At 49.1% G+C, this 143,596-nt stretch overlaps 2 protein-coding genes across 4 annotated transcripts; one reads left to right on the plus strand and one right to left on the minus strand.

Moving 5' to 3' along the window:
* Positions 1 to 4,381: 4,381 nt before the first annotated feature.
* On the minus strand, positions 4,382 to 115,342 carry LOC147596578 (zinc finger and BTB domain-containing protein 7C-like). 3 transcript variants are annotated; one of them, XM_086769684.1, is made up of 5 exons: positions 115,250 to 115,342; positions 37,972 to 38,015; positions 25,061 to 25,074; positions 11,586 to 12,779; positions 4,382 to 5,018 (listed from the first exon to the last, which is right to left on the minus strand). In XM_086769684.1, the coding sequence occupies exons 3-5, from the start codon at positions 25,072 to 25,074 to the stop codon at positions 4,382 to 4,384; spliced, it is 1,845 nt and encodes a 614-aa protein (XP_086625810.1). In that variant the 5' UTR covers positions 37,972 to 38,015; positions 115,250 to 115,342. The 3 variants fall into 3 exon arrangements, with proteins under 3 accessions (XP_086625810.1, XP_086625812.1, XP_086625813.1); XM_086769686.1 differs by lacking the exons at positions 25,061 to 25,074; positions 37,972 to 38,015; positions 115,250 to 115,342 and adding exons at positions 15,427 to 15,434; positions 15,927 to 15,971; XM_086769687.1 differs by lacking the exons at positions 25,061 to 25,074; positions 37,972 to 38,015; positions 115,250 to 115,342 and adding an exon at positions 15,114 to 15,136.
* LOC147596579 (endogenous retrovirus group V member 2 Env polyprotein-like) lies at positions 56,649 to 57,491 on the plus strand. The gene has a single exon (XM_086769411.1). The coding sequence runs from the start codon at positions 56,649 to 56,651 to the stop codon at positions 57,471 to 57,473; it is 825 nt and encodes a 274-aa protein (XP_086625537.1). The 3' UTR covers positions 57,474 to 57,491.
* Positions 115,343 to 143,596: the final 28,254 nt, after the last annotated feature.

Here is a 143,596-nt window from a genome sequence, read left to right on the forward strand (position 1 = left end):
GGACCTCCATGAGCTGCAGGGGGACAGCCTGCTTCAGCATGGTCTTCACCACAGGCTGCAGGGCAATCTTGGCCAGGAGCCGCATTACTCCTCCCCCTCCTTCTTCACTGACCTTGGCATCTGCAGCCGTTCCTCTCACAAGAAATTCTTCACAAGAGGCAGGCAGATGCCTCTCAGGTTCTCTTCACGTCTCCTCTCTGCTTCTTGCAGCTGGGCCGGGCCGGGCCGAGTTGGGCCCAGACAGCCACCTGGTGGGAGGCCAGAGGGTGAGGGCCGCAAGGCCCACAAGGCTCATGCCTCCCCCTCTCTGCCCCTGCTCAGCTGCTTCATATCTTCTCTCCCTTTTTTTCTGTTTTTCCCCTTCTTAAATACATTATCGCAGAGGTGTTATCAGGGAAAATTCTGCTACCAATTGGCTCGGCCTTGGCCAGCAGCGGGTCTGCCCTAGGCCTGGCTGAGTCCACTGGACAAAGGAGAGCAACTTCTAGCAGCTTCTTACAGAAGCTACCACTGTAGACCCCCCCTCACTAAATAAAACCAGAACACAGAGGATGGCTGGAAATCGCATTGCAGGTTAGGACACTCAGAATTAAAGTGTCAATATGTAGGTGTCTCAAGGTGCACAGGGTATCTGTTACCTCACTTCCAAATGGCTGAATGACGTGGGATGAGTCCCATTGTTCCTACCTGGAACCTATTTTCCAGGGTTTTACACCTCTGTCAACAATAACAAGGAAATCCTGCAACTCCTTAGTGGCAACATGAATTACAGGGCTGCTGTGTTCACAGAATGGTTTGCGTTGGAAGGGGCCTTTAAAGGCCATCTAGTCCAACCCCCCTGCAAGGAGCAGGGACATCTCCAACCAGATCAGGTTGCTCAGAGCCCCATCCAACCTGGCCTTGAATGTTTCCAGGGATGGGGCTTCCACCACCTCTCTGGGCAACCTGTGCCAGTGTTCTACCACCCTCAGTGTAAAAAATGTCTTCCTTATATCTAATCTAAATCTACCTCCCTCTATTTTGAAACCATTACCCCATGTCCTGTCACTACAAACCCTGCTAAAGGGTCTTTCCCCATCTTTCTTATCAGCCCCCTTTAGGTACTAGAAGGCTGCTATAAGGTCTCCCCGGAGCCTCCTCTTCTCCAGGCTGAACAGCCCCAACTCTCTCAGCCTGTCCTCATAGGAGAGATGCTCCAGCCTTCTGATCATCTTTGTGGCCCTCCTCTGGACCTTCTCCAACTGGTCCATGTCCTTCTGATGTTGGGGGCTCCAGAACTGGATGCAGTACTCCAGGTGGGGTCTCACCAGAGCAGAGTAGAGGGGCAGAATCCCTTCCCTTGACCTGCTGGCCACGCTGCTTTGGATACAGCCCAATGTTCTTTGGTACCTGTTGCAGGCAGGCCCTAGGAGCTGTAGCGAGATGATGAACAAGAAGCCACCGCATCGTGAGCTGGGAGAGAGCCCTACATCCTTCCAGCACAAGGCTCAGTGCTAATCACGCCCAGCCCAGCTGGAGAAGCAGATTAGAAACCTGGGAAGGCACCTCCGTGCTTAGCCAGGGGATACCTGTGGCCTGGAGTCACCACACAACATCAAAATGGGAAGAAATAGATTTTCTCAAGTCCTCCCTCCCCACCACAAAACGTGATTGCCACCAGCACTCAGCTCCATCCAACCCAACCCAGCACAATTTGGGAAAATCAACCTTAACTCATTAATCGGCATCAGCATCACAACACCAACGGCCCCCTCGGGCCAGAGCCCATACTGGCTAGATGCTTAATTACTGTGTGATTATTTTGACTTTCCAAGAGGTGCCTTTGGAAAGCACCCAATTTACGTGTCTGGCAAACATCCGTAGACCTGAGGCCATGGGGGTGGCCACGCTGGCCCAAGGAGGGCGGCAGTTCAGCATCTGCAGCGGCTTAGCCTTCTCAGTGTGGCCATAGGCAAGAGAACCAAGTCCCGCTAATAATTTAATACAGTTTAATAAATACATAAAAGGATATAGTCTATTGTTTTCCATCCACTTTCTAGCATCAATGAAAGTTAAGGGTGATTTTCCCGTGAGTAACTAAGGCAAATGTGTTTGTGTGAGTGTGTTTCTTTCCTTTTTTGTTTTGATTTTTTTCCCCATTGTTTTGTACATAAAGCAACCACATAAAAATAGTTATAAATAGAAAAATTGCAAAGGTTTTTCCCCCCTACATAAACAGGAAAAAAAACCCCAACCAACCCAACAAACAAATCGAGACAGAAAAAGCACCTTGCTTCAAGTCCTTGTAGATTATACAGTACTCAGCATCTTTGGATACTTTACAATGACTCCAAATTGTAGACAAAAAACCACCTGAAGTAACCAGTCATCTGCAAAATGCCGCTCATTTAAGAAGTTGATAAGGATAAAAAAAAAAGTTTGATGCAGTTTTAAGAAGTTTTCTTTTTTTTTTTTTCCTTTTTTTCCTTTTTTTTTTCCTCCATTGACTTGTTGCATGTGAAGTCTTTGTGGGTTTCTTTTTGGAGGAGGAAGCAAGTGTTGGGCAGTTCCTTGGGATCGTTCTGCTATGGGTGGTCTCAGAGAAGTCCTTCATGTCCTCATGGTGGGCTCTGAATCTTGGACCCCTTGTGTCCCCTCCATGCTCTGGTGGGAAGATTCTCCTCCATCCACCACTTCAGAGTGGCACCATCGACGGGCAAACCAAAACATTAATGAACTCGCGGTCCTCTCATTCCCTTTGATTCTGCTGACGTTGAAAGGTACCAGTAAAAAGAGAAAGAAAAAGCCCTAATTTGTAACATTTATATTTTCAAGTGCTGGTTTCATGTAAAACCAGCTTCCCAGGGCACGCAGCACAAGCCATATTAGCCGGTGATGAAACTGGGGTCCTACCACGTCTAAGAGGAGCCATTGGAAGCAGATGGCCATCAGAAGCCTTCATCCTCAAGAGCAGCTCATGTTTTTAGGGGCTCAAGGAGGCTGATGGGGCAATTCCAGTCATTCTGCCACATATTTGGTCTCAAAAGAAATATCAGATAGAGGTGGCCAGGCCAGAGTCTGCAGGGATGCTGGGGAGGCCCCCAGACCTGTTGGCCATCGTGGGCAACCTTCAGCTTGGAGTGCCCCATCATATGTTACCACCTCATCTTCTGAACCAACAAATGGTGAAGAAATAGTATTTCGACTTGCTTGCAAGTAGACAATCTCATCTGCAAGAAACCTTTCGTGGACTCCTTATCCACAAAGATCCCTTGAGATGAGCAGCATGGAAATTTGCACACCCAATTCTTCCTCATCGACACTGCAGATTTGGGGACACTCAAGTGTTTTGTAAATTTTTGTCATCAATTTATATCTAGGAATTAAGGGGAATTATGCCAGGCAAAACTCCAGACATTTCAGAATGGTCAGCAGCAGTGAATTCTGACTCTTTGGTTTGAAACCACTGTTTCATTTCAAAATTCCCACTTGGTTTATTTTCGCAAAGCAAGGGTTTAAAAACCTCAAGACTGAAACATTTCTGATCCTTCCAAAAATTTTCCTTCACCTTTTCAAGCAAATGAAGTTAAAATACTCAAAATAGGCTTTGTTTCTACTTCTGAAATTTGGAAATGGCCAAAGAACCAAAATAAGTAAAACTCCCCTTTTACACCCACCTTTGCTCCTGGGTGATTTTCTATCTCTTTTTTGAAATTTTTTTTTAGGATCCCAACTCATCCTGCACAGCAGGACTTTCACCAGCCCTGCAAATCTGATATACCACTGAGAAAGGCAACAGCTGGGATCCTCCCCCTCCCAACCTGACTGCTTGACCCTCCCCTTTATCCCTTGTAGATAAATTTTGTTGCCAGATATGGGAATTATTATTATTATTATTATTTTTAAAGTCCTTTTGACCAAAAAGGTCAAGGAATGTAACATATCAAAACCAAGTGGTTTTGTCGGTGTCCAGTGGGCCCCATCGGTGGAAAATGGGGAACGTGTCCCCCAGAAGAGCCATCGCATGGTGATGGTGATGCCCTGGTTGACTAAGGCAAATGACATTTTCAGGAGCACTGAAGAGAGCAGCAGTCCTGGCTTGGTCTTCCTGGACGGAGCTGCAAGCAGTGGATGGCTGGATGGGGCAGCAAGTGTCCCATGACCCCAAAGCCAAGTGCATCGTAGAGTTTAAAGTGCTGGTGGCCATGAAACACAGCACCTGCCCACCCACCTGCTCACCCCAGGGATGACCCCGTGCCCCAAGCCCTGCAGCAGGCCATGGCGGTGAGGGGATGAAGAGCTTCTTGGGAGCCAGATGATGTGAAAGGGCAGACAGGGATTCCAAAGGAGCCGGTTGCCCTGTTGGGAAGGCAGTGGACCCATGGTGGGGCCAGGCGTGGGTTTAGTTGCTCGCCTCTGAGATGGGAGCCATGTGGCCGAGCCCCGCCAAGTCGCTGAAGCCCGTGCTCCAAGGATCGGGGAGGGGGAAGAAGGGTTGGGCAGCGAGGTTTTCATTATGGCCCAGGGCGAAGGTGAAGATGCCCACGTTCCTCTCCATGTCCAGCTGGGCTCGCCTCAAGAGCTTCATCTGGGTTTCTTCAAACTGGCTCTCCAGCTCCTGCAGGCTGAAGGAGGGCTTGGCCCCACTCAAAAAGTGCTTGGGGCTGGGGCTGGGAAGGCACATGGCCGCGCTGCTGAGGTGGCCGTGCATCTCATCCAATGTTGGCGGCATCCTGAAGCTCTTCTCCACTGGCGGGCCACCGGGAGCAAAGAGCAAGCCAGTCGCCCTCCATGCCGCCGGCTTGTGTCCTCGCCGAGGTCGTGCGATCTGGCAGCTCTGGCGTTTGATGTGGCGATGGAGGTGGTCGGAGCGGGTGAAGCTCTTGTAGCAGAACTCACACTGGTAGGGCCGGACGCCCGTATGGATGCGCATGTGGTTCTTCAGGTCGTAGTTGTGCACGAATTTGGCGTTGCAGTGGATGCAGAGGTACGGTTGCTCCCCTGTGTGCTTCCGCATGTGGATTTTGAGCTTGTCCTGCCTGCAAAAGAAAAGGCACTCAGTCAGGTGATGTGGGGCTGGAAGGGATGCGGTTGGGATTGCTCCTTGGGAAAAGAGATGGGAAGGTGGGGAGCTCATCTCGGGGCTTCCCCCAATGTATGGATGCTTTTGCAGGCTGGCGTTTGCATCCACCTCCTTCCAGGAGTGACAGCACCTAAATCGCACACACTCAGCCCTCCACGTCAGGAGTTTTCAGTCTATCCCAAAGAGTTCAAAACAGCCTAAATGGGAGGAAAAAACCCTCTGGAATAAACCCCAAAACCATACAGGAATATCTAAATAAGTACAGCTATATTCCTGCCTGCAAATAAGGAAATTTGTTGAGTTTTGAGAGCCTGGCAATGTGTGGCAATACTGCTTAAATGAAGTCCCTCTTGGAGCTGATTTTTCCTTTCCTTTTATCCTTGCATTGACCACTGGGTGTCTCAGGAGCTTTCATTTGAAGCGGGAGCATGGCAGAGGGTGAGGCAGGCAGAGGTGTGTAGGCAGCACCCAGAGGCTCTGCACCCTCTGTCCTTTCCTGCCATCTTCTCCAAGGCCGGCATGCATCCAGCCTCACGAACATTTTGGAGAAGGTTTTTAAATACAGCCCTGGAACAGCAGAATACCCATCCCAAATAGCACTTATTTACAAATACAGGTTTTGGTTTCCTTTTTTTTTTTTTTAAGGGGACGATCTAAAAGCAGCAAGAATGTTTTCCGAAGCTGGCAGTCCAATCGCTATTTTTTTTTTCCCAATAAATAAGTGTTTCCTTCTGCAGTCTACAAAAATCACAGTGAAGGCATGTGATTATAAAAAGCAAAGCTGATTGCAGCTGAACTGAGCTGAGCGCGCCACCTAGGTTGCAGGGGTGGAGTTCAAGTAAGTAAACAGCAGAGGAGAATTCATGTTGTTTTCTGAAATGCTTTCAGTATGATCCCTCCAAGACATTAGTAATGTGGCCAAAAATACGGAGAATATATGGAGTCATGCCATTATTATAGATAAAATATGTGAGCATACAAAAAAAGCAAAAAACACACCAAAAATCTATTGATGTTGGCAAGTCAAGCCCTCAAAACTTGCAAGGTGCTGCCTTTGCACTCATTTCTGCCACCCTGCCCATGTGCATCTTGAAAGAGTTTTCAGCGACGTGACTGGCAGCAGGCCGGTGTCGGCCATGTCTAGGGCCAGATTCCAACTTCCCACTCTGAAATTTCCAGAGACACTGTTACCCTAAGATTTTAACAAGGGCGCATTTCCCCTGCAAGTGCCAAAGATGAAGCAGCGTGAAAAATTTCATCCCAAATGGACAATGTGCGGCGAAGTTGTAAGCAGATGAATGCAGGGGCTCATAATGCGAAGTATTGGGAAATGTTAATAAAAAGTAGAGCTATCAGCCCCACCTATAATATAATTTAAACCTATATATGCGTCGTAGTTCAGCCCCGATCGGGACCAGACTACGCAGTCTCTCTCTCACTCCCCCCACCTTCCGAGAGAACAGGGAGAGAAAATATAAGGAAAAACGGCTCGAGGTTTGAGATAAGGACAGGGAGAAATCCTTAAAGTTACCATCACGGGCAAAACAGACTCCACTTGGGGAAAACTATTCATTTATTACTACAAACAGCAGGATAATGAGACAGGGAACAAGATAACCTCCCCCCACCCCTCCCTCTTCCCAAGCTTAACATTATCTCTACTACCTTCCCCTCCCTGAGCGGCACAGGGGGGAAGAGGGAATGGGGGTTGCGGTCAGTTCATCACATGTTGTTTCACGCCACTTCTTCATGGTCGGGGGAAGAACTCCTCACATTCCTCCCCTGCTCCAGCGTGGGGTCCCTCCCACGGGCCACAGTCCTTCATGAAACTGCTCCGGCGTGGGTCATCTCTTCCACGGGGTGCAGTCCCTCTAGAACAGCTGTCCCAGTGGGCCCTCCATGGGCCACAGCCTCCTTCAGGCATCCACCTCCCCCGGTACGGGGTCCTTCACGGGCTCCAAGTGGATCTCTGCTCCTCCGTGGACCTCCATGGGCTGCAGGGGGACAACCTGCTCCACCATGGTTGTCACCACAGGCTGCAGGGGAATCTTGGCCAGGAGCCGCAGTACTCCTCCCCCTCCTTCTGAACTGACCTTGGCGTCTGCAGCCGTTCCTCACAACAGGCTGGTAGATGTCTCAGGATCTTTTTTTTACATCTTATTCACTTCTCATCTCCTCTCCACTTCTTGCACCTGGGCCAGACCGAGCCGGGCCCAGTCGGCTGCCTGGCAAGAGGCCAGAGGGTGAGGCCTGCAAGGCGCATGAGGCCTGCACCTCCCCCTCTGCACCTCTGCCACCGCTCAGCTGCTTCACATCTTCTCTTCTCTCTTTTTTTTCTGCTTTCCCCTTCTTAAATATGTTATCGCAGAGGCGTTATCACGGGACATTCTGCTACCAATCGGCTCGGCCTTGGCCAGCAGCAGGTCCGCCCTAGGCCTGGCCAAGTCCCCTGAACAAAGGGGAGCGACTTCTAGCAGTTTCCTACAGAAGCTACCACCTTAGGCCCCCCCCTCACTAAACAGAACCACGACAATATGTAATGTTTAACCTAGCAGGATTGCTTTTCCCAATAAGCATGCAGCGTGCCAGGACTGTATAATGTAAATACAGGCAAAGCTTTTTTCAGGTTATTACCCATCTCTGGCTGCAGACAGGGAGAAACTCAATCCTCCCTACCCTGGCAGCATCTCTGTGGGATGGAAGAGAGGTTTTATGGCTCTACTTGGAGAAGCTGAGAGGTTGGGGAGGATGAGGCATGGGCAATGCTGGCTTTGTGGGATGGGAGAAGGAGAATCATGCGCTGTGTGTGTGTGAATAACCTTAATGCAATTGTGTTAGGAGAGCGATTAGGGCTCTGCAAGCTGTCACAATACAAATAATAGGAACAAAAAATGTTAACCTTTCTGTCTGGAACAGTTTCTCCTTGAGCACTCCAGGGTTGTCTTGGTGGAAAAGTTGAAATATTTGCAGTTTTCTCCAGCATTTTAGCAGGGTAAACCAGCAGACTAGAAGCTGAGCAGCCTTTGTTTAAGGAAAAAATTAATGAGCTATTAAATGAAGTCCTGCTTCCTACGATCTGATGTCCCTGGGAGTCAGGAGTGGCAGATCCAAGAGCACATGGAGTCCTTGCCGTGGGATGTGGGATCCCGCTGACGTGAAGGGGAAGGGATCTGATGGGGAGATTGGGGGACCCTCACCCAGGAAAATGTATTTTCTCTATTTCCCCCAGGAAATTTGCTCCTCCACAGTTCATCGAGTGCAGATATAATGCAAAGGAGTGATATATCCAGAAATCCCATTTGGGAATCTCTGTTCCTCTGCACCCTCATTCCCTGGGAGATTTTACATCTCCTCGGCGAAAGCACCTCTCACTGCCATGGGTGTGAGCCTGATCCTTTTGGGAAGCATGATATTCCCCCTGAGAGCAAAACACGTAACACAAACAGCAGCGTTCAGGAAATCCTGGCAGAAATATCTTTCTACATCTCAATCACTTCACTTCATTTAAATATACTTTCCTCTAAAGGAGAGCTCTCACATTAGAGTAATGTGAGTAAAGTTAAAAAAAATAAAACCCCAACCAAACAGCTGCATGCTATTCAAAATACTTCCAAATAAATTTTAAAATAAACCAATATTTTGAAATTTCCACTTTGCTCAGGATGTTAAAGAAGGGAAAAAACCCTCCAGTCTTCAGCTCTGTGCATGGTGACCCAAGCAAATGGCTTCAGTTTCGTGAGCGATGATGGGAGACTGCACCGTAGAGTTAGTCCCAATATTCTTTGTGATGATTTTCTTGGATTAAAGTCCTCCTACCCCTATGCTTTGTATTTAGAAGCTGTTGAGCACATGGGGGATGTAGAAGCTGTTGAGTTTAACTCTGCATTAGTAATGGGCCACACTAGACCATCTCTGCGTGGGGCTTTTAACCTCCAAGATGCTGATTTAACCTGTCTGGATTAGGGGTCAGGATACCTGAATTCCCACTTGAACCCTCCTCCTAACCTTCGCAGCGACTGCGAGTCAGTACCAACATCTCTCCGTGCCTCAGTTTCCCCAAACAAAGCCAACAATGCTGCCCTTGCTGGTAAAGGACTTTGGGAGCCCTCTGGGAGGGCTCAGCTCTATTATTCCCATTACAGGGAAGGTGTCAGTGATAGAATCATAGAGTGGTTAGGGTTGGAAGGGACCTTTAAAGGCCATCTGGTCCAACCCCCCTGCAAGGAGCAGGGACATCTCCAACCAGATCAGGTTGCTCAGAGCCCCAGCCAACCTGGCCTTGAACGTTTCCAGGGATGGGGCTTCCACCACCTCTCTGGGCAACCTGTGCCAGTGTTCTACAACCCTCAGTGTAAAAAATTTTTTCCTAATATCTAATCTAAATCTACCTCCCTCTATTTTGAAACCATTACCCCTCGTCCTGTCACAACAGGCCCTGCTAAAGAGTTTCTCCCTGTCTTTACTGTAGGCCCCCTTGAGGTACTGGAAGACCGCTATAAGGTGAGTTAAGCCAAGCTATTTACTCGTCAACAATCAGTGCCCACAGCATCACACCCGAGAGAGCGATGGGGACCACAGGATGGGGCTGGCTAGGTGATCCCTCCACACTGACTGAGCTGAACCCATCCCACTCCTCCCAGCAGAGCCCGCCTATCCAGAGGTGACAACTCAGCACTAACCTAGGGATGCAGCACCAGCAGGAGTCGAATCCAAATTCCTGCGGGCAGGAATTAGCACCAGGCAGCGGCCTTTGCCCTGCAAATACCAGGGTGAGCCGGCTCACATCGCGTACACCCGCCTGAGGCATGATGCTCCCTGCATTATAATATGGCATCTGCCACGTTAATGGAGCGGAGCATGGAAATGTATTTTCAGGTCAAATCCTCATCATCTGCATAACTTCCACTCGGATATTATCACAGGGACGGGGAGAAGAAAAGACAGGCTGAATGTGAGAATGTCCCAGGTGTCCGGCTGTTGTCAGGAGCTCACCTTTGCCTGCTGTGCATATTATTTTCCTCTGGTTTGCTCGCCCCAGCCTAATAAGGCGCACGCTCTCACACGCAGTCAGGAGCTGAAATACCATGCTCTTGTCAGAAAACTTTATTATTATGGTAAAGATTGTACTCATTAGATATTAATTACACCCAGCAAGAGCAGGTCCAGGAATATTTGCCCAGCTTTTCAGAGAAGAGTTGCAAGCTGCAGCATTAGATTTGCGTAGCCTGCTCCAATTTATTACTGGGGTGCAGAGAGGTGCAAAGGCTAGGAATATAAGAATATTGGTACCAGGGGTGGATCTGGCTGGTCACAGAGCAGCCCATGTTGGGGCTGGTATCACCTAATTTGAGATACCAAAGAGCTAAGTGCCTCATCTAAGCCCCACAAGTTGTCTTTGTGGTCAGGGATGACACCTTTGCTCATCCCCTTTCCTCCTCTCTAAGGGTGCTGATCTCTTTCTGCTGACCATGGAGGGAGTCGAGGTGCCAGGCGGCCAGTGTTTGGGGTGATGAATTGCAGAATCATCTAGGTTAGAAAAGACCCTTAAGATCATCAAGTTCAACCGTTGACCTAATACTTCCAAGTCCACCACTAAACTGTGTCCATAAGCTCCACATCTACATGTTTTTTGAACACCTCCAGGCATGGTGACTCCATCACTTCCCTGGGTAGCTTGTTCCAATGCTTGACAACCCTTTCGGTGAAGAAATGTTTCCTAATATCCAATCTAAACCTCCCCTGGTGCAACTTGAGGCCATTTCCTCTCATCCTATCACTTGCTACTTGGGAAAAGAGACCGACAGCCACCTCGCTATTAACGTATAATAATTAGGACCGCTCTGGCCTCAGAAAGCCCAGACAACTGTCATATCTAAACATGTGCAACTTGATTGTGGTCTACACTGATGCCAAAATGTGCAAACCCAAACCAATTACATCCCGCAGCTAAATGGCCCTCCCAACTCAATGCATCTCCCAGCACATTAGAAATGAAGTCTCCTTGGCTGTTTGACCATCTGTTTTCCAGCCTTCTCTAGTCCAACTGTGGTGAACTATGATAGGGCTGAAAATAGCCTGTTACTTATGCTTTTGTCCAGCGAGTGGATGGATCCAGTGAGCTGTGGATGTGATCCACAACCCACCAAAATCAGTAGGTTCGTTTTCTTCCTCCACCCTACCTTCCTCCCTTTTTTTTCTGAAGGGATAGAAAACTCACTGCCCAAGGAAGTGGTGGAGTCACCATCCCTAGAGGTGTTAAAAAAAATGTGTAGACGTGGCACTTCAGGACATGATTTAGTGGACATGGTGGTGTTAGGTTGATGGTTGGACTTGATGATCTTGGAGGTCTTTTCCAACCTTAAAGATTCTATGATTCTATGATTCTATGAAATCATGCCCTGCTTTCTTTGCTACTTTTTTGGGGAAAAAGAGATGTGTAGCTTAGGAATCAGCCATGGGTCATGACGTGGCCCCTCCAACCACCACCAGCCCCCCATGCATGGCAGAGGTAACCAACGCACACCTGGTAAAGCGAACTTCACAGATATTGCACATATACGGCTTCTCTCCCGTGTGGGTCCTCATGTGCCTGGGCAGCTTGCCGGCCCCCATGATGACTTTGTTACAGATGGGACACTGCTGGGATCCTTTGGGCTTTATCTTCCTCTCTTCTTCCAGTGGCCATGGGGGAAAAACTCTTCCAAATTGAGTAGCGCTTAGGAAATTGAGATAAGCGCTATAGTCAATCTCTGCCTTAATATGCCCTAAGGGAGCTGCTGGGGTGTTGGTAAACATGTCATTGAAGAAGTCATTAGGGAAAGGAGGTAGAAGCAGATCTTCCTTCTCCTCCTCTTCCTTGATCTTCCTCTTTTTGATGACCAGATCCAAGGGGCCATTGTCTACTTGTGTCTCCTCAAGCTGAGAGAAGGAGCTAAAATCTCCATTCCATAGATGAGGGAAGAAGCTAGGGGTGGAAGGAGAGAGGGCTGACATCCTTTCTGGGATGTTTGGCTTAGGGTACAAGTTTTCCCTTAGCAAGGATTCGATGGAGAAGTCTCGTACCACCCCCGAGTGTCCAGAGGAGTTATTGGCTGGGTAGTGATTTGGAAAGTCTTTAGGTGCTTCTGTGTATGCTTCTTCGGTAAGATCAGACTTAGAAGGGCTTTGGTGACAGTTTACTTCTTGAACATTGGTTAGGTTCTCCTGATTGACAAAATCTTCCACTTCCTCCTCCTCCTCCTCCTCTTCCTCTTCATCTTCATCTTCATCATCATCTTCATTCTCTTTGTTATCTTCCTCTTCCGCCTCTCTGTCAGGCTCCATGATTTCAAGGCATACGTTGATAATGCACTGGATCTCCAGCATCTTGGCAGCGCTGAGGATGTGCTTGACATTTGAGGTGGTGATGGTGAGGGTTGAGGTGTAGGCAAAGTCGAGGATGGCAGAAAGTGCTTCAGGCTTGACAAAGTCAATCTCGTAAACATAGGGCTGGTCTGTTAAAGTGCTGGTAGTGAAGAGTTTTTTGAAGTACTTGCTGCAGGCAGCAAGGATGGACCGATGGGTCCGGTACTCCCAGTCCTGTACAATGAGGATGACATCGCAGAGGAGACCGTCGTGCCGCTGCTCATTTAAACCATATAAGACTTCACTGCTGTGGTTCGGGAATGGGATCCCGATAAGATCTTCAATGCCATTGGCCATATTCTCATTTAGTGCCCTAGGACAAAACACAGACAGCAGGGAATTAGCAGGGGGTTCCCAATCAGTAATGCCAAAATGACCCTGCCTTCTCTCTATGTCCTCCTTTCCTCTACCCAACATGGACCCCTGGAATCACCTCCTGCTTGCACTGCCCCAGTGTATCACCATGTTACCTTCAACTCCTTCCAGGTCCCCTGTGATTTTACCTCTGCTTCCCTCCACATCTCTTCATCTCCTTCTTTGTCTCCATCCTTCTCGGTTCCCACCCTATTCACCTTTTCATCGCCACCACAAGCTCCCTCTTCTCCTTCACATCCCTCCCCCAGGAACCTTGTGCAACAATTCCATCCCCATCACGTTTCTTCCACATCCTCTCAGAGTCGACATCTTTCCAGGCACATGTTGGATTTGCCCTGCCAGGAGCTATGTGGGGAAAGAGTATTCCTTCACACTATCAAGTGTCAGCACCTACACCACTCAAAAACAATGAGCCAGGGAGTGTCCATCTCATCTACACAACTGGTTTTGGGACTGGTACAACCAGATGTCCCAAATAGGAGGGACTGTGTTAGTAGGGACTGTATCGTAGTTCAGCCTCAGTTGTGGCCAGACTATGCAGTCTCTCTCTCACTCCCCCCACCCTCCAAGAGAACAGGGAGAGATACTATAAGAAAAAACGGCTCGAGGTTTGAGATAAGGACAGGGAGAAAATCCTTAAAGTCACTGTTATGGGCAAAACAGACTCAATTTGGGGAAAACTATTCATTTATTACTAAAACTAGCAGGAGAATGAGACAGAGAACAAGATACCCTCCCCCCACCCCTCCCTCTTCCCAAGCTTAACATTATCTCTACTACCTTCCCCCTCCCCAGCGGCACAGGGGGGGAAGAGGGAATGGGGGTCGCAGTCAGTTCATCATGAGTTGTTTTACGCTGCTGCTTCATCGTCGGGGGAAGAACTCCTCGCATTCCTCCCCTGCTTCATTGTGGGGTCCCACTCACACACCACAGTCCTTCATGAAACTGCTGTGGTGTGGGTGCAGTCCCTCCAGAACAGCTGCCCCTGTGGGCCCTCCATGGGCCACAGCCTCCTTCAGGCATCCACCTGCACCAGTATGGGGTCCTCCACGGGCTGCAGGGGAATCTCTGCTCCTCCATGGACCTCCATGGGCTGCAGGGGGACAGCCTGCTTCACCATTGTCTTCACCATAGGCTGCAGGGGAATCTTGGCCAGGAGCCGCATTACTCCTCCCCCTTCTTCTTCACTGACCTTGGCGTCTGCAGCCATTCCTCTCACAAGAAAAGTTCTTCGCAACAGGCAGGCAGACGCCTCTCAGGATCTCCTCACATCATCCATCTCATTTCCTCTCTACTTTCTGCAGCCGGGCTGGGCCAAGTCAGGCCCAGTCAGCCCCCTGGCGAGAAGCCAGAGGGTGAGGCCTGCAAGGCCCATGAGGCCTGCACCTCCCCCTCTGCGCCTCTGCCACCGCTCAGCTTCTTCACATCTTCTCTTCTTTTTTTTTTTTTTTTTTCTGTTTTCCCCTTCTTAAATACGTTATCGCAGAGGTGTTATCAGGGAACATTCTGCTACCAATTGGCTCAGCCTTGGCCAGCAGTGGGTCCGCCCTGGGCTCGTCCGAGTCCACTGAACAAAGGGGAACAACTTCTAGCAACTTCTTACAGAAGCTACCACCTTATGCCCCCTCTCACCAAACAAAACCACAACAGACTGCTGGTTGTGGCTGTTTGCTGCAGCAGGAGAGCAATCCTTATGGACCAAGAGGTCTCCAGTTCTGTGTCCCCCTGCTACCTTATGCCTGGAAGCTATCCCATGTCACCTCAGCACATGGACAACCCGCACAGGGATGTCTTCCCAAGGGATCTGGGAATGGGGGAGGCAAGCGAGGAGTTGTGTGTCCCAGTGTACCTAAATGCTCAAAGACAACCAGGAACCCAACCAGGGAGCAAGGGCCTGGCCAGAGGCAGATGGTTGTCTGCTCTCTTCACTCATGAGCTGAGCTTGCTCTGTTCCCAATCCTGTTTGGACTCATTAGCATGGTATCAAATGTCTTGTGCATCTGGCAGACACCTTCCCCTGCTAGAGCAGCTCCAGCTTCAAAGGGAAATTTGAAAGCAAAAAGCCCACACTCAAAAGGAAAACCTGATTTTTTTTTTTTTTACCATTTTTAAAATCTTTAAGATGTTTCCTCTTTCACATTGCTCCAACAGCCCTTCCATATGAGAAATCCCAGGAAAGGAGAGTGATTTCCTCCAGTAGGCGACGAATACATTAATCCCATCACACACATAGAATACATCAAATGGCCAGAATAACTTTGAATACGCTAACCCTTTGGAAACCCCCAGGACACAGAGCAGTGTCACCTCTGTGAGCCCCGGCTCGTGGCCCCGCTGCAGGTAGAGAGTTCACAGCTGAGTGGTTGATCTCCGAGAGAGAGCCCCTTTCGCAAGGTTGAGGCCATCAGGCAGGCTCGCAATCCCACCCCGTGCCACCTCTGCATTTCTCCTGGGATCCATTGCCACATCCTGGGTGTCCTTCCCTGCTCAGTTTCTGGCCGCCCTGACTCCAAACCTCTTTCTCACCAGCTGTGAAGACCTGGTCTACCTCCTTTTTAGGGGCTGGCTCCCACTCTACCACCTGCCTCCAGCCCTTGGGAGTGGAAAGAGCCTGGTCTGATGGAGATTGTCCAGGGAAATCCTTGCTTCACCTTGACCAGCAAGCCAGTGACCCTTGGGGGAGGCTGGGGAACTGTAGAGGGGATCAGACTCCGCAGCAAACATTCTCATGGGAAGAGAAATGCCATCTTCCTTCTCCTCCCTCCGTAGGGTCAATCTCCAGCCGAGACCTTGCAGATATCTCCCCCACACCTAATCAGTGCTGCTGAACACTCGTCACGTGGGAGTCGGCAAGTGAAGGCCTTGGGAAGACAGTGCAACCTAGACGGAGCGCACCCCGGGGAAGGGTTACGGACCACCAGCCTGGTGGGAGCAACACCGTGATGGGGGACAAACTAGTGAAGCCTCATGGGGGGGCCGGAGGGCAGCCCCCACCACGGGAAGCCCTCTCTAGCCATCTCCCCATGCCCAGAGATGGGGAGAGGAACTGGGATTTCCACCCCTCCGAGCCCCCGCCTCCAGCCACCGACAAAATGGCCGCAGGACGATGCTCCAGCCTTGCATCCCCTGGTGTGCCCCTTAGCTCCACGCTAATTATGTCTGTTGTCTGAAACAAATTGATCCATTACAGTGTGCTGTGCTTAACTGTGTTAACTAGCTATGCTCCTCTACCAGCCCAACCGGCTCTGTATCAAATCTTCCTTGAAAATTGCTGATAAATGAAAGTAAATCTGATATGTTCTCCAAGTGGAGTGTAAGATAATAAATAACCCCTGAGCCAGGGAGAAGACAACTTCCTTTTTAGGACTTGGTGTCCTTATAATAAGCATAAGCAATTAAATTTATATTGCTGTATTTGTCTTCTACTCATTTATTTTTGTTTGGAAGGAGCATTAGTGTTAAAGGAGCTCCTTGCTTGAAGGAGCATGTCTTCCTACAAATCTATTTTGATCTTTTATTATCAGATCACTCTAAGTGCAAAAGATGAGAAAAGAAGAATATTAGACTACTCTGACAGTTGTTTTTATAGAGGTTTTCTTCCAGACACTAAACTCTGTCCTCCCTAATTTGTGGATGTTCTCGTTTTGTTTAGTGAGGGGGGGCCTAAGGTGGTAGCTTCTGTAGGAAACTGCTAGAAGTTGCTCCCCTTTGTTCAGTGGACTTGGTCGGGCCTAGGGCGGACCTGCTGCTGGCCAAGGCCGAGACGATTGGTAGCAGAATGTTCCCTGATAACGCCTCTGCAACAACATATTTAAGAAGGGGGAAAAAAAAAACAGAAAAAAAAGAGAGAAGATGTGAAGAAGCTGAGCAGGGGGAGAGAGAGGGAGGCGCAAGCCTTGTGGGCCTTGCAGGCCTCACCCTCTGGCCTCCCGCTGGGCAGCCGACTGGGCCCAACTCAGCCCGGCCCGGCTGCAAGAAGTGGAGAGGAGATGAGAAGTGAATAAGATGTAAAAAGGATCCTGAGAGGCGTCTGCCAGCCTGTTGTGAGGAACGGCTGCAGATGCCAAGGTCAGTGAAAAAGGAGGGGGAGGAGTAATGCAGCTCCTGGCCAAGATTCCCCTGCAGCCTGTGGTGAAGACCATGGTGGAGCGGGTTGTCCCCCTGCAGCCCATGGAGGTCCACAGAGGAGCAGAGATCCACCTGCAGCCTGTGGAGGACCCCACGCCGGAGCAGGTGGATGCCTGAAGGAGGCTGTGGCCCGTGGAGGGCCCGCTGGGACAGCTGTTCTGGAGAGACTGCACCCCGTGGAAGAGATGACCCATGCTGGAGCAGTTTCACGAAGGACTGTGGCCCGTGGGAGGGACCCCATGATGGAGCAGAGGAAGAACGTGAGGAGTTCTTCCCCCTGACAACGAAGTAGTGACGTAAAACAATGCATGAACTGACTGCGACCCCCATTCCCTCTTCCCCCCCTGTGCCACTGAGGAGGGGGAAGGTGGTAGAGACAATGTTAAGCCTGGGTAGAGGGAGGGGTGGGGGGAGGTTATCTTGTTCCTTGTCTCATTATCCTGCTAATTTTAGAAATAAATGATTGTTTTTCCCCAAGTCGAGTCTGTTTTGCCCATGACAGTAACTAAGGATTTTCTCCCTGTCCTTATCTCAAACCTTGAGCCGTTTTTCCTTATATCATCTCCTCCTATTCTCTCGGAGTGTGGGGGGAGTGAGAGAGAGACTGTGTAGTCTGGTCCCGATCCGGGCTGAACTACGACAGTGGATTTTTCACTCAGCAGGAAGAAAGCAAGAAAAAATGGAATTTGGAGATCGGGGTATGTAATTATAAACTAAAATGATGTACAGCTCCTTTTGGTGGGAATGAACTCCTCTTCCTTTTTTTTCACCTCCTGGTCCTCTCAAGATGCGGTTCTTTTAACTGAAGCGCTTAGGCAAGCTGATAACTTTACAGGATGCTGGCAAAATTGAAGGTGATTCATGTCATTTAAATGTGTGGAAGGGAGAGGAAGAGAAACAGCCTTTTCATTTGCATACATTTGCATTTTTTAAACTGGCAGGGTGGTTTGACAGCTCTGAGCTTGAGAAATGACCTTATGGTTCCCATGCCCCCAGGGGAGGTTGATGGCCACAGGCTGGAAGTGTGCTGAGGCTGGTGTTTTCCTTCCTCCCCTCCCTTCTCTCCCTCCTCCTGCTCTCTCCCCTTCCCCTCCCCAAGCCCAGAGTGGGGTCCTCAAGAATAAGAGGCCTAAAAAAAGCATCTGACGGTGACAAATGTCACCAGTGCATGCACGCATACATGCAAATACTAAACGGACTCCGTGGAGTTAAACAGAAAAATCCTGTTTTATAGTAGCAAATTACAGCATTGTTAAAATAAACCGGGGTGGGGGGGGGGAAGGGTGGAGGGCACCTAAAATAAACGTATTCTGCAGATGACATCTCAAAACAGTGCATTTTTGGGCAGCTCATTCATTACTTTCTTGCCATGAAAAGCCCCATTTATAAAAGAATGATGCTGGGAGATGCTGTTGGGATACAGGACCACTGAGCTCTGCCAGCATATTTAAGCACCTGAGGCTGCAACAGGAGAAAAGGGGGATTGGGAGGGAGCTGAGCTTTGTCTTTTTTTGGGTGAAAAATCCTTCCTTTTTTGGGAAGGATGGTGCTTTGGCGGCTCAGGGCAGCGACCGCCACACCAGCGCGATGGAGATGTGTAGGCAGATGTAGGCAGGAGTCTCAGCTGTGATGTCGAGGTCTAATCTCACTGTTTGCCTGAACGTGGGTGATACAACCTAGATACAACCAGGGATTATTATAAATATTATAATAATATTATAATATTTCATTGAAAAATATTATAATATTATAAACCGCCCGCGATGCGCACTCCCTGGGTGACCCAAAGCTCATTCAGGGCACTCTGCTGCTCAAAAGCCCCTTTTATTTTTTATTTTTATTTTTTTGGTTGCTTTATTCTAGCATTTCCTTTTAAGTCTGAGCTTCCTTCAGTATAACACTGAAAACCAAGACTGTAAAACTGAAGTATCAGAGAGAGAGGCGAAATGCTCATATAGCATTGTGATAAGTGAAAAATAGAAGTATACTCAATAGATTATAGAGATATGTGTATAGAAAATAGATAAAGTAAAGTAATATTGCCTATATTTATTTGTATGAGTGGAAATCATCTACCTGGACTTGTGCAAAGCTTTTGACACTGTCCCGCACGACATCCTTCTCTCTAAACTAGAGAGACATGGGTTTGATGGACGGACCACTCGGTGGATAAGGAGTTGGCTGGATGGCCGCACTCAGAGAGTGGTGGTCAACGGCTCAATGTCCATGTGGAGACCGGTCACGAGTGGCGTCCCTCAGGGGTCCGTGCTGGGCCCGGCCCTGTTCAACATCTTTGTCGGCGATATGGACAGTGGGATAGAGTGCACCCTCAGCAAGTTCGCCGATGACACCAAGTTGTGTGGTGCTGTCGACATGCTGGAAGGGAGGGATGCCATCCAGAGGGACCTTGACAGGCTGGAGAGGTGGGCCCGTGCCAACCTCATGAAGTTCAACCAGGCCAAGTGCAAGGTCCTGCACCTGGGTCACGGCAATCCCAGGCACAAATACAGGCTGGGTGGGGAATGGATTGAGAGCAGCCCTGAGGAGAAGGACTTGGGAGTGCTGGTGGACAAGAAGCTTAACATGAGCAGGCAATGCGCCCTTGTGGCCCAGAAGGCCAACCGTATCCTGGGCTGCATCAAGAGGAGCGTGGCCAGCAGGTCGAGGGAGGTGATTCTCCCCCTCTGCTCTGCCCTGGTGAGACCCCACCTGGAGTCCTGTGTCCAGTTCTGGAGCCCCCAGCACAAGAAGGACATGGACCAGTTGGAGAAGGTCCAGAGGAGGGCCACGAAGATGATAAAAGGGCTGGAGCACCTCTCTTATGAGGACAGGCTGAGAGAGTTGGGGCTGTTCAGCCTGGAGAAGAGGAGGCTCCGGGGAGACCTGATAGCAGTCTTCCAGTACCTCAAGGGGGCCTACAAGAAAGATGGGGAGAGGCTGTTTAGTAGGGCCTGTTGCAATAGGACGAGAGGTAATGGTTTTAAAATAGAGGGGGGTAGATTTAGATTGGAAATTAGGAAAAAATTTTTTACGATGCGAGTTATAGAACACTGGAACAGGTTGCCCAGAGTGGTGGTGGAGGCCCCATCCCTGGAAATGTTCAAGGCCAGGCTGGATGAGGCTCTGAGCAACCTGACCTAGTCAGGGATGTCCCTGCTCCTTGCAGGGGGGGTTGGACTAGATGACCTTTGAAGGTCCCTTCCAACCCTAACCATTCTATGATTCTATGATTCTATGAAATAGAGTGTCACAGCTCAGAGGAGCCCTGGGAAAGATGTGCCAGCCCCGAGGTGGGATGGGATCCTGCCCCTGGGTCTCAGTATTGCTCAAAGCCAGGAGCAGGAGATCTGTGAGGGGCTTATAGGAAAGATAGGGAGAAACTCTTTAGCAGGGCCTGTTGAGATAGGATGAGGGGTAATGGTTGGACTAGGTGGTCTTTAAAGGTCCCTTCCAACCCAAATCATTCCATGATTCCATGACTCCTCATCAGCACTTCCCTCTCCCACCTCCTTCCTCATCTCTGATGACAATGCCCTGCGAAGCCAGGCCCTTGGAGGAGATGAAGGCTGCCAGGAAGAGCCCAGGCTTGCGCGATGTGTGGCTTCTGGTCCAGGGCTACAGCAGGGCTGGGGATGTCCCCTTCCCATCCACTCCATCCATGGGGACAATGCTTCGCAACCTGAGTCTTAGCTGGGAGATGGCAATTTTGACCTTTAATTGTATGCCAGGATGTAGCATCATGACTATAATATCAAGCATTTTAATATTTTATATTTCTGTATATTTATATCTTAGTATTTTATTGTTGTGGTTTTGTTTAGTGAGGGAGGGGCCTAAGGTGATAGCTTCTGTAGGAAACTGCTAGAAGTCGCTCCCCTTTGTTCAGTGGACTCAGCCAGGCCTAGGGCGGACCCACTGCTGGCCAAGGCTGAGCCAATTGGTAGCAGAATGTTCCCTGATAACACCTCTGCGATAACGTATTTAAGAAGGGGAAAACAGAAAAAAAAAAAAAGAGAAGAGAAGATGTGAAGAAGCTGAGCGGTGGCAGAGGCGCAGAGGGGGAGGTGCAGGCCTCATGGGCCTTGCAGGCCTCACCCTCTGGCCTCTTGCCAGGCGGCCGACTGGGCCCAACTCGGCCCGGCCCAGCTCGGCTGCAAGAAGTGGAGAGATGAGCTGGATGATGTGAAGAGATCCTGAGAGGCGTCTGCCAGCCTGTTGTGAAGAACTTTTCTTGTGAGAGGAACAGCTGCAGACGCCAAGGTCAGTGAAGAAGGAGGGGGAGGAGTAATGCGGCTCCTGGCCAAGATTCCCCTGCAGCCTGTGGTGATGACCATGGTGGAGCAGGTTGTCCCCCTGCAGCCCATGGAGGTCCACGGAGGAGCAGAGATCCACTTGGAGCCCGTGGAGGACCCCACACCCTCGGAGGTGGATGCCTGAAGGCGGCTGTGGCCCATGGAGGGCCCGCTGGGGCAGCTTTTCTGGAGAGACTGCACTCCGTGGAAGAGATGACCCACGCCGGAGCAGTTTCACGAAGGACTGTGGCGTAGGGGTGGGACCCCACAACAGAGCAGGGGAGGAATGTGAGGAGTTCTTCCCCCGACCATGAAGCAGCAGCGTAAAACAACGCGTGATGAACTGACTGCAACCCCCATTCCCTCTTCCCCCCCCATGCCGCTTGGGAGGGGAAGGTAGTAGAGATAATGTTAAGCTTGGGAAGAGGGAGGGGTGGGGGGAGGTTATCTTGTTCCCTGTCTCATTCTCCTGCTAATTTTAGAAATAAATGAATAGTTTTCCCCAAGTCGAGTCTGTTTTGCCCATAACGGTAACTTTAAGGATTTCTCCCTGTCCTTATCTCAAACCTTGAGCTGTTTTTCCTTATATCATCTCTCCCTATTCTCTTGGAGGGTGGGGGGAGTGAGAGAGAGACTGCGTAGTCTGGTCCCGATCGGGGCTGAACTATGACATTTATATATTTAGATTTTTACGTTTTCACATATTTTTATATTTGTATAGAGATTGTTGGAGCATTTCCTCTTAATATGTGCATTGCTTGGCCTTCTCTTTGCTCTGATTTTTCCCCGTGGGAAGGAGTTGGCTCCTGATCATATTGCTTTCTGGCATGCAAAGCACTGGGCTCTTGCTGGGAGTGCCACCCCAATGATACGGGGGTGCCCCGGGGAATGCCAGAGAGTGCAAAGCAGCTGCCCCTCCGTGTCGAACTCGTTCTGCATTCAGTGGAATGGAGGAAGGAGCCTAAGGCTCTGGCTGATCTCTGCTGGCTACCCGTGTCAAAGTGACATTTTTCCAGGCAAAACAAATGGTGTCTCCAATTCTTCCCTTCACCCAGCCTCTGCACAGGTGTATTTAAAACCTTGTCCTTTCACTATGGGCCCTACTAAAAAGTCTGTCCCTACCTTTCTTCTAAGCCCCCTTTAAGTATTGAAAGGCCAGTATTGGCTCAGCAGGAGGTCTCAACAGCTTTCTCTCATCCCAATTTATTTTCTACCACCATCTCCTTCCCTCTCCTGCCCGGAGCACTCGACACCCCAACAGACGGATGCTTTGGCTCTGCTACTTTGCTTCCCGCTCCTCTTTCCCAATCCCCACTCCAGGCTGCGGGAGCAGTGGCGGCACCCAGGGTGGACTGCTCTCCCTCTGCACCATGGTCTCGTGTATGTAGTATACCTGCCTGCTACATCCATCAGCCCATAAATATATGTTGGTTTTTTTTTTTTCCCTAGGTTTATTTGTGGCTCATCATAATGAGGCAATTAAGATGTGCATGTGAGATTACCCTATGTTCTGGTTTTGTTTCGGATTTTCTCCCTGTCCTTATCTCAAATCTCGAGCAGTTTTTCTTATATCATCTCCCCCTATTCTCTCGGAGGGTGGGGGGAGTGAGAGAGAGACTGTGCAGTCTGGTCCCGATCGGGGCTGAACTACGACACCCTAATCTGTCAAAATATTACAGTTGCTTTCTACAGGATATGCTGACCAGTGATTGATAGCTCCCGCTCCTTAGCCGTGTTGTTATTTTGGGAGTATAGGGATGCTAGGGCTCTGTTCCTGCTCCGTGACCTTAAGTAAGTCCCTTGTGCAAGCATGTCTTTGAGTGGAGCCACCCACATTGACACCCCACCTGAAGCTGACCCCACGAGGACGACACCGTTGCCTCGGCCAAGCGCTTGACTACGATTTGGAAGACGCCTCTTCTTTCCTACCAAGAAGGAGCTGGGATCCCTAAAAGCCTATTTGAAAGGCAGGCAGAGAGGTGGGTTATAAAAAAAAGAAGGGTGTAAAACCCAAAAAAGGCAAATATTTCCTTAAGTACAGCTCCCCTTCTGAACATCTTGTCTCCAGAAGAACATGTTATTAAACCACCCACCCTAGTACCTAGTGTTTCTCCCCTCTGGCGGGAAGGTGGGGCAGAGACCATTCCTTGCCTTTCAATCACTTCCCTGCAAGAAGCCTGAAACAATGAGGAAAACGCAGTGACACCGACCACTGCCTCCCTCGCAAGGAAATCCTCAGGTTTTTAGAGGAGATGAGCCACTCTGCAGACCCAAAGATGATGCTGTGGGAGGGAATTGGCTTGTTAGCCAAGATATATATATATATTTTTATATATATATATATGAGATACATCCCTATGGGTGCACACCATTACAATGCCATGAGCCCATTTAAGGCCCAGCATGGCCTTAAAAATAGCAAAAAAAAAGCCATTTCCTCCCATTTTGAGCTCTCCTGGGAGAAGAGGCAGGCCCCTTCATTCCCTCTTATTCTGCTTTTCTCCAGAGCCAGAAAAAGGAAAAGAAACTAAAAAAAGGCTCCTATTGAATGGCGCACACACACTGGGTGGGTTTGCTTCCTGACCAAAAAAAACCAAACAAACAACCATGGCAGAAAAATGTGCCCAGCTTAACCATGGAAAACTGGTTTGGCTGGCGTCCCTCTGGAGTGGACAGGATTGTGAGGGATTTGGACGCAGATCTGGGTAAGGCTGTCACCAACTTGTGCAAAAACACAACTCCAAAATAAAATAAAATAAATGTTTAGGTGCTCCAAAAAAGCAGAGGGCAAAGGATGGGGATCCAGCTCCCCCTTCTCTTCTCTCCCCTCGCCCCCAGAGAGAAAGTCACCAAAGGGAAAACTTTGGGAGTAAAAATAAAAGGGTCAGAGAGCTAGCACATTAAATCAGAAGCAGATGTGTGCCTGAGTCACCATGGGAGGGTGGGGAAGGGGGGGGTTATCGCTATTTTGGTGCTGGGTGTGGGGGTACAGAAAACAATGCAAGGAGAAGGCGGTGCAATGTTTGAGCAGGCTTAATATCGACTTGGGAGCAGGTACAGGTAGACTCCAGAAGCAGTGGGGTGGAAGGCTCAGCTCGGCAGTGGTGGCATTGGCAGTGGCCGCGCTCCATTCCCCTGCCCAGGCAAGACTGCTCCTCCGGACTCTCCCCAGGCTCCCCCGCTGCATCGCTGGGCATCCCCAGTCATGCGCATCCCTGTTTGGGGGAGTTTCTTGCTGGTCCTCATTGAGTCTCTCAGTATCACCCCTCCAAGAGGAGCCCCCATCCCCATGCGTTGGCCAAGACATGCCCACCACTGGACCCATGGCCAAGGCATCTGCAGCCTTGCACCGAGGCAGTGGCAGCAGCCTCAGCCTACCTCTCACAAGGACAACCTCAGGAGCTAGCAGGTCTCTAAAACCCAGTTTGCATTGGGCCAAGTCCCATAATACAAGCTCAGCCTCATCTTTCACCTCCCACCTGCCCTTCACCACTTACACTGCATTGGCATTTGTTAGGCTTGCAGTCTCATGAGTATCTGGTACCTCAGATTGGTCTATTTTCCTCCGGTATAACCCAAAATATTATTTTCCTTCTCAGCTCTTGTGAGAGCCTTTGCAGCCTCATTCATTTTTAATTGCCATTTAAGTCTTGGAGCTCTAAGCACACAAGCTTCCAAGAATAGCTCCCACGTAGACATAAAGTGGCTTTCAGAGAGACGTGTTCATGTAAGGTGCCTCTGCAGAGCATCTTGTCCTGTGATGGCGATCTAGCTTGCAAAGACACGACCTCTCCAGCACCACCACCCCATCATCTATACCAAGGGGAGAAGTCTAGTCTTGGGCTTGGACTGTGCTGCTGCAGTCCATCCCAACACAGGATGAAAATCCAAGTCGTTGCCTTCAGAGAAGGTACTCAATCCACCCAGTTTTTACCCATGTGAGTATCTCCTCAGAGTCATCTACAGCCTCAGCTCCATTGCAGAGGGGTGAACATTGCATCTCCCCATACTTCGCTGACCCGAGGAGGAGCATCATGGATGCCCCGTCCCTGGAGATGTTCAAGGCCAGGTTGGATGGGGCTCTGAGCAACCTGATCTGGTTAGAGATATCCCTGCTCCTTGCAGGAAGGTTGGACTAGATGGCCTTTAAAGGTCCTTCCAACCCAACCCGTTCTGTGATTCTATGATCATTTTTCTTCAAGCTAACACTTCTCTGAATCATACATCCCCACCATGCTGAAATTCCAGCGAGGTGCATCACGTTTCTAACCCCTGAGCTGAGCGTTTCTAGAGGAAATACTGCCGGGCTTCGTCAGAAGACAGTCAGAAAAAGGGGATGAGACTTTCGTCCACACCTCTTGTATGTAAACCAACCAACTAATGAGCTCTCTGAAGACCACCATATATGAGCATAACCTTACAGTGTGACCCAAGCACTGAATATCCAGAGGCAACTTCCTGTCTTCAGGGGATGACTTAATCCAGTTCTCAAGGTTACAGAGCAATTTAACTGAAGATCAGGGGTCAGATTCAGATCTCATTTGTATCTCAGCTCCTTCTGTGAGCAAAGCCCCTGGTTTCACCGCCAACCTGCTAGAAAGTTAAACAGCAGCTGCATCGTCAACTCAGCCCTGATCCTGCAAAGCCTCACCTGTCCAAGCAATCTGGGTGATTCAGTGGGGCCCACACGTGCCCAGCTTGGTAAATATAGTCAAAGCTGGTGAAGGACCAACAGAAAAAAAGCCAAACATCTGCACTCTCCCCAAGATATAACCTGGAAGAAGGAAAACCAAAATATCTACTGCTTAGATGTTTTGGCTCAAATGCATGGAAAAAATAAATGGAAATCAATAGGATTAATTTTTCAACCAATGCTTCTGGAAGCAAGGAGGGGGTTTGTGGGATCGGGCCCCTGAGCAAGGCAAGTCCTACATCCCAGCTGACTACACGTGCACACCAACTCACAGTCTGATCTGATTTCAAACAGCTGAATTGTAAATGAGGCTTATAATGGAACTGGCAAATGACCCTTCAATACAGCATTGCAAACTGACAGCCTTCAAAAAACAACCGGGGCTCAAGTCAGGATTCAGCTCTTGGCTGGGTGTGAGTGAGGGATCAGGGCTGCATCATGCCACCAGCTATGACAACAGCCCAAGCAAGCAGGGAAAAAACCCCAGCCTCCTCCCTATTAGGAATTTTAGAGGAGTGACCCTTCAAAAAAAAAAAATAGGGAAAAGGAGGAGAAAATGCAACCCTGCCATGTAAAAGGAGAGAGTCTCACCTGTTTGTTTTGGCCTGTCCTGAACTCCAGGCAGTTTCCATCTGGAACTCAGAAATGCTGATGGTGTTTGGAGTCTGTCTGCATCCCTCCCATGATGTGAAGAGGCATTCAGGATGATGGGCTGGGATTTTTTTTTTTTCCCCTAACAACTATATTTACTGTTACATTTTGAACTCTCCATCCTGTCATTACAATGTCAGATGAAATTACATGTGCGATAACCATAACATCAATGCATGCACAAGTTCACAAAGGCTTTATAAGGAAACATTTTCAAGGGAAGCTGCTCACACATCCAGACTCAAAGGGGATGTCCAAAGGAGTCTTTGAATTACAGGGCACTGGCTACAGCCAGAACTTGGCCTTGCTGGAGCTGAACAGATGGATTTCACACTTTTTTTTGGGCTTTGCTGGGTAAAGCATATTCTTATTTATCCTGGTGTAACTATGGATCGATTCCAGGGATTTAACTGATGCTATTCTGGATTTGCACCAGTGCAAAGAGGATGAGGATGTTACAGTGGTCTGCAGGACACTCTTGCAGATGGATTCGAATCACACCATCCTACAGCGAGCTTCTGCGCTGGTGCCACCATGAAGACGCTGGCGTGGGATCCGCAACTAGTTTGTGACTTATGGAAAGAGCTGGGTGGGCACAACGGCTATAACAGGGACAGCTACACCATTACAAAAATATGCCTTTGAAGCTGTTTTTACAAAAATCCCTATTTCTGTTGGGAAAAAGTAGCAACCAGGTTTCTTCCAACTGCTACGGGCAGCTGAATGAAGGGAACTCGGCTGGTGCTCCTGGAAGGTGGTTCCAGCAGTGCAGTGATGGAGGCAGGAACCTCCAGGAGAGAGGGATTATCTTCCATTGGCACAGCTGGATGCATAAGGCAACATCTGTACAGCTCTGATGGCATCTGCTTAAGGGGAAACAGTACAAGTATAACTAGGCCAGTCTAGTTAAAGTGCTACAACTTTCAGGCAAACTTATGGGATGTTATGTATCCGTACCTATGGAGGTTTTGGCTCTCAGCTCCTAGACAGAGAATATTTTATGGAGCATCTGCTTTGCTCTTGCTATCTTACACAAAAAAAATAAAATAATAATCTGGGCATCTAACACAACAGCAACCCCAAGTATCTGCATGGGGAGCACATGGTTTCTGCTGCATACTTTCACCAGGGTGCAAAGCTTGATCCACCTCCTGAGCAAAGAACTGGAGGATGCTCTGGGTGGGCGTGTTTGAGACATGTCCTGAAGAGCATCAACAGAAATGTGGAATCACTCACACTATTTCAGGCCATACTTTTTGTTCTGGGTGGGAAAACATCAGCATTTTACCCCACTTTCCCCATTATTTCACTGTCTGTATTTTGCATCTCCTTTCACAGCACAAATACGTCAGTCTCTGGTTAAATGTAATACGGTGAATTCTCTCTAGGAGAGGAAAATTCATTAGATAAGGGGTCACAATAAAAGAAGACATCTGGAAAGATCTACCTCTGTCCACTCACCTCACCTCCCATCTCTGGCATTTCTAATCCACATTATGTTGTTTCATATATGCATCACATTAGCAAAATACCCCTTGCAGCATTTCAATTTTTTCTGAGGAGACACTCACCAAAAAGGAGCCTGAAGGTTGTGTCTTGCATTTGATGTGGTTTTTTTACATATATACATATATATATATCTCTCCATTCAGCCCTTCCTAGGAATGGGCAGGAACCCGGTGGCTTGCCAATGCTGCACTTCAAAGCTGCACACCAGCACTCGATGAAACACCAGGGCTGCGGCACGCCAGGGACTTTCCTTTTCCAAGTTGGTACTTCAAAATATTTATAAATGCACTTAAGCCCCATTTTGACCACTACCTCTGTTTGCAAAGCCTACCCTGAGATTCATGGCAGGTCAAGGGGAGTTGCGCTTGCATTGTTGGCATACCTAAGAATAGGCAAAAGGACTCGCTCTCTGCACACAGAACGAAGCCCTGAGTTATTGCAACTCTTTGCCCTCCACTGAACACAATTATGGTTAGAGAAAACCCTTGTTTAGAGCAAAATTCTTCCAGTTGGGGAAAAAGAGATTTAATTATAAGGCGATGGTGCTGCGGGTGCACTCATGAGCGGAGCGCAGATGTGGGTGTGGGAGGCTATGAGCAGGGCTGCTCCCCTTGCCCAGGTGGATGCTGGTGGCTCCAGCCTTTGTGGATGGTGAAAGCAGGGATTTGAATTCTCCCTCCACGGCTGTTGAAGGCTGTCGTAGTTCAGCCCCGATCGGACCAGACTACACAGTCTCTCTCTCACTCCCCCCACCCTCCAAGAGAATACAGGGAGATGATATAAGGAAAAAACGGCTCGAGGTTTGAGATAAGGACAGGGAGAAATCCTTGAAGTTACCGTTACGGGCAAAACAGACTCGTATTGGGGAAAACTATTCATTTATTACTACAAACAGCAGGATAATGAGACAGAGAACAAGATAACCTCCCTCCATCCCTCCCTCTTCCCAAGCTTAACATTATCTCTACTACCTTCCCCCTCCCCAGTGGCACAGGGGGGAAGAGGGAATGGGGGTTGCAGTCAGTTCATCATGTGTTGTTTCACGCCGCTGCTTCATGGTCGGGGGAAGAACTCCTCACATTCTTCCCCTGCTCTGTTGTGGGGTCCCACCCCTACGCCACAGTCCTTCGTGAAACTGCTCCGGCGTGGGTCATCTCTTCCACGGGGTGCAGTCCCTCCAGAAGGGCTGCCCCAGCGGGCCCTCCACAGGCCACAGCTGCCTTCAGGCATCCACCTCCCCCGGTGTGGGGTCCTTCACGGGCTCCAAGTGGATCTCTGCTCCTCCATGCACCTCCATGGGCTGCAGGGGGACAACCTGCTCCACCATGGTCATCACCACAGGCTGCAGGGGAATCTTGGCCAGGAGCCGCATTACTCCTCCCCCTCCTTCTTCACTGACCTTGGTGTCTGCAGCCATTCCTCTCACAAGAAAAATTCTTCACAACAGGTTGGCAGACGCCTCTCAGAATCTCTTCACATCATCCAGCTCATCTCCTCTCCACTTCTTGCAGCCGGGCCAGGCCAGGCCGAGCCGGGCCCAGTCGGCTGCCTGGCGAGAGGCCAGAGGGTGAGGCCTGCAAGGCCCATGAGGCCTGCGCCTCCCCCTCTGCGCCTCTGCCCCCGCTCAGCTTCTTCACATCTTCTCTTCTTTTTTTTTTTTTTTCTGTTTTCCCCTTCTTAAATACGTTATCGCAGAGGCGTTATCACGGGACATTCTGCTACCAATTGGCTCAGCCTTGGCCAGCAGCAGGTCCGCCCTAGGCCCAGCCGAGTCCACTGAACAAAGGGGAGCGACTTCTAGCAGTTTCCTACAGAAGCTACCACCTTAGGCCCCCCCCTACTAAACAAAACCACGACAGCTGAGCACTGAATTGGGCGCTTGCATAGGGGATGCGAAATATGGAGAATAAAAAAAAGCCAAGAGAGATGTCTGCCTCACCAGGCTAGGAGCAACAGAAGGGGTTTTAAGAGGAGATAGACGGCCAAAATACCAAAACCTTTCCCCTTTCCCAAGTGCTCGACTAGGCCTTATAAAAAGCACCTTATAGAGGAAATGAGGGGTAGTGGTTTTAAAATGAAAGAGGGGTGATTTAGATTACGTATGAGGAAGAAATTCTTCACTGTGAGGGCGGTTAGGCACTGGAACAGGTTGCCCAGAGAAGCTGCCCCATCCCTGGAAGTGTTCAAGGCCAGGTTGGATGAGGCTTTGAGCGACCTAGTCTGGTGGAAGGTGTCCCTGCCCAGGGCAGGGGAGATTGGAACTGGATGATTTTTAAGGCCCCCTCCCACCCAAACCATTCCATGATCTATGATTCTATAGAAGATATGATCCAGTTAAACATCCAGAGCTCCTGAATGCTGCGTATGCCAAGGTACATGCTCACAAAGTGCGTGTATCAGAGAATATTTTTCTAGCCCTGTCTTTTCTTCCATTTATTTTAAGGAAGAGTGCTGTTTCCTCTGCTGCATTTATCATATTTTGCTTAAAAATAAAATTTGAACCTCTATCAAACAAAACAGCTTCTTGCCCAAGATGGTAAAAAAAACCAAAACAAACCACAAACCTCTTCTATGGTGAACCCATCAGGAAGGGGAATCTAAGTCCCCATCTGGCTGTATTCCCCCAGCACCACTCAGCCCCCAAAAGCCAGTACAAAATTTGCAGTGGATCCCTTCTACCATTGCACATGACTTCTCAGAAATGTAGAAGGCATCTAATAGAGCACGGTCTGATTTATACTTAGAGTAGGGCAACTTTAACAGCAGCAGGAGCATGGGTGTAAATCTCCAGAAACAGAAAAAGCAGCTGCATAGTCCTGGTCCTCTGAATTTGCTCTGCTCTAAACGCCACTGTATAAGAATGAGGCTTTATGGTAAAAAAGAGGGATGTCCTTCTGCCAGATAGGATGGATTTCTAAGGGTGCAGCACTATAAATAATCATTCAACCCTTTTTGCACATGCCTCATGCAACCCATGATAAGCCACACAAAAGGTATCAAGAAGACCATGAAGATGATCAGAGGGCTGGAGCACCCTATGAGGACAGGCTGAGCGAGTTGGGGCTGTTCAGCCTGGAGAAGAGAAGGCTCCGGGGAGACCTTATAGTGGCCTTCCAGTACCTGAAGGGGGCCTACAGGAAAGATGGGGAGAGACTGTTCAGTAGGGCCTGTTGCGACAGGACAAGGGGTAATGGTTTTAAAATAGAGGGAGGTAGATTCAAACTGGACATAAGGAAAAAATTGTTTACACTGAGGGTTGTAGAGCACTGGCACAGGTTGCCCAGAGAGGTGGTGGATGCCCCATCCCTGGAAACATTCAAGGCCAGGTTGGACGGGGCTCTGAGCAACCTGATCTGGTTGGAGATGTCCCTGCTCCTTGCAGGGGGGTTGGACCAGATGGCCTTTAAAGATCCCTTCCAACTCAAACCATTCTGTGATTCTATGAAGATCTGGTGGGTTGAATCAGAAGTGGAGGCTGCCATGCACTATCATTCATCACTACTTTCCAAAAGGTGGAGCCTTCCCTGTTTGCATGCACACCAGGCCCCCCTGGATGAATACACTCTCATCCTGCCATCTGACCCTACACACCGAGGGACTATGCATGCAAATACCTCCTCCTCGCCATGCACTTTGCACGGGTGAGTTGTGGGGACAGTTGCTGTATGGCAGGGGATGACGCCACGCTTACTCCTGCCCCATGCAAACAATCCACTCCTAAGATCTCCTGCCCATCTCGAGTCCAGTCCAACACCAAATAAATACAAATATCCTTGGAGGCAAGCAGGGATGGATGGCAGTGAAGCACATGGGTGCCTCCACAATCCAGTTTATTAATTTCTCATTATTGTCAATTCTTGCTGTTCTGTCTGCAGAGCAGAAATCCACCTCTAGCATCCCTGCTGATGTCCTAAATGACCTTCATCTCTCTTTGACCTTCATCAAGGGCAGGCTGCACCTCTGCTCTTTAGGAGCATTTGAGTTGGAAGGCATTGGAGAAAGCCCCGTGTGAGAATAAAAAGAGGAGGCTGCTTGTGAAGATGCATGCTGAAACGAGAAAATGAAATGAATGTTCAGTCCTAAAGCAGAAAACTCCTGCCATAAAGTAGATTTTGAGGAAAAAAAAAGAAACAGTTGTGCACTGCCCTGCTTTGCTAAACAGGCAGATGGGACCTGTATTTCTCTTCTGAAACTTTAATGGGAATAATATGATTCTACTGCAAGCATATTTTATATGTCTGGCGAATAAAGATGAAGAGAAGGGCATAATTTATAGAACTGTGAAACACAGAGGATAGCTTTCTGGCTGCAATGTTTCTTTATTTTCTCGCTATTCCTTTTATTCTACCTTTTGCTTCTACGCTTGTGAAAGGCGATGGATGGGCAGCAGAGACAGAAATCTTCCTTTTATAGTCACAGGGCAAGTACCGCATTAGCAACTGCAGCTGCACCTCCTCTGAACAAGAACAATCCTGAGACTAAAACAAAGGGCTTCAGTGTATCCTCAGGCTTTCTACAGTGTTTTCCTGCTCCTACAGCCATCTCACCTCTCAGTCATTAACAGACTTCACGCTTTTAAACAGGAAGGCTGGTTCAAGTCTTGCCGTAGTCAGCAACACAACACATGGCCAAGACCATACCTCATCTGATCCTCCAGACTCTACATCTCCAGACACAGTGTGCTCCTCACCCTTTGAGCTCTGCCAAGACCCTGGCACTTCCCGTCCATGCCACCTTGCTAGGAAGCAAGCACCACTTGTGTTTGGCTGGAAAGTCACCTTGTAGAAAAAGATCTGCTGGTCCTGGTGGCCAACGAGGTGCCCAGGAGTCAGCAGCATGTCCTTGCACTGTGGCCAGACAGACACTGAGTTGCATTCAGAAAACTTCCCCTCTATTTGTCACTTGTGAGACCACAGCCAGAGCGCTGTGTCCAATTTTTTACAGTGAGGGTGGTGGAACACTGGAACAGGTTGCCCAGAGAGGTGGTGGATGTGTCATCCCTGGAAACATTCAAGGCCAGGTTGGATGGGGCTCTGAGCAACCTGATCTTGTTGGAGATGTCCCTGCTCCTTGCAGGGGGGTTGGATTAGATGGCCTTTAAAGGTCCCTTCCAACCCTAACCATTCTGTGATTCTATGAATTTGGGCTCTCCAGACAGCCATTGTCATAATGGAAGTACACCAAGATGGTTAGGGAGTACACATGGTAAGAACAGAGGTTTGTTCAGCCCAGATGTCGTAGTTCAGCCCCGATCGGGACCAGACTATGCAGTCTCTCTCTCACTCCCCCCGCCCTCCGAGAGAATAGGAGGACATGATATAAGGAAAAAAAGGCTCAAGGTTTGAGATAAGGACGGGGAGAAATCTTTAAAGTTACCATTATGGGCAAAACAGACTCGACTTGGGGAAAAACACTCATTTATTTCTAAAATTAGCAGGAGAATGAGACAGGGAACAAGATAACCTCCCCCCACCCCTCCCTCTTCCTGGGCTTAACATTATCTATACTACCTCCCCTCCCGAGCAGCACAGGGGGGGGAAAAGGGAATGGGGGTCGCGGTCAGTTCATCATGAGTTGTTTTACGCCGCTGTATCATCGTCGGGGGAAGAACTCCTCACATTCCTCCTCTGCTCCATCGTGGGGTCCTTCCCACGGGCCACAGTCCTTCGTGAAACTGCTCCGGCGTGGGTCATCTCTTCCACGGGGTGCAGTCCCTCTAGAACAGCTGTCCCAGCGGGCCCTCCATGGGCCACAGCCTCCTTCAGGCCTCCACCTGCTCCAGCGTGGGGTCCTCCACGGGCTGCAGGTGGATCTCTGCCCCTCCATGGACCTCCATGGGCTGCAGGGGGACAACCCGCTCCACCATGGTCTTCACCACGAGTTGCAGAGGAATCTTGGCCAGGAGCCATGTTACTCCTCCCCCTCCTTCTGAACTGACCTTGGCGTCTGCAGCCGTTCCTCACAACAGGCTGGCAGACGCCTCTCAGGATCCTTTTTACATCTTATTCACTTCTCATCTCCTCTCCACTTCTTGCAGCCGGGCCGGGCCGAGTTGGGCCCAGTCGGCTGCCTGGCGGGAGGCCAGAGGGTGAGGCCTGCAAGTCCCACGAGGCTCGCGCCTCCCCCTCTCTGCCCCCCACTCAGCTGCTTCACACGTCTCCTCCTCTTTTTCTGTTTTCCCCTTCTTAAATACGTTATCGCAGAGGCGTTATCAGGGACGTTCTGCTGCCAATTGGCTCGGCCTTGGCCAGCAGCAGTTCCGCCCTAGGCCCGGCCGAGTCCACTGAACAAAGGGGAGCGACTTCTAGCAGTTTCCTACAGAAGCTACCACCTTAGGCCCCCCCTCACTAACAAAACCAGAACACCAGAGAAGAAAGGATTAAGGGGGAATCTAATTTTTTTATCTACCTACCTAATGCATAATTATAGAAAAGATGGAGTCAGACTCTACTCAGAGCACAAGAAGCTATGGACAGAAGTTGCAGCAAAGGAAGTTTAGATCAGATGTAAGAAAAACATTTTTTATTAAGAAGACGGTCAAGCCTTGAACCATGAAGCTAGTGAGATGCTGGGATTTGTATCCTTGGAGACACACCAAACTCACCCACAGAAAGCCATGAGCCTGACCAAGAGTGGGAAGTTGAATCAGGAGCTTCCAAGGGTCCCTGCCACCAAACCCATTCTCTGATTCCATACTCCGGTTTTGCAGATAGGGAGCCAAGGCGCAAAGGAAGATGAAATAATACAACCACAGGCATGCAGGGGACCTGCACCTGAGGTCACATCTCCAGAGAGCAACCTAAAGCCTTCCCCTCATTGCTTTTGGATAAATTAAACATGTCCCCATAGTCGCATGCGTGCCAGGCTTTCTGGGGTTCTCTCTCTTCTTGCTTCCCCGGTAGAAGGTAGCACTTCTCTAGCTGCAAAATTCTTTGGATTTTTTTTTTTTTCATCTTCAGGGTCAATTCAGCAACTCATCTTTCTGCTAAGACTGTCAGCAAAAGTGTCAACTGTGTGACTGGTTTCTGTGATGTGGCATCATGCGCACCAAGACTTGGACCAAGACTACGCAGCCCACATAAGCCACCAACCAGCCCACACTTGGCAAAAACTGAAGACCGTATCAGCCATGCCTTCATGAATTCTGGCTTTGGGCCATTTTTCTCCAACCCTCTGAGCAGCCTCAATATAAATCTTGCTCTTCTTTCACTAGTCTTTGCCATGACAAAACAATCACTTGGCTCCCCATGCCACACTCTTGTTGGGTGTTTGTCAGAGATGTGTCAGTGGAAAAATGAACTCTATAACCTGGCAAGAAAGGAGAGCAATTCTTCATAAAACCAACCACTGTTGCCCTTTCTCAGCTCACACGTTTGCTGCAGGAGGAATTCAAGTCCTTGTGAAATCACTATGAACATTTACCTGCATGAGGAACAAATCCATATTCTTCCCTCGCAGGGAATAAGCAAGAAAACTTTGCCCAGATAAGACTTTTGCTTCCCCTCCAATTCCAGCACTCTTGTGCCTAAAAATCTCCATGAAACGTGTGTGCACGTGCACACATCCTTTATCCAGAGCTAAATTTACTCTTTAGAAAGAAATCTGCCTGTCCCATTGAAGTCAGAAAGAAGGAAGAAATTTTTTACAGTGTGGATGGTGAAGCACTGGCACAGGTTGCCCAGAGAGGTGGTGGAAGCCCCATCCCTGGAAACATTCAAGGCCAGGTTAGACGGGGCTATGAGCAACCTGATCTAGTCAGAGATGTCCCTGCTCCTTGCAGGGAGGTTGGACCAGATGGCCTTTAAAGGTCCCTTCCAACCCAAACCATCCTGTGATTCTGTGATAAGTCAGTTGAGTCCTCCCATTCATCCCAGCAAAGCTATGACTCCTGGCAAACTGAGAAAACCATTCCCTGAATTAGTAAAATTGAAGATCTGTAGTAATTTTTAAGTACTACTGTCGTAGTTCAGCCCCGATCAGGACCAGACTACGCAGTCTGTCTCTCGCTCCCCCCACCCTCTGAGAGAATAGGAGGAGATGATATAAGAAAAACAGCTCAAGGTTTGAGATAAGGACGGGGAGAAATCCTTAAAGTTACCGTCACGGGCAAAACAGACTCGACTTGGGGAAAACTATTCATTTATTTCTAAAATTAGCAGGAGAATGAGACAGGGAACAAGATAACCTCCACCCACCCCTCCCTCTTCCTGGGCTTAACATTATCTATACTACCTTCCCCTCCCAAGCGGCACGGGGGGGGGAAAAGGGAATGAGGGTCGCGGTCAGTTCATCACGAGTTGTTTTACGCCGCTGTATCATCGTCAGGGGAAGAACTCCTCACATTCCTCCTCTGCTCCAGCGTGGGGTCCCTCCCACGGGCCACAGTCCTTCGTGAAACTGCTCCGGCGTGGGTCATCTCTTCCACGGGGTGCAGTCCCTCTAGAACAGCTGTCCCAGCGGGCCCTCCATGGGCCACAGCCTCCTTCAGGCCTCCACCTGCTCCGGCGTGGGGTCCTCCACGGGCTGCAGGTGGATCTCTGCCCCTCCGTGGACCTCCATGGGCTGCAGGGGGACAACCCGCTCCACCATGGTCTTCACCACGAGTTGCAGAGGAATCTTGGCCAGGAGCCATGTTACTCCTCCCCCTCCTTCTTCACTGACCTTGGCGTCTGCAGCCGTTCCTCACAACAGGCTGGCAGACGCCTCTCAGGATCCTTTTTACATATTATTCACTTCTCATCTCCTCTCCACTTCTTGCAGCCAGGCCGGGCCGAGTTGGGCCCAGTCGGCTGCCCGGCAGGAGGCCAGAGGGTGAGGCCTGCAAGGCCCATGAGGCTCACGCCTCCCCCTCAGCTGCTTCACATCTCCCCCTCTTATGTCCTGTTTTCCCCTACTTAAATACGTTATCGCAGAGGCGTTATCACGGGACATTCTGCTACCAACTGGCTTGGCCCTGGCCAGCAGCGGGTCCGCCCTAGGCCCGGCCGAGTCCACTGAACAAAGGGGAGCGACTTCTAGCAGTTTCCTACAGAAGCTACCACCTTAGGCCCCCCCTCACTAACAAAACCAGAACAACTACCTAAATGCTCTTTTTCACTGGCTGAAACCTCTTTTATTGAATTATCCCAAACTCTGACTTTAGAGCATCGCTAGAGCCTGCAGACAGGATGCTGAGACCCCACTGCGTGCTGGATGGTGATCCCCAACGACCACCCATGGGGAGACCATGAGGCCAACAGAGAAGACAGCGGGGTTAGACATGATGTGGATTCAGCTCAGGAAGGTCACACAGTTATTATACCATTAGCACAGCACTCTGGTTTTATTTAGTGAGGAGGGTCTACAGTGGCAGCTTCTGTAAGAAGCTGCTAGAAGTTGCTCCCCTTTTGTCCAGTGGACTCAGCCGGGCCTGAGATCCCGAGTGTTTAGTACTTTTCTCTGTTCAGCTTTGACCTTACAAGTTCCCTTAACCTTCTCCTGGCAGCTTCCTAACGGGCAAATAAATCTCTGGAGAGTATCTTAAATTCTTTTTTAGAATCATAGAATCATAGAATCATAGAATCACATGGTTGGATGGGACCTATAAGATCATCTAGTCCAACCGTCTTCCCACTACCATTGCTGCCACAGCTACTAAACCATATCCTGTAGCTTCTCATCAAGCCGCCTCTTGAACACTGCCAGGGACGGAGACTCCACCACCTCCCTGGGCAGGCCGTTCCAGTGCCTTACCACTCTTTGAGAGAAAAAGTTTTTCCTCAAGTCCAATCTAAACCTCCTCTGGTACAACTTGTGGCCATTTCCTCGGGTCCTGCTTGTTGCCTGGAAGAAGAGGCCAAACCCCTGTTCATCACAACCTGCCTTCAGGAAGCTATAGAGTGCAATGAGGTCTCCCCTGAGCCTCCTCTTCTTCAGACTAAACAATCCCAACTCTCTCAGCCGCTCCTCATAAGACTTGTGCTCCAGACCCCTCACCAGCTTTATTGCCCTTCTCTGGACACGTTCCAGGGCTTCAATGTCTTTCTTGTAGTGAGGGGCCCAAAACTGAACACAATACTCAAGGTGCGGCCTCACCAGTGCCGAATACAGGGGGATGATTACCTCCCTGCTCCTGCTGGCCACACTATTTCTAATGCAGGCCAGGATGCCGTTGGCCCTCTTGGCCACCTGGGCACACTGTCGGCTCATGTTCAGCTGAGCATCAACCAACACCCCCAGGTCCCTTTCCTCTTCACAGTCCTCCAGCCACTCAGCTCCGAGCCTATAGCGCTGCATGGGGTTATTGTGGCCAAAGTGCAGGACCCGACACTTGGCCTTGTTGAACCTCATGCCATTCAGCTCAGCCCAGTGATCCAGCCTATCCAGATCCCTCTGAAGGGCCTCCCTACCCTCAGGCAGATCAACACCGCCACCCAACTTGGTGTCATCTGCAAACTTACTTGTATCACAGACTGTATCAGTGTGATAATAAGATCAGCCTTCAGACTCCCCATTAAGTCACAGAAGGTGTGGTCATCAGTCATGCTTTTCCCAGTCTTAATTGTCAGATAGACAGTTGTCCTGGTTCTGGCTAGGATAGAGTTAATATTCACCTGAGCTGGGTGGAGAAGTGGAGCTGATGGCCCCTATGGCTGGGGCACCCAGCTGGGATAGTTAACTAATTAGCCAACAGCTGGGGTTAATTTACCCAAATGAGCCAAAGGGCCATTTCATCCCATGTGACATCATGCTCAGTATATCAGTGAGGAGGGTGGTGAATGGAGTCTTTTGCTGATCTGTGGGAAGAAACTGAGTGTTGGGCTTTGTTGTGAGCCATTGTACTGTATTGGTTTTCTATCACTGTTTTGTTTTCTTCTGTTATCTCTCAATTTTTTTTGTGGTTTTTTTTTTTTGTTTCATCTCAACCCATGTGTTTTTGCTGCCTTTTGTTTACTAGTTCTCCTTTCTGTCCCACTGGAGGGTGGGGGGAGTGAGAGAAAGACTGTGTAGTCTGGTCCTGTTCAGGGCTGAACTACAACACTTTAAGTGGGAAGTCCATCTAATGAGCCCAATCATTAAAACATCCCTAAGCCATCCAAAGGGTGTGGGCATTATACAATCATTCGCCCACACCCAGAGCCTCTGACGACAATTAACATTCAGCCCCGCATAAGAATTGGTAAATACTGTATCTCAAACCAGAAAATGTCAACATTTTCTCTACACATGAAAAAACCCCTGAAGATGTGTCTTAACATGAACATCACTCTGGGCAGATCTGCACCATCGCAGCGCATGGTGATTATTTTCTGCCCTTCCATTGGAAGAAGTCAGGGTAAAAGCAATAGCAGTTATATTTTGAGTTATACTAAGCATGAATTTTTTAGTTTTCATCATTTCTCCCTTAAAAAAAAACCAAACAAATGGAGATGATGGAAAAATCTAAATGTATAATTACATTTTGAGAACTACAAAGTCATGCGCGGTGCTTTATAGATAATAAAATGACAAGATCTCATCGTGCTCAAGTTTATTTTCATAGTCGTAAATCTACCTCTGGTAGAGTTGTCGGGAAAAGATTTTACTATTGAGTAATAATGGAAACAAAATACCACTTATTAAAGGGAAACAGCAGCAAGAACTCATCTGATGTTGAAAGACAACAGAGAAAATCAGTTTGTTATTAGGAGATAGCAGAAATAACTCTTTTTTTCCCAGTCCAAGATACCAGTAGCGAGACCAGTTGGTTATTAGCAGAGATCCTACTTTTTTTTTCCTAAACCACAGTGCAGTTGCCATGATGCTCACAAAAACAATTAAAGATGCAGCTCCAGGGTTGCACCTCCAACTGCCAGCGTATCTTAGAGGAAAAACAAAAAAGCACCAAATTGAGAGTGTTTCCACACCTATTCCTGATCATTTCTGAGGTCAGGAAATTCAATTTGTTTTTCCAACATAAATTCACCCGTGGATTTAAAAAAAAAAAAAAAAACCAAAAACCAACAGCAAGGAGCAATGAAGATTATGATAAATCTACCTTCTGGGTAGAGCTGATGCTACTGGCTTTGTATCTCTGTGAAGGATGGAGCTAGTAGAGTTGCCATATACCTGCCTAAAACAGGGAGGCTGAAAGCCTTCCAGAGGGACAAGTGGTGCTCCTGAGGAGGAATGCTTGTTGCAGTATTAATGAGGGAGGAGATGGGACTGCCAGGGAGAAATGAAATATATCTTCCTGTCTGACACAGAGGGGACAGTTTGGATAGCTCAAGAACAAGGGGGATTATGCTGGATGTTGCTATTTGCCTTCAGGGCAGTCAGTCAGGGCAGATCAGATGTTTGTATGGATAAGAAAGTTCTGCTTGAATTTCTGAATCCTGATTGTGGGCAGGAGAAGGGACGGATTTTAATTCTCCAGCTGTAGATCCGAATAACAGGAGCAAAGCATAATCCTACCAGCATACGTACAGGCACGGAAAGAAAAATATCCACTACTGTTGTTTGCTGATGACAGCTTGGAGCATCTTCAAATGAGACTAAGTTTCTACTGTGCAAGGTGTAGGGTTCATTATTACTATTACTATTACTATTACTAATTGCAGTGGCCATTTCTACTGCACCAACTACAAACGGGATGCTCATCCCTCTGTAGGCACTGTATAAGCAAGACCAAAGGAGGAGTAATCTGTCCCTAAATGTTTGTGCTCCAAATAAACAACTGGAGAAAAAAAAGGAGATTATTCTGTTTGTACAGATGAGGAACAGAGATGCCTGGTGATTTGCTAAAGGCCATGGAGGAAACCCATGGTAGAGCCAAAATTTGGAGTTAGCTCTTCCAAATCCCAACTCACTATCTATTCTAGATGATCAGCCTGAGCTGGCTCCTGCCTAAGGCTCAGGTTTATCCCTAGACTAGAGGCAGCCTAAAGCTCAGAGAGGCTCCAGATCGAGGGTCACCACGTAGGCTTCCCATGCCAGGTGGTTGCCACATGCTGAACCTTGTGCCCAAACCTCGTGGTCAGTGGCACCAGCCCGGCAGCCTGGTTGGCTCAGCCCATCAACAGCAGCGTTTTGGCATCCAGCAAAGCCGGAGGATTTTAGTTTGCACCGGGACAGCGTAAATCACCCAAAGGAGCTGAGATGGCAGGGCTTGGGCTGGTGGCATTGCCGGGAGCTCGGCATTGGGATCTGGAGCACGAGTCTTATGAGGAGCAGCTGAGGGAACTGGGATTGCTTAGTCTGGAGAAGAGGAGGCTGAGGGGAGACCTCATTGCTCTCTACAACTACCTGAAAGGAGGTTGTAGGGAGGCAAGTGTTGGTCTCTTCTCCCAAATAACTTGTGATAGGACAAGAGGTAATGGCCTCAAGTTGCGGCAGGGAAGGTTTAGATTGGATATTAGGAAACACTTCTTTACTGAAAGAGTGATCAGGCACTGGAACAGACTGCCCAGGGAAGTGGTGGAGTCACCATCCCTGGAGGTGTTCAAAGAATGTGTAGATGTGGCACTTTGGGACATGGTTTATTATGCATGGTGGTGTTAGGTTGATGGTTGGACTTGATGATCTTGGAGGTCTTTTCCAACCTTAAGATTCTATGATTCTATGATTCCCATAGCTCATCTGGGATTTTCGCTGAAGAAAAGCAAAATTTGGGCACGAAGGAAAAGTGGGTTTCCATGGAGGGCTGGAGGAGAGCTCCCAAGGGAAAAAATAGGGATAGTCAGGGAATGACAGCTCGTTGCATCCAGCATCCAGCCTGGCAGGGTGCTGGGGGAAGGAAAAGGCAGGGAGGGCTTTCGAGGCACCAGGGATGCTCAAAAAAAAGGCACCATCAGCAGCAAAGGGAGGTTTTTCAAAACATAAACAGTTCTGGGAAGAAACGAGAACGGTGCGCGAGCTAAAAATAAGCAGCAGCAAGTAAAAAAAGGATTAAAGGAACCCGAAAGAAATAGCAAACAGCAAATTGCAGGGAATTGTTCAGCAAACAATAAAAGGCTCCTCACCATCTCCCTGCAACAGGTGGGTGGCACCGTGAGAAAGCAACCCACGACAAATGATAGCTGCAACAGGGGAGATGGGGTAGGGGAGAAAATTCTGACCTGGCAGATTTGTTAAGTGGTTATTTTCCTTCTGTCTTTGCTGAAGACAAAGAGGAGGTAAAGCTCCCCAAGACAGAGATTGCATTTCACTCCGCGGTTGAGAAGGCTTTCGAGTGTCTGCAGATAGCGGCAAGAAATGGTCCTAAAAAGATTAGAGCTCTTAAGGTAGGGCAAAATACTATATCCAGACAACACACTCGAGTTTTGATGGCAGTGGGGAGATAATTGAGTGAAGCATTGTCTGCCGCCTTTAGGAAACTGAAAACTTAATTTGAAACAGCACAGACTAGAGCTGGGCTTTTCTCATGAGAAAGGCTTTATTCCTGCCCTTTAAGCATCACTTTCTATCCTTGGCATATATTTTCCATTCAGCGCTTTACCGCAACCAACCCAGGTTTAGGAAGGGTCTTCCGTGTTTTTAGAGTGATTTGGGTAGCTTGCCTTTGAGCATCTCCCCGGCTGTAATGTATTTCTTCTCGCTGCATCCCTCTGTCAGGCTATTATCCATATTTACGGATACCCAGCTGAGGGATACAGAAGCAAAGTGACTTCCTACAGATGCATAGGGAATGTGCTGGAAAAGCAACTCACCCTGGATTCCCCAAATCTCAATCCCCAGACCACCCCCCTGTCTCCATGCTTCCCACGTCAGCTTGCTGAGCTGGATGGGCCAATTCCCAGTGGGTGGAAACCAGCAGAGCTTCCACACAACTCGTTTTATACTGGGAGCAAGACCAAGCATCACGTCCAGTCTTAAATCATAGAATCACTGAGGTTGGAAAAGACCCTTAAGATCATCAAGTCCAATCATAAATCTAACACTGTCAAGGCCACCGCTAAACCATGTCTTGACTGGATAGGGGATTTTGTGCCCCCCTAAAAATGAGGCTGTTTGCTACAGACCCCACAGCGGCCGATGTGCCCCATGGGGGTTACCAGGACCCTCCCTGCATCACTTGGCTTGGGACAAGGACAAAACAGGGCACTGCCTTCCTGCCAGCCTCCTGGCTGCATCTGTCGGGGCTGGGGGGGACATCGCTCCTGTGTTGCCCCCACCAACCCCTCCACTGGCGAGTGACACCAAGGTGGCTCCCCCGTCCCCATCTCAGCTCCTGCATCCCCCAGCCGGGGACTTTCAGCTGCAGGGACAACCCCTTGACCTTGCCTGGGGATCTGTTACTAAGAATAAAATGCAGAGGGCTGCACTGCACTGGCGCACAGTGGAATAACTGCAGGGAAGTGGCTGCTGTCACCCAGCGACTACAGTAATTAGGTCCGGGTCATCCTGTAGCCAAGTTTCCCGTGCTATTATCCCCTTATTAATAGAAATCAAATCTACCTTTGCAGAGACAGCACTGCAAACCTGGAAATTATGTGGTGCAGGGCTGCAGGGAGGCATCCGCGGCATCTTTGCAACAGCCTCAGCCCTTCGCCACCCAAGGGACAGATCCTGGCAGAATCCATGGGATGCTGCTGCCCAAGTCGAGGCAACAGCTTCGGAGTCGGCACGATCCGCAGCGGCGCGGCACAGCGCAGAGCAGCGCAGCCAGGGGATTCCCGAAGCAGGGAAGCTCAGGGGGGAGCAGAGCGAGGCGCCAGGAGCCCGCAGCTCGCGCGAGAGCGGCTGACGAGACGTGAGCGGAGCCAGGGGGCACCGGCGGTCCGGCCCCTCTCCCCGTATAAAGCAGGGCCTAGGGAGCGCCAGCGACCCGGAGCGCGGCGAACAGGACGTGGCGCGGCAGTTTGCGCGGGAAGGGCGCGTCAGCGAGGGCGCCGCCCCGGGGCACTTGGTGTTTTACGACTCTCAGGGCAACATGGGCAACACCCGCCTGAGAACAAAGGCTGCAGCTCTGGCCGGGAGGCCTGCACCGGCTCCCCCTGCGGCGGTCGATGCCTCCGTGCAGACGGAGCAGCCGAGGGGGGAGGCTGCGGTGCAGAGCTCGGGCTGCAGGCAGTGCCTGGACCCTACTCCCGGGGCAGGGGCAGGGGCAGGGGCAGCGGCAGCCCTGACTGCAGAAGGTGTGCCCAGGTGGAGGAGCTCCTGGGGCAGGTGGCTGAGCTGCAGGAGGTGGTCAGGAGGCTGTGTGACATCAGGGAGACTGAGAGGGAGCTGGATACTTGGTTCCAGGCACAGTCTGCACCGGAACCGCAGCACCCAGTGAACCAAACCCCCCCACTGACACACGACATTAGCAAGGAGGCAGAAGATGCCACTGAATGGAAAGCTGCAAGGGCAAGGCGCAGGAGGAAGAAGCAGCAGCTTCCCCAGAACCCCGAGGTGCCCCTGCAGAACCGCTTTGCTGCTCTGCAGACTGAAGAAGTAAGACCCAGCACCTCGGGGGAGGCACGGGAGCCGTGCAAGGTAGCTTGACCGGCTCGCGTAATAACTAGCGCTACCAAGAAAAAGAGACGAGTGGTAGTAGTGGGTGACTCCCTCCTGAGAGGTACGGAGGCACCCATCTGCCGCCCCGATGCGCTCTCTAGGGAGGTATGCTGTCTCCCAGGGGCTCGTATCAGGGAGGTCACCGAGAGACTACCTAGCCTCATAGGGCCCACGGACTATTATCCACTGCTGGTGTTTCATGTGGGGGCCAGCGACACAGCCGGCAGCAGCCTGAGAAACATCAAAAGGGATTTCAGGGCTCTGGGTTCAACAGTCAAAGGCTCTGGGGCGCAGGTGGTATTCTCATCAATCCTCCATGTCGAAGGGCAGGGACCTGAAAGGGCCAGACATATCTGGCAGGTCAACTCGTGGCTCAGGGAGTGGTGCTACAGCCAGGGCTGTGGGTATCTCGACCATGGGGTGTGCTTTGAGAAGCCTGGGCTGCTAGGGGCGGATGGCATGCACCTAACAGAGAGGGGGAAGAGTGTGCTTGGACAAAGACTTGCCAGGCTCGTCCGGAGGGCTTTAAACTAGTGTTGCTGGGGGAGGGGGAGCACAGTTCAGCCCACTGCTGTCATCATGGTGCCAGTGCCAGCACCAAGAGTCCGGAAGCTGAGGAAGGATCACAGATAAGTGCGAGTGCACTTAAACTGCGGTCCAATAGCACCCCTGTTGCTCCAGCCAGCAAGTCGGCTTTGTTGGGGGCCCAGCTGAAGTGTCTCTATACCAATGCATGCAGCATGGGGAATAAACAGGAAGAGCTGGAGATGCGTGCACACGAGCAGGGCTACGACCTCGTTGGCATCACGGAGACGTGGTGGGATGACACATACGACTGGAGCGTCAACATGGAAGGGTATAGGCTTTTTAGAAAAGACAGGAAGGGGAGACGAGGAGGGGGTGTCGCTCTCTATCTCAGCAACCGGCTGGAGTGTGTGGAGCTCCGCCTGGGGATGGAGGAGGAGCCTATGGGTCAAGATTAGAGGACGGGGACGGACAGGGGACATTACGGTGGGGGTCTGTTACAGGCCGCCTGGCCAGGAGGACAGAGCAGATGAAGCGCTCTATAGGCAGATAGGAGCAGCCTCACAGTCACAGGCCCTGGTTCCCATGGGGGACTTCAACCACCCTGACATCTGTTGGAGAGACAACGCGGCAGGGCACAGGCAGTCCAGGAGGTTCCTGGAATGCGTGGACAACAACTTCCTCCTGCAGGCGACAGAGGAGCCGACAAGGAGGGGTGCCATGCTCGACCTTGTGCTCACCAACAGGGAGGGGCTGGTGGGGGATGTGAAACTAAAGAACAGCCTTGGCTGCAGCGACCATGAGATGGTGGAGTTCAAGATCCACGGGGCAGCGAGGAAACTACATGGCAAGCTCTCTGCCCTAGACTTCAGGAAGGCGGACTTCGGCCTCTTCAGGGACCTGATGGGCCAAGTGCCATGGGAGGCGGCCCTGGAGGGAAGAGGGGCCCAGGAAAGTTGGTCTATATTCAAGGAGCACCTCCTCCAAGCTCAGCAGAGGTGCATCCCGATGAACAACAAGTCGGGCAAAAAGGCCAGGAGGCCGGTGTGGATGAGCAAGGAGCTCCTGGACCAACTGAAAGTGAAAAAGGAAGCCTATAGAGGGTGGAAGCAGGGACAGGTAGCCTGGGAGGACTACAAAGAGGCTGCACGAGTGGCCATGGATAAGGTAAGGAAGGCCAAAGCCCTGGCAGAACTGAATCTGGCCAGGGATATAAAATGCAACAAGAAGAGCTTTTATAGGTACGTAGGGGACAAAAGAAAGTCCAGGGAAAATGTAGGCCCCCTCCGGAAGGGAACTGGTGTCCTGGTTACCCAGGACATGGAGAAGACTGAGGTGCTCAATGACTTTTTTGCCTCAGTCTTCACCGACAAGAGTTCCTGTCCCACCGCCCAAGCTGTAGAAGGTGCAAACAGGGACTCGAAGAGCAGGTTCGGGATCATCTGAGGAACCTAAAGGTGCACAAGTCCATGGGACCTGATAAGATCCATCCGCGGGTCCTGAGGGAACTGGCGGATGAAGTTGCCAAGCCACTGGCTATCGTATTTGAGAAGTCGTGGCGGTCTGGTGAGATCCCCGATGACTGGAAGAGAGGGAACATAACCCCAATTTTTAAAAAGGGGAATAAGGAAGACCCAGGTAACTACAGGCCGGTCAGCCTCACCTCTGTGCCTGGCAAGGTCATGGAGCAGATTCTCCTGGAAACCATGCTAAGGCACATGGAGAGCAAGGAGGTGGTTGGTGACAGCCAACATGGCTTCACCAAGGGCAGATCGTGCCTGACCAATTTGGTGGCCTTCTATGACAGGGTGACGGCATCGGTGGACAAGGGACGAGCAACTGACATCATCTACCTGGACTTGTGCAAAGCTTTTGACACTGTCCCGCACGACATCCTTCTCTCTAAACTAAAGAGACATGGGTTTGATGGACGGACCACTCGGTGGATAAGGAGTTGGCTGGATGGCCGCACTCAGAGAGTGGTGGTCAACGGCTCAATGTCCATGTGGAGACCAGTCATGAGTGGCGTCCCTCAGGGGTCCGTGCTGGGCCCGGCCCTGTTTGACACCTTTGTCGGCGACATGGACAGTGGGATAGAGTGCACCCTCAGCAAGTTCACCGATGACACCAAGTTGTGTGGTGCTGTCGACACGCTGGAAGGGAGGGATGCCATCCAGAGGGACCTTGACAGGCTGGAGAGGTGGGCCCGTGCCAAACTCATGAAGTTCAACCAGGCCAAGTGCAAGGTCCTGCACCTGGGTCATGGCAATCCCAGGCACAAATACAGGCTGGGTGGGGAATGGATTGAGAGCAGCCCTGAGGAGAAGGACTTGGGAGTGCTGGTGGATGAGAAGCTTAACATGAGCAGGCAATGCGCCCTTGCGGCCCAGAAGGCCAACCGCATCCTGGGCTGCATCAAGAGGAGCGTGGCCAGCAGGTCGAGGGAGGTGATTCTCCCCCTCTACTCTGCCCTGGTGAGACCCCACCTGGAGTCCTGTGTCCAGTTCTGGAGCCCCCAACACAAGAAGGACATGGACCAGTTGGAGAAGGTCCAGAGGAGGGCCACAAAAATGATCAGAGGGCTGGAGCACCTCTCCTATGAGGACAGGCTGAGAGAGTTGGGGCTGTTCAGCCTGGAGAAGAGGAGGCTCCGGGGAGACCTGATAGCGGTCTTCCAGTACCTCAAGGGGGCCTACAAGAAAGATGGGGAAAGGCTGTTTAGTAGGGCCTGTTGCAATAGGATGAGAGGTAATGGTTTTAAAATAGAGGGGGGTAGATTTAGATTAGAAATTAGGAAAAAATTTTTTACGATGCGAGTTATAGAACACTGGAACAGGTTGCCCAGAGAGGTGGTGGAGGCCCCATCCCTGGAAACGTTCAAGGCTAGGCTGGATGAGGCTCTGAGCAACCTGATCTAGTCGGGGATGTCCCTGCTCCTTGCAGGGGGGTTGGACTAGATGACCTTTGAAGGTCCCTTCCAACCCTAACCATTCTATGATTCTATGATTCTATGAAAATCCCAGCCGTTGTGGTGCAAAGTCCTTTGTAGGCATTGGAAAGGCGAATGTTAGACTCAGTCATGTGGGGATTGCCCTCACGGAGGCAGGCGAGTGAGATTTGGTCTATTAAATAATTCATCTCAGCAGCATCCCTGCAAGGTATGGCAGGGAGTATCAATTTCATCTCCCACGGAGAAAAATTGAAGGACAAAAGCTTGAATTTCCCCTCACCCACACGGGATGAGGTACAGCGGGGGCCAAGAGCTGAGCATCCGTGGATTTGGGGCTGGAAAATAACGTGGAACATCTTGGCTGGGAAGCTCCTGCCTGGGCACCGTGAGGAGTCAAAAGATGAAGGTAAAAGTAACAGCATCATTTTAAGGGGAATCAGCTCATGACGCCAGGGCTCTCCTTGCTGGATGATGTGAAAGCAAAGCGCTGATTTCTGAGAAACCCAAGGATGAGGTGAAAGTCTCCATGGGGTCTTGTATGACAGGACTTCCAGGTCAATACAGTAGCGTGGCTTTCCATGGCCAGGACTAGCACAAGTCCCTCTCCCCATCCCTGTCTTGTTCCAGGCTGAGTTTCCCTCTGAAGCTCAACTTGGAAACAGTGCTGGATAAAATGTGCCCCTGATCATGACTTTTTTATTGGGTAAGCAGAGATGATGGCACAAGGCGTGAGCCAGTATTAAAGGTGGAAGGTAGATCAGGCGCCTCCATCCAAAATGCAATCAACAATACAGAGAATGAGATCTGGCTTGGTACATTTATTTGTTAATGCAGGCAGATAAGAAATGCAGGTTTATGAAGGTCTTCAGGACCATCTGAATCTCCTCTCAAATTTGGGATTTGGTCTGAAGCTCTCCAGTGATGTTCCTTTCTACCTCCCCTCCCGATTCCTGGTAGGAAGCTTAGCAGATGGCCTCCCGCAATAACGATTTTAACCATCAACGTTGTTAATACTCTCAAGAGTGATGGGAAGAAATATCAGCTCATAGGATTTCCAAGCTTCCCCATTTTTTCTCCACCTCTTCTTCGCCCAGCTTTTAACGCTTCCCATTTCAATGGCAATTAATACCTGCCTTTCTGAAGATGAATCCTGCAGACTTGCAACCAAGTCCTCGCAGAGCCAAATTAGCACAGATGTGCTAGCGAGTGACGCAGATGGTTTCTCCTTCCCTTGAAACTTGAGACATTGCTTTTGCTCCACGCTGAGGTCTTTTGCAGGCTGGGATGTCAGGAGCACACCCCTCCCCATATGGCAAGCAAGAAGTCATCCCGGAAAGATTAAAGCAGAGAGAGGAGATCTAGGTTGCTGTCGTAGTTTAGCCCTGCTCGGGACCAAACTATGCAGTCTCTCTCTCACTCCCCTCACCCTATGAGGGAATAGGGAGAGATAATATAAGGAAAAAGGCTCGAGGTTTGAGATAAGGACAGGGAGAAAATCCTTAAAGTTACCGTTAAGGACAAAACAGACTCAACTTGGGGAAAACTATTCATTTATTACTACAAACAGCAGGAGAATGAGACAGAGAACAAGATAACCTCCCTCACCCCTCCCTCTTCCCAAGCTTAACATTACCTCTACTACCTTCCCCTCCCGAGCAGCACAGGGAGGGAAGAGGGAATGGGGGTTGTCGTCAGTTCATCATGCGTTGTTTCACACCGCTGCTTCATGGTCGGGGGAAGAACTCCTCACATTCCTCCCCTGCTCCATTGTGGAGTCCCACCCATGGGTCACAGTCCTTCATGAAACTGCTCCGGTGTGGGTCATCTCTTCCACGGAGTGCAGTCCCTCCAGAACAGCTGCCCCAGCGGGCCCTCCATGGGCCACAGCCTCCTTCAGGCATCCACCTCCCCCGGTGTGGGGTCCTCCACGGGCTCCAAGTGGATATCTGCTCCTCCGTGTGAGAGAAGGAGTTAAAGAAATCTTAATAGATATGGCATTGATTAATTATTGCTGTGCATCCTAAGGAATCAAGTTGATAAATAGTGCTTAATGTTTTGTTAACTACTTGCTTAATAATTTGCTAACCATTGTGCAAACTATTTGAAGCAGAAAGTCTTGCAATTCTTCACGAAAGACAGTTCCCGGTAAGGACTAGGGGGGGTCGCTTCAAGAACCAGCTAAAACCGACCCTGCAGCTTGAATGAAAGCCAAGGGATAACTGAGTTTGCGCAAGAACAAAAGGTTACTAGCGGTGACGAAGAGGAGTCACCTGCCTTCATCCCCACGACCCCCGACGACCACCACCAGGAGGCACTGCGCAAGCCCAGACAGGAGGAGTTTATGAAAATGACCCCTTGGGACTAATTTTAATACGAAGCAGGGATAGGTCATGCATATGTATAGGCGTATTGTGAAACTTTATGTATATGTAACATTTGGTTGTATAAATTTAAAGTGAGTTGCCACGTAAGGCGCGCACGGTTTTGGTGGGACTACCCCCCTGTGCTGCCCAGCGCTGAATAAACATACCTACTTTACAATCTTACAGATTGTGGAGTCCGTTTTCCGCACGTCAGTTTGGCGAGCCAGCCAGGAGGATCTCTGCTTGGCTGCGGGATCGACTGCGGAGCGGACGCCCCTAGGCGCGCCCCGAGCACTTTCCTCGGAGGAGCCTCCGCTGCCAGCCGCTCACCGCAGGAGTAGACAACAACCTCCTGAAGCCGCGGACCAAACGGTATGTTTAATGGTAGGGGCCTGTAAGTCGTACGCGTGGCTGGGGCAGCTGGTAAATCGCGCAGAGACGTCTGGCGTGCAGCATAGTCCCCGTTGGTTGGGTACCCAGGTTGGTTTGGGGCGCCAGAGGGGACTCGCTGACCGATAGAGCGGCCGCTAGCGATCTTGGGGGTAGATCGAGCGAGTCCGAGGTAACCGCTGCATCCCATTGCTGGGAGCCAGGATGGACCTGCTGATGATCGGTACATGAGAAGCAGGAGAAGGGTAAGCGGGCCTCTTTAACCCGGATTTGGAGATAGTTTAACATCAGTAGGTGAGTTTGTTCTTGCAACCATTTTGCAGCTGCTTTAAAAGGCTGGTATGAATGAGGGATCCCTGTGCTGTATGGTTAAGAGAGTGTGGTTGAGTGATTGATTGTAAGTGTGGTGTGGAGGAGTGAAATAGTTAGTCTAAATTTGAATCATTCATTGAGACCCTCTCACAGAGGAAATATAAAATGGGTAACACTCAAGGGGGAATATTAAGGAAAAGCCCCCTGGGCTGCATACTCGCCCACTGGAAAGATATTGCCGGGGGTGGAGGTACGGAAAGTAAAAAGACTCTTATTAAATATTGCAATCAGTGGTGGCCATTGTATAAGTTAGCGGGTGAAGTCAAGTGGCCGTTCAATGGAACGTTGGATTACAATACTTTGTTGCAGCTTATGTTGTTTCTTAGAAGAGAAGGGAAATGGGACGAGGTGTCATATGCAGATATGTTTTTTACCCTACGAAATCACCCAGAGTGGCAAAGGGACTGTGGGATGATATCCCCGCAGGACCCTATGGTACTCGCACTCGAACGGGAGAACAAGGAGGGTGGGGGCAGGTTAAAAAGGTGCTGTTCATCATGCAGCATTGGGCAGAGGTGTACGAAAGCAGATAAAGTACGCCAGGTTCCAGAACAAGATTTAAGTGATTTGTTTAAACCTCCCCCCCGATCACAGGACCAGGACGCAGACTCGGAAGAGACATCGAATCCCCCTGATAGCCCTGTATCTTCCCGTACTAGACAGAAATCTGCTCCGACAATCTTACAAGCACCCCTCCGGGAGGCGGTGGGGCCGGATGGCGGAACAATGTTAATTAAAGTACCCTTCTCCACCGCTGACTTGGGAGAGTGGAGAAAAATTGCTAAAGATTACAGAAGCGATCCGGTAAGTGTGGCTAAACATTTCCAGTTCATTGTAAAACAACATAATCCGGACTGGAAAGACATACAACTGCTATTAGAATACATGACTGAAACGGAGAAGCAGTTGATTTTAAAAACGGCAGGAAATCTAGCCGAGGATTATTAAAAAGTTACCGGGGGAGATGTTAAGGAACACTTCCCCCTCCAGGACCCGAAATGGGAGGTAAACAGGTCAGTACATATGGAAAGATTGCAGGAATATCAGGAGTGGATTTCGAAGGGGATGGAACGGGCAATCCCTAAGACTATAAATTGGTCAGCCTTATATGCAATTAAACAAGGTCCTTCCGAGTCTCCATCTGAATTCCTGGATCGACTGAGGGATGTGATGCGTCGTAGCACGCCGCTGGACCCGGGGTCTGAGGTAGGGATACAGCAACTAGTTTCTCTGTTCCTGGGTCAGTCTACGGGGGACATAAGACGAAAGCTTCAAAAGTTGCGTCCTGCGGAAAGCAGGAATTTAGAGATATTGCTGGATGAGGCTTGGAGAGTGTTCAGTAATAGAGAAGAAGGGTATCGGCAGGGACAAAGAAGGTTGGTGGCTGTTGTTCGGGGAGATGGGGAGTGGAGAGGTAGGCGAAATCAGCCTCGGTTGGGGTTGGAAAAGGATCAGTGTGCAATGTGCAAGGGCTTTGGCCACTGGAAAAAGGAATGCCCAAGGAACAAGAAAGAAGGCCGGAGGATCCCGGCGAATGCGAGGATAGCTAATGTGATAGAAGACTGACGGGAACCTGGGGAGTCTACCCTAGTGGATCCACTGGTTATAATTAAGCTAGGGGAAAAACAACAACAAGTAGAATTCTTAGTAGATACAGGGGCAACATATTCGGTTCTGAATCAAGCTTTGATGCCCCTGGGAAATGATTATGTCATGGTAAAAGGAGCGACTGGCCAAAGTGAAAAGGCATATTTTTGTAAGCCTCTAAAATACAAATTGGGAAAACAATGGGGTATCCACAAATTTTTATATATGCCCAACTCCCCGAAAGCACTTTTGGGGAGAGATCTATTGGAACAATTGGGAGCAAAAATTATATTTGAAAAAGGAGAAATTACTCTGGAGGTAAAAGATCAGCAATATATTCAGATATTGAGTCTAACCTTAACCAGTCTCCCCTCAGAAGGAAAAATTAGTGAGGAAATCCTAAACCAAGTGTACCCGGGGGTATGGGCTACTGATGTACCTGGAAGGGCGAAAAGTGCTCCGCCTGTTGAAGTTAAGGTTAAGGAAGGCCGACGACCGGTAAGAATTAAACAATATCCCCTAAAGAAGGAAGACAGAGAAGGAATCCGGCCGGTGATAGAAAAATTTCTACAGTTAGGACTATTAAAGGAGTGTGAGTCAGAATTCAATACCCCTATATTACCTGTTCGGAAACCCGATGGGTCATATAGGGTGGTCCAAGACTTACGGGCGGTGAATAAGATAACTGAGGACCTCTACCCAGTAGTGGCCAATCCATATACCCTGCTGACTGTGTTGACACCCGAACTAATTTGGTTTACTGTTTTAGATTTGAAGGATGCTTTCTTTTGCCTCCCTCTCCATGAAGCCAGTCAAAAATTGTTTGCGTTCGAATGGGAAAACCCTAAAAGTGGTCGGAAGACCCAGCGCACTTGGACGGTGTTGCCACAAGGATTTAAAAATAGTCCTACCATTTTTGGGAATCAGCTTGCAAAAGACTTAGAATCCTGGGAAACCCCATCTGGGGAAGGAAAATTGTTGCAGTATGTAGATGATATCCTGATTGCCACGAAAACAGAGGAAGACTGTATGGCATGGACGGTGAGTCTGTTGAATTTCTTGGGACTCCAGGGATACCGTGTCTCCAAGAAGAAAGCCCAGGTAATGCAACGTAAAGTGAATTATTTGGGCTATGAAATTAGTGCGGGGCAGAGAACTTTGGGACAGGCCCGCAAAGAGGCAATATGCCAGACTCAGAGACCTCAGACAGTAAAGGAGTTACGGACTTTTCTGGGAATGACCGGGTGGTGCCGATTGTGGATCTATAATTATGGACTGCTTGTTAAACCACTGTATGCTCTGACAGCTACTGAGCAGAAGCACCTTGAGTGGAACAAAGAGACCGAACGAGCCTTTGAGCTACTGAAAAAGGCGTTGATGTCGGCCCCGGCCTTAGGACTCCCAGATGTGAGTAAGCCGTTTCTTCTTTTCTCCCATGAGAAACAGGGTATTGCCCTGGGAATATTAGCACAAGATCTGGGTCCATATCGACGGGCAGTTGCCTATCTCTCTAAGCAGTTAGACGCCACTGCAAAGGGCTGGCCTGGATGCCTACGGGCGGTTGCAGCTGTGATACTGAACATACAGGAAGCCCGAAAGTTTACCCTGGGCCAGAAAATGACTGTTTTGGTGTCTCATACAGTATCAGCAGTACTGGAAGCAAAGGGTGGGCACTGGCTCTCTCCACAAAGGTTCCTGAGATATCAAGCTGTATTAGTAGAACAGGATGATGTGGAAATCGTGGTCACTAACATTGTCAACCCAGCTTCTTTTCTCAGCGGGAACACAGGAGAACCAGTGCACCATGACTGTTTGGAAACCATTGAAGCAACATATGCAAGCCGCCCAGACCTGAAGGATAGCCCCATGGAAAATGGGGAAAACTGGTTCACAGACGGGAGCAGTTATGTCTTAAATGGCAATCGACATGCGGGATATGCCATCACTACCAGTCAGCAGGTAATAGAGTCAGGGCCTTTGCCCATGAACACCTCCGCACAGAAGGCAGAAATAATTGCCCTAACCCGAGCCCTGGAGTTGGCCCAGGGCAAAACTGTGAACATTTACACGGACTCAAAATATGCCTTCGGAGTTGTGCACGCACATGGAGCAATCTGGAAAGAAAGAGGACTATTGAACTCCCAGGGAAAAAATATCAAACATGCAGAAGAAATTTTGAAGCTACTAGAAGCTGTCCAGCTCCCTGAGAAAGTGGCAATTATGCATATTAAGGCACACCAGAGAGTGAGCTCCGATTTGGAGAAAGGGGATGAACTGGCGGACAGAGAGGCAAAACAAGTGGCCAAAATGAAGGTGAGAATAGAAGGGGCTCTAATTCCTGATAGGCAAATCTCTCTAGAAGGTAAGCCAGAATATACCAAGGAAGATCGGAAACTTATCACAGACTTGGAAGGGTCATATAATGAAGAGGGGTGGGCTTATACCCCACAGGGAAGACTAATTATTCCCTCTTGTTTACTGTGGCACTTGATACGGGAGGAACATAGAAAAAGGCATTGGGGAACAGAGGCTCTGTATAAACATTTGATAAGGGAAATCGTGGCTAGAAACTTATATACCACAGTGAGACAGGTGACTCAACAGTGTGAGCTTTGCCTCCAGACTAATCCAAAAAATACTCCCAAACCAGAAATGGGCCAGATTGGGAAGGGCAATGGGCCTGGACAACAATGGCAGGTTGATTTTACAGAACTTCCAAGAAAAGGGGGGTACCGATATTTACTGGTATTAACTGACACCTTTTCAGGTTGGCCAGAAGCGTTCCCAACTAGGACAGCCAAGGCTCGGGAGGTAACTAAAGTGTTGGTACAAGAGATAATACCACGTTTTGGGGTTCCGGCAACCATATCCTCAGACAGAGGACCACATTTTGTCTCAAAAGTAGTACAACAAATCAGCCACCATTTAGGTATAGATTGGCAACTTCATACCCCGTATCGCCCTCAGTCGAGTGGCCAAGTGGAGAAAATGAATCACTTAATCAAACAGCAAATTGTGAAATTGGGACAAGAAGCAAACTTGACGTGGCCTCAGTCTCTCCCTTTAGCCCTTTTGCGTATAAGAACGAGACCAAGGGCAAAGGAAGGACTGAGTCCCTTTGAAATTCTGTATGGACGACCCTATGGAATACAGAGGGGAATGTCTACGCAAGCTGGGGATGAAATTATGACTTCCTACATGGTGGCATTGGGCAAACAGCTCAATAAAATTGGAAAGCATGTAATTGGGACCCGGGGAAGAGGTCTAGATGAACCTGTGCATGATATACAACCTGGAGATTATGTATATGTAAAGTCTCTTGCAGAAAAAACCTTGGAACCACAGTGGGAAGGACCATACCAGGTACTGCTCACCTCCTTTACAGCAATTAAGATTAAGGAACAGAATGCCTGGATTCACCATACTCGAGTAAAGAAGTCACCACAGAAGCTTTGGACTTCCGAAATCCAAGGACCGTTAAAACTTAGACTAAAAAGATAAGATGTGGATCAAATTCTATACGATTTTTATAGCCTCGCAGGCAATGAATGCAGTGGCCTGGCGAGAAAATTGGTATGTTCAACTAATTCAAAATGTCACCAAAATTTTGAATAAGACGGATTGTTGGGTTTGCACCCAAATGCCAAGACATTCTGGTTACGAAGTGCCATTGATAGGTGTTCCATTGCCAGTCTCTTTGACCAACAGACAAAATGGTATCTTTTGGGGAAATACGGTTTTGAGGACGGATCCTCAAATTAAATGGGGTCGGGAACTGGTAATAACTATAGAGGGGGCTAATCCATTAGGGGACAGCTGTTTGGTAAGTTCGGGAAAAGGACCGTTTGTAGGAGAATACCCAAACTGCAATGATAGTCACACCTTAAATATGACGAGAGTAGATCCGGAATTTCTAGAACTCAATTATACCGGCCTCCCAACCCCACAGGGAACAGGATGGTATTGGTTGTGCGGCACAGTGGCCCGTAAGGTTTTACCCCTAGGATGGCACGGAGCATGTACATTAGGAGGTTTGATCCCCAACATTACTATTATCGACAAATTGACACCATATTCTCTACGAAGAAAACGGGAAATTGTAAATAACCCTCTCATAGACAGGCCAACCAGTTTTCATAGTTTTGCACGATGGTTCATCCCATTTCTAGGGGTCAGTGAATTGGAGAAGGCAATAATAAACATCTCGGCTGTAATAGAAACAATGGAAAATAAGACCATTGATGCTATCCTAGCACTCCAGGAAGAAGTTACTGATTTGTCAAAAATAGTGTCACAAAATCGCATGGCTTTAGATTTGTTATTAGCCTCACAAGGGGGAGTATGCACAGTAATTAATGTAGACTGTTGCATGTATGCAGACCAAAGCGGGCGGATCACTGAGGATCTCCAAGAAATCAGAAGACAAGTAGGTGTTTTACACAAAGTAACGCAAGATAATACTTCTTGGGGTTTTTCTGACTTATGGGAAAGACTGACATCCTGGTTACCCAATTTAGCGTGGTTAAAACAATTGTTCGCAATAATTATTGCACTTGTTTTTTTATTTTTGATTATTGGAATAGCCATCCGCTGTGGATTTTGGTGTTTTAAAGGAACAGAAATTTCCTACAGCGAATGGAAAAGGAACCAATTACGACAGAAATTAGAATCTAACCAATATTTTAGGGACATTGATAGTAAAGGAATTTACTAATTTTCTAGAAAAGGGGGGACTGAGAGAAGGAGTTAAAGAAATCTTAATAGATATGGCATTGATTAATTATTGCTGTGCATCCTAAGGAATCAAGTTAATAAATAGTGCTTAATGTTTTGTTAACTACTTGCTTAATAATTTGCTAACCATTGTGCAAACTATTTGAAGCAGAAAGTCTTGCAATTCTTCACGAAAGACAGTTCCCGGTAAGGACTAGGGGGGTCGCTTCAAGAACCAGCTAAAACCGACCCTGCAGCTTGAATGAAAGCCAAGGGATAACTGAGTTTGCGCAAGAACAAAAGGTTACTAGCGGTGACGAAGAGGAGTCACCTGCCTTCATCCCCACGACCCCCGACGACCACCACCAGGAGGCACTGCGCAAGCCCAGACAGGAGGAGTTTATGAAAATGACCCCTTGGGACTAATTTTAATACGAAGCAGGGATAGGTCATGCATATGTATAGGCGTATTGTGAAACTTTATGTATATGTAACATTTGGTTGTATAAATTTAAAGTGAGTTGCCACGTAAGGCGCGCACGGTTTTGGTGGGACTACCCCCCTGTGCTGCCCAGCGCTGAATAAACATACCTACTTTACAATCTTACAGATTGTGGAGTCCGTTTTCCGCACGTCACGTGGACCTCCGCTCCTCCATCGACCTCCATGGGCTGCAGGGGGACAACCTGCTCCACCATGGTCGTCACCACAGGCTGCAGGGGAATCTTAGCCAGGAGCTGCATTACTCCTCCCCCTCCTTCACTGACCTTGGCGTCTGCAGCCGTTCCTCTCACAAGAAAAGTTCTTCACAACAGGCTGGCAGATGCCTCTCAGAATCTCTTCACATCATCCAGCTCATCTCCACTTCTTGCAGCCAGGCCAGGCCGAGTCGGGCCCAGTCAGCCGCCTGGCGAGAGGCCAGAGGGTGAGGCCTGCAAGGCCCATGAGGCCTGCGCCTCCCCCTCTGCGCCTCTGCCCCCGCTCAGCTTCTTCACATCTTCTCTTCTCTTTTTTTTTTTTTTCTGTTTTCCCCTTCTTAAATACGTTATCGCAGAGGCGTTATCAGGGACATTCTGCTACCAGTTGGCTTGGCCTTGGCCAGCAGCGGGTCCGCCCTAGGCCTGGCCAAGTCCACTGAACAAAGGGGAGCGATTTCTAGCAGTTTCCTACAGAAGCTACCACCTTAGGCCCCCCCTCACTAAACAAAACCACAACACCGTTACAGGCAAAACAGACTTGACTTGGAGAAAACTATTTGTTTATTACTAAAAACAAAGCAGGATAATGAGACAGAGAACGAGATAACCTCCATCCACCCCTCCCTCTTCCCAAGCTTAACATTATCCCTACCTCCTTCTCCCCCGAGCGGCACGAGGGGGAAGAGGGAATGGGGGTTATGGTCAGTTCATCACTTGTTGCTTTACACTGCTCCTTCCTCCTCGGGGAAAGAATTCCTCGCATTCCTCCCCTGCTCCACCGTGGGATCCCTCCCACAGGCTACAGTCCTTCGTGAACTGCTCCGGTGTGGGTCATCTCTTCCACAGGGTGCAGTCCCTCAGGAAAAGGCTTCCCCAGCGCGGGCCCTCCATGGGGCCACAGCCTCCTTCATGCATCCACCTGCCCCAGCGTGGGGTCCTCCATGGGCTGCAGGTGGATCTCTGCTCCTCCGTGGACCTCCATGGGCTTCAGGGGGACAACCTGTTTCACCATGGGCTGCACCACAGGCTGCAGGGGAATCTCTGCCGGGAGCAACATTACTCCTCCATTACATGTATTTGCCTTACTCATTTTCTCTAGTGGGAGATCACAAAGCAACTGGGAAAAGGGGAAAAATACTCTCCTTTTTTAGCGCAAAAATATAGGCAACAATTATTAGGCAATGATCGATTCATCTGATACGTTATTAACCGGAATTCGGGTGCGCAAGTGACAGGCTCTGCAGCGAGCCTTTCATGTGATATGTTATTAAAGGCTCTTTTTCTGGCTCTGAAAGGCAGTGTCTGGCAGATTAAAGGCCAAACATTTCAAGGAATAAATTGGTTTAATATAGCTGCGGATAGTCTCACAAAAACCTAATAAATATGCAGTGAATTGTAAGGAGAGAAAATTGTGAACAAGAGAGACAATTACTTTGAAACCAGGATAAGAGTAGCATGGGCTCAAATTAATCAGCGTGTGGGCTCCTTCTCTCCGTCTCAGGATTTAGTATTCAGAATGGGAGCCCAGCTGCTGGTGGGATGTGCTGGGGGTGGGGGGCACTGGTACCCAACGTCAAAACCTGCCAGGGGAAGATGGGGTGGTGGTGTGAACCACCATGGCTTTCCAGGTACACCGGGAAGCCACCTGTGACCCGCAGCGAAGGATGTTCATGAGCACCATGGGATTCTGTGGCGGCTGGTGAAGAGATTATCCCTCCACGGCTGAATCTCAGTGGGGAACCCTTGACGTGACTGAGCAGGCTCACGCCGACATGGGGACACCAGAAGACAGTGACCCACTACCCAAACCCCAGTGTTCAGTGGGAAAAAAATGAACACAGAGGGGTTTAATTGCAAGAATTTATGCTTTTAGCTCATCTCCTTGTTTTTCACTTGATCTTGTGACTTCTTCAGAAGCATACGTCACTTATTTCTAAAATCCAGGCAGCAATGTCTGGATACTTTGGGGTTGTTGTTTGCATTTTTTGAAATACATTAACTCAAATGACCTCCAAATGGTTGCAAGGCAGGATTTCTTTGCTAAAAAGTCACAGCTTCACTCCTTTTAACTAAAGGTGAGAAAACACCCACTCCAGCTTTCTAATCTGGAAAGGGACTTCCTGCACAAAAACAAAGCACGATATTCCCAGTACAGCTGGAAACCAGAGCGGAGGAAACAAAGCTTTAAAACAAAATGCCTGGTCCCCTTCGGAGAAGCAGATAAGGACACAATCTCTTTGTATTCCCTTTGTGGGTCACCTTCCCTAGCTGAGTAACCCCCCCCCTACTAAACAAAACCACGACACCCCACCAGGTAGTCCGAGAAGGATCAAGCAGCACAAATCTGCCTGCGATTTAGCAAAGCTAAGCCTTGCCTGCTCACCCACATGGGGACTTTCTGCAAGCATAGAATCATAGAATCACAGGATGGTTTTGGGTTGGAAGGGTCCTTAAAGGCCATCTGTTCAACCCCCCTGGCAAGGAGCAGGGACATCTCCAACCAGATCAGGTTGCTCAGAGCCCCTTCCAACCTGGCCTTGAATGTTTCCAGGGATAGGGCATCCACCACCTCTCTGGGTGCCAGTGTTCCACCACCCTCATTGTAAAAAATGACAGAGTTTCTCCCTGTCTTTCTTATCAGTCCCCTTTAGGTACTGGAAGGCTGCTATAAGGTCTCCCCGGAGCCTCCTCTTCTCCAGGATGAACAGCCCCAACTCTCTCAGCCTGTCCTCATAGGAGAGGTGCTCCAGCCCTCTGATCATCTTTGTGGCCCTCCTCTGGACTCCCTCCAACAGGTCCACATCCTTCTGATGTTGGTGGCTCCAGAGCTGCACAGTACTGCGGGGGGGGGTGGGTCTCACCAGAGCGGAGTAGAGGGGCAGAATCACCTCCCTCAACCTGCTGGCCATGCTGCTTTTGATGCAGCCCAGGATGTGGTTGCATTTCTGGGCTGCAAGTGCACATTGCCAGCTCATACTGAGCTTCTCATTCACCAACCAAAGGGCTAAATTGCGCCATCAGCCATGATGTCCCATAGCCTGGACCACCATGGATGGATGAGATCCCTCTGCCCACCATGTCCCCGTTGGTGGCTTGTCACCAACTATGTCCCTCTGCCCAGGACAGAGTTGCACCCAGGGCAGCTTTGCCACCTCCCTGGTGAGGAAACCTCATGAGAAGCCTTGGGGATGGGGCAGAGGGGGACAGCCGGTGCCACCCATGTCCTGCTGGCCATGGGACACTTGAAGGAGAACCTACACTTCAAGGAGAACCACACACTTTATGGGTCAATCACAAGGAGAACCGATGGGACATGGACCTCTGCACCTGCAACCCACGCAGGAAGCTCCTGCCCCGAGTTATTTGTACATGTATCACTCTGCTGTAAATCAGGAGCCCTGACAGTGTAATTTGTATATGGGGAACCTGGAGCGATTTCAAAATCAGCCCAAGCACTATTTGTTTCACAAGATTTTGCCCTTAGTTAGCACTGTCATTCTGCTTTAATTACACTGTAATTAATTGCAACAAAACTGGAAAATGTGTGTGCATGGTAGAATATTGCAACCTGCCTGCTCCTCTGCAGCCATGAGTCTAAAATCTCTGATCCTCTTTCGATACAACACTTGGCATTAATTTTTCCACCCTATATCCAAAGCATCTCCAAGTCCTCTGAAAAAAAAGACCAAGACCCATGGAAGGTGAGTATTGACTTATTTTACATCCAGGGAAATTAAGGTGCAGAGGAATCTCTAATTCTTCTCTGGATAGGACTAAGAGGGTAGAAGTTGCCAGAAGTAAACCAAGCTTAGGTCTGGATGTAAATCACAACCTGTTTTCTCTGCCCTGGGGTGCTCAGATGTTCTCATGTTCCCTTGCAGCTCCCAAAGCCACCTAGCACCTTGAAGGGGCTGGGACCCGTCCATGGAGAAGGTTCTCTTATTCAACACCTCTCTAAAGGCAGAGGCAGCAAGACCTGCTCACGGCACAAGGACTTGATGATAAAGAAAAGCAAATCCAACCTGCTTCTTTTGCAATCTGTCCCCTTCTAGTATTTCCAGCGTCTCACCGTAGCATGGAGGTATTAATCCCGGCTGAGGTGGACTTTCAGAGTCCCCTTTCAGCTGGCGTTCAGTCTCCCAGCGCAGGCTATAAAAGCAGCTGTAATGCAATCGCTAGGTAGATGCTAGGAAACAAGAATTCGCCAAATGCATCTGAGGCTGCCTTGAGTTTCATCCCCTGACCAATTATTTCTGTGCAAGAAAGGCAGTTGCACCAGAAGTCTGCACTCCTGCAAGGCTGGGGCGAAGGTCTGGAAGAGATATGGGAGTTAGGAGACAGGGATTAGCCAATGTGACTCATGTCCTCTCGCACACCACCAGTGAGCAGCCAGGGCAGGAGGGGAAATTTCTCATTTCAAAATTGCTCAACATTGATAATAAAAATATAAAAATGTTGGGGTTTTTTTTCCCAGCTAAATACCTTGCAGAAAAAATATGCTGCCTTGCTTTTCTTTTGTCTTTGCTGTTTTCAGCCTCTCCTCTCCCTCTCCCTCTCCCTCTCCCTCTGCCTCTCCTCTCCTCTCCTCTCCTCTCCCTCTCCTCTCCTCTCCTCTCCTCTCCTCTCCCTCTCCTCTCCTCTCCTCTCCTCTCCCTCTCCCTCTGCCTCTCCTCTCCTCTCCTCTCCTCTCCTCTCCTCTCCTCTCCTCTCCTCTCCTCTCCTCTCCTCTCCTCTCCTCTCCCTCTCCTCTCCTCTCCTCTCCTCTCCTCTCCTCTCCTCTCCTCTCCTCTCCTCTCCTCTCCTCTCCTCTCCTCTCCTCTCCTCCAGTTCCTCCTGGGAGGCCATCAAACCTTCTCACCTCCATGTTGCTGGTGGCAGATGAAGGAACTTGCCCCAAACCACAGAAGAACCGTGATAGAGAACATGAACAGTGAGAAGAACATGATTGATCACTGGCTGGTCCCCTAACGATAGGCCCAGACCTTACGTGTTCCTGGAGGCACCACCAGCCTCCAGATCGCTCCCCAGCAGCCCAGAGCCACAGCCACGTTGGGAAGAAGGGCTCAAATTTTGCATCAAGGCAGCAGTCCCAGTACAGTGGACTGTGAAGCCACCTCTCTGGCTGCCCGCCAGGCACCGTGGTGTGACACAGTGTAAGGAAACCCCACGGCAGAGGTGAGGACACAGACAGGAGTCGGCCAGGGATGGGGCAGGCAGTGGCGAAGGGTCCAAAGGCAGCAGCAAAAACAATTGGCATTATCCCAGCAGCAGTAACTCCAGAACATCCAGCTGATCTAAGGGACTTCCCAGACACATGCCTACAGGGCCTGGGGGTGGCAGAGGATCTGCTCCATCAGCTTCAACTCACCTTGGCAAAAGGTGCCCAGATACCATGGTGATGGGCTCGGTGGGGATAAACACCAAACATGGGTGTGGGTTGTTGGCATACTGTTCTGGTTTTGTTAGTGAGGGGGGGCCTAAGGTGGTAGCTTCTGTAGGAAACTGCTAGAAGTCGCTCCCCTTTGTTCAGTGGACTCGGCCGGGCCTAGGGCGGACCTGCTGCTGGCCAAGGCCGAGCCAATTGGTAGCAGAATGTCCCGTGATAATGCCTCTGCGATAACGTATTTAAGTAGGGGAAAACAGGAAAAAGAGGAGGAGAAGATGTGAAGCAGCTGAGCGGGGGGCAGAGAGGGGGAGGCGCGAGCCTCATGGGCCTTGCAGGCCTCACCCTCTGGCCTCCCGCCGGGCAGCCGACTGGGCCCAACTCGGCCCGGCCCGGCTGCAAGAAGTGGAGAGGAGATGAGAAGTGAATAAGATGTAAAAAGGATCCTGAGAGGCGTCTGCCAGCCTGTTGTGAGGAACGGCTGCAGACGCCAAGGTCAGTGAAGAAGGAGGGGGAGGAGTAATATGGCTCCTGGCCAAGATTCCTCTGCAACTCGTGGTGAAGACCATGGTGGAGCGGGTTGTCCCCCTGCAGCCCATGGAGGTCCATGGAGGGGCAGAGATCCACCTGCAGCTCGTGGAGGACCCCACGCCAGAGCAGGTGGAGGCCTGAAGGAGGCTGTGGCCCGTGGAGGGCCCGCTGGGACAGCTGTTCTAGAGGGACTGCACCCCGTGGAAGAGATGACCCACGCCGGAGCAGTTTCACGGAGGACTGTGGCCCGTGGGAGGGACCCCACGCTGGAGCAGAGGAGGAATGCGAGGAGTTCTTCCCCTGACGATGATACAGCGGCGTAAAACAACGCGTGATGAACTGACCGCGACCCCCATTCCCTTTTCCCCCCCCCGTGCCGCTCGGGAGGGGAAGGTAGTAGAGATAATGTTAAGCCCGGGAAGAGGGAGGGGTGGGGGGAGGTTATCTTGTTCCCTGTCTCATTCTCCTGCTAATTTTAGAAAATAAATGAATAGTTTTCCCCAAGTCGAGTCTGTTTTGCCCGTGACGGTAACTTTAAGGATTTCTCCCCGTCCTTATCTCAAACCTTGAGCCGTTTTTCTTATATCATCTCCCCCTGTTCTCTCGGAGGGTGGGGGGAGCGGGAGAGAGACTGCGTAGTCTGGTCCTGATCAGGGCTGAACTACGACACATACTTAGGAAGCTGACTGGTCTCAATCCCTCCACCCTGCCTCCTCCCAGCAGTGCTAGGATCTCAGTCCAAAGTGGTCTCCTACCTTCTCCTGGGCTGGCTCATCTGCGGGCAACACGGAGGCACTTCCCAAACTGGTTCCCTGCTAGGCAGGGCAGGGTGGGGGACAGTGACGCCAGGTTGCTGCCTCTCCCTGCACTCCAGGAGGTGGAAGTCATTTGACGGTCCCAACATCCACATGCTTGCCCAGACCCACATGGAGACGGCGCAGAGCCTTCATGGTGTGGGACAACCTTTCCTCCTCTTCTTCTGCAGCTGCCAAGCCCATCCAGCCCCTTGTCATACAACCATCTGGGATGTGGCATCCTTCTCCCTCAAAAAAATCACTCATGACCACCATGTACCCCATTCCTTAGGAGCAAGGACACCTTTTTGAGGGACAAGGAACAAAGCAATCCAACAGCAGCAAGAAATACATGTATAATTAAGGGAAGCTGCTCACATGAGCGATACCTGACAATTATGCAGACCTGTGAGCAATGTTGCTGTTCTGGTTTTGTTAGTGAGCGGGGGGGGCTAAGGTGGTAGCTTCTGTAGGAAACTGCTAGAAGTTGCTCCCCTTTGTTCAGTGGACTCGGCCGGGCCTAGGGCGGACCCACTGCTGGCCAAGGCCGAGCCGATTGGTAGCAGAATGTCCCGTGATAACGCCTCTGCGATAACGAATTTAAGTAGAGGAAAACAGAAAGAGAGGGGAGAGGATGTGAAGCAGCTGAGTGGGGGGCAGAGAGAGGGAGGCGCGAGCCTTGTGGGCCTTGCAGGCCTCACCCTCTGGCCTCTGGCCGGGCAGCCGACTGGGCCCAACTCAGCCCGGCCTGGCTGCAAGAAGTGGAGAGGAGATGAGAAGTGAATAAGATGTAAAAAGGATCCTGAGAGGCGTCTGCCAGCCTGTTGTGAGGAATGGCTGCAGACTCCAAGGTCAGTGAAGAAGGAGGGGGAGGAGTAATGCTGCTCCTGGCCAAGATTCCCCTGCAGCCTGTGGTGATAACCATGGTGGAGCGGGTTGTCCCCCTGCAGCCCATGGAGGTCCATGGAGGGGCAGAGATCCACCTGCAGCCCGTGGAGGACCCCACGCTGGAGCAGGTGGAGGCCTGAAGGAGGCTGTGGCCCGTGGAGGGCCCGCTGGGACAGCTGTTCTAGAGGGACTGCACCCCATGGAAGAGATGACCCACGCCGGAGCAGTTTCACGAAGGACTGTGGCCCGTGGGAGGGACCCCACGCTGGAGCAGAGGAGGAATGTGAGGAGTTCTTCCCCCGACGATGATACAGTGGCATAAAACAACGCGTGGTGAACTGATCACGACCCCCATTTCCTTTTTCCCCCCCGTGCCGCTCGGGAGGGGAAGGTAGTAGAGATAATGTTAAGCCCGGGAAGAGGGAGGGGTGGAGGGAGGTTATCTTGTTCCCTGTCTCATTCTCCTGCTAATTTTAGAAATAAATGAATACTTTTCCCCAAGTTGAGGCTGTTTTGCCCATAACGGTAACTTTAAGGATTTCTCCCCGTCCTTATCTCAAACCTTGAGCCGTTTTTCCTTATATCATCTCCTCCTATTCTCTTGGAGGGCGGGGGGAGCAACAGAGAGACTGCGTAGTCTGGTCCTGATCGGGGCTGAACTACGACAGTTGCCATCGGGCGCGCGGCTCCTCTCAGGCTTCCAGTAAGGAATAAAAAAAGCTCTGACTAATATAAAGAGGCCTCCAAATCATTCTTGGCAGAAGCATCTCAGCTCTGGATCCTCTCCCTCTATTCATCGCTAAAGCTCTCAGCCAAAGGAAAATAAACCGTGCAGCTACCTCGCTGACTCGACCTGCAGCGTGGTGTAGCTGGGTGCCGGCTGCCCCTTCTGCGCCATTATACACAAATATAATAGTGTATAATATATACACATTATACATTATATAAATTTATATACTATATGAATATTTATCATATATATTATATTTATACATAAATATATACATTAAATATGGGGCTGCAGGGGCAGGGATGAGCCCTCCCATTGCTGCTCCCTTCACTAGGATTGCCCACGCCCACTCGACAACACCACATTTTGATGCGATCTGAGATTCTTCACCTTTTCTTATGGCTTCCAACTTTATAAAACGATTCCACCAGTGACACTTAATGGGAAAAAGAGAAGGACTGCGAACTGGAGAGGGAAGACTGTAGTATTTTGAAATTATTTTAATAGCTTGCTATTTAATTAAGAGCAATAGCACTGAAATTATGTCAGTGAAACTTGCCACTTAGTTATTAGGAATTTCAAAGAAGGCTAAAGGAGTTAGGTGCCAGACAGCCCTGGGCTTGCTGGAAAATCCCAGGTTTGTACAGCTAATGCTTGCACAGTGCTCAAACACGCTGGGTCTGACTCCTCATTGCCTGGCACCTGAAGTAAACAGCATCAAGTGCAAGCGTAAAGTGGGTGTTAAATCCTGCCTGCTCTAGAAAACGGGTTGGAAGTATCCTTTTGGCGGTGACAGGAGTGACGGAAGGCACTGAAAAACCAGGAAAAGACGGCAGAGCATCTCATCTACCTTTCCAGGAGTTATTTGCTGGGCTGTCCTGGGGTGGATACACTGGGATACATGTCGAGAAGCCTCTAAAAGGTTTGCTTTTCAGTGTGGGGTGCTGGAGATGCTGAAAGCAGCAAGGGCTGGCCGTACCCATGGCACCCGTTCCCTGCGACAAGAGCTCTCGGATAGACCCAGCTGCCAACCTCCAAATCCTCCCAGGAGGAGAAACCTCCATCCGATTCCACTTCTACCAAGCAGAAAGGAGGGGAAATTCCCACTCAGTCTCATTCCCCCAAATACTGTACCTGGGTGAAGTGGCAGGTGGCTGCCACATCCCCTTTTTGAGGGCAGAACAAGCTGCAGGTCCCCGCACTACCGCGTGAAGCGTTTCCATCTACCCGACATGCTCCAGAAAGCAACGTCGGGATAGTCGAGCACCGGTTCTTCCTCTGCTGAGCACATTCCTCCCCTCCTGTTTTCATTCAGCCCAACCTTAAACAAAATCACGGCTGTTGTTTTTATCAGTGCCGTGGCTCTGGGAATTACCTACATGGGGTCAGGGGAGCTGAAGAGGGGGTTTGTGCTGCTGAAATAATCTCAAGAAGGAGCTGTTAAAAATATTAAAGCTTAACTGGGTATAACATACCATTTTGCTGTGTCCTGTTTGCTAGTAAAGAAGCAAAAAATTCCCGAGATAGACTGAGATTTAACTCCCAAACTCCAGCTAGGGAGTCTCCAGATAAAGTACTTCCAGTTTTTCCTTGCAAACCCCACTTGTGGGACAGAGCAGGTCGGCTTGAGCTGTGCTTAACCCTGCTTTGAGCAGTGGCCTCATCTCAACCACACTTCCCTGCCTGTCTTTAATCGCGATTTCTCTGCGAGCATTAAATCTGCTGAGACATTTTAACTGTTTAAAAGGAGAGGGTTTTTTTTTCTGGCAAGTTTTCTGCAAAGAACAACTGAAAAAAATTTACTTTAAACCAAATATTAATAAATATTAGAAATGTATAGTGTAATATAACATAACATAATATTACAGTATATTATGTTATGTTATATTATAAATATTAATCATCTGCCTCATCAGAGCCCTTCTGCCTACCCAGCAGAGATGTTAGCAGATGCATTTTCACACTGATATTTCCTATCTAAAACAAACAAACAAATAACTAAGCCAGACTTACAAGAGAAAACCAATCTCGCAAATTGAGAGTTTGTATCGTACAGGTGTTGATACACAGCCAAAATCTCCAGGCTGGTAAAGATTCAAGATATCGAGCAAGGAAATCAAAAAGAGAATCACAGGTTTGAGTTTAAACAGCAGTTAAAAATGCATGTAAATGGCAATAGATTAGTAGAGAGGATCACTACGATGAAGATTTCTAACATGAACATGATTAGCCTCCGAGCATGAAATTCAAGTGCCTTCCCCTCCCCTCAATAAACTGCAAAAGCTCTAGAAGGGGAAAAAAAAATTAAAATCACATATTTGGAAAGCTGAAAATGCAGCATCTGACCCACCTTCCTGCTCCGGGTGCTGATCCTCATCCTCCCCTCTCCTGCTTTGGCTGGCTGGGGAATCTGGCAGTGTCGCTCCCTGGGTGTCTGCAGCCGAGTGGAGATTGTCATTGATTTGTGCGCAGAAAGTTAAACCTTTCTAGGAGCGATTAGGAGAATTCACTCCCACCACTCCCTCTAAACCAAAAGTATTTGGCACGGAGCCCTCCTCATCCACTGGTACTAGTAATGTCTAAACAACACGCGGGACGTGGACCGATTTTACTGGGATCTTTTTGTGTTTCCTTTTTAAACAAGCACACAAAGTTCTTTGGAAAGAAAAACTTTGGGTTTTGGTGTGGTGGGTTTTTTTTTTTAATCTCATTTTTCTTAAAGTAGATTTATCATATCCTTTTTGTTTTCCACTCGGTGGGTCAAGCCCTTCCCTGGTGTAACTGGTGACCCCTGACCATGTGCTGGTTTGCCCCTGCAGAGGATCTGGCTCAGTTGGTGACACCTTGGATGACTTTCCTACCAATCTGTACTGCTTCCTCTGCAAACTGTGCACCTGTTTGGCTCAGACAAGGTAAACCTGGGGGAATGAAAACCGCTTCTTCTGAAAAGAACTGGGTATAATTTAACTAAAAAAACAGATTTTCCATATGAATGACCCAAGTGAGCAAGAAGATGGAGACAAGTCATCTTCAAAGGGGGATTTGCTTACCCAAGTCCCCAGTCACTGTGTTGTCCAGGTGACGAGATGCCAAATTGAGTGCTAAATCCAAGGAACAAGTAACTTTGAAACCTTTCCCAAGTGCTCAGCGTGATTTGTAAGCCATCTCAGCCATACCCATGTCCTGCACCCACCCCCTGCGGTCCCCGTCCACGAGGACGTCCCTGGCAAAGGAGTCACCCCGTCAGAGCCCGGCTCAGCAGAGCATGCCACCTCCACCACCGTGAGCTGCCTAACCTGGCTAAGCCTGGCTTGTCAACATGCATGCAACCCCAAAGGGTTGGCCATCCTGTTGAGTGATAAATAACAGGTCCCTCTTCTCCACATTGAGTGCCCTAGGGATCAGCTCATTCTCAAGATTCTGCCTCAAATTAAGCAGCCACACCTCAGAGCATTAAGTAAACACTGCATTTAATAAAATACTAGTTCCTTTCTGGCACAGGTATTATGACAACGAGGAAATACAGATTTTTTGTTAATAAAATAAATCCGATGAGAGCAGATGGACACCGAGTTCCATGTTACATGCCTTTCTGCTGGTTTTCCTTTAAAGAAGCACATTAAAAAAAACCCCAAATCACAACCAAAATTGTTTATACAAGGGAAATCTTTCTGAAGCACAAGGCAAAATCAAGTGTAAGATAGCCTGGGGCAACCTGGCACTCCCAGATATGGCTTAGAAGAGCTCCATGCTCAGAGCATGGTTACTTTTGAAACTTTTATTACATGCTTTCTTGGTCTGTAGGAAAAGAAAAAAAATGTTGCTTCCATCTCCACACCCAAACCACTATCTGCAACTCTACTGAGTTTCTAAGGAGTGTCTGGGTAAATAATTTAATGAAGTCGGTGCAAACAATGTGTCTGGCCCCAGATAAGGGTAAAGCAAAACTTGGGCAGCATCCAGCAACTGCCAAGCCAGCACGGAGAAGAACACCAATTGCCACCCACTGCTTTTCCTGGCACTCCCACAGCCTGCATCCACCATGGGATGGGAGCACTCATCCACCTACCCACTCACACCCCAGGCACAAAACCAAGTGACTCTTCATTTCCCACAAAACCTGGGGTTTTTTTCCCCATCAAAATGGTGTGCTCCCATCAATCCACCAAAGCCAATTGTCAAAGAAACAATTATGCTACCAAAGCACATTGTTCATGGTGCTGTTTCCCAAGATGGTTTTATGGAAATGTCACCATTGAGGTGCTGGAGTGCATCCAGAGAAGGGCAACAAAGCTAGTGAGGGGTCTGGAGCACAAGTCTTAGGAGGAGCAGCTGAGGGAACTGGGATTGTTTAGCCTGGAGAAGAGGAGGCTGAGGGGAGACCTCATCGCTCTCTACAACCGCCTGAAAGGAGACTGTAGGGAGGTGGAGGTCGGTCTCTTCTCCCAAGTAACAAGTGATAGGACGAGAGGAAATGGCCTCAAGTTGCACCAGAGGAGGTTTAGACTTGGTATTAGGAAAAATTTCTTCACCAGAAGAGTTGTCAAGCATTGGAACCATCCCTGGAGGTATTTAAAAGAAATGTAGACATGGCACTTAGGGACATGATTTAGTGGTGGACTTAGCAGTGTTAGGTCAACGGTTAGACTTTCCAACCTAAATGATCCTATGATTAAAAATATCTCCAAATTCCTGCAAGCCAAATCCAACATTTTCATACAGAAGAATATTTGGGAGGGTGGGGGGACAGTGACAATTGAAACATCTCAGCAATGACTTTGAGTCCAAAACCACTGCAGACCAATAGGTCCCCACTGAACCCTGGAAATTATTTCCCATTTTCCATGTGAAATTGATTCCCAGTTTTTGACCACCGTTAACAGAGGGATGAATGGGTCTCCTAGGCTAGAAAGGAAGAGAGGATAAACTACTTCTAACAGGGTGTGAAATCAGAATAGGAGGCGAAAGAAGAGAAGGAAGGGTTGTGCCAGACCTCACCTTGGTTCACAAGCACAACAGGAAACTTCTAGTTAAAAAAAAAAAAAAAAAAAAAAGAAAAGATTGCTTATCCCAGGTCAGAAAAGCTCTAATTACAAGTATATTAAATTGAAAGCTTTCCAGAAGAAAGAGTACTTAAAGGATACGTGTCCAATCAGAAAAATAAATGATCATCAAATTTAAAGATTTTCATGAGCAAAATTAATTTTGACACAGTTTTACTTTCTACAGCTTTTTTTTTTTCTTTAAGAACAAACTGGCACAAGTGTTTTGTGAATTTTTTGCAATTTTTCCGTTTGAAACTGAGTTTTTCAGGCTGATTTTAAACTTTGGCTAGTTGGAGCCCAATAATCAACCTCAGTGAATCCAGCTCTCTGAGAGTCAAAGGAACAAGATCTGCAAAAAGATTTGCTGCACCAGTCACATTTTTTCAAAGGAAAATAATTTTCTTCTTCAAACATCCCCATTTCACTGCCAAAATCTGTTGGTTAATAAAAAAAGAGGATTTTTTTTTCCAGGTTAATTTTGATAAGAAATAAAATCCAGCAACATATTTTCCCCCCAAATCTCACAAGAAACTGCTTGCAAATGGGAAACTTGGAAAAACCTGGTGAGGTTTTCTCCAGGGTGTCCATCCCACACACTCACAAGTGTTTCTGTTTGCTATGGTGCATATCCCCGTTAACTTCAACACCGCTCTCCAGGCAATAAAGTCTTGCCTAAGTGCTTCCAAATGTTGACCTTATTTTAAAGGTGATAGAGTCAGTGGAAGGAAGAGATGTGAGCCCACAACCTTGATGCACATCCTCATTGCTGGGGTACCACCAGGTCAGGAGGAAGGAGGATGGGGAAACGACCTGTCTGGTTTAAGAAGGTCTCTGTGCTCATGGTTCAGGTAAGAGCTGCTGATTTTTCATCTTTAAAACATAATTGTGGACATTGGGAAAGGGTGAATGAGTGAGTCATGAAAGGGATTTCCTTGCTAGTAGCCCCACGCTCTGCAGACAAGGAGCAGTTTCCAGCAAGAGACTGAATTACCAGTTACCCCATGCCACAGACTGGAGAGATTCGCTGGTCCAGACTATGTGTACATGCAAAGCTGCTGCCACAATATTCCTACTCAAGAAAAAAAAAAAAGCTCTAAAGCAAATCAGTGAAAACCGATGTCAATTAAGTGCTTTGCTAAAACAATGTAGCCAGAGTCTCAGTGATTTCATATTTGAAACCTTAATGATCATAATCCAGATCGATCCTAAGGAATCTCCAGTGCTTTGCTTAACGTGGATGGTGGAACTCAATGAGGTGCCATTGTCTTCAATGGAAATACGGTCATTTATGCTACCCAGAGATTTCCTTGAGAAAGGAAAACACAGTTTGATTTCTATCGAGGAACAGGGCTGGATGTAGCCAAGATATTGTATGGATGTACAGGGTGTACAACTGGTACCAGCTCTGGAAATGCAGTCACTTCTGGGTGAAGCTGGCCCCACAGCTTCTGGTCCTTCTTGATCCACAGCTCCCAGTCTCTTTTGCTCCCCTGTAGCTTCACAGGGCCACAAGGGCATGAGAACAATCCCACGTTAGCTAGAACGTGGCAAAACTTTTGCACAAACTTTAAATTAAATCTGTATTTTGCTTGGAAAACATTTACCTTTCCCCACTGGGCCTTATTCTCAGTCTAATGAAAGAAGAGCTGCTGCCTGTGCAATCTCTTGCTCGGTGAGAGAGAAAGATCATCTCCAAGGGTGACAGATTAGGATGTGGAAGGCTTGGTGGCATGGCACTGGAGAGGTGCCGTAAGACTAAACACATTAAATCCTCCTGTAGCCAGCTCATCTGAGATAACGGCCATTCCCAGAACTGAAGATCAGGGGCCAGGAACCTCATCTTGTCCCTGAAGCCACCAGGAGGGAATAAGATCAACTCCTGCTCCCCAGAGCACACGTTGCAAATGCAATGCACACACATCTTCCTCCTTGAACCCATGCCTATCTAAATACTTGATGTATCGCTTGATTACTTCGTTAGGTGACACATGCCTGAAGGCAGTAGCCAGGTCACTTGGTTTTAATGCTTCAGTCCTCCCTCTTCATCGGGAAAGATTTTTGAATCTGCTTCAGCAAGTATTTGTGCAGGGCTGAGACTGGGCGAGGGCAACTAAAAATAAATAACCATAGGATGAATCCTAACCAGAAGCGGATGTTAACAATAAAAGACATAATGTGGATCGAAGAGCCACTTTGCAGAACTTAATGGGTTGGCACAGAGTTTTATTGGAGGCACCTCTCCCACCTCAGGGCAGCCAAGGCTGGGTGAGATGAAGACCTCCAGTGAGGTTCAGACCACATGGGGCTTCTGAACATCTACTTCAGATGTGTCGCCACCCTCGATGCCAAAAAACCTTCCCAGCATCCCAGAGTAAACTTGGAATGAGTGGTAAAAAAACCTAAGTGACACAAATACAATCTATGGGAGGCAGTGGAGAGTGTCTGCAAAGACCCAGACCCTAGTGATGACAGCAAACTTCAGCTTGACTTCCACTGCAATCACTTTAAAACTCCTTGCACAAATCACAGCCCCAGCGCAATTGCTACACGCGGCTTTCAAAATGTGTTCCCTGACTGGTAATTTCTCTGCACGTTATTTTTGCTTTGCTCTCAGACAAATTGAGCCACAACTCCTTGCTGGGTCTGCTCGCACCATCCCACCCATGGATGGGCTAAGGACAACCAAGCAAATTGGCCATCATAATCAGTATGCCAGCCTCTGGATGTTGATAACCCTCTGCCCAGACCACTTGTTTTCATTTCCCAATTTAGAAAGTTATCCTTATCTAGGAATAAGAAATTTAGTAGAAGCTCCCTGATGTAGGTGGAAACAATCTCATTTGCTTTCAAAAGCTGTGGATCAGGCCACAGCTCCTTGCAGAACATCACATTAATAGTGAGAGGTAAATGAACCATTTTACTTCTCCTAGTTAAAAAAAAAAAAAAAGTGGCTGACCTGATTTACCTTCCTGATAACATATTTTAAAAATGTTCCCAGGCCTAGGACTTCGCCAGCTGAGATTCCATGCAAAATGAGACTGTTTATGTCATGATCTCAACCTTCTGAAAAATGCCCCTTTAGATGGGAAAGCTCACAAGAGCCTTAGGTATAATGATCTCAGCTGTATCAATAACCACATTTTGGCAGATTCATTATCTGCTTGCCGGCCTGCCCAGCCACACAGCAAAGTGTTGCAGCAGGATGGAGCGAGAAAGGAAAACACTGAATTCAGTCATTTTTCCCGCAGAAAAATTGGCATTGTGGGTCATTCTTTTCCTTAGCAAAAGCCAAGCTTTTATTTCCTCTGCTTTCACGCCGTGCTCAGGAGGGAGGACCTGAGCTACACACAATATTGAACACAACCTATCAGACTCCCTTTAGTGGGTGCAAGAGCGTTTTCCTTCACAGCTTGCATCTTTGCTCCCCCAGCATCCTCATCCCTTGCTGTCCCAAACTTTACAGCAGAACATTTTTCCTCTTTTGCCTAATATTCATGCCATCATTCAAGATTTTAACATCCATTCTAACTCTATTCATGGATTTCAGACCACACTTCATAGGAAATCTAGGCTACAAAATAAAGGTTTATTTCATACCTGTATTTCCAAGCAACAGGGACTCTTATGATCATGTATTATGCCCTCCAGCTTCGTATAAAATAAAATATTTCACCCAGTAATTTCTGCAGCAAGGCCCTCGTTCCTGCCTGCCCTCCAGCATTTAGAAGCAGAGGCAATCGTGGCTGAAAGATTTCAAATGAAGGGGATCTTGCCCTGATCCTTGGCAAATGTTTCTAGCAGTTTATTAGTCACAGTATAAAAAAATTTGCATCGTTTTCTTTTTTTTTTTTTTTGCCTGGATGTCTCTAGCTCTAGTTTCTGAGCATCTCATCACACCAAGCCTTTTTCTGCTAAAGGCAGCAGTTTGGCTCTCTTCCCAAAGTGAGGACTTGAAGGCTACAATCCCATGAGAAAGGACGAGAACTGTGAAGGTCTCCCTTCCATAACATCTCACTGCTGGGCTGCACATCTCTGCTGGCAACGGATGTGGCTGCAGGGAGCTGGACCAGGGATGGAGATTGCTCAGGAGAAAAGCCATGGATAGGCGGGTTGAGGCTTGCACTGATTAAAAGCTGGACCCTGTGGTCTCTCTGCCCTGCCAGGTCCACTCAGTCCCAAGTTTCCCCTCTCTCCATGCTGGGGAAAGCTGGAGAGGGAAATGCCAGCAGCGAGCGATGCTCAGGAGGAGCTGGCACAGCCCCCTCTGAAGGAGGAGAGAGAAAGAGGCCATCTGCCCATCTCCTCATGCCCACCCTCTGTACCGCCAGACTTCACCACCAGACCCCACTTTTCTACACTCAACCAAGAAAAAAGCAAAATACAGCAAACTCACAGAAAAAAAACAAACCCACCAAACCCCAAAACACGATCCTCCTGTCTCCTATCTTGAGTCCACCACGTGTAACTGGATTGCCCTCTGAAGAGCAGGAGATTGGACTCATAGTAGAAGAAAAAGTATTTATATGATAAACTCTTTAATACAGATTAAATGACAACAGCTACATGTGGTCCTGCAACACACTTGCCAAGGCGAGTGGTAGGAATGGGGACAATATAAGAAGAAATTTCGATCAGCCAAAAATATTAACAGCCCCAAATGATGTTGTCATGCTGTGGATGGGCTGTCCCATCACCAGAGCATCCTTGGGCACTGCCCCAGAGCATGTGCAGGAATTGCAGCTCAGAGTCCCCTCATCGCTTTCCACTTTGCTGAATCAGCAGCAATGAAGGGGATCAGAGCATCGCTGCAGAAAAACTCCATTTCTGGCTTGGTCAGCGCAACCAGTGCATGGGAAACTTGTGATGTCCTTCAAAGGTGTGAGCGAAATGGCAAATGGAGGGGAATCAGTGAACATGGGCTGTGGATGGAAAGTTGCCCTTTCTCCAGGGCACCCACCACCCCTATCTCACCCATACTGGTAATACCAGTCCTAGGGCTCTGCTACCTGCAGGCAAAGTCCCTGGAGTAGCTCTGCCTCAACATCAAGTGCATTTGTCCTCCCTGCCCCAAGCCCCGGGATTTATTATTGCAGAAAGCCAGAGCAGGAGGGAGCTGGGGAAATGGGAGGGAAGGAAAAAAGCAAAGATAAGATGGGAGAAAGAAACAGCAGCTCTCTTCTAGGTCAGGGGAGAGGAAGCAGTCACAAACTGCTGAGGAGAGATGAGGGCTTGTCCATCCATGGATGACTAACCTAAAATTAGCATGGCAACACGGAGGCGGGGGGCCTAACAGATATGTTAAGATGTAGAATGTTCATGACTTTAAAAAATCTGAAGGTTTTGGAGACAAATCTCATCCTCTGCGGAAGGGCTGAGGGGTCTGATGGTTTTGGAGCTTTTGGAGGTGGCCCAACGGCTCAGCAACTCAAATGGATGGGCAAAAGCACAGCAAATGAATAACTCCTTAAAAAATGCAAAGCAATGCAGGGCAGGGAGAGGAATTTCTGCTCCTCAGGCACCTTCCAGGGTCGTAAACTGTGTCAAACCAAGGAAGGGTCCTGAGGGAACTGGCGGATGAAGGTGCCAAGCCACTGGCCATCATATTTGAGAAATCGTGGTGGTCTGGTGAGGTCCCCGATGACTGGAAGAGAGGGAACATAACCCCACTTTTAAAAAGGGGAACAAGGAGGACCCAGGCAACTACAGGCCGGTCAGCCTCACCTCTGTGCCTGGCAAGGTCATGGAGCAGATTCTCCTGGAAACCATGCTAAGGCACATGGAGAGCAAGGAGGTGGTTGGTGACAGCCAACATGGCTTCACCAAGGGCAGATGGTGCCTGACCAATTTGGTGGCCTTCTATGATGGGGTGACAGCATCGGTGGACAAGGGACAAGCAACTGACATCATCTACCTGGACTTGTGCAAAGCTTTTGACACTGTCCCACACGACATCCTTCTCTCTAAACTAGAGAGACATGGGTTTGATGGACGGACCACTCGGTGGATAAGGAGTTGGCTGGATGGCCACACTCAGAGAGTGGTGGTCAACGGCTCAATATCCATGTGGAGACCGGTCACGAGTGGTGTTCCTCAGGGGTCCGTGCTGGGCCCAGCCCTGTTCAACATCTTTGTCAGCAACATGGACAGTGGGATAGAGTGCACCCTCAGCAAGTTCGCTGATGACACCAAGCTGAGTGGTGCCGTCGACACGCTGGAAGGGAGGGATGCCATCCAGAGGGACCTGGACAGGCTGGAGAGGTGGGCCCATGCCAACCTCATGAAGTTCAACCAGGCCAAGTGCAAGGTCCTGCATGTGGCTGAGGACAATCCCAGGCACAAATATAGGCTGGGTGGAGAATGGATCGAGACCAGCCCTGAGGAGAAGGACTTGGGAGTGATGGTGGACGAGAAGCTCAACATGAGCAGGCAATGCATCCTTGCAGCCCAGAAGGCCAACCGCATCCTGGGCTGCATCAAGAGAAGTGTGGCCAGCAGGTCGAGGGAGGTGATTCTCCCCCTCTACTCTGCCCTGGTGAGACCCCACCTGGAGTACAGCGTCCAGCTCCGGAGCCCCCAACATCAGAAGGACATGGACCATTTGGAGAAGGTCCAGAGGAGGGCCACGAAGATGATCAGAGGGCTGGAGCACCTCTCCTATGAGGACAGGCTGAGAGAGTTGGGGCTGTTCAGCCTGGAGAAGAGGAGGCTCCGGGGAGACCTTATAGCGGTCTTCCAGTACCTCAAGGGGGCCTATGGGAAAGATGGGGAGAGACTCTTCAGTAGGGCCTGTTGTGACAGGACCAGGGGTAATGGTTTTAAAATAGAGGGAAGTAGATTTAGATTAGATATTAGGAAAAAAAATTTTTACACTGAGGGTTGTAGAGCACTGGCACAGGTTGCCCAGAGAGGTGGTGGATGCCCCATCCCTGGAAACAGTCAAGGCCAGGTTGGATGGGGCTCTGAGCAACCTGATCTGGTTGGAGATGCTTCTTGCAGTGGGGTTGGACTAGATGACCTTTGAAGGTCCCTTCCAACCCTAACCATTCTATGATTCTAAGGGACCTCCCAGCAACGAAGACAGCACGGCAGACACCTCTGCCCTGTGCACAGCCACAGCCGCAAAGCTAACAAGATGTTTGGCTGCATGTGGAAAGGGATGGTGAATAATCCTGGAAATATTATAATACCTTTGTATAAATCAGTAGTGCAGCCTCAGATGGGGAGAAAAGTAATGATGCAGAAAAGGCAAGAAGTGTTCAATCAATATTTCTGCTCCGCATTTGGAACGAAGCAGGATGAGATGCTTGTATCACATGAGGAGGATGAAGTACTTTCCAGTCCGTTAGTAACCAAGCAGATTGATAAACAGCATCTACTAGCGATAAACAATTTTAAATCAGCAGGCCTGGATAACTTGCTCCCAAGAGCCTTCCAATAGCTGGCTGAGAAGCTCTCTGGCCCATTGATGTTAATTTTTAATAAATCTTGGAATACCGGGGAAGATCCAGACGTCTGGAAGCACGCAAATGCTGCACTGATCTGCAAAAGGGGCAAGCGGGATGGCCTGATGAACAGGTTGGCTTATCTGCCATCAATCACGGGTAAAATAAGAGGAACCCTCCTGAGAATCAACCAGATGAGGAATTAAAGGCTGGGAATACAGTTAATGCTCATCAGAGAGGTTCTGCAGCAAACACATCATGCCAAACAAAGCTGATTTTGTTCTTTGAGGAAATTACAAGTTTGGTTAATAAAGATAATTGCCTAGAGATAATATACATAGGCTTTTGTACAGTGTTTGATTTGCTACGACATGGTGTGCTGATTAAAAAATGAGCTTTGTCTTATAAGAATAAAGCGCACGTGCAGGGGGATTCAGAGCTGATCGCAACAAATAGCTGTCAGAGGGGAATCAGACTGTTTCCAGGGGGATTTCAGAATCCCAGCCCCAATATTCAGTGTTTTCTTATCTGGAAGCAAATATAATATCGCTGCTGATAAATCAGCTACGTGCTACACAAACAGGAGAGGCCAAGCTATCTGAGCAGCACGGAGATGATGGCAGCCAAGCATCTGGCTGGGGTCATCACTCCACCTCAGAGGATGAGAAGAAGGGGACAGTCAGTGAAAAAACAGGTGGGATGCTGAGAACTGATGCAGAAATTGGGAGGTGACATGGTGGCAGGTGACCACATCCCTGCAGAGAGACACGGAGGGCAGAGGGTTGGATGTTACACACACCCCCCGACATCTCTGAGGAAGAATCCTTGGAATGGGTATTCAGGACGTATAATTCTGATGCTGACCTTTGTGACCTCAAGGAAATCAATTAAAGCTTGATCCAGCTTTTCTGTAACAGGAGTACTTCCATCTCCCTGAGCCTTAGCTGCCCCTTGGGAAAACACAACACTTAATTCATGGACGAACACCCCAGCGACACCTCCAAGGCAAGTGCAGGGGTGTCAGGCACAGAAATGAGCATCCCTGCGGGCAGCCCCACAGACTTGGACACTAAGGTCTTGTCCACTGCTCCAAAATCAGAAACCTAGTAGGTGAAAGAAAAGGTTTTTAGAAACCTTTAGCAAGAGAAAATGGAAACGCTTAAATAACCCTACAGGAAGCAGCTTCGCTGCATGCCAGTTATTCCAGTAACACTTACGCTATCCCTGGCACCCTCTTAGCATCACCACTTCTCCTTCAACAGGTACCATCTTTTTTCTGAGGCATCATCCAGCTCCCCCTGAAGTCATGCGCTACCACGTCTTGTCTTCAATTTTATTGTGTTTTATTTCTACTCTCCCATCTTAGAAAAACAGAAGTTATTCAGCAAAGGCAGCACTACCTGAAGGACCGAGTGGCTGATGCGGTATCGAGGAGGAAGTCTCAGCAATGGGTAAGTCGGTGCAAAAGTGCTCGTGCATGGTCGGTGAAGGCGGAGGGCAGGGGGCACATGGTGTGTGGGAAGAGCTGCTCGTCTTGGGCATGGCCAGCCAACGTCCATCCCTTGCTTGAGTGAACCTTGGAGATGAAATGTAGGGCTCAGCAAATTCATGGGAGACCACTTTTCTCCAAGTTCAGAGCAGAAGAGGGCCCTGAAGAGCAGAGGAGAGTGCACACCCATTGGATGAGGCACGCTCCTCCCTCTCAAATCCCATGTCTTTGGTCTTCAGGGCACTGCAGGGACAAGGGACAGGTTCCTCTGCAATTTGGACACAGTAAGTCGGGTCACAGGAGCAGGCTCCTCCCTGCCCAATCTTCATTTGTGTCTTCTCCTGGGTCTGGAAGGGTAGTTTGGTATCTGCCGTTCTTCCTGATGCTTCTGCAGTTGCCTTGGAAGAGACCAGACTTGCTCAACCATGAAAGAGATGAGGGGAAACTTCTCTATTTCAAGAGCCAAGAAAGCCCTGAGCAATCTCATCACCACACTAGGCATATGAAGGTTAGACAACCTCACGGGACCTCAAGGAGGTCCCTGGGGCTGTCCCTCCATCCCTGCTCTCCCAGCTCTTGAAGTGGGAGGAGAGCACATGCCCCTGGGGCAGCAAGGATGGGGAGAAGGGTCTCATGCAGGAGTGACTGTGGCATCTCCCAGGGAGGACCCCAAGGGGAGATTTGCTCCCTAATCCCAGCCTAAGCCAAGCCCAAAGGCTTACTTAGCTCCAGATGCACCAATCTAGCGGAGGTGGACAATGGTCTCCGGGAAAAAACCTTACAGAAAAGCATGCATTTTTTTGTTTTCATGTCTTTTTGTCCTCCTGAAACCTACTCAAGGAAGAACTTAGCCTCCAACCTATTTTTTCCATCTGCTAGGATTTGCAGAGGGCTTCTTACCACTGCATGTGTCCTAAATCTTCAGAGTTCACCATGGGAGCTGGAGATGAACTCTGGCTAAGGGAACCCCACTCCCCTGGCCTCACGTTTCCATTTGACTACTTTGCCACTAACCAGTGATGGAGAAATTGTTGTTCACAATGTTCCTCAAGGAGTCCTCCAACCATTCTTGCTTCAGGGACAGAACAGGGTCAACAATTCAAATCCCAGATGTTTAACCCAAACAGGACCCATCCATCAACACCTGAGCAGAGGATTAGAATACATTGTTATTGCTGAAGGTGAATTCAAGAGATAAGGCATTAAATCAAAGTTTTATCTAACGCTAGACATTACAAAACGTTTCCAACTTGGGAAAAAAAAAAAAGTCAGTTGGGCTTAAAAATCACTGAATCCCACCACACGCAGTTTTGGTGAGGTGATCCATACTGATGGTGGCGCCTTCTTCAAGGAAGCTGCAGCCACATTACTTGGCTGCCTGGATGCAAGGTAAAAATTTAGTGGCGCTCATCCAAAAAAGACAATCTAAGGTCTCAGCTGTGGACGTTACTGGGAAGATACAGTGGGTACCAGTCACAGTCCTTGACCCCAGGATTGTCTTCCTCGTTGCTGCTCCCATCACCCAAGCTGCCAGGAATTTGTAGAAGATCGCATCTCCCCAAAGAGCCACCGATTTTGGTTGCCTCTTCTGTCTCACCTGGGTTTATCAGAAAGGATGCACCAAAACTGGCAGCACCCAAATCCCTGCGGCTGCCCTCCAGCACTTTGCTCCTGTGTCTCTGCGCTAATAGGGAAGCAACATCGTCACAGAATTGCTCCTGAGTGTGCCTTTAAATATCCCTGCTTTGCACAAAGTCCTTGGCGGGTGAAAGCCGTGCCACGGAACATCCACACCGCCCGCTGCCTTGCCTGCCTCCCACCTCCTCTTCCTCCCTGGCTCCGCATCTGAGAGCAGTCGAGGTGAGGAGTGTAACGCAACCAGAAGCATTCCATCCCTCCAAAAAAGATACTACCTCCACTCTCATGTTCCTCCTCACCCCCACCCCAACTCTCTGCTGAGCCAGAGTGTTTTTCCTCAGCCACAATTAACGCTTGACAAAGCAGAACATCCCCCCCCCTACAGCCAAGCCCGAGACGGTGCAGCCAGAACAAATTATTTAGAAGAGAGGGAAAAAAAAAACCAAAACAAATAACCACAGCAGACAAAGGCTCCTTGTCTTAAAACCCTTACTCAGCCGGCGCATTGGTCAGGTTGGCACCATGATCAGGTGTTGCTGTGTAAGCAGGGGCTGTGCCAGGCTTGGTGTGGGCACCCCATTGCAGTACCCTCCCAAATTCAGCAACAGGGACCCCAAGGGCTCAGCCAGGTGCCCAGATTTAAGCAGATGGATGGGACCCAAGATTTCACATTTAGGGAGATGTCCAAGACCTGGGTGCTGCTGCAAAGTTAGTTCACTCACCCAAGAGGGACAGGTTTTGGCCCCATGAAGTTCCAGCTCGCTAAGGCTGCACCCCAAATCCCAGCAGGCAGGGAGTGCCCAGGTCCCCCCAAGTGCTCCCAGAAGATTCAGCTCTGACTACTCCAGCGGTGCTTGACTTTTCAACAGGTTGAAATTGTAATTGAATATTTTCCTGCCCTATATTAAAAAAAAAAAAAGGAGAAGGAGGAGTAGGATGAACTCATTTATCGTGTGCAGCCAAACCCCAGGCTGGACTCAGTGAAATTAAAATGAGTCAGTGACACTTTGTGTAATGGCATTCCAGTTTGGTCTCCTAAATAATTTGTATTTTAATGAGTCTTTTTTGCTCCAGCACTAGTTTGTAGCTTTCTCACTTTCTCAAGTCCTTCTGTGCTTTAATTTGATTTAAAAAAAAATTCCTGGTGTTGAATTTTTTTATTAACAAAAAGGAAAAGAAAAGCAAGCTCACTTCTCTCCTGGAGCAGGTAATGAATCTCCGCGTGCAGGAGATGGCTCTTCTCTCCATGGCCTTGCCATTCCCAAATCTACTTATTTAAAAAACTCCCCCATCATGAGATAATGGGAACTGAGTATGTCAGCAAAGAAACAAAAAGGCAATCAGGAGCTTTACAGAAGCAAGGGAGCACCATGTTTTCTACCTGATCTTCTCCTGCCGGGACAGGTCTTTAGGTCAAGATATTGTAAATGAAAAGAAGTTGCTTTGGGGAGTGTAATCACCAGAGAAGCACTCTACGTCGAAAAGCTATTTTGCAGAACTTGGACTTGCTAAGGGCTTCTCCACTTGGGTCATGCTCAGCTCGCTGTGGAAGAGACAGCAGCTCAGCCCTTGCACTTGCCACATCGGTGGTGGGGTGGCTTGGCCGTGTTATAGCTGGGAGTTACACCTCACACCCAAATATTAGTGAAGGTGGTGGTCATGGTGGGTCCCTGGAGAAGGGCAGCGGGGTTCCGATCCCGTAGCAGATCTGCATGGACCAGAGCTGCTCCCCATCAACCACAACCACAGCTGGGTGTGAGGGCACTTCCAAGCCATTTCACCACAAAATCCGACCCGTTCAAACACCAAGTCACACCTACACAACCTACTCCTGGAGGCTGCTTGAGCTAGAAAGTCTGTGGGTGCAGTGAGAAAGCTCAGTAGAGGAGTGGGAATCAAAAGCTGGGGCAGCATCTTCCCTCTCCTGCCTCCAAGCCCCATCGGGAGGTGACAGCAGTGTGTATTCCTCCACCACCTCGAAGACAGCACGTCCTCCTGCTTGTGGTGGGGACAGTGTGGTGGCCTGCCTAAGCCAGGTCAGGGTTAGGGTGACATTGATGAACTGGAGATATCTGGGATAAGGTGACCCAGTCGGTCCATCTCTGCTGTGCTATCTAATCCCTTCAGATACCCTCACCCTCCTTAGCGCTTCCGGGCTGTAGGAGAAAAGAGGCACCAAGAGACTAAGTGAGAACTCAGAAAAGCAGCACCTACTCCAGTGTCTCCTGCTTCAGCCCACCTTTCATTTCACCAGGAGACATTACAGAGAAGGAGAGTTTATAAGCAGGGCTATCCAAAAGGAGAGCTGGCTTAAAAAAACCGCAAAAACTCAGCAAACCTTGTTAACATCAGTCTAACTAGGCTCAACCACAGCTCTCGCCTTCAGATGAGGAAAACAAATGTCACAGGTTTATACACCAATTTGTTTCTACACATTTAACAAATCAACATTCAACGTCCATCCTCCTTTCCTGGAGAAGCAGCCGCTGCAGCTCAGAGTTAGTGTTATCCCTAGTTCCCAAAGCCTTGGAGATATGCTTGACCTTCATTATTGCCCTGTTTTAATTTCCAGCCTCCCTTTGCTTACCCTCCCCTATGGAGCCCTGCCAGACTTTCTCCTTCCCTTGAGACCATTTTTGCTGCTGTTTCACTTGAGTTTTAATCACCTTCTACTTTGACTACTCCACTTGCCTGTTTTACAGTCTTCCTCGGTGCTGTGCCATCTTGCCAGCTTTTTTGGGAGCACCCTGTGGACCAGATAGATAACTCTTAGGAAATATTTGCTCTTTTCTTGGTTTCTTCTCCACCCTGGGAAGAGCTTCAAAGCTGCTCTCCCCGCTGGCAAAGCTTCGTGGTCAAGGCCAGCAATGATCTGAAGAGCCCAAGCAGCTTGGCATTATGGTTTTAGGTCAAATCCAGGGTCCACCAATTGCCCTGAACAGCCCAACAGCAACAGGCTGATGCGCTAAACCCCAGCTGTGCCTCCAGGAAGGTGATCTCCCAACTCCAACCAGCTCAAGGTTGTTTTAAACTTTGAATATGGAGGACTAATCCCCCTTCCAAATCTCAGGTTGTCGTAGTTCAGCCCCGATCGAGACCAGACTACGCAGTCTCTCTCTCACTCCCTCCACCCTCCGAGAGAATAGGGAGAGGTAATATAAGAAAAACGGCTCAAGGTTTGAGATAAGGACAGGGAAAAAATCCTTAAAGTTACCGTCACGGGCAAAACAGACTCGACTTGGGGAAAACTATTCATTTATTACTACAAACAGCAGGATAATGAGACAGGGAACAAGATAACCTCCCTCACCCCTCCCTCTTCCCAAGCTTAACATTATCTCTACTACCTTCCCCTCCTGAGCGGCACAGGGGGGAAGAGGGAATGGGGGTTGCGGTCAGTTCATCACACGTTGTTTTACGCTGCTGCTTTATGGTTGGGGGAAGAACTCCTCACATTCCTCCTCTGCTCCATTGTGGGGTCCCACCCATGGGCCACAGTCCTTCATGAAACTGCTCCGGTGTGGGTCATCTCTTCCACGGGGTGCAGTCCCTCCAGAACAGCTGTCCCAGTGGGCCCTCCATGGGCCACAGCCTCCTTCAGGCATCCACCTGCCCCAGCATGGGGGGGTGTCCTCACAGGCTGCAGGTGGATCTCTGCTCCTCCATGGACCTCCATGGGCTGCAGGGGGACAACCTGCTCCACCATGGTCATCACCACAGGCTGCAGGGGAATCTTGGCCAGGAGCTGCATTACTCCTCCCCCTCCTTCTTCACTGACCTTGGCGTCTGCAGCTGTTCCTCTCACAAGAAAAGTTCTTTGCAACAGGCTGGCAGATTCCTCTCAGAATCTCTTCACATCATCCATCTCATCTCCTCTCCACTTCTTGCAGCCGGGCTGGGCTGAGTTGGGCCCAGTCGGCTGCCTGGCAAGAGGCCAGAGGGTGAGGCCTGCGCCTCCCCCTCTGCACGTCTGCCCCTGCTCAGCTTCTTCACATCTTCTCTCCTCTTTTTTTTTTTCTGTTTTCCCCTTCTGAAATACGTTATCGCAGAGGCGTTATCAGGGAACATTCTGCTACCAATCGGCTCGGCCTTGGCCAGCAGTGGGTCCGCCCTAGGCCCGGCCGAGTCCACTGAACAAAGGGGAGTGACTTCTAGCAGTTTCCTACAGAAGCTACCACCTTAGGCCCCCCCTCACTAAACAAAACCACAACACAGGTCTTCCTGCTAATTTATAGCTTTTGCTTCCTTTGCCATTCCCAAACAACATCCAAGGCTTATTTGAGTGTGAAGTTCCCAGCTTCGGAAGCATCCTGCAGCAGTGAGTTTCACATACCCAACCTGTTGGGAGAGCATTTTCACATGGGCACGGCTGCTTCCTTAAACAGACCTTTTGTTACGAGACAGGGAGATCAGAAACATCCAGCATACTTTCTCTGTGTCGTAGTTCAGCCCTGATCAGAACCAGACTACGCAGTCTGTCTCTCGCTCCCCCCACCCTCCGAGAGAATAGGAGGAGATGATATAAGAAAAAACAGCTCAAGGTTTGAGATAAGGACGGGGAGAAATCCTTAAAGTTACCGTCACGGGCAAAACAGACTCGACTTGGGGAAAACTATTCATTTATTTCTAAAATTAGCAGGAGAATGAGACAGGGAACAAGATAACCTCCCCCCACCCCTCCCTCTTCCCGGGCTTAACATTATCTCTACTACCTTCCCCTCCCGAGCGGCACGGGGGGGGGGAAAAGGGAATGGGGGTCGCGGTCAGTTCATCACGCGTTGTTTTACGCCGCTGTATCATCGTCGGGGGAAGAACTCCTCGCATTCCTCCTCTGCTCCAGCGTGGGGTCCCTCCCACGGGCCACAGTCCTTCGTGGAACTGCTCCGGCGTGGGTCATCTCTTCCACGGGGTGCAGTCCCTGTAGAACAGCTGTCCCAGCGGGCCCTCCACGGGCCACAGCCTCCTTCAGGCCTCCACCTGCTCCGGCGTGGGGTCCTCCACGGGCTGCAGGTGGATCTCTGCCCCTCCGTGGACCTCCATGGGCTGCAGGGGGACAACCCGCTCCACCATGGTCTTCACCACGAGTTGCAGAGGAATCTTGGCCAGGAGCCATATTACTCCTCCCCCTCCTTCTGAACTGACCTTGGCGTCTGCAGCCGTTCCTCACAACAGGCTGGCAGACGTCTCTCAGGATCCTTTTTACATCTTATTCACTTCTCATCTCCTCTCCACTTCTTGCAGCCGGGCCGGGCTGAGTTGGGCCCAGTCGGCTGCCCGGCGGGAGGCCAGAGGGTGAGGCCTGCAAGGCCCATGAGGCTCGCGCCTCCCCCTCTCTGCCCCCCGCTCAGCTGCTTCACATCTTCTCCTCCTTTTTTTCCTGTTTTCCCCTACTTAAATACGTTATCGCAGAGGCATTATCACGGGACATTCTGCTACCAATTGGCTTGGCCTTGGCCAGCAGCGGGTCTGCCCTAGGCCCGGCCGAGTCCACTGAACAAAGGGGAGCGACTTCTAGCAGTTTCCTACAGAAGCTACCACCTTAGGCCCCCCCTCACTAACAAAACCAGAACACTCTGGCTGCTCATTAGGTTAGAGATGGTACCGTCCCCTTTTCTCTGCCTCTGCTTGGCTCTATGCCTCCTCCCCAGCTTTTTCCCGCTGCTCTCTCAGTGTTTTTTTTTTTCCTCTGGCTGGCAATTGTTCTCATTGCCCTTTGCTCACAGATGGTCCTCGGAGAGCTCATTATTGACATGGTGCCAGCTCTCCTCAATCCCAGCTGCGGAACTGCATAAGGAGACCAGCTATCACTCAGCAGAGACCGCTCCTCCACTCCGTCTGCCCTTCCACACCTGGACTATTGCTGGAAGACAGTTTGCTCACCAGAGCTGCCATGGCTGAGCAAACTCTTGGTCCCATCACAGAAGTTGGGTCACCTGTGTGAGGGATTTCAGTGATGGTCTGTGTAGGGCCACTGTGGGAAATTACAAGCTGCACACAGCTGTGAGAACACGACCTTGGAGAGGGGAGCTAGGAGGGTTGTTATCTCAGAGAGGGGAGCTAGGAGGGTTGTTATTGAGCAGTATGTTGCTGCTATCCGGGAACCGCTGTTAGCCAGCAGGGCACGTACTTGGCAGGCCTTGCTGCATGCGCTGGCCACGCGTGCATCAATGCCTGGTCAGTACTCTGCCACTGAATCTGCTGAGGGGATAAACAGAGGTAGCTCAGAGCAGAGGGAGAGAGAAAGGACCCAGAGCACACTCTACAAACAACAGGGGACGCCCTGAGGGTGCTGCGCCTACCTCCCTTCTCTGCTCTGACCCCGCTGATCATCATCCTCCTGCTCGGCGGTGTCTCCGGCTTAGTCGGGGTGGTAAGACTCTCACAAAGGGAAGACAATACACTGGTAACTGCTTATGCTAGGAACTGTGACTGCTTATGCTGGTAACTGCTTCTGCAAGGCTATAACAGAGCAATAAATACTGTTGTGTTTTTAAATATCATATGTTGGGTGAATTTTGTGCATAGGAATCTTACGAATTGGTTACATCACCCTCCAGCCCCACTGCCCTCCACTCAAAATCTCCCAGGTCTATCTGGATCTCCCCATCCACCCTTCCTCCTTGATGTCCCTCCTGTCGCACTGCGAACCCAGTGCCTTTCACCAGCGCACGATTTGACTTCAAAGAGATACAAAGAAAGTGGTTTGACTTTTGGTTTCTGCTATCTCAAAATCCATCAGAGGGATATGCTACCTTATAGTAATATAACGGATTAAAGCAGAAGATACATGTCCTACTAAAGAGGCACTCCTTGACTGTGTAAACCAGCGAGCAACTGTGTTTTAATAGCTTTTCAAAAGGCATTTCCCTACAGTTTTAGATGGACTATCAGACAGAAAATCTCTTCCAAAACTCACTTATCATAACAGGTGCGAGCACAGAGCTCTTTACCGCTCTTATACCACTGAGACAAATACAAAATGGGCTTGTAAAACTCACAAAGCATAGATCATTCCCACCTTTCACTCTGCTACCTGAATATCCGTAATGACAGGTCAAAATAAATAATTTTGTTAGCAGAGGAGAACTATTGAGCATCTGCTGACAGATGGGACTTCTGGTAGGCGATGAAATGCAGGCTGCAGTTCCCAACCCACTGATGTTACCTGTTCTGCAGTAATCGGGTCTGGCAGAACCAGAAAGGATGAAGCTACTTCAAATCTACCAGTTCCCTGGGCAAAAAGGGAAGAAATGATGCTGAATTTTCAGTAAAAGATTTCAGGTGTGAATATAACAATATCTGTGAACTGCAAAACAAAAGGGAGGTTGTTGGATTGTTTCTGCTCCAACAGAATAAATTGGCTTTGGGTTGGTTGGGGATATTTTTCCGTGCCAAGAAACATTCCCAATGTTTTTGCCAGGCTTTGCTGCTTCTGGTAAAAAACTATTCTAAATATTCTCACAAGGTCTTTTGATGAAGAAACCTGGAGCAACAGTATTCAGGAGCTGGTTATGTTTTAAATGAAATGCTGATGAAAGACAAGCACAACAAGCTTCACCCTGTGCCATGGAAGTCAATGGAGGCTCTACCATTGACACAAGCAAACGTCAGATCTGTTGAGAAGAGGGGAAAGGGATGTAAACACACTCCTGGTTGCCCTGACGTAAGTTAAATTCTGACGGAGCTGACAAACCTGGAAGATCATTTCAAATCACAGTCACTTCAGATTCAGCTTGTTTCAGCCTATGACCTTCTTTGCAGGATCTCCCTTCAGCGCGGCAGCCCCAAACAGGAGCTGACAGTGCTTCGCAACCTTTTGAACCAGCACTCATGTCCCTTGGGTACTGCGGGGAGGATTTCTCTTAATGGTGTGCAAGCTCCCCGACTCTGACAGCCCTGCTCTCGGGCTGCCTCGGAGGGGACTGGCATCCCGTTCCCTCTGTTTGGTGGTGTGAAAGTTCACTGGGGAAGGTGCACTTATCACTAGGAATAAATCGTTACACGGAGGTTGTGTCATATCTTTCTGGGAGGACGGAGTTAGTTGAAGTAAGTGAAAAAGCTCCCCTGACACTGGTGGGTTTGGATCTGTCCCGAAGCATCAGGCAGAAATGCAGAGCAGCAAGGAGCAAAACCTCTCCTAAATAACATGGGTTTTCAGCTGGCGTGGAGTGAGCCCCAGAAGACACCCAGAGCAGATGTTCCTTCACACTGACGTGCCAACCAGTCTGGTTCGACTGTCTCCTTAACAGAAGTCACCCCATCACCATACAGCTTGGAAAGTGCCAGCTTCCCAGTCAAACTAAATAAACCCCTTCCCTTTGCTTCCCCTGACAGCACATCTTATCCAGAGCTATTCTCAGACAAGAGCCACCGTCAGACTTGTGGGGCCTGGGCTTTAGGGCTCCAGCTCAGGAGCGGGTGGATGACCCTCTGTGCTTCTGAGTTGTAATGTTCCCCAGAGGAATCTCATAGTTTTCCACATTTTACTACCTTTATGTATCAGGGTGACATTAGAGGAGATTTTATTTCTCTCCGCAATGGGTAACAAACCCGAAATGGGACTATGGCAAAGATGACACACAGAAGAGAAGCAAACATCATCTGATCTTTTGGAAGGAAGAAACCAGGGCCAGTCAGCAGCAATTCCTGCCTGCTTACTTAGCTCAGCAATGTCCTAGGAACCCAAGCATAGACCAAAGACCCCCTGCACGAGATGTTCTGCAGAGGAAAAGATCATATTCTGCCATGCTCTGCTTGAAGACCAGGAGAGAGCAGCACACCCCAGCACAGGGCTGAGAGCAAACAGCACCATAAGCCCAAAAGCCATCGGTTTTGCATAGCCTCACCTCAAGAGGAGACCCAGGCCAAGCTCTTCCTCCCAGCTCTACTGCTGCACACGTTTCAGGGCGACTCCTTGCCCAAGCTCAAGTTGAAGAGGTTGTCCAGGGGGTCACCAAGTCAGATGTTGCTGCCCTTGGCACCGCTGCATTGGCACGGGAGATCAGCAAGACCAACTCCTCAGCTTGCAGCAGCAGGCAGGCAGGCAAAGGCTACCTGCACCCATGCTGATGCAGGCAGGGGTGTCATTGTGCCAAAGGGCTGGTGAGCCCCTGTTAGGCTCCTCTCTGCCCCTCACTTAAAGATAGGTCAAGCCACAAGGTGACAGTTAGTGCTAGTGGAGTCGTCTCTGCCCACTGAGGTGCTTCTAGTACTGTATCAAAAATTAAAGTGAAGCAATAAAATTTAAAAGAGAAGTAATATAGATCATAAAATCTAAGCACTAGATTAAAAAGTCCCCGGACGCTGATGTATCATTAAGGCAGGGCATGAACCTCCCCTTGCAGTGCTGCCAAATTGCATTTCCACTGGAAATTATCCTGGTTTCTGATTGCCGTGGTGCCAAAGATGGGCCAAGCTTTCGTCACCTGGCTCTCCAATGTTGAGGCAAAAGGCGGTGGAAAGGCTAGGAACTGATGTGTCATCTCCTGTATACCACTTTTCGTGCCTCATTTCCTAACTGGGCTTTGTGGCTGAGACCATCAGTATCTTAAGCCTGAGCACAACCTGTTGATGAAGGATGCCATGGAGAAATGCTAAATAACTAGGCCTGGCCTAACAAGGCTGCTGGGCTGAGCTCTGATGAAGGAGAACACCATTTTCTTAAGAACTCTCCATCCTCTAGCCTTACAATGACCGACAACTCAAAGGCATCCTCCCCCATCCCAATACCCTGCCGTCCTCCCACTCCAGAAGGTCCCACTGAAACAGCAGCCCCAGCACCAGGAATTTAATGGTGGGAAGATCAGTTTTGATTAATTTGGATGCAAAACTGAGGTTTTCATCATCCCCAGAGCCAACGGGAGATTCACTGTCTCCCCACTGCCCGTCATGCCCACCCCCATCCCTGTCCGGCCCCAGTGACCTATTAACATCCCTTTCTTCCTGTAAATATTGCCTGAGCACTCCTGCCTGCCCTCCTGTCCTCAATCAAACGTGGCCTGGGGGAGAAGCAGGTAAGAGAGGACTCAAATTTAACTGTGTCTCCGCAGATGGAAAAGATGGAGCTTGATGTGACCAGTGCAGGCAGCGGGGACGGACATGGGCAGGGCGGGGAGGACAGCCAGCACTCTGCCTCGCCGCCTGCTCGGGTCATGGCCATGGGTTGCAGGCGATTTTGCTGATGCTTAAGATAATTCTCTCTCAAGCACTGCCTGGTGTCTCAGCTCCTCTTTCCTTGACACTTTTCAGAGCCAATTCCCCAAACCATGGCTTGAATCCCCCTCCTCACTTTGCGCAGCCCCTTTCCCATGTTGGCAGAGCCCTTCTAGGACAAGAGGAAATGGTCTCAAGTTGCGGCAGGGGAGGTTTAGATGGATATTAGGAAACACTTCTTTACTGAAAGAGTGGTCAGGCACTGGAACAGGCTGCCCAAGGAAGTGGTGGAGTCACCATCCCTGGAGGTGTTCAAAGAATGTGTAGACATGGCACTTCAGGACATGGTTTATTATGCATGGTAGTGTTAGGTTGATGGTTGGACTTGATGATCTTGGAGGTCTTTTCCATAGAATCTTAAAGATTCTATGATTCTATGATTTTTGCCCTCGTGGATGCCCAGCTGTCCTCATCTCCCATCACTTCATGAAATGTGAAGAAATTCTGCATGCCATAGGGTTTGGTTCTCAGGGGAAAACCCTGCTCTGCAGTAGATCATCCCAGTGAGCAAAATCTCCCCTCCACTAAATCCCACACTCTCAGAGCCATCAGTCCAATCCCACTGGTCCTAAGGGGGTGGATGTCCTTTCAGCCCCACTCGGACCTGGCACTGCCTCTCACGATACGAGGTAGAAGTTGAGCCCATGCAAGCTCTGTGGCTTCCAAGTCCCACAGGAGTCTTGCTGGCTGCAGAGACCACTACAGGAGGAACCACTGCATCTAATATACCAAGAGATGGCAAGAAGCATCTCAGGCTCCAAACAGTGCCATCAGCATCCCTGGTGACACCAGGAACATAACTGGTACCTTCAGCATGGTACCAGGCTCCCAACTCCTGCTGCAAGGAGCAATAGGTCAGTCCCAACTCTACCCAAAGGTGGTTTTGCTGGAACAAAAGCAAAGGTCACACAAATAGGTTGGTTTGTTTGTTTTTTTTCCTAAGACATCACTAAACTTCATGAGCAGGTAGTGCCTCAGCATCCTGCAAGCATCCTGCAAGCAATGCTTTCAATGCGAAGGAACAAAAGGCTGCGGTGGGAAGGGGAATGGTGGGAAACCTTATGGGCTCCCAAGCTTCATTTGAGACCTGGTGTTTGCAGCACAGGCTGCATTTCATCTTTTCGTAAGTATCTCTTACCAAGAAACATTATAAAAAAGGGGGCATTTCAAGGCAGAAAAGTTGGTCTCCAAATGTAACTTTTTTTTTTTTTAAATCTTTTTTTAGCAACTCTTTTGGGGAGCGAATCCAGCAGAGGCAATACAGTGCAATGCACACTTCTAAATTAGTTTCCAGGCACTTGGGATGCTTTATTATTCATTTCCTCCAAATATTAGGTAATGCCTTTCGCCCCTTTCAAAGTCTATACGAGGGGTCTTTGATGCATTGTGGGACTTGAAAGTTGCAGGTCTAAAGAAGTATTTCTTTTAAGTCCTCTCTTTTATCAAGCTTATTCTGTTCTGTTCGCTATAATGCACACAATGGCATGAGAGTCTTGACCCGCTTCATGTCTGATGGGCTGAAATCTCAGATGCATAGGATAAAACAGCCATTCCTTGCAATACAGCTTAAACACTTAGGGCTCTATTCAGGCAAATATTACCTAGGGGTCTGCCACGCCACTGAAAAGCTGCAGAAATTGGCTCCGTAGATGGTTGACCAATTCAGCAGTAAGAAACGACCCTGCTACATTAACTCCCCTTTTCATTTCACCCTGGGCGAGCCGGGGTCTGGAGGTAACCGCAGCAGGAGACGAGAGCTGGTTGAAGCCAGATTTGTTTTCTTTAGATAAAGTTGATTTTTTTTTTTTTTGGCATGTGTGTGACCATGAATGTGATCATTATGCGGATCTGCAAAAGAGGGGAAGTAATGACATTAGGACATAGGTGCAGAAATCAGGGAGGTTTTTGTCTTACTGTTACATAACAGCGCTGTCACATCTTCTGAAGAAGTAAAATTTGTAGCCTTTAAGACACTGCAAACATCTCAAGATAACTAGGTCTCTGCCTCTGCTGAAGGCACATGGACTTTGGTAGGTTACTTTACACCATCCAGCATCGGTCTCCTCCATGTGTTAACCAGAATTAATAGCTCTTGTTCCACAATAATTATTTTTTTCTTCTGTTTACACTGCAAGCTCACTAGTTTAGAGATGGCTCCTGCCCAATAATATACAGGACCCAGGACAAGGATGTAATGTGAAATTTATCCTTGCAAAAGCAAACACATTTCAGTACAAAATTAAATGTTTTTTTCCTTTAGACAATTGCTCTGACATGTTTCTACAAAACTACCAGGCTGCTATTTCAGGATATTAATCTCCTCTTATCAATCTCCTCTTGACAGGTTAGAACTAGGAAAGATTTTTTTAAAGGGTGATCTTGAAACGCAGGGGTAAAATTCAATGTAAGGACTGGAGAGCTCCTAAATGGGTTGAAGCTGCTTGAATTTGCCTTGTGCGTCTTATACTCTAGGAGCAAATGATGTCTCTAGGATGAGTCAGAAAAGGAGTGTTCAGACTATACAGGCAGATGTTTGTAAGAGAGATGGGCCCATTTTTTTTTGCCTGCCCCACTGCTACACCCCAGTAGGCCTGCAATCCCAGCCTGTTAGCCAAAAACATACATCAGAGTCTTGATAACCCCAACATTTCACTGGGAAGACCACTTAAGCTATATAAAAAAAAGAAGCTGATTTTGCATGAGCAGGGGACCTTTAAAGGTTGTCTAGTCCAACCCCCCTGCCCTGTAAGGAGCAAGGACATCTCCAACCAGATCAGGTTGCTCAGAGCTCTTTCCAACCTGGCCTTGAATGTTTCCAGGGATGGGGCATCCACCACCTCTCTGGGCAACCTGTGCCAGTGCCTCGCCACCCTCGTTAAAAAATTCTTCCTTGTATCTGTTCTTTGGTCTATGCTGTAGCCTGGACTACGTGGATGTGCAGGAGTGGTGCTGGTGGTGGGTGGATCATGGGGAAATATGGATTTTAAGACTCACCTCAGGTCCTTATAGTATTGCTATGAGTTTAGATGAAGGTAGAAGGCAACACAGGCAGGGATGAGAAGAGGTTTCAGGAAGGACTCTTCTTCAGACATTTAACAATGCTCCCTGCCATGCACGGAGCACAGGTAACTGGTAGAGCACATGGTGGCTACAGACCAGCCCGGTGACTGCAGCTGTGCAGGCTGGCCAAGCTCCGGGGCCACAATCAGCCCCAAGAAGCGGACTTCTCTACAGCTAATTAGTCCATCTGCTTTCGAGAGCATCCAGCTGCTCTGACCTTGTGCACTTAAGCACGACCTCCTTCCTTAGCCTCGGGCCCCAGTTCAGATCATTAGCTGATGACTAACTGCCAGGACTAATGGCTCGTTTGCCGCTCAATAGCCAAAATCGATCAGCAAGGGGGCAAAGGGCTTAATGCAGGCCACTGTCAACATGCCCACGTGGGTGAGTGTCTTTGTCTTTATTTTGGGCAAAATTCCCAGGGAAGGCTGCAAAAATCCTGCAGCGCCCTGGCTTCATGCCGGAGCTCATCAGCTCTGCTAAGATCGTGCACAACCTCTTCCTGGCGTCAGGGCAGGGGGCTGGCACCACATTTCCCTTGAGCAATGTTGGGCTTCAGATTTAAATTCTACTTAAAGTTGTCCCCTTCTCTCTACAGGCAGAGTACTGCATTGAGGCTTCTCCCTGTGGCAAGGGGAACTCAGGGTCATAACAGCTTGCAACACAACATCTAAAAAAAATCACCGTTTGAGGCTCAGGAGAATCCTCACGGGATGAGGCTATGAATTGGAGTTTCTGGGCTAAGCAAAGGCTGCACCTGAATTACAGTTTCATTAACCCATTGCCATGAAAAGGAGTATGAAAAACAGTGCATGTGAACAAGCATGCTTGCGATCCACCCTCTGAGCCAGCTAACAGGGAGGATGCCCCAGTGCCCTTGTTGCATTTTCCAAAATAGGATGGGTATTGCCGAGAGCGAGTCCAGGCTTTGTTCTCCCATTCCCAAAACACATGTGGGATGAAAAGCTATAAAGCAAACAGGCTTGCCTGTGACTTTCCCCTCAGCCACAAGGCCCCTTTTAGCTTCTTGGGGTGGTTTCTAGATAAAATGAACACACCCTACTGAATATGACATTATGGTTTCTAATTACCCTCCTTGAATACCTCACTAACATGCCACATCAGCTCACTTGTGTGTCTGTTCCTTCACGTGTCTCTAGAAGGGGAGCTTCTCCCTCTCTTTAGCACACCAACCTCTCAATTTCCTGGCTTGGATGAGCTGCAGAGGCAGGAAGGACCACTCCCAAGCAGCCATGCTCATCCTGCTCTTGAGGCCAACCTCACATGAAGAAACAGCCCTTTCTCCAGGATGCCTACACTGGGGACAGCCCTAGCCTCCCCAGAACAAGCCCTCACATACTCCCAACAGATCATAGAATCATCTTTCTTGTAGGCCCCCTTGAGGTACTGGAAGACCGCTATCAGGTCTCCCCGGAGCCTCCTCTTCTCCAGGCTGAACAGCCCAAACTCTCTCAGCCTGTCCTCATAGGAGAGGTGCTCCAGCCCTCTGATCATCTTTGTGGCCCTCCTCTGGACCTTCTCCAACTGGTCCATGTCTTTCTGATGTTGGGGGCTCCAGAACTGGACGCAGTACTCCAGGTGGGGTCTCACCAGGGCAGAGTAGAGGGGGAGAATCACCTCCCTCGACCTGCTGGCCACACTCCTCTTGATGCAGCCCAGGATGCGGTTGGCCTTCTGGGCTGCAAGGGCGCATTGCCTGCTCATGTTAAGCTTCTCATCCACCAGCACTCCCAAGTCCTTCTCCTCAGGGCTGCTCTCAATCCATTCTCCGCCCAGCCTGTATTTGTGCCTGGGATTGCCACGACCCAGGTGCAGGACAGTGTCAAAAGCTTTGCACAAGTCCAGGTAGATGATATCCATTGCTCGTCCCTTGTCCACCAATGCCATCACCCCGTCATAGAAGGCCACCAAATTGGTCAGGCACCATCTGCCCTTGGTGAAGCCATGTTGGCTGTCACCAACCACCTCCTTGCTCTCCATGTGCCTTAGCATGGTTTCCAGGAGAATCTGCTCCATGACCTTGCCAGGCACAGAGGTGAGGCTGACCGGCCTGTAGTTACCCAGGTCCTCCTTGTTCCCCTTTTTAAAAACTGGGGTTATGTTCCCTCTCTTCCAGTCATCAGGGATCTCACCAGACCACCACGACTTCTCAAATATGATGGACAGTGGCTTGGCAACTTCATCCACCAGTTCCCTCAGGACCCACGGATGCATCTCATCAGGTCCCATGGACTTGTGCACCTTTAGGTTCCTCAGATGATCCCGAACCTGCTCTTCGAGTACAGTGGGCGGTTCTTCATCCTCCCAGTCCCTGCTTGCACCTTCTACAGCTTGGGTGGCGGGACAAGAGCCCTTATCGGTGAAGACTGAGGCAAAAAAGTCATTGAGGACCTCAGCCTTCTCCATGTCCTGGGTAATCAGGACACCGGTTTCCTTCTGGAGGGGGCCTACATTCTCCTTGGACTTTCTTTTGTCCCCTACATACCTATAGAAGCTTTTCTTGTTGCTTTTTATATCCCTGGCCAGATTCAGTTCTGCCAGGGCTTTAGCCTTCCTCACCCGATCCCTGGCCACTCACACAGCCTCTTTGCAGTCCTCCCAGGCTACCTGTCTCCATTTCCACCGTCTACAGGCTTTCCTCTTCACTTTCAGTTGGTGCAGGAGCTCCTTGCTCATCCAATGCAGGCCTCCTGGCCTTTTTGCCCGACTTGTTCTTCGTCAGGATGCACCTCTGCTGAGCTTGGAGGAGCTGCTGGACCAACTTTCCTGGGCCCCTCTTCCCTCCAGGGCCGCCTCCCATGGCACTTGGCCCATCAGGTCCCTGAAGAGGCCGAAGTCCGCCTTCATGAAGTCTAGGGCAGAGAGCTTGCCGTGTAGTTTCCTCGCTGCCCCGTGGATCTCGAACTCCACCATGTCATGGTCGCTGCAGCCAAGGCTGTCCTTTAGTTTCACATCCCCCACCAGCCCCTCCCTGTTGGTGAGCACAAGGTCGAGCATGGCACCCTTCCTTGTCGGCTGCTCTATCACCTGCAGGAGGAAGTTGTCATCCACGCATTCCAGGAACCTCCTGGACTGCCTGTGCCCTGCCGTGTTGTCTCTCCAACAGATGTCAGGGTGGTTGAAGTCCCCCATGAGAACCAGGGCCTGTGACCGTGAGGCTGCTCCTATTTGCCTATAGAGTGCCTTGTCCGCTCTGTCTTCCTGGCCAGGCGGCCTGTAACAGACCCCCACCGTAACATCCCCTGTCCGTCCCCATCCTCTAATCCTGACCCATAAGCTCTCTGTCAGCTCCTCCTCCATCCCCAGGCAGAGCTCCACGCACTCCAGCCGGTTGCTGACGTAGAGAGCGACACCCCCTCCTCGTCTCCCCTTCCTGTCTTTTCTAAAAAGCCTATACCCCTCCATGTTGATGCTCCAGTCGTACGAGTCGTCCCACCACGTCTCTGTGATGCCAACAAGGTCGTAGCCCTGCTCGTGTGCAAGCATCTCCAGCTCTTCCTGTTTATTCCCCACGCTGCGTGCATTGGTATAGAGACACCTCAGCTGGGCCCCGAGCAAAGCCGACTTGCTGGCTGGAGCGACAGGGGTTCTATTGGACCGCAGTTTAGGTTCATTTGCACATACCTGCGATCCTTCCTCAGCTTCTGGACCCTCGGTGCTGGCACTGGCGCCATGCTGACAGCAGTGGGCTGAACTGTGCTCCCCCTCCCCCAGCAACACTAGTTTAAAGCCCTCCGGACGAGCCTGGCAAGTCTTTGTCCAAGCACACTCTTCCCCCTCTCTGTTAGGTGCATGCCATCCGCCCCTAGCAGCCCGGGCTTCTCAAAGCACGCCCCATGGTCGAGATACCCACAGCCCTGGCTGTAGCACCACTCCCTGAGCCACGAGTTGACCTGCCAGATATGTCTGGCCCTTTCAGGTCCCTGCCCTTCGACATGGAGGATTGACGAGAATACCACCTGCGCCCCAGAGCCTTTGACTGTTGAACCCAGAGCCCTGAAATCCCTTTTGATGTTTCTCAGGCTGCTGCCAGCTGTGTCGCTGGCCCCCACATGAAACACCAGCAGTGGATAATAGTCCGTGGGCCCTATGAGGCTAGGTAGTCTCTCGGTGACCTCCCTGATATGAGCCCCTGGGAGACAGCATACCTCCCTAGAGAGCGCATCGGGGCGGCAGATGGGTGCCTCCGTACCTCTCAGGAGGGAGTCACCCACTACTACCACTCGTCTCTTTTTCTTGGTAGCTGTCGTGGTTTTGTTTAGTGAGGGGGAGCCTAAGGTGGTAGCTTCTGTAGGAAACTGCTAGAAGTCGCTCCCCTTTGTTCAGGGGACTTGGCCAGGCCTAGGGCGGATCCACTGCTGGCCAAAGCCGAGCTGATTGGTAGCAGAATGTCCCGTGATAACGCCTCTGCGGTAACGTATTTAAGAATGGGAAAACAGAAAAAAAAAAAAAAGAGAAGAGAAGATGTGAAGAAGCTGAGCAGGGGCAGAGGCACAGAGGGGGAGGCGCAGGCCTCATGGGCCTTGCAGGCCTCACCCTCTGGCCTCTCGCCAGGCAGCCGACTGGGCCTGACTCGGCCCAGCCCAGCTGCAAGAAGTGGAGAGGAGATGAGAAGTGAATAAGATGTAAAAAAGATCCTGAGAGACATCTACCAGCCTGTTGTGAGGAACGGCTGCAGACGCCAAGGTCAGTGAAGAAGGAGGGGGAGGAGTAATATGGCTCCTGGCCAAGATTCCCCTGCAGCCTGTGGTGACAACCATGGTGGAGCAGGTTGTCCCCCTGCAGCCCATGGAGGTCCACGGAGGGGCAGAGATCCACTTGGAGCCCATGAAGGACCCCGTACCGGGGGAGGTGGATGCCTGAAGGCAGCTGTGGCCCGTGGAGGGCCCGCTGGGACAGCTGTTCTAGAGGGACTGCACCCGTGGAAGAGATGACCCACGCCGGAGCAGTTCCATGAAGGACTGTGGCCCGTGGGAGGGACCCCACGATGGAGCAGGGGAGGAATGTGAGGAGTTCTTCCCCCGACCATGAAGCAGCAGCGTGAAACAGCATGTGATGAACTGACCGCACCCCCCATTCCCTCTTCCCCCCTGCGCCACTCAGGAGGGGAAGGTAGTAGAGATAATGTTAAGCTTGGGAAGAGGGAGGGGTGGGGGGAGGTTATCTTGTTCTCTGTCTCATTATCCTGCTGTTTGTAGTAATAAATGAATAGTTTTCCCCAAGTCGAGTCTGTTTTGCCCGTGACGGTAACTTTAAGGATTTCTCCCCGTCCTTATCTCAAACCTTGAGCTGTTTTTTCTTATATCATCTCCTCCTATTCTCTCGGAGGGTGGGGGGAGTGAGAGAGAGACTGCGTAGTCTGGTCCTGATCGGGGCTGAACTACGACAATAGCACTAGTTATCACACGAGCCGGTCGGGCTACCTCGCACGGCTCCCCCAAGGAGTCCATCCGTGCTCTAGCCTTGACCAGCTAGCAGTTCAAATTTAGCTCACCTGAAGAACAGTGTGGCCCTGGTCTGACATCCAGCAGCACGGACCATGGGCATGCCCTTCCCTAGGTCCATGCCAGATGGTGATCCTCGGAGACAGCCTGATAAATCTGTACCAGTCCCTGGCATGCTGGGTAGGATTCAGCTCCTGATTAAGGCATCTCAGTTGGGGTGCCCACATGTAAATCTTGGATTTACTTGCCCAAACGCAGGTTCCCATTGCCACGTTAGACTCCCTAAGCTGTCCAAGACCTGTGCGTGGCTTTGCCAGATACAACCATGGACTTCCATCCCTCTTGATTGACAGCTGGAGACTAAGCAATACGTCTCAGGGTAAAACTAAACACTTATGTCTAGCAGCTGAATCATGATCTACATGTGTGGTGGCTGTCCCAGCTCTTATTGCAGTCCATGGGGGTGCAGTCATCACAGTTTGGGGTGTCTGGAGAGCCATTTAGTTCCTCATACATCAGTATCTATTTGAGGGCATAAAACACTCTCCAGACTCCACTGATCAAATGTCCACTTGTGGGGTAACGTTAGCAAACAGGTGGGTGTTGCAAGGCAGAACTTACAGCCTAGCAACAAGGCTACAAGCGGGGCTGGGCTGCACGTGCGCGGGAAGGGCTGCGACCGGGGCTGCACGTACACAGGAGGGGCGGTCCGCGGCCATTCGCGCGCTAGGCGCGGATAGGTCCATGGGCGCAGGGGGCGGGTGCGTTCGCGTGCGTAGTGGGTGTACGGGTATTTAACCCTGTGTTGCGCAGCAGTAAATTGAAGGCTTGGCTTGACGGTATCCGTGCGATGCTCTGCTTTCCCCGGGGCGGGGCTACGGTGCGTCCTGGGTTGGTTTGCTGGCAAGAGAGCCGGCATCCACTGACTGTAACAGAAGATTACACACTGAGTTCCTATTTTTATCTTCCACTGCAGCCCACCTCCAGCCCCTGGTCCAAGTTTCAACAGCTCCAAAATAAAAACGATCTGCATTAGATGAGGATGCCCTCCAGCTCTGCCCCTTCTGTGATGAGTAGTGCAGTCCTGGCACATAAATGCTTCCAGGATGGTTCCAGTGTTTGTGTGCCTCCTGCATAATATCACTGAAGAGAATAAATTTGACAAAGAAAGGAAAAAGAACAGTTGATATGCAAACTCATGTCATGAATCATTCACCAAATGGAATTTGCTCTCTAGTTTTCAAATAATCTTGGAGATTGCTTCCAAAGTGCTATTTGCAAGTCCTCTGTTAATATAGAAAGTAGATGCTACTACAGCCTGTATTACAGCATATTCAATAAATGCCCAACAAATATTGCTTTAAAAAGGTGTGTATGAGGGATTTCAGTGCTGGTCCTTGTAGGGCCACTGTGGGAAATTACAAGCTGCACACAGCTGTGAGAATGCGACCTTGGAGAGGGGAGCTAGGAGGGTTGTTATTGAGCAGGATGTTGCTGTCATCCGGGAACCGCTGTTAGCCAGCAGGGCACGTACTTGGCAGGCCTTGCTGCATGCGCTGGCCACGCGTGCATCAACACCTGGTCAGTACTCTGCCACTGAATCTGCTGAGGGGATAAACAGAGGCGGCTCAGAGTGGAAGAGAGAGAAAGGACCCAGAGCACACTCTACAAACAACAGGGGACGCCCTGAGGGTGCTGCACCTACCTCCCTTCTCTGCTCTGACCCTGCTGATCATCATCCTCCTGCTCGGCGGTGTCTCCGGCTTAGTTGGGGTGGTAAGACTCTCACAAAGGGAAAACAATACGCTGATTGGAACAACAATCGAAATGCAATCAGACAACGGTCCTCATTTTAGAAATCATGAAGTAGCAAATTGGGCCGCGGAAAGAGAGATACAGTGGGTGTGGCATTTACCCTACCACCCACAGGGTGCAGGATTGGTGGGATGCCTTAATGGCCTATTGAAACAGCAACTGCATAGATTAGGAGGTACAAAATGCATGCAATGGGTAGATCATCTGCCCACCGCCGTGCATGTGCTGAATAATCACGTGGTGACAGGAGATAAAATGCCCCTCCAATTGATGAAAAATTACCAAGCCAGGCCAATAAAAGTACCGCTCACTCTGGTGCAATACGAGAGTGGCACTCAATTTACATTGACCACCGAGCGGGGACTCTTATATCTTTACTCTGCACAAACATTAACAGTTGCAGGCGGATAAGTTCAGTGGTTCCCTCTGGACATAAAAATATCTGTACAAGCAGAACAGACGGTGTTTTTCATTTTCACATTACATCCAAACAATGTTGTCAGCGGTTTTAATATAATAAATCCAATACACAGTAGCAATCGATGGCCTATCTGCTTAGGCCTGCGCAACACTGCACCAACAAGTCAGAGTATCCCTGCAGGCCTTTTGGCATCTGTGTATTTTTGGATGATGCCCCCACTCCACATTGAACCCAACCCTGTATCGCAAATGATTGCAGGTGCACGTGTCTGGTATCACCCCCCTGGGCAGCCAGGACCAGTTGCAGCTGAAGTGGTGGCTGCTGATGATGATTCACAGGCCATCACCATTGCCCTTACAGGTGAATCGAACTGGTTGCGTGTACCTGCGCAGCAATTACAATGCAGAGGATAAAAAAATAAGAAAAAAAGACAAAAGGAGGGGGGTGGGGGGGGCATGTTAACCTTGTTTTTTTCTATTTTTTGTTTTGACAGGTTTATGCACACACATTTCCCCCATGAGTAAAATGTATGGGTGACAATGGCAAAGGTGACCGGACAAGATACCCTTGGTCTCAGCACAGCGACTCTCCTGAACCCATTTACAACAAGCTTGGTAGGAGTACCCCTCACCGCAAGTGAGTTCACCAACACAGCTACACAGTTGCCTGAACTCGTAAAAACACCAGGGGTTGCCTGAACTTATAAACCAGTGGGACAGCTGGCTGCCGTATCTGGGTAAATCACCTGCATTACCCCCACAAGAACTTTGAATCCTGGGAACATTGGACGCAGACAATTGTACCTATTTCAAATCTACTAGTAACGCTACTAGTGTAGCTTTTTCTGATTTGTTACTTGCTGTAGATAGTATACGCCATGCTATGCTTCAAAATCGCGCTGCTATTGACTTTTTACTCCTAGCTCATGGACATGGATGTGAGGACTTGGACAGTTTGTGTTGCATGAACTTAAGTGACCACTCGAAGTCCATCCATGCACAATTGCAAGAGATACACTGATTGGACCAGCAATTAGTGGAAGCAACTGGATGGAACCTGTTCACTGGATGGACATGGGGGTGGGGTTGGTTAAAACAGTTACTGTTGATTTTGTGTGTAGATGGTTTTTGTTTGCTATGCCTGGTTTGCTGTATACCATGTCTAGTTAGTATCGTTCGGACTACTGTTGATACAGCTTCACACTGCACAGGTTGTGGAATACCACAGTGTCCCAACCACAGACCATGCGGTGGCATATGTGAGGGATTTCAGTGATGGTCTGTGTAGGGCCACTGTGGGAAATTACAAGCTGCACACAGCTGTGAGAACGCGACCTTGGAGAGGGGAGCTAGGAGGGGTGTTATCTCAGAGAGGGGAGCTAGGAGGGTTGTTATTGAGCAGGATGTTGCTGTCATCCGGGAACCGCTGTTAGCCAGCAGGGCACGTACTTGGCAGGCCTTGTTGCATGTGCTGGCCACGCGTGCACCAACACCTGGTCAGTACTCTGCCACTGAATCTGCTGAGGGGATAAACAGAGGCGGCTCGGAGCAGAGGGAGAGAGAAAGGACCCAGAGCACACTGTATGAACAACAGGGGACGCCCTGAGGGTGCTGCACCTACCTCCCTTCTCTGCTCTGACCCTGCTGATCATCATCCTCCTGCTCAGCAGTGTCTCCGGCTTAGTCGGGTTGGTAAGACTCTCACAAAGGGAAAACAATACGCTGGCAACTGCTTATGCTAGGAACTGCTTATGCAAGGCTATAATAGAGCAATAACTACTGTTGTGTTTTTAAATATTATATGTTGGGTAAATTTTGTGCATAGGAATCCTACGAACCGGCTACAAACGGCCAGGACTTTTGCAATCAGCTTTTTTTCATCTTCTTGGCATATCTGAAAATCAAACATCATAAACCACCTTTTCTGTGATTCAGCTTTAACGAACGAGCCTAAGCCTGGGGAAGAGCTCATCTCGCATCTCCTCATGCCCAGGCAACCCCAGGCTCCTCCCAGAGGACTCTGCCCATTCCCTTCATATGCTCACAAGAGTCTTTGACTTCACCAGACACATTAGTGAATGAGGAAGGTGCCAGAAGCATTTTTCTAGCAGGTTTAATAACAGCAAGAAAAGTATAGAGCTGCAGGCAAACACTGCTGTGTTGTCAGACAGAAATGAGGGTGAACCCTGGCTTCAGTGAAGATCAGGAGAAAAACTATGAAGGGCTTCCTTCCCATCCCAGTCTGAGCATCTGAGGTGTCTCAATAGTAATGAAATGACAGACTGGCCCCTTTGCCATCTAAAAAATGGCATCAGGACCTGCAGTGCAACCACAGAGCCCAGTCATGGTGGAACACCAGAGCACACGACATCGGGTACGCAAAACCCATTCCACGCTGCCTTTTGGGGATAATTCTCCTTCTAGCCATTCAGTTTTATGTCAAGATACTGAAATGCGTGGTGGGAAGGAGACACCCAGAGTCACAGACTCCTCATGTACCTGCAGAAAAATGCTAGTTATCTAGACTGGGCTAGTTAGCTAGAGTCCATCAGCAAAGGAGAGAAGCTACAGCAAGATCCAGCTGATCTCAGCTACATATCTACCTTGGGAGAAAAGAAACCACATCACTGAAATTGTACTTGCTGCTCTTCATTGATGGTGAAAGCAGTCTGGGCAACTAGGGAAGAGGTGGCTACCCTCTAGGTATCTAAACGCAGACGGATGAATCTCATTTGGCCAGAAAATATTCTGCTCAGCTGAAAACTCCGTTTCTGTCAACTAACAGAGAAAGTTGAGAGCCTGAGCCTCACTGAAAGTCTGTGTTGCCTCGAATAGGGCAGTGTCTTGGAGAAGCCCACTGGAGTCAAGGGAATCATGTCACTCACGTTCCTGCAGAAAATCCCACCTGTGTTGGATTTATTACTGCTTTTTTTTTTTTTTTCTCAAAGAGATTTTACTTCAAGATCTGAGTCCTTCCTTGCTCCCTGCCATCCTCCTGCTCACATTTCTTACAGTGATTTTCGGGAAGGTAGGATCAGGGCTTGTCTTGCCTTCATCTGCTGATGCCTTCCCTTGGGAGAGGACTCAAACATCGGGCTTGCTCCCATCTATCACACCTTCCTCCACTGGGGAAGTGCAAAACTACACAATAACAAGCAGAGATTATTCCTAATATTGGATTTAAAAGCAAACAAACCCAGGAGAGCAGAGGTTTGCTGACATGACCACTATGGCTGCTGCAACCAGGGAGCAGATATGTAGCTCTTAGCTCCGGAAAAGTGAACTTGCTGTTGCTAGAAAGGCACAAGAAGATCTATAAATCCTGCAGATAACACTGTGATGGATCAGTAGTGGCAAGACATTAACCATCACTCTTGAGGAAACACCCAAATGATAACACCTGTAGCCATGCCACTCTGGAGTTATCTGTCTTGTCACTCATGAAGACAAATCTATCTGACCTAAACCATCATCCTATGCCCCTTCAGCTTCCTCACTCAAAATCCTCATAGATACCAGCAGGGATCAGGAAAATCACACCTAATAATCAATTGAGTGTGTGTAACAAGGCTCACATGGAAACCGTTTCCTTCCAGTATGTTAAAATAATTCCACAGAGCAGGGAAAAAAACACGGTAGGCTTGAAGGCCAGTCTACTGGGAAAGTGCTACACGTCAGTGACAACTGTGGAAGGACAGAAAACAGCTACCAAAACCTCAAGGAGCTGTCATGCACAGGAAAATGTAAGTTAATTAAAGCCACTTAAACAAATACATCTGGGACAGGGGCATGGGATATAGGGAGTGAGAATGAAGTGATATTTAAAACTCCAACAGATAGTGAATCCCAGACAGGAGGCAAGGAAACCCATTCTGCTAAATCCAGATGAGCCCCTTGCCCGAGAGCCATGCTGGAGGGGGCAGGGAGAGCCCCCTCTACCCCAGAGCTGTGCCTCACCATCAGGCATCGCATCTTCCCACAGCCCTCATGAGGACGCCCAGGCTCAGTAGATCTGCCCCTCCACTGGAAGACACCAGTGAGCCTCCACCAATGCTCTCCTAGACCAAGTGGTGCTGGCTTTGGATTAGAAATCCATTTCTTGCCTTCCTAATGTCTTCCCTCCTGTCCCTACCACAGCATTCAGCTGAAAAGAGAACCATGGGCAAAGCATCCATCTGGCTAAGAGTGTGAGGATGTAAATCCACCTCAAACACACCACCAGCACCAAAACCAACTCCACCTTCCATCCTGGCCCTCTGAGCCTCCAGAGTTGACTTGCCTTCTACTACGCTCAAAAGATGAATACAGGTTACTCACACTAGTCCCAACTTTGAATTTAAATGCCTTGAAGCTCAACAAGACAAGAAGCTTGAAAGTTGCTTTGAGTTGTTTCAAGACATAACCCCGCTACTTATCCTCTTTACAGCTACCTGAAAGGAGGTTGTAGTGAGGTGGATCTTGGTCTCTTTTCCCAAGTAACAAGTGATAGAATGAGAGGAAATGGCCTCAAGTTGCGGCAAGGGAGGTTTAGATTGGATATTAGGAAACAATTCTTTACTGAAAGAGTGGTTAAGCATTGGAACAGGCTGCCCAGGGAAGTGGTGAAGTCACCATCCCTGGAGGTGTTCAAAAAACATGTAGATGTGGAGCTTATGGACATGGTTTAGTGGTGGACTTGGCAGTGGTAGGTTTACGGTTGGACTTGATGATCTTAAGGGTCTTTTCCAACCTCAATGATTCTGTGATTCTACTTCGCTTTGACCTTATGGCTCCCCATACGAGACTTTATTTTTATTGTAATCATCTCACAAAGAAATTTAAAACGGTGGGTCTTTACATATTCCTTTGAGCATTAATTCAGAAGCGGTATCAAAACACCCACACAAAGTTGGGTCATCATGGAGAACCTGCCTCCGCTACTGCTGCCACTCAACCATCCCTTTGAGGCACCCCTGCTTGGAAAGCAGAGCCGGCCAGCCTCAGTGCAAGGCAGACGGGAAGGGAAACAGCAAAGCTGTCTGCACACCTTCAAACCCCCGCTGTGGGATGACAGCATGCGAGACCACTGCCTGCGAGAGGAAGTCTTTCCATGACATCAGCCCGACCCAGTTGGAGCACAAGTGGCACAGAAACACAGATGGAGGAGCGAGGAAAATGCAGGTTTCCAACACATCTCGATCTGCGTCCCATCCTCCTTTCTCTGCTGGGATGGAGGCGATACAACAAACCCAACGTCAACCCAGCGTGGTCCTCCAGCGAAGCCAGGAGGCTGCTGGAATCTGGTTATCTTCATTAGCAGGGACCTGGTGCAGCAAAGGACCCAGGTCACATGGGAGAAGGTCTGAGATCTCCTTCCTCACCCCGCAGCTCATTTTCGAACCCTAAAATGAGGCTTTGCTGCAGATCTTTTATTCCAACCCCAAGTAAGATTCATTCATCACAAATCCCCATGGCTCTGCAGAAAACGTCACAGCCTGGGCTCTCCAAATATAGCCCTGTACAGCATCCTCCTCCCTGCCTGCAACACCCAGCAGGCAAGCAGGCAGCCAAGACCCCCTCCCCCTCCATGCCCCCAACCCCTTTCCCTCCCAAGGGTGACTTCCTCAATGCAGCCCAGCTGCCTGCCCTCACCCACCGAGGGCTGACAGATTTATGCAGTCCCCTTAGGGTGGGGTAGGTACATTTATTTCCTCTTTGAAAAAAAAAAAAAATGCAATTAACCTTTTCCTCCCCTTCTGGCATCCACAACTGAAGGACTTAGTCTGTCCAGCCACTCTTCACATTGAAGATGGCCCGTACCACCTCTTCTTGTCCCCCTCTCCATCCTTCTCCAGCTACACTATGAGCCCTCGCACACCAAATGGGACACATTTTTGGCTCCTTCTTTCCCAAAAAACCATCCACTGTCCAGTGTGGTGGCAGATCCTTGCATCCCAACCCACCACAGCGAGGAGATGCTCCCAGCACCTCCACATAGGGAGAAGTAAATCCCCAGCCGTGTTGTGTCCCCAGCAGATGAACCAAGGCACACCAGGTACGTCCCTGTCCCCAAAACACCACACACCTTGCAAGAGGCTTAATTGGCATGGGTGTTAATCAAAAGAGGACCCTTGGAAACTAATGGTGTAATGGGGACGAAAACCAGCATCAGAGACGTGCACCTCTACGAGCCGACAAAGTAAAGCTGAAAGTAAAGGTGGGTCTCACTGTGTTACACGCTTTCCAGATATCACACAGCCTCCATGACAGATCATAGAATCATGGAATGGTTTGGGTTGGAAGGGACCTTTAAAGACCATCTAGTCCATCGTCCCCTGCAAGGAGCAGGGACATCTCCAACCAGATCAGGTTGCTCATAGCCCTGTCCAACCTGGCCTTGAATGTCTCCAGGGATGGGTCATCCACCACCTCTCTAGGCAACCTGTTCCAGTGCCTCACCACCCTCAGTGTAAACAATTTCTTCCTTATATCTAGTCTAAATCTCTCCTCTTTTAGTTTAAAATCATTACCCCTTGTCCTGTTGCTACAGGCCCTACTAAAAAGTCTGTCCCCATCTTTCTTCTAAGCCCCCTTCTAAGGTATTGGAAGGCCACTATAAGGTCTCCCTGGAGCCTCCTCTTCTCCAGGCTGAACAGCCCCAACTCTCTCAGCCTGTTCTCATAGGAGAGGTGCTCCAGCCCTCTGATCATCTTCATGGCCTCCTATGATACAGGATTCATTCCTGTTCATGCATAAGGAGCTCCAGCAGATATATGAAGTGATGAAGTCACATGGGCTACGCCCAATCTAACATTGCTAACTGGCCCCAAAGAGCCAGCTCAGTTCCCGGGACCCATAGCAGCTCCGAATTTCACCCATGCCACCTGCGAATACAAACTCTTCCTCACCCAGCCATCCCACTATGGTTTCTGGATGCAATGTGGGCATTTGACCACTGCAACCCTGAAACAAAACTAGGAGCAAATCAACCTTACTGGATGTCCCCGAGGAGTGGGAAGAAGAGAGCTCACCACCAAACCCAGCTCCTTTAGCAGCTCATCACCTTTCATGGTGGATTGTACTTCCACCATGAGGATTTCCCTGAAAATTATCTCATAGATCATCCCACCTAACATTAGCACCAGCATTTCCATTGCAACACAATGAAACGCATGCAATTCATACCTCTCACCTTGCATTTTCTTAAGTAACATGGTACAATAAAACAGCCTGCTCAGATTCCAGTCTAATCTAAAAACAACTATATGGCTTCTAATTTTAGCACTAATCTTCCTTTGCTATGCTTGTGTGATTTCTAATTATTTTACCCCCAAGCCATGCTTTGAGGGATAGTTGTACCTTTTCCAACACTGAGTGACTTGTAAAGTGCATTTAAAAAATACGCTGATCATTTCAGGTTCATTTTCAGTTCCTACACAAATAATGTTCTCATATATGGCTTCACTAAGGAAATATTATTACTAAAATAATGTCTCTCTAAACTGGAGAGACATAGGTTTGGTGGACGGACCACTCAGTGGATAAGGAGTTGGCTGGATGGCCGCACTCAGAGAGTGGTGGTCAACGGCTCAATGTCCATGTGGAGACCGGTCACGAGTGGCGTCCCTCAGGGGTCCGTGCTGGGCCTGGCCCTGTTTGACACCTTTGTCGGCAACATGGACAGTTGGATAGAGTGCACCCTCAGCAAGTTCACCAATGACACCAAGCTGTGTGGTGCCATCGACACGCTGGAGGGGAGGGATGCAATCCAGAGGGACCTGGACAGGCTGGAGAGGTGGGCCCGTGCCAACCTCATGAAGTTCAACCAGGCCAAGTGCAAGGTCCTGCACCTGGGTTGGGGCAATCCCAGGCACAAATATAGGCTGGGCGGAAAATGGATCGAGACCAGCCCTGAGGAGAAGGACTTGGGAGTGATGGTGGACGAGAAGCTCAACATGAGCAGGCAATGCACCCTTGCGGCCCAGAAGGCCAACCGCATCCTGGGCTGCATCAAGAGGAGTGTGGCTAGCAGGTCGAGGGAGGTTATTCTCCCCCTCTACTCTGCCCTGGTGAGACCCCACCTGGAGTACTGTGTCCAGTTCTGGAGCCCCCAACATCAGAAGGACATGGACCAGTTGGAGAGGGTCCAGAGGAGGGCCACAAAGATGATCAGAGGGCTGGAGCACCTCTCCTATGAGGACAGGCTGAGAGAGTTGGGGCTGTTCAGCCTGGAGAAGAGGAAGCTCCGGGGAGACCTGATAGCGGTCTTCCAGTACCTCAAGGGGGCCTACAGGAAAGATGGGGAGAAACTCTTCAGTAGGGCCTGTTGTGACAGGACCAGGGGTAATGGTTTTAAAATAGAGGGAGGTAGATTTAGATTAGCTCTTAGGAAAAAACTTTTTACAATGAGGATGGTGAAGCACTGGCACAGGTTGCCCAGAGAGGTGGTGGTAGATGCCCTATCCCTGGAAACATTCAAGGCCAGGCTGGATGAGGCTCTGAGCAACCTGATCTAGTCGGGGATGTCCCTGTTCCTTGCAGGGGGGTTGGACTAGATGACCTTTGAAGGTCCCTTCCAACCCTAACCATTCTATGATTCTAAAATAATAATAATAATAAAAGCAATACTATTTAAAAAGGAGAGCTCTGTTTCTTAGAATGATCCCTATCTGATCCTGCAAACACTGTATTTTCTCTTAAAAGTTGTTGAAGAGCATAAATCCGTTATCCAGATACAGATCTCTTAATAATTCAATGTCTTTGGCTTGGCATCGTTCCCAGAACATTTTGCCTTTATATATCCTTATTTTCAGGTTACAATACATTGAAGAGCAATCGGCCATGCTGAAACCTCAGGGGGACTTTGCGAGGGACGCTGCGAAGCAGTGGCGGAGACATGCTTGCCTTAATGCTCCCCAGGAGTGTTGCCTATCCAAATCCTCTGAATTTATCGCAGCATCAGCTGAAGATGTATTGCAGGGGCTTATGATGAGCCTCCAGCCCAGGCTTCTCAACAGGTAGATGTTTTCTCTCTTACCATGCTCACCTGAAGCAACCTCTTGATCCTCCTAATCACTGACCTAGATCAAATCTGGATCTCATACTGTTAAATTTGCACAAAAATTTATCGGGGAGAAGATGCTGCCCGTGGAATGTTTCAGGATGCAGAGGCAGGCAGCTGCCTCCCTGCCCAGCTCTGCCACCGGATCGCAGGTCCTAGTAGGACCTGCCACCAGTAGCTGGCACCAGGATGGGGGATGCAGTGCTGGTGGATGTTTGGTGGGTTATTTCCTTCCCCAGGATTTACATTGCACTCCAGTCAACTGGAAAACATCCATTTGACCTGTGACATTTTTGTTTTAGTTACTCTCCAAGCTTTGACAGCAGCAGTTTAAACACAGAGTGTACGAGCTTCAGCACCGAGAAAGCACCCCATCCCCACAAATTCAGAGTGGATGCAAAAAATACTGCTCTGCAGCCCTGATGGTGATCATATTTCTTCTTTCTCATTCTTCATTTTCCTCTCTTTCACTTTCTGAGCCTATTTCACCATCCGTGTCTTCGCCGGCCCCATTAGAAACGTGAGCTTAGCTCCCCACTGCAATATTCAAGAGAGAAGGATACGGGTTTTTTTTTTTAATTCCCTGCACAATGCTGTGTACAGAGTATTTGAAATTGAGATTGTCAAAACAGGAAACAACCCAGTCAAAGTCCTCAGGCCTGGGTCCCGAAAATGTCATCGTACAGAGCTGCAAGGGATGGAGACTAGCCCTCTGTTCCCGCACGGAGAGAGGATGCTCTGGGAGAGCGGCCAGCGATACATGATCTGCCCTCTCGCCATCCACCCTGATCTTGAAAGCTGGGCTTTAACCTCTGTCGAAATCAGTGGGAAGCTGGTTTTTATTAACCGATTTATTGGGAAAAAAATCTGACAGACAGGGTTAGAAATAATAACCCTCTGTTGAGTGATACTTTTATCAGTATAGAGAATTTAGTAGGGAATATAATCTCACTCAGGAAGCCAACCCTACAGGAAATCCTTCATCCTTAGTGTTTCAGACTAACATCCAGAGCATCCTGCTGGCTTCCTTCTTACTCCTCTTAAAATTCACCCCTAAGATCCTCGCTTCTCAAGCTCAGGCACTGAGTTTGAGCTGGCCTTGCTAGGCTGGAAGAATAAATCTTGGGTCAAATCCTGCCCATGGCCCCCTGGGCAAGGCACCAGGCTGACACTGCATCTCCAAGAGGATGCAGAGCAGGGCACTGCTTGGTTCTAGGCTCTTTTGATTTCCATCTGTCCATCTGGGAACAAATATTTTAAAAATAATGAGGAAGTTTCTCAAAGGCACAACAACGAGGCCAGGTTTGAAGAAGAGAATGCAGCTGCCATGAATAAGATTTTTACAATTTATTTTTCTGCAGAAAACAGTTGTTAGAATTATTTTAAAAAGCAAGTTCCTGCAGCTGTAGGTTTTGAGGCCTTTTTAAAAGTCTGACCTGACCAGGCATCCTCACCAACACTGGTATTTTTGGCCTTTGATTACTTCCGATGGGAGTGAAAACCTTTTTTTTTTTCTTTCTTTGGTTTGTTTTTACAGCTTTCTGCAAGTTAAGTTCAGGATGTCGTAGTTCAGCCCCGATCGGGACCAGACTACGCAGTCTCTCTCTCGCTCCCCCCACCCTCCGAGAGAACAGGGGGAGATGATATAAGAAAAACGGCTCGAGGTTTGAGATAAGGACAGGGAGAAATCCTTAAAGTTACCGTCACGGGCAAAACAGACTCGACTTGGGGAAAACTATTCATTTATTACTACAAACAGCAGGATAATGAGACAGGGAACAAGATAACCTCCCCCCACCCCTCCCTCTTCCCAAGCTTAACATTATCTCTACTACCTTCCCCTCCCGAGCGGCACGGGGGGGGGGGGAAAGGGAATGGGGGTCGCGGTCAGTTCATCACGTGTTGTTTTACGCTGCTGTATCATCGTCGGGGGAAGAACTCCTCGCATTCCTCCTCTGCTCCAGCGTGGGGTCCCTCCCACGGGCCACAGTCCTTCATGGAACTGCTCCGGCGTGGGTCATCTCTTCCACGGAGTGCAGTCCCTCTAGAACAGCTGTCCCAGCGGGCCCTCCACGGGCCACAGCCTCCTTCAGGCCTCCACCTGCTCTGGCATGGGGTCCTCCACAGGCTGCAGGTGGATCTCTGCTCCTCCATGGACCTCCATGGGCTGCAGGGGGACAACCCGCTCCACCATGGTCTTCACCACGAGTTGCAGAGGAATCTTGGCCAGGAGCCATATTACTCCTCCCCCTCCTTCTTCACTGACCTTGGCGTCTGCAGCCGTTCCTCACAACAGGCTGGCAGACGTCTCTCAGGATCCTTTTTACATCTTATTCACTTCTCATCTCCTCTCCACTTCTTGCAGCCAGGCCGGGCCGAGTTGGGCCCAGTCGGCTGCCCGGCGGGAGGCCAGAGGGTGAGGCCTGCAAGGCCCATGAGGCTCGTGCCTCCCCCTCTCTGCCCCCCCGCTCAGCTTCTTCACATCTTCTCCTCTTTTTCCTGTTTTCCCCTACTTAAATACGTTATCGCAGAGGCGTTATCACGGGACATTCTGCTACCAATTGGCTCGGCCTTGGCCAGCAGCGGGTCCGCCCTAGGCCCGGCCGAGTCCACTGAACAAAGGGGAGCGACTTCTAGCAGTTTCCTACAGAAGCTACCACCTTAGGCCCCCCCTCACTAACAAAACCAGAACACAGGACAACTTCCCAAACAGAAGAGCTGGTGACCATTGCCAGAACAGTGATCCAGCAATTCAGGTTGCCCAGAGAGGTGGTGGAAGCCCCATCCCTGGAAACATTCAAGACCGGGTTGGTCAGGGCTCTGAGCAACCTGATCTGGTTGGAGATGCCCCTGCTCCTTGCAGGGGGATTGGACTAGATGACCTTGAAAGGTTCCAACCCAAACCATCCTGTGATTCTATGATTCCCCCTCTGGAAGTAAAGGAGATATATTGTTTTAGGTTTGAGGGAACAGTGGTTATTATTGTAGTGTCAAGTGACAACCTTCAGGGGGAGAAAAAATCCACAGATTCATAGGATGGACAACTAGGAATGTAATCTCAGATGGTCTGCATAGCCCAGAACATCAAATTTCACCCGTCATCCAGGCAGAGAATTAGAATAATTACCTAGGGCCTGATCCTGAAAGGTGCTGAGTGTAGTCAAGTGGTCTCTGCTCCCATAGAGTTCAGTATCTCAGGGACTCTCAGTAGGGTCAGTGTTGGAGCCTGGGCAAAACAAGATAGGTTGGTTTTAGTCCAGTCTTCTGTAAAAAAAACTATACAACCTATAATTAAAAAAAAAAAAAAACCCAGCTCCACGTGCCAGCCCCGTATTCCTGTATGAGGAGCTAAGGCAAGGGTCACGCGGAGTGTGGCCAGGGAGATGCCCTCCAACCCACAGGCATTCTCTGCAGATCAGGGATGGATGCCTGCAGCATACAGGAGAGAAACTACACCGGGATCGATGCACCCATAGAGTTTTGGTCCATATCCCGGAACATCAAAACGATGTTCCTCAGGAGTACTGCTTTATCCAAGCCATCACACACAGACACATACACTGTCAATTCTGTTCCGGAGCTAACACACCTTTCCTGGCAGAAGACAAACTCCAAGGTTGCCTTGCCAAGTCTACGGGAAGCAATCAACCTGGAGATAAGAGAAGTTTGTCGAGTCTCCAGGGAGGAAGCCTAGGAACAATCCTCCGTGCTCCTTGCCGGCTGGCCAGCCCCGGGTAGGCATGGCCGTGCTGAGAGCAGGGTGAAGGGAGGGAAGAGGATGACAGGGACAGGATGATAACACTTTTCTCCATGCAGCCCTTTGTTTTGGGAGGTCTCCTGAGATGCTCGGCTCGGGGTGGCCAAGTCCTCCTTTCCCTATAAGGGGAACAGATGAGGGGAGGAAAACAATGCTCTGTCCTTGCTTGCCTAATGGAAGAACAAAGGCACAGTGATTCTTTCCAAAAATGTCTTTTGAGGAACAGACGATTGAGCCCGAAGGCCCAGTATTTCTGGTTTACTTATTTTTGGATGAACTCCAGCCTGGCAGGGTCTTCCTGTCCCTCCTCCAGACTCTTGCAGGACTTGCCCAGAGCTGCACGGATCATGCAGGGCTTGCACAGAACCCCAAACCCAGTCGAGGATTTAACATCCAGCACCTTGTAGAGGTGATGAAACCAAAAGGTGAGGTTCCTCCACTGAACCCAATCACGAGCAAGCCCCAGCCATGGGATAGAAGGGACAAGGGGGCATTACCCACCCGCAGCCCTGGTCCAGCAGGATGTGTGCAGCAGGAAGGGTCTACCCCAGCCTGATTTCACTGGAAACTGGGACCAAAACCCACTAAAGCCAAAACCAACATCAGACCTTTCATTGCTCAGCAGCGACGGCTGCTACAAAGCAGAAGAAGGGGATCTCTGCCATGCTGATTGTTCATGGAAAGTCCCTGACTGGCCCACAACCGTGGGAAAAAAAAAGGAAAATATAACTTTAATACCAAGTTGGTGGCAGGCTGTCTATTTTTCTCTCCTGTGACTAGTTACCATGGATAGATTTCTGAGGTCGACCATGCAATTGTTCACTGCACTGCTCCTATTAAACAGAAGATGAGCAAATCATCCCATTTGTACCGTACTTTAATTTCCAGAAATTCTTTCTTAATTTGTTTGCTTAAATTATTTCTCTCATTTGAAGAAACAGGGGCCCAAATCTCTTGAGTAACCCTGCTGTGGTTCATTACTTCTACGCTAGTTAACAAGACCAGTAATTTCCCTAATGTTTAATAGAAAAATCTTTCCAGAATGCAGAGAGGCAGGACATTTTAAGAAAATCACTACTGTATTCCAGTTATGTCGTAGGTGAGGGATATCCTAGGCAAGGCACAGGTTCTCCTCAGGGGTACTGTATAAAAGCAGGTACCATAAATTGAGCTTTTTTCACCCACAGCTACCCCCTCAGCTGGGGAAGGGGACCTGGGGCTCCCTGTCTTTCTGCTGAGCCTTGTCTTGCTCAGAGCATCAGCTCCGGCTCCGCTTGGCAATGGGTTCCTGAAGCATCCCAGTCCTCATTCCAAAATGCAGACTGGTTTATCACAGTAAAAAATGGGATGAAGTAGAGGATACTGGAGATCTGAGATTTCCCTGGGGCGGGTGTGCTGGCCCCATTTATGAAACATAAATATATATATATAAAATATATATATATATAAAAACAGCCCAGCAAAGCTCTATTAAGATGCAGATGCAAGTGAAATGCATCCCAAGCTGGGTGAGAAGCCAGCAGCGCTGCCTTCACTTATGAGGACATTTGCCTGACAAGTGCCTCCGCAGCTCCTTGCTATTATTTCTACAATAGGATTCGTCAACCAACAGCTACAGATGTTTGCACAGAGTCTTCTCGCTTATCCAGTGATAATATCGCCTGCCTGGGACAGCCGAACAAATAGTATCGTGTAAATAATAAATAATGGAGGGTTAATCAGGAAGAGGCGGTGAGCAATCTGGAGATTCCCACAGACACCCTGCCGCGAGGAAGGAAACAAGAAAATGCCCTGACCTAAGCAGGGGTGAGTCTGGCACACACACACAGATCACAGGGAGATCACAGGAACTGTTTGCAGATCACTTACTGAACATGAATAATTCAAGCAGAAGTTGCTGGAAGTATGAGAAAAGACAGATGGGAGCTCACCACTGGCACACTGGCAGATTTTATTTTATTTTATCAAGCAAGGCAAAGAAACCACGAGCCTCAACAAAAATCCTTAGCCTAACGTTGCCAGTGTCGTGACTTTACTGTGAATCTTGTGATACACAGTGTTTTTACCAGATCCCCAGGTGCTGCTGAGCATCCTTTCCCTTTCTCCTCAAGGCAGTTTTGTGATTATTTGGCTGGGTGGGTGGGGGAAAATGATGCATTTTTTTTGAAACCCTTAGGACCCACCAGCAGTCCACTGCCTAATTACACAAATCAAATAATCACAGAATGGTTTGGGTTGGAAGGGACCTTTAAAGGCCATCTGGTCCAACCCCCCTGCAAGGAGCAGGGACATCTCCAACTAGATCAGGTTGCTCAGAGCTCTGTCCAACCTGGCCTTGAATGTTTCCAGGGATGGGGCATTCACCACCTCTCTGGGCAACCTGTGCCAGCGTTTCACCACTCTCAGCATAAAAAATTTCTTCCTTCTATCTAGTCTGAGTCTCCTCTCTTTTAGTTTAAAACCATTACCCCTTTCCTAATGCTACATGCCCTACTAAAAAGTTTCTCTCCATCTTTCCTATAAGCCCCCTTCAGGTACTGGAAGGCCGCTATAAGGTCTCCCCGGAGCTTCCTCTTCTCCAGGCTGAACAGCCCCAACTCTCTCAGCCTGTCCTCATAGGAGAGGTGCTCCAGCCCTCTGATCATCTTTGTGGTCCTCCTCTGGACCCTTTCCAGCAGGTCCATGTCTGGCTTGTACTTCTCCACCCTTTTTTTTATCATTCCATGCAGAAAATTACCTAATTAATATGACTGACAGATGTTCTTTGAAAGAGATATCACATCTTCAAAACACAAGATGATGAAAGGAGTAATTGAGTACATTAGACTGACCAGAAAAGCAAGGATTGTGGCATGACAGCAGAAAGCATAGCTTTAAATCTTTCTCTGATATGATGGTTTTATTTGCATATCAAACTATGTGCCAATTAGCTGTATATATGATGAAATTATGCTGTGTAGCTCTCCATAGTGAAGAAACACCAGGGCTGGGCTGCATAATCACCCTTCACTTTGCCCCTCCGGGTGTTCCTCACTCCTAATGACGGTGTACTATTTCCCAATAACACAACTGAACAACAAGCATCTTCTGCAATCATATGGATGTATAGGCAACATTTTCATGTACCATATGCTGCTTTGTGTGTGGTGGGACCTCTGCATCTCCCGTGGCCATTTCAGGATCATTATTTTTTCATTCTTCTCCAGCTAGCTACATCTGCCTGCCACCCCTTGTCTCAGACGGCCATCTCCTTAGGGCAAGCTTTGGCTCTGTTGAGGCATTGTGTAATCCCATGGGAAAGCGGGGATCCTGCCTGAAGACCTGGAGGTGACACTGGGATGCAAACAATCATAGAGACACATGCTCTCATTTTACATATCAAGAGGAACATAGGGATGCAGCAGCCTGGTCCTGAAGCAGCATCACCTGCCTCAAGTGTGCACTGGAAGGGTCATGCTCTTGTAGTCAAACTAGCCACCTCAATGATGTCTTCATGCTCTGCTAGGTATCTGCAGAAGGCGGCATGCAAAGTTGGAGCCTACAGCCCCGTCTGCAGTCACAGCTAGCACTGCTTATAGGCAGCACTGCCTGAAAATTGGGCAAGCCACCCTGTCTGCGTGGGTCAGGGAGAAGGTGTCCCAGAGGGGCAAGCAGCGCTGGTGCTCCTCATGGCTTTGTCTAGATGAGAAGCACTGGTGCAGGTCCCAGTAGAAATAAACCAGGCAGCTATGTGATCCCAGCCCATCCCAACACCTGGATTCGGCCATTCTACCCTCTTTCAACACCTGGAATTGAAAATGGGACCTAATAATATCGTGTTGTTATGATAGTTATGTCCCCTCCCTCTCATTACCTTCACCAACCTGCCCCTTTTACCTTCAGACAACCATATTATCTCCAATGATGCTCTACACGTACAGACCGCTGCTCAGGGCAAGTCCCTAAAACCAGTGCCTCTGCTCCCTCCCAGTTCCCTTTTACTGGGGTGCCTGGAGGAGACTGGTTCTTCACAGCCTTACAATGAAAGAAGCCATCAACTGGGTCAGCTGCAACGATGGGCAACTGTACCACCATATGATCACTGTCAGTCTCCCTTCATTCACCCAGGGCCACCAAATTAAGTTAGCAGGAGGTTCAAGACAAGGAAATGGAGATGGTTTCCCTGCAGCAGATGGTGGATCTGCAGAACTCCTTGCCGAAGGACTTGCAGGAGCAAGCGTGCATGGGCTTCATGAGAGACTGGATGATCCACTGGGATTAATAAACAGATGCACCACTACAGGATCAGGAAATCCCCGTTGCTGGAAACAGGTCTTCTTATGATCAATTAGACCAAGAGAAAGAGCCTCTTACCACAAATTTCTTGCCACTCCCACCGTGAGTATTTGAGTTGCAGGTGACTCATGGCCCCAAGCAATGGCAGCATCACTGAACTTCAGGCACTGTACAGAGACATGTCAAAAGAGTTCCCACCTCAAATGGGTAGGACAGACACATTGTGGGAGGCATTTGACCATTGGTGAAGTGTCACCCAGACACCATGTAAGACATGCTGAGCAAAAAAGCTGTGCCCAAGGTGGGAATCAAGCCCTGAGCTCCCCTTCCAGTTTCTAATGACGCCTCTGTCCTTTGTGGTTGATAGACACTGGTCCTGACTGCCTCCCCTGTAGCTCATACACCGATGTATCTCAAGAAACATCCTTTTTCCACATGAAAATCGTGTCCACTTGCAGGAAGTGAAAACATTGGGCACAAACGGAGAAGCCGTAACTCTCTGGGATAGCCAGAAATCCCAAATGTGCTCAGCTCTACAGCATTCTATGTGGAACACACCACTGAAGGGAAGCAAGGCTCCTGTTCATGCACCCACAATACTATTTATCTTCTTGATGATCTCATGATGCCACTTTTGGGTTGGGATCGATATTAACCACTCTGAGCTTTCCATACAGATGTACTACCAAGTAGGTCTTCTTCCAGGAAAATCCCAGACATGAACAAGCCATCCCTAGAGATGATGTGAAGAGGAGCAAGGAATAAGCCTACATTCTTTAGGATCATTTGTTTGGCCCAATCGAGGTAGCAACTTTGACTAATTTGAGTGATTAGGTACATATTCAGGCATAAAATATTAATATGAGAACAAATCAAAGGCACCTTGGCTGGCTGGGCTCCTGCTTTGAATTCACTACGTACATTAAAAAAATAAAAAAGAAGGAGAAGAAAAAAAAAAAAGTTTGTATCTTTTCAAGTACGTATGAAAAGATATAAATTCCTGCCCGACTGCAGCACTTGGCCTCGCTGCGCTGGTAATTGGAACCAGTGTGCTCTGCTTCCCGAGCATCCCATTCACAAGCATGAGAGGGAAGCATTTAATTTTTCAATTGGAAATTTCATTGCCAGAAAACAATCCACCTTCCTTGCCTCCGAAGAAAAGCCAGAGGGTGAGCTCTTTCCTCGGCCATGGTTTCGGCTTACTGCCAGCCCTAGCCAGAGCTGCTGGCAGGCAGGAGGAAAGGCTGCAGCGCTGACTGCTCAGGCCATCCCAAAGCCATGAGATTGCCCTCATCACTGTGAGCACAGTGCTTTTTTTTTTTTCTTGTAAACACATTGGGTTCTTTTTTTTTTCCCTTTGGGAGAGCTCAGAGTTTCAGTGTGTAACTTTTCTTTCCATAACCACATGGGATAAACACATCCAGATTTTGTCATTACAGTTTTCCTTAGATTTTTCAGCTTTACACCCAATTTCAGACCTAGGACTTCATGGAAAGCACCTGGGTGTATTCAAGGGCCATGCAAACAAGCAAGGGGATATTTTGCACAGGGATTTCCTCAGAGACAGAGCACACATAAAGAGGATTTTTATGAGCTTGGGACACTCCTAGCCATATAGAACTGAGCAAAAAATCACCTTACACTAATAGCTTTTTTAATAGCAGTTTTTAAACATTTTTAATTCCTAAAGTTGGTGCCTTAGAGAAGTTTAATAAGGCTTCATGGCCACAAAACCCCATGAGAAACTCCAGCAGGACTCAAGAAAGCCAAGCAACAGGCAAAAGGACTAAGCAGTGCGATGGCAGATGAAATGCAGCACTGGCCAACAAAAAAACATTGCAAAACAACTTCCGGCAGTGGTTACTGTAAGGATCAAGCTTCAGGATTAAATAAGAGTCAGAAGCAATTGTTCTGTGCTTCTATATGCATAGCGCAAATTTAAAAATCAAAATTTACTACTACTTTTAAAACTTACTGGAAAAGTTATTTTTCTCCTTGTTATTTATGTATTTAAAAGTATTAACTAATAGTTCCCACTGTAATGGCTTATTTCTTTATGTACCTACAGAAAAGCTGCATTCTGCAGCATCCCTGGGACAGAGCTGGGAGAGGAAGGATTCCCTCCATCACGTGGTCTTGGTGCTTTCTTCTATCACATCGCGTCGCATCGCGTCTCATCGCATCCAGGGCCAGTGGGCTGGACAAGAACACAATCATAGGCAGTGCATGAAGGAGTTCCTCAAAAGTACATCAAACTCCATCTTTACACCTCTTTTCCTCTAATATCTCTAGAAAGGGGTTGTTGCAGAGCTGCTCTCAACTGATAGATAGAAACAGTCTCCTAACCCTCAGTGCAGCATCATTAGGGTACTTTTAGCCATATTTAGGGTACTTTTAAGTGCCATGAGCTGATCGGCAAAGGGAATTTCTGAAGCAGACGTGTGTGACTGGGAGTGCAAACCTGGATCGGTAACTGACGGCACAAGGGGCAGGAGATGGGCAAATGGATAAAGACGAGGGCAGCAACTGGAGCAGAATAAGGAAAGCTTAGCACAAAGTCAGCACGGAGTCACATGGAGTGCTGGATATTTTGGGCAACGGGGGCACCTGCTGTTCCTCCACTCCAGCAGGACACCGTGCTTTCCCCTCAAGAAACCGGGGTACAGTTGCCCCAAGCCTACGCTGAGGTAGGCACAGGATGCCTTACACAGCCCCAAAGTAAGACATAAAGACTTGTTCTGGTTTTGTTTAGTGAGAGGGGGGCTAAGGTGGTAGCTTCTGTAGGAAACTGCTAGAAGTCACTCCCCTTTGTTCAGTGGACTCAGCCGGGCCTAGGGTGGACCCGCTGCTGGCCAAGGCCAAGCCATTGGTAGCAGAATGTTCCATGATAATGCCTCTGCCATAACGTATTTAAGAAGGGGAAAACAGAGAAAAAAAGAGAGAAGATGTGAAGCAGCTGAGCAGGGGTAGAGAGGGGGAGGCGCGAGCCTTGTGGGCCTTGCAGGCCTCACTCTCTGGCCTCCCACCGGGCAGCCGACTAGGCCTAACTCGGCCCAGCCCGGCTGCAAGAAGTGGAGAGGAGATGAGAAGTGAATGAGATGTAAAAAGATCCTGAGAGGCATCTGCCTGCCTGTTGTGAAGAACTTTTCTTGTGAGAGGAACAGCTGCAGATGCCAAGGTCAGTGAAGAAGGAGGGGGAGGAGTAATGCTGCTCCTGGCCAAGATTCCCCTGCAGCCTGTAGTGATGACCATGGTGGAGCGGGTTGTCCCCCTGCAGCCCATGGAGGTCCATGGAGGAGTAGAGATCCACCTGCAGCCCGTGAAGGACCCCAAGCTGGGGCAGGCAGATGCCTGAAGGAGGCTGTGGCCCATGGAGGGCCCACGCTGGGGCAGCCATTCTGGAGGGACTGCACCCCCTGGAAGAGATGACCCACGCCAGAGCAGTTTCACAAAGGACTGTGGCCCATGGGTGGGACCCCACGATGGAGCAGGGGAGGAATGTGAGGAGTTCTTCCCCCAATGATGAAGCAGCGGCATGAAACAACACGTGATGAACTGACCGTGACCCCCATTTCCTCTTCCCCCCTGTGCCACTCGGGGGGGGAAGGTAGTAGAGATAATGTTAAGCCCGGGAAGAGGGAGGGGTGGAGGGAGGTTATCTTGTTCCCTGTCTCATCCTCCTGCTAGTTTTAGAAATAAATGAATAGTTTTCCCCGGGTCGAGTCTGTTTTGCCCGTGACTTTAAGGATTTCTCCCCGTCCTTGTCTCAAACCTCGAGCCGTTTTTCCTTATATTATCTCCCCCTATTCTCTTGGAGGGTGGGGGGAGTGAGAGAGAGACTGTGTAGTCTGGTCCCAATCGGGGCTGAACTACGACAGACTATAGCATCAAAGTACTGAAAGTGTCCTCAAGAAGTCTTCTGGTTCACCCCTGGTCCAAAGCACAGACACCCAAGGATGCAAGGGAGATGCCTGTCTAGTTCACGACTGCCAAGGATGGATCCACAGCATCGAGAGGCCCCTGGTGTTTCACCAGTCCTTTCCTTAGAAGATCTGCTCACAATGAGAAGACCCATCGTTGGACCCTACTAACTCCTGAACAAACCAAGAAAGTCAGGCAACACTTCATCTCTGCTGGCCTTCATCCTGGTCTTGACATACAAGTCTTTGACCCTCCTGTTGTACTTACTTGGACTCCAAGCCCTAATCCAGACCTGAACACCAGACCTTATGGCTCTCCTTGAGCACCAAGGATCACGCTAAACCCCAACAAATTTCAGAGCAAATGAATTGCAAGCATCTATTTTCGCAAGTCAGGATCACCTTCCTTGAGTCGCTACTAAAGCTTTTCCTAGAAGTCATTAACTGAGATGGCCAAAACACGATTCCACCTCACTCCTCTCCTTCCTCTTCAAGGGCAGGATGGCAGTACTTGAGCCTCCGCAGTGCTGATTGTCCTATTGTTCCACAAAGTGGTTCCTCTCCAGCAAATTGAAAGCTGAGAGCCATCAGAGAGAGCCCTAGACAAAGGGACCAGTGCCTGTTTCTGGGATTATTAGAGGGAAGCAGAAAGAAGCCTCTTGAAGAATCTTTGTGGCACTTTAACGGATAGGACAAAACAGAGCAAAGATGATTTAAATTAGGCAATGTGAGATATGTTCACGTGATTCGTGTTAATGTGAAGCAATACTAGGGTTGCATGGTGAAATGTGACCCTCTCTGTATATGGAATCTTTAATTATCCTGTTTGTTCTTATATAGCCACAGGCTTAGGAGAAACAGGAAGATATGGACATAGTTTTAAGCCCATTTTTTTGTAAACTGTATATAAGTTTTGTTGTAAATGTATTTGAGTTATTGAGATGTGTTTGGCGGGATTCACTCCTGCCTTGGTAGTTTAACATAATTAGAGGTTTTACCTGCTGCAAGGTTATAAGGACACTGAACAGTGGAGCGAGCAAAAGGCGGGAAAACTGGGCTGGGGGCTGATGGCCACAGGCAAGTAAACAACTCCAAATATGGGACCAGCCGCTTCGGTACTTTTGGCTAATTAACACCTGTATAGCGGCCGGAGACACGCTCTTAGCCAATCAGCACCTGTCACGAACGGTGTGAGTAACCAATGGAGTGTAGATTGTGAGCTCCCAAAAGGAGACAGGCAAGGTGGGGGAACTGGGAGAGGTTATAAATACTGTAACTGTGAACAAAGGGGTGTGCGTCTTGGTGGAGCGGAGACTCCCGGCGCACCCAGCGCTGTTTGCTTGCCTCTATTCAATAAATTGGAAACTATAATTGGAATCCTGTTTTGGGACTCAACTCATTTATAACAGGCAACTCCTGGAAAGTGGTGTTCACTTAGGCTTCCAAAGGAGAATTGCCATTTCTTAGAAATGCTAATGCTCACATCTACTTGCACTCCCCCTCCGCAGAGCATACACACACACAGCCTCCTTTTTAGGTGATCTATTGTCCTGGTTGTGGCAGGGATGGAGTTAACTTTTCCTCTCAGTAGCTGGTATGTTTTGGATTTCGTGTGTGTGAAGAATGTTGATAAACACCCTGATGATATGAGTTGTTGTGAATGAGACCAAGGACACTGTCTGGCTTTCCAAGTCTCCTTAAGGTTCAGATGCAGGAAGCTGGGAGAAAGACAGAATAATTGATCCAAACTAGCCAAAGAGAGCATTCCATGCAATAAACGTCATGCTCAGTATATAAGTGGGGGTTGGCCAGGGTGGATATCTGCCTTCCTGGCATCCATCTCTCCCTCTCGTTTTGCTGGCATCGTTCCCTCTACCTTGCTGGCTCCCTTTTGCTCCTTTGCTTGCTGCGCGGTTTCGTTTCCGTGATCGCTGCTCGGGACGGGCTGTATCGGTCATTGGGACATCGGGTGGTGAGAAAACACATATTGTTCACTTTGTATATTTTTAATATCCTTATATTCTGTTATTATTGTAGTTTTCCTTTGCTATTTTAGTGAATTGTCTTCATCTCAACCCATGAGTTCTCCTTCCTTCCCAATTCTCTCCCCCATCCCCCTGGGGAGGGGGAGGGTGAGCGAGAAACTGTGGTAATTCGGGCTAAACCATCACAGTCATTTTGGCGCCCAACGTGGGGCTGGAAGGGTTGAGGTAAGGAGAGATCTGACTAGAGTGTGTTAAAGTTGTTACAAGTGCTCATTATTTTATTTGAGTCCCTGGTCACAATGTTGTACTACGTGTTGTACTACGTGTTCACATGGTTGTGTTATGTCTGTCCTAAGTTGCATCACATATTTCCTTTGGTGCTGTTTATCATTTGTCGGAAATGGATGAGAATCCTCATTTTGTTGTACTGGGCACTACTGGCTTATGACATGGTATCATCACTGGTCATGAAATCAGTCTGGTCCTTGTTTTTGGCATTGTTGGCAACTCCGTACTTCGGATGCCATTTGGTAAGAATTATTAATAATCGCACATTTTTCTTTTTCTCCCCGGAGAACCAATCTATGGGGAAGTCAGAGGAGGGTTCCTTCCCCTACTCCTTTACCTTCCCTTTTTCTTTCAAGCTAGTCACATCAGCTCTCAAGAATTTTGAATATCCTTGGGATGTGCAAGCCAGCACACTCCCATTGCTCTGTCTCCTGAATGTGTTTCAGATGTTGTTTAGGATTAAACAACTATTTAAAAATAACACCCGGAGATCTGCCTCGAGGTCGGAGGGGCAGTGGTGGTATGGCATGTGGGAGAATATGGGCAGGTACCTAGAGAGCTTCTCACCTCCAATGGTCTGGAACTTCACTCCCGAACAACTACAGAATCCTGATGAAGTGATCGAATATTTGAAAGGAAAATGCCATGGCAATTCTAAAGAGGCAAAGCTTATTGCTTTGTGTTGGGCACTGGCTAGTATCTACCAAACACTGCTTAACGTTGTGCAGCACCTTCAGAAAGACTGGAGGGAAAATCAACCGACCGATACCATGGCTACTCCAGCCCCAGCTACCGGCACTGCGGCTACTCCAGCCCCAATGACAGGCACTGCGGCTACTCCAACTCCAGCTACTGGCACTGCAGCCAAATCAGAGAACCAGCCTGTGTCAGTATCGGTCGCCCCTGTACAGAAGAAGAAATCTTGGAAGCAAAAGTCAGCTCGTTTAGTAAGGGATGAGGAAAAACCAGGACCATCACGAGCAGAGGAGGAAGAAGAGGAACTCATGAGAGAGGAACTCATGAGAGAGGAACTCATAAATGAGACTGAAACCACCCGATCCCTATCCCTGAATGAGTTGCGAGACATACGAAAAGATTTTGGCCGCCGTCCAGGCGAGCACTTTCTCACCTGGCTGCTCCGATGCTGGGATAATGGGGCCAGTAGCCTGGAATTAGAAGGTAAGGAAGCTAAACAGCTGGGATCCCTTTCTAGGGAAGGGGGCATCAACAAAGTGATTGGAAGAAGTGCACAAGCTCTCAGCCTCTGGAGGCGATTCCTGTCAAGTATGAAGGAAAGATATCCCTTCAAGGAAGATGTTACCTATCACCCAGGCAAGTGGACCACTATAGAGAGAGGTATCCAGTACCTAAAAGAATTAGCCATGCTGGAAGCCATTTATAGTGACCTGGACAGTGAGGAGTCACCCAAAGATCCAGATGAAGTCCAGTGCACACGGCTCATGTGGCGGAAGTTTCTACAGAGTGTACCATCATTGTATGCCAATTCATTGGCAATTATGATCTGGAAAGAGGGAGAGGGACCAACAATGGATGAATTGGCTACTCAGCTCCGGCATGAGCAGGCAATGCACCCTTGCGGCCCAGAAGGCCAACCGCATCCTGGGCTGCATCAAGAGGAGCATGGCCAGCAGGTCGAGGGAGGTGATTCTCCCCCTCTACTCTGCCCTGGTGAGACCCCACCTGGAGTACTGTGTCCAGTTCTGGAGCCCCCAGCACAAGAAGGACATGGGCCAGTTGGAGAGGGTCCAGAGGAGGGCCACAAAGATGATAAAAGGGCTGGAGCGCCTCTCCTATGAGGACAGGCTGAGAGAGTTGGGGCTGTTCAGCCTGGAGAAGAGGAGGCTCCGGGGAGACCTTATAGCAGTCTTCCAGTACCTCAAGGGGGCCTACAAGAAAGATGGGGAAAGGCTGTTTAGTAGGGCCTGTTGTGACAGGACGAGGGGTAATGGTTTTAAAATAGAGGGGGGTAGATTTAGATTGGAAATTAGGAAAAAATTTTTTACAATGCGAGTTATAGAACACTGGCACAGGTTGCCCAGAAAGGTGGTGGAGGCCCCATCCCTGGAAACGTTCAAGGCCAGGCTGGATGAGGCTCTGAGCAACCTGATCTAGTCAGGGATGTCCCTGCTCCTTGCAGGGGGGTTGGACTAGATGACCTTTGAAGGTCCCTTCCAACCCTAACCATTCTATGATTCTATGATTCTATGAATATGAAGACACTCTCTCTTCTTCCCTCGTCTCAGCTGTAGAGAAACACTGCTCAAGAGGTCCAGCAGTTAAAAGAGGATAGGTCCTACTCCCCGCCCATACAGAGCAGTATTTCAGCTATTAGGAGTAAACGTTTCCCTGCTCAAGAGAAACGGTACACACGGCAAGGTACCCTGTGGTTTAACGTGCGTGACCAAGGAGAGGACATGAGGAAGTGGGATGGGAAACCTACCTCAGCCCTAGAGGCACGGGTATGTGAGTTGCAGGGAAAAGCAATTACAAATAGAGGTTCTCCCAGGAAAACTGCTGCTCCCGTCTCCAGTGGACAGTTCCCCAGACAGAATAGAAGGGCTGATCTCACCTCTGATCCTATGGAAGGGAATTCTAATTCATATTAACAGGAAGTGAGCAGCAAATACTATGAACAGGATTAGAAGGGCCTTTCCTCCAGCCAGGCGGAGGAGAGGGACAACAGAGTTTATTGGACTGTATGGATTAAATGGCCTGGCACATCAGACCCACGAGAGTATAAGGCTCTAGTAGACACTGGTGCACAGTGTACCCTAATGCCATCAAGCTATAAAGGGGCACAACCCATTCGTATTTCTGGAGTGACAGGAGGATCCCAAGAACTGACTGTATTGGAGGCTGAAGTGAGCCTGACAGGGAATGAGTGGCAAAAGCACCCCATAGTGACTGGCCCAGATGCTCCCTGCATTCTTGGTATAGATTACCTCAGGAGTGGGTATTTAAAAGACCCAAAAGGGTACCGGTGGGCTTTTGGTGTAGCCATTGTAGAGATGGAGGAGAATAAACAGCTGGCCACCTTGCCCAAGCTCTCAAAGGACCCTTCTGTTGTGGGATTGCTGAAGATTTAGGAACAACAGGTACCAATCGCTACCACCACGGTGCACCGGCGGCAATATCGCACCAACTGAGACTCCATAATCCCCATCCTCAAGCTGATTCGTCGACTGGAGAGCCAGGGAGTGATCAGGAAGTCCTGTTCACCCTTTAACAGTCCCATATGGCCAGTGAGAAAATCCAGCGGAGAGTGGAGACTAACAGTGGACTGTCGTGGCCTAAATGAAGTTACGCCACCATTGAGTGCTGCCGTGCCAGATATGCTAGAGCTTCAGTATGAACTGGAGTCGAAAGCAGCCAAGTGGTATGCCACCATCGATATTGCCAATGCATTCTTCTCCATCCCTTTGGCACCAGAATGTAGGCCACAGTTTGCTTTCACTTGGAGGGGCATCCAGTACACTTGGAATTGATTGCCCCAGGGGTGGAAACACAGCCCCACCATTTGCCATGGACTGATCCAGACGGTACTAGAAAAGGGTGGTGCTCCAGAGCACCTGCAATACATTGATGACATCATCGTATGGGGCAACACAGCAGCAGAAGTTTTTGAGAAAGGGGAGAAAATAATACAAATCCTTCTGAAAGCCAGTTTTGCAATAAAACAAAGCAAAGTCAAGGGGCCTGCACAAGAGATCCAGTTTTTAGGAGTAAAATGGCAAGATGGACGTCGTCACATTCCAATGGATGTGGTCAACAAAATGACAGCTATGGCTCCACCAACTAACAAAAAGGAAACACAGGCCTTCTTGGGTGTTGTGGGTTTCTGGAGAATGCATATTCCAAATTACAGTATGATTGTAAGCCCTCTCTATGAAGTGACTCAAAAGAAGAACGAGTTTAAATGGGGCCCTGAACAACAGCAAGCCTTTGAACAAATTAAACAGGAGATTGTTCATGCAGTAGCCCTTGGGCCAGTCCGGACAGGACAAGATGTTAAAAACATCCTCTACACCGCAGCCGGGGAGAATGGCCCTACCTGGAGTCTCTGGCAGAGAACATCAGGGGAGAGTCGAGGTCGACCCCTAGGCTTTTGGAGCTGGGGATACAGAGGATCTGAGGCCCGCTATACTCCAACTGAAAAAGAGATACTGGCAGCATATGAAGGAGTTTGAGCTGCTTCAGAAGTGATTGGTACTGAAGCACAGCTCCTCCTGGCACCCCGACTGCCAGTGCTGGGCTGGATGTTCAAAGGGAAGGTCCCCTCTACACATCATGCAACTGATGCTACGTGGAGCAAGTGGGTTGCACTGCTCACACAGCGAGCTCGAATAGGAAACTCCAATCACCCAGGCATATTAGAAGTAATTACAGATTGGCCAGAAGGCAATATTTTGGAATGCCACCAGAGGAAGAGGTGACGCGTGCTGAAGAAGCCCCACCATATAATAATTTACCAGAAGATGAGAGGCGATATGCCCTGTTCACTGATGGGTCCTATCGTATTGTAGGAAAACATTGGAAGTGGAAAGCTGCTGTGTGGAGTCCTACACAACGAGTTGCAGAAGCTGCTGAAGGCCAGGGTGAATCAAGTCAGCTTGTAGAGGTGAAGGCCATCCAGCTGGCTTTGGACATCGCTGAACGGGAAAAATGGCCAAAACTCTATCTCTACACTGACTCATGGATGGTGGCAAATGCTCTGTGGGGGTGGTTAAAGCAATGGAAGCAGAGCAACTGGCAGCGTAGGGGCAAATTCATCTGGGCTGCCACTTTGTGGCAAGATATTGCTGCCTGGTTAGAGAATCTCATTGTAAAAGTACGTCACGTAGATGCCCACATATCCAAGAGTCGAGCCACAGAAGAACACCAAAATAACCAAAGGGTGGATCAGGCTGCTAAGATTAAAGTTTCCCAAGTGGACCTAGACTGGCAACACAGAAGTGAACTATTTTTAGCTCGGTGGGCTCATGATACCTCGGGCCATCAAGGAAGAGACGCAACATACAAATGGGCTCGTGATTGAGGGGTGGACTTGACCATGGACACTATTGCAAAGGTGTGATGGTTTAGCCCGAATCACCACACAGTTTCTCGCTCACCCTCCCCCTCCCCAGGGGCATGAGGGAGAGAATTGGGAAGGAAGGAGAACAAAATACTTGGTGCCAACAAGCTCCTCAATTTAATTATGCTCTGTGTGAAAAACTATTTCCTTTCGTTTGCTTTAAACCTGCTGCCAAATAATTGCATTTCACAGCCATTCGTTTCTAGGTTACAAAGGAGACAATGAATAAACCGTTCCCTGCTTCCCTTTTCCACACCAGTCATGGTTTGATATTTCTGTCTATACAAAACCTCCAAGGACAAGTTTTTTCCAGTCTTAAGGGACCTCATCTGTTGAGCCTCTCTTCCTGCAGAAACTTCTCCATTCTTCCTATCTCCATCACTCCTGCATTGGGCTGCACATTCTCCAAGATGTTCCTGCAAGATGTAGTCCAGTCACGTCTCATGTTCTCCTTTCCTTCTCAGTCTTCAGCCCAACTTCTAATGTTCAATTTGCCTTTCAGACAGCGACTGAGATTTGAGCTGACATTTCAAAAAAGTATCCATAGTGATGCTGAGATATTTCCTCATCTCTCTGTGCTTTTAACTACCTAAAATAATTCACTAAAATTGGTAAATATTGTCATCTCCCTGGCTACTTGTTTCCAGATCATTTATGAACCATTTCTGAAGGTAGTCTCCCACTTTGGCCTCCCACTCTTTTTTTGGCCTTCACCCTTGCTCAGCCTCAACTCTTCCTTGTCCCTCACCACCTTTTGGCCTCCCACCAACTTTCAACCTCCAGCTTGCTCACTCTCAACCCTTCCTCAGCCTCCCATCACCTTTTGGCCTCCCACTCCCTTTTTGGCCTCCATACTTGCTCAGCCTCAACTCCTCCTCAGCCTCCCACCACCTACTGGTCTCCCACTCCCTTTTGGCTTCCACGCTTGCTCACCTAAGACCAGCTATGTACATCTCGACAAGGGTCTTCCCTCTCCTGCCTTCTGCCCACACAGCCTTGGGCATAGTGATGCAGATCGCCTTCTCCTGAAACCTAACTCAGAGCCTTCACGGTGATGTTCCCCAAAACCTCAAAGCAAAGCTGGAGCTAGAATGCTTCATTCCCCTGGGATTGTACCCAAGCTCTGCATTTCCAAGGGAATCCCAGCACAAGTCCAGGCTGGGATGGCATCTCCAACCGCTTGGATCAGGAGCACATATCCTTCAAAAGAGGTGGTCTAAAGGCAACAAGAGCTCCACGCAGGTTGTGTGCTCCTCAGTAGTTGTGCACATTTCTAATTGGGAGCCTCGGCTTCCTGGAAGAGGAGGCCCCAGGGCTCAAGGTTTCCTTCAATCAGAAATTCAAGGCAGAACCTAAAACTCTCCATACAGACATCTCTGAGCTTTGGGGCTCTGCTCATGTGGCTCTAAATTTTGCAGCTTGCACCCATGATCCCTATACACCAGATGGCTTCAGTGAAAAAAAATAGTCATCCTTCACCAAGTCCAAGCCACAGCAAAGCCATAGCATCACTGCATCTGCAGTGGCTCCCAAAACAAAAGGTGGGTCATGTGGGTGGGAGAAGAGGACAGAGAGATAAACGGCAGCTTGGGACATCGGAAGGAGCAAGACCTTGGCCAGAGCAGGGGCAGGTTTCACTGAAATTAGTTGCTCAGAGAGGTGGTGGATGTCACATCCCTGGAAACATTCAAGGCCAGATTGGACAGGGCTCTGACCAACCTGATCTGGTTGGAGATGTCCCTGCTCCTTGCAGGGGGGTTGGACCAGATGGCCTTTAAAGGTCCCTTCCAACTCAAACCATCCTGTGATTCTATGAGTGTGCACATGTGCAGACGGCTGCTCTCCTAACTAGGACACGTCAGTCTTAAATCGCAATGCTCGACATGGCACAGGGCAGTGTCTCCAGCTTCCACCATCCCCCTCGATATTTATGTTACAGCCATCTGGATTCATTTCTTGCTGGCTTGCCCTTCCTCTGCCCTCTGCAGAATTTTATTAATGCTGCTTTGTTGGCTGGGGGGAACAAAACAGTCTCTTATTTTTATTTTATTCCTCCCCTCTCTCCACTTGGTTTCAAAACATTTTCAAGGATCTCCTCCTGGTATCTACACGTAACATCCCTCAGCATTACCCAGGGTGAGACAACACCCTGGAGCCAAACGCTGCCCCTAAATCTTAAGCCCTTATCCCAAACCAGCACCATTGGAGCACATTGAGCACAAGGGACCTGACTGCTGAAGATCAGAAGCCCAGCCTAGGACCATGAGGAATCTCAACCTTAACCACCATGGCGCAAAACTCTTCCAGAGGAGATGTAGTCCTTGAAAGCAGCAGGATGAGGAGCCAGAGTTGCCATCTCAGTACCCGGCCACCTAAAATGGACTTTGAGCCTCACAGCCACCCTGGGGAAGAGTTATCCAGGAAAGCCAGGGATGGACCTCAGCATCCCCCGCATTGAGCACCACAAGCCAGACTTGCTTGGCACAGCACTGGCTGGATGATTTTTCCCAGCACAGGAGCTTCAGGGTGATGTCTGGACGTTTCAAAGCCACCAGCGAGCATGACCACCGGTGAGCTACCCAAGCTCCAGCTGCCTTCTCTCCCCCGGCAATCTACCAACAGCAGACACATGCACCAAGGAGTTTTCCAAAATGGGTCTCAGAAAGAATAATGTGCTTAGCTCTTATTTACCTGGGTGGGAGTTAAGCACTTCACGCCATCAGTCCTCTCAGAAATTCCAGCTTTACTGCTACAATGAAAAGTAGCAGGGGTTATAAGATGTTGCCATAGCGGCATGTGTGGGTGTGCACTTAGAGATTATCTAAAGGCCCAGATCTGCAAAGATGCACATAAATCACTTGACTCCCATGAAAACAGCAAGAACAGTCATAAAAAGACCTGAGCGCCAAGATCAGATCCACCCAGACGACATCAATGTGCGCTACTGAGGGGTAAAAGAGGGAGAAAGAAAAAGAGATGATGCATTAAATTTTTATTCCACCTCATGATCAGTTTGCTTCTGCATCAAGTATGTTTTTCTGTGTAAATACAACACTTATTAAATGTTACTTAACTCCTTGTTGGTGCAATGGAAGGTGCTGCATGATGCTGGCTGGGGTCTGGGGTTTCCTACACCTGCCCTGGTGTCCCCCTCTCCTCTCAGGGCAACAGCAAGGACCCGAGCAGCCACCCCAGCCATCATGCCTTTCCCACCCCTTTCTCCTTTCTTTGCCTCTTTTCCACTTCCTTGAGTAGACAAAAAAGATAAAAAGATCAGCTTGGTGAGCTGATCCACAACAAGCAAGGAGGCGAGGACGGTTGTGGTGACCAGGGGTTAAAGGAGAGTAAAGGCAGGGAAGAAAAAAAAAAACATGTTACCAGGCAGGATGGAGTCGCCGAGGCAACAGCTTCGGAGTCGGCACGATCCGCAGCGGCGCGGCACAGCGCAGAGCAGCGCAGCCAGGGGATTCCCGAAGCAGGGAAGCTCAGGGGGGAGCAGAGCGAGGCGCCAGGAGCCCGCAGCTCGCGCGAGAGCGGCTGACGAGATGTGAGCGGAGCCAGGGGGCACCGGCGGCCTGGCCCCTCTCCCCGTATAAAGCAGGGCCTAGGGAGCGCCAGCGACCCGGAGCGCGGCGAACAGGACGTGGCGCGGCAGTTTGCGCGGGAAGGGCGCGTCAGCGAGGGCGCCGCCCCGGGGCACTTGGTGTTTTACGACTCTCAGGGCAACATGGGCAACACCCGCCTGAGAACAAAGGCTGCAGCTCTGGCCGGGAGGCCTGCACCGGCTCCCCCTGCGGCGGTCGATGCCTCCGTGCAGACGGAGCAGCCGAGGGGGGAGGCTGCGGTGCAGAGCTCGGGCTGCAGGCAGTGCCTGGACCCTACTCCCGGGGCAGGGGCAGGGGCAGGGGCAGCGGCAGCCCTGACTGCAGAAGGTGTGCCCAGGTGGAGGAGCTCCTGGGGCAGGTGGCTGAGCTGCAGGAGGTGGTCAGGAGGCTGTGTGACATCAGGGAGACTGAGAGGGAGCTGGATACTTGGTTCCAGGTGACGTGCGGAAAGCAGACTCCACAATCTGTAAGATTGTAAAGTAGGTATGTTTATAGACTCCACAATCTGTAAGACTGTAAAGTAGGTATGTTTATTCGGCGCCGGGCAGCACGGGGGGTAGTCCCGCCAAAATCGTGCGCGCTTGGCACGGCAATTCACTTTGAATTTTATACAACCAAGTGTTACATATGCATGAAGTTAAAAAACCACGCCTATACATATGCATGAGCTATCCCCGCTCCGTATTAAAATTAGTTCCAAGAGGTCATTTTAGGTATTACAATTAGTTCCAAGAAGTCATTTGGCCAGTTTTAGCTGGCTCCTGAAGGAGGCCCCTTGGTTCTTATCAGGACTGTCCTTGTGCGGGAGGTGCAGGACTTCTCACTTCAGATAAAGAGTTCAAAGCACAAAGCAAGGCCCCTCGGTTGGGGAATGCAAGACTTCCCCCCCCTCGGGTAGTTTTTACAATAGCTAATTAGCAAAGCATAAAGCGCCATTTGTATTAGCATGCACAGCAATGATCAATAAATGCCATATCTATTAAAGTTTCCTTAGCCCCTCTTCTCATTCCCCCCTTTTCTAGAGAATTAGTAAATTCTTTTACTATACCTAATTCTGGCACAATGTTTATTTATTTAGCACTTTCTCAAAGTATTGGTTAGACTCAAGCCTCTGTCGTAATTGGTTTTTCTTCCAATTACTATAGGAATTTCCCGTGCTCTGGAAACACCAGAAGCCACACTGAACTGTTATAAAAAGGATTATGAACAAAGTTATAATTATAATTGTTCTGCAGAAATGTGTTACTTTCCCATGCCCCGACTTTACTTGTCAGGATAACGACTAGCGTATAAGTTTTTGAGGCTGTACTTGTGTGACCCTCCATGTAGACTTCGGTGCTCTTTTTACCCTGGTGTGGTGTATCCAGGCACTCTGTTCTCTGATCTTGATTGCTGTGAAGGAGGTGAGGAGTACCTGGTACGGTCCTTCCCACTGTGGTTCCAGGGTTTTTTCTGCAAGAGACTTTACATATACATAATCTCCAGGTTGTATATCATGCACAGGTTCATCTAGACCTCTTCCCCGGGTCCCAATTACATGCTTTCTTATTTTATTGAGCTGTTTGCTCAATGCCACCATGTAGGAAGTCATAATTTCGTCCCCAATTTGCATAGATATCCCTTTTTGTATTCCATAGGGTCGTCCATACAAAATTTCAAAAGGGCTCAGTCCTTCCCTCGCCCTTGGTCTTGTTTGTATACGCAAAAGGGCTAAAGGGAGAGACTGAGGCCATGTCAGGTTTGCTTCTTGTCCCAATTTCACAATTTGCTGTTTGATTAAGTGGTTCATTTTCTCCACTTGGCCACTCGACTGAGGGCGGTATGGGGTATGAAGTTGCCAATCTATACCTAAATGGTGGCTGATTTGTTGTACTACTTTTGAGACAAAATGCGGTCCTCTGTCTGAGGATATGGTTGCCGGAACCCCAAAACGTGGTATTATCTCTTGTACCAATACTTTAGTTACCTCCCGAGCCTTGGCTGTCCTAGTTGGGAATGCTTCTGGCCAACCTGAAAAGGTGTCAGTTAATACCAGTAAATATCGGTACCCCCCTTTTCTTGGAAGTTCTGTAAAATCAACCTGCCATTGTTGTCCAGGCCCATTGCCCTTCCCAATCTGGCCCATTTCTGGTTTGGGAGTATTTTTTGGATTAGTCTGGAGGCAAAGCTCACACTGTTGAGTCACCTGTCTCACTGTGGTATATAAGTTTCTAGCCACGATTTCTCTTATCAAATGTTTATACAGAGCCTCTGTTCCCCAATGCCTTTTTCTATGTTCCTCCCGTATCAAGTGCCACAGTAAACAAGAGGGAATAATTAGTCTTCCCTGTGGGGTATGAGCCCACCCCTCTTCATTATATGATCCTTCTAAGTCTGTAATAAGTTTCTGATCTTCTTTGGTATATTTCGGCTTACCTTGTAGGGAGATTCGCCTATCAGGAATTAGAGCCCCTTCTATTTTTATTTTCATTTTGGCCACTTGGTTTGCCTCTCTGTCCGCCAGCTCATTCCCTTTTTCCAAATCTGAGCTCACTCTCTGGTGTGCCTTAATATGCATAATTGCCACTTTCTCAGGGAGTTGGACAGCTTCTAGTAGCTTCAGAATTTCTTCTGCATGTTTGATATTTTTCCCTTGGGAGTTCAATAGTCCTCTTTCTTTCCAAATTGCTCCATGTGCGTGCACAACTCCGAAGGCATATTTTGAGTCCATATAAATGTTCACAACTTTGCCCTGGGCCAATCCCAGGGCTCGGGTTAGGGCAATTATTTCTGCCTTCTGTGCGGAGGTGTTCATGGGCAAAGGCCCTGATTCTATTACCTCTTGACTGGTGGTGATGGCGTATCCTGCATATCGATTGCCATTTAAGACATAGCTGCTCCCGTCTGTGAACCAGTTTTCCCCGTTTTTTATGGGGCTGTCCCTCAGGTCTGGGCGGCTTGCGTATGTTGCTTCGATGGTTTCCAAACAGTAATGATGCACCGGTTCTCCTGTGTTCCCGCTGAGAGAAGAAGCTGGGTTGACAATGTTAGTGACCACAATTTCCACATCATCCTGTTTCACTATCACAGCTTGATATCGCAGGAATTTTTGTGGAGAGAGCCAGTGCCCACCCTTTGCTTCCAGTACTGCTGACACCGCATGGGACACCAAAACAGTCATTTTCTGGCCCAGAGTAAACTTTCGGGCTTCCTGTATGTTCAGTATCACAGCTGCAACCGCCTGTAGGCATCCAGGCCAGCCCTTTGCAGTCACGTCTAACTGCTTAGAGAGGTAGGCAACTGCCTGTCGATGTGGACCCAGATCCTGTACCAATATTCCTAGGGCAATGCCCTGCTTTTCATGAGAGAAAAGAAGAAACGGCTTACTCACATCTGGGAGTCCTAAGGCCGGGGCTGACATCAGAGTCTTTTTCAGTCACTCAAAAGCTTGTTCAGCCTCCTTATTCCATTCAAGGTGTTTCTGCTCAGTCGCTGTCAGTGCATACAGTGGTTTAACAAGAAGTCCATAATTGTGAATCCACAACCGACACCACCCTGTCATTCCCAGAAAGGTTCACAACTCCTTTACTGTCTGGGGTTTCTGAGTTTGGCATATCACCTCTTTGCGGGCCTGCCCCAAAGTTCTCTGCCCCGCACTAATTTCATAGTCCAAATAATTCACTTTACGTTGCATTACCTGGGCCTTCTTCTTGGACACCCGGTATCCTTGGAGTCCTAAGAAGTTTAACAGACTCACCGTCCATGCCATACAGTCTTCCTCTGTCCTGGTGGCGATCAGGATATCATCCACATACTGCAACAATTTCCCTTTCTCAGACGGGGTTTCCCAGGATTCTAGGTAAATCCTCGCGGCAACACCGTCCAAGTGAGCTGGGTCTTCCGACCACTCTTAGGATTTTCCCATTCGAATGCAAACAATTTTTGACTGGCTTCATGGAGAGGGAGGCAAAAGAAAGCATCCTTCAAATCTAAGACAGTAAACCAAATTAGATCAGGTGTTAACGCAGTCAGCAGGGTATATGGATTCGCCACTACTGGGTAGAGGTCTTTTTTCGCTCTTCCCAGTACGTCGATAGCCCATACCCCTGGGTACACTTGATTTAGGATTTCCTCGTTAATTTTTTCTTCTGAGGGAAGACTGGTTAAGGTTAGACTCAATATTTGAACGTATTGTTGATCTTTTACCTCCAGAGTAATTTCTCCTTTTTCAAATATGATTTTTGCTCCCAACTGTTCTAACAAATCTCTTCCCAAAAGTGCTTTTGGGGAGTTGGGCATATATAAAAACTTGTGGATGCCCCATTGTTTTCCCAATTTGTATTTTAGAGGCTTACAAAAATATGCCTTTTCACTTTGGCCAGTCGCCCCTTTTACCATAACATAATCATTCCCTAGGGGCATCAAAGCTTGATTCAAAACAGAGTATGTTGCCCCTGTATCTATTAAGAATTCTACTTTTTCTTGTTTTTCCCCTAGCTTAATTATAACCAGTGGATCCGCTAGGGTAGATTCCCCAGGTTCCCATCAGTCTTTCCCTACGTGGGCTATTGTTCTTCCTGTGTGAGCCCTTTGGCCCCCTTTCTTATTCTTTGGGCATTCCTCTTCCAGTGACCAAAATTCTTACAGAAAGCACACTGATTTTTACCCACACGAGGCAGGTTCCGTTTAATCCCTTTTTCCCTTTCCTCCCGCATGACAGCTATCAGCTTCTTTTGCCCTTGCCTATATTCTTCCTCTCTGTTACTAAACACTCTCCATGCTTCATCCAGCAGCACTTCTAAATTCCTGCTTTCTGTGGGGCGTAATTTCTGAAGTTTGCGTCTTATATCTCCTGTGGATTGACCCAAGAATAGGGAGATTAATTGTTGTATTCCTACCTCTGACCCAGGATCCAGCGGTGTGCTACGGCGCATCACATCCCTCAATCGATCCAGGAATTCAGATGGGGACTCGGAAGGGCTCTGTCTGATTGCATACAAAGCTGACCAATTTATAGTTTTGGGGATTGCCTTCTCCATTCCCTTTAAAATCCATTCCTGGTACTCCTGCAATTTTTCCATATGTGCAGATCTATTAACATCCCACTTTGGATCTTGGAGGGGGAAATGTTCCTTAACGTTCCCTCCTGTAACTTTATAATGGTATCCTTCCAATCAGGATTATGTTGCTTTATAATAAATTGGAAATGCTTAGTTACACTTACCGGGTCACTCCTATAATCTTTTGCAATCTTTTTCCACTCCCCTAGGTCAGCAGTAGAAAAGGGTACTTTAATTAACATCGTCCCACCATCCGGTCCCACCGCATCCCGGAGAGGTGCTTGCAAAACTGTTGGAGCGGATTTCTTCCTAGTACGGGAAGATACGGGACTGTCCGGGGGAGTCGAAGCTCTGTCCGAGTCCGCATCCTGTTCCTGTGGTCGAGGGGGAGGCTTAAACAAATCAGTTAAATCTTGTTCTGGCGCCTGATGAATCTTACTTGCCTTAGTACATCTTTGTCCAATACTACATGCCGAACAACACCGCCTCAGTTTACCTCTGAGCTCCTTGTTATTTTCTCGCTCAAGCGCGAGTACCATAGGGTCCTGTGGGGGCACCATTCCACAGCCCCTTTGCCATTCCGGGTGGTTTCGGAGGGTGAAAAACATATCTGCATACGAAACCTCATCCCATTTTCTTTCTCTTCTTAAAAACAATATTAGTTGTAAAAGGGTGTTATAATCTATTGACCCATCAGACGGCCACTTAGCCTCACCTTCTAGCTTATACAACGGCCACCATTGATTGCAATATTTGATAAGGGTCTTTTTACTTTCCGTACTTCCAGTCCCAGCAATATCTTTCCAGTGAGCAAGTATGCAACCCAGAGGACTTTTCTTTATTATTCCTCTACTCTGACCCCCTCCCATATTTATTGATTTATTATTTATCCTTCTTTTGTACACAAACACAGCCCTTTCTTTCTTATCCCAGTCTAAATTTTACACTTAGGATGCTCGGAATTTCAGTCAAACTCTACTCACAACTTTTCACCACAACACTTACACTCTAGAACAAAATATAGGTTTATGAGAGTTACCGTGATGTAAAGGACACTATTCAGGACCGTCAGGGTCCCACCACAAGGGAACAAAGGAATCTACAATGACAGAACACAATAAACTACTACCGCGGTTACAAACACACTTTGGATCCAATTCAATCTTTGCACACAAACAATACGATTTACATAGACTCACAGTCTTCACACTCTCGTGAACGTCCACACACTCATAGTGGTCACACAATCATACAAGAAACTTCGGAAAGAGGAAAGTCCCCTTGCTTTCTAGCCCACCTCAGAAGACTCTGGGTGGCTAGGGGCGGCTGGACAGACCTCGTGCCACACACACAGTCACAGCTTTGCTGGGATTCCCGAGACTCACTCACGCTTTCACAACACAGGCGTTTACACCATAGAAGGTCCTGCACGCAACATAGAATTTTTACCATGCAACATAGATCACACACACACACACAAGAATCCTTCACGCAGACACTATGGTTCAGCAAGACCAAATCAGTAGCCAACACAAAATGCCTTATTACAAGAACCAAAAATCGATACCAGCAAAACACAGACTAATTTGATCTATTCCCAGGATCACTAGTGGTCACTCTATCTGTCAGTGAGTCCCCAACTGGAGCCCCAAACCAACCTGGGTACCCACCCAAAGGGGACTATGCTGCACGCCAGACGTCTCTGCGCGATTTACCAGCTGCCCCGGCCACGCGTACGACTTACAGGCTCCTATCGTTAAACATACTGTTTGGTCCGCGGCTTCAGGAGGTTGTTGTCTGCTCCCGCGGTGAGCGGCTGGCAGCGGAGGCTCCTCCGAGGAAAGTGCTCGGGGCGCACCTAGGAGAGTCCGCTCCGCAGTCGATCCCGCAGCCAAGCAGAGAGCCTCCTGGCTGGCTCGCCAAACTGACGTGCGGAAAGCAGACTCCACAATCTGTAAGATTGTAAAGTAGGTATGTTTATTCAGCGCCGGGCAGCACGGGGGGTAGTCCCGCCAAAATCGTGCGCGCCTGGCGTGGCAATTCACTTTGAATTTTATACAACCAAGTGTTACATATGCATGAAGTTAAAAAAACACGCCTATACATATGCATGAGCTATCCCCGCTCCGTATTAAAATTAGTTCCAAGAGGTCATTTAGGTATTATAATTAGTTCCAAGAGGTCATTTAGGTATTATAATTAGTTCCAAGAGGTCATTTAGGTATTACAATTAGTTCCAAGAAGTCATTTGGCCAGTTTTAGTTGGCTCCTGAAGGAGGCCCCTTGGTTCTTATCAGGACTGTCCTTGTGCGGGAGGTGCAGGACTTCTCACTTCAGATAAAGAGTTCAAAGCACAAAGCAAGGCCCCTCGGTTGGAGAATGCAAGACTTCCCCCCCCTCGGGTAGTTTTTACAATAGCTAGTTAGCAAAGCATAAAGCGCCATTTATATTAGCATGCACAGCAATAAACAATAAATGCCATATCTATTAAAGTTTCCTTAGCCCCTCTTCTCACAGGCACAGTCTGCACCGGAACCGCAGCACCCAGTGAACCAAACCCCCCCACTGACACACGACATTAGCAAGGAGGCAGAAGATGCCACTGAATGGAAAGCTGCAAGGGCAAGGCGCAGGAGGAAGAAGCAGCAGCTTCCCCAGAACCCCGAGGTGCCCCTGCAGAACCGCTTTGCTGCTCTGCAGACTGAAGAAGTAAGACCCAGCACCTCGGGGGAGGCACGGGAGCCGTGCGAGGTAGCCTGACCGGCTCGCGTAATAACTAGCGCTACCAAGAAAAAGAGACGAGTGGTAGTAGTGGGTGACTCCCTGCTGAGAGGTACGGAGGCACCCATCTGCCGCCCCGATGCGCTCTCTCGGGAGGTATGCTGTCTCCCAGGGGCTCATATCAGGGAGGTCGCCAAGAGACTACCTAGCCTCATAGGGCCCACGGACTATTATCCACTGCTGGTGTTTCATGTGGGGGCCAGCGACACAGCTGGCAGCAGCCTGAGAAACATCAAAAGGGATTTCAGGGCTCTGAGTTCAACAGTCAAAGGCTCTGGGGCGCAGGTGGTATTCTCGTCAATCCTCCATGTCGAAGGGCAGGGACCTGAAAGGGCCAGACATATCTGGCAGGTCAACTCGTGGCTCAGGGAGTGGTGCTACAGCCAGGGCTGTGGGTATCTCGACCACGGGGTGTGCTTTGAGAAGCCCAGGCTGCTAGGGGCGGATGGCATGCACCTAACAGAGAGGGGGAAGAGTGTGCTTGGACAAAGACTTGCCAGGCTCGTCCGGAGGGCTTTAAACTAGTGTTGCTGGGGGAGGGGGAGCACAGTTCAGCCCACTGCTGTCAGCATGGCGCCAGTGCCAGCACCAAGAGTCCGGAAGCTGAAGAAGGATCACAGATAAGTGCAAATGAACCTAAACTGCGGTCCAATAGCACCCCTGTTGCTCCAGCCAGCAAGTCGGCTTTGTTGGGGGCCCAGCTGAAGTGTCTCTATACCAATGCACGCA

The sequence above is a fragment of the Chlamydotis macqueenii genome, chromosome W, assembly GCF_036417535.1.
Source record: "Chlamydotis macqueenii isolate bChlMac1 chromosome W, bChlMac1.mat, whole genome shotgun sequence".
Classification (NCBI taxonomy): Eukaryota; Metazoa; Chordata; class Aves; order Otidiformes; family Otididae; genus Chlamydotis; species Chlamydotis macqueenii.

Excerpts from the sequence above, each read along its gene's own strand:
- LOC147596579 (XM_086769411.1), top strand. The coding sequence starts at position 56,649 with ATGACGAGAGTAGATCCGGAATTTCTAGAACTCAATTATACCGGCCTC.
- LOC147596578 (XM_086769684.1), bottom strand. Across the intron at positions 5,019-11,585 it reads TGTGAAGTTCGCTTTACCAG|GCAGGACAAGCTCAAAATCC; the intron begins GTGTGCGTTGGT and ends TTTCTTTTGCAG.